At 39.2% G+C, this 120,569-nt stretch overlaps 2 protein-coding genes across 2 annotated transcripts; both read left to right on the forward strand.

Annotated features, from left to right (window-relative positions):
• Positions 1-530: 530 nt before the first annotated feature.
• On the forward strand, positions 531-63,989 carry LOC139309039 (cytochrome P450 2K1-like). The gene is made up of 9 exons (XM_070933102.1): positions 531-716; positions 2,523-2,685; positions 16,341-16,490; positions 20,012-20,172; positions 20,445-20,618; positions 28,866-29,010; positions 29,792-29,976; positions 63,472-63,613; positions 63,805-63,989. The coding sequence occupies exons 1-9, from the start codon at positions 531-533 to the stop codon at positions 63,987-63,989; spliced, it is 1,491 nt and encodes a 496-aa protein (XP_070789203.1).
• A 7,252-nt stretch (positions 63,990-71,241) lies between these two features.
• Positions 71,242-92,380, forward strand: LOC139309035 (cytochrome P450 2K6-like). Its single transcript, XM_070933099.1, has 9 exons — positions 71,242-71,532; positions 72,601-72,763; positions 77,239-77,388; positions 81,884-82,044; positions 82,241-82,414; positions 82,900-83,047; positions 88,837-89,021; positions 90,052-90,193; positions 92,007-92,380. The coding sequence occupies exons 1-9, from the start codon at positions 71,350-71,352 to the stop codon at positions 92,189-92,191; spliced, it is 1,491 nt and encodes a 496-aa protein (XP_070789200.1). The 5' UTR covers positions 71,242-71,349; the 3' UTR covers positions 92,192-92,380.
• Positions 92,381-120,569: the final 28,189 nt, after the last annotated feature.

Below are 120,569 nucleotides of genomic sequence, written 5' to 3' on the forward strand. Positions count from 1 at the left end.
ATCAAGCAGAAAATGGAAAAAAGGCCCCATTTCCTTCTCAGTTGATTGGGCAGAAACGGGAAATTATCTAGAATTGTGTAAAAATATCAGCTGAATAATTACTCAAGGAGATATGTCCTGTTGCTCTTTGGATCCAGAACATTAATGGACTAAATTATTCCATTTTCTGGATTCCTTATCTGTAATCTTGTTAACGAACAAGAGGATTTCATAATCCAAAAGGTGTTTCAAGTATTGGATTGCTGGGCAGTTCAAAGAAGTTTGAATCTGTTTTGCAATGCCTTCATTTAAGGATAAGCACCACCCACACCATAAGAGAGCGAATGGTAAACAATCAATTATAAATCAAATTCCTAAGGAGGAGATAGAAAACCAAGGCAAGGTTGGAAGTGATTTAGCATAAGGGGCAGTCTGATGATTCAGTAGAAACACTAGCTGAGTTTCTGCTTAGTGCAATAGTTTGAATGTTTGTATTATTTCAGTTTGCAGATTTCATTATAATTGTTACTGAAAACTGCTTCTGAAAGGAAATGGCTTGGATTGGACTTGTTTTATTATTATTATTACTATTCATTCTTACAGTTTTATTCCTTTTCAAAATGAGTAGTTCCCAGAGTAACAGCTCCCAAAAGCTTCCACCTGGACCCAGGACAATACCCATTTTGGGAAATCTGCACATAATGGATTTCAAGAGGCCTTTTAAGACAATGATAAAGGTAAACCTGATGATTAACAACTATGAATGTTCTTTGCCAAAGTGTACTGATGTTGATATAAAAGTTTAGCAATTTATCAGGTTATCCAGTTAACTGGAAGAGATTGATATGCTCCCTGTTGGTTTTATGGAGTCTATGGAAATGTATAAAAAGGACGTTAACTTGATGTTTGCATTTGTTTATATATGCTGCAAGGATTATACAAACAAAAATATTTGTTTATACGATTTTTTTAATTGTTTATCTGAAACTTGAAAGGGTGATTGAAATTGCCTATGACTATGTAGAGGAAGGAAAATGTAAAAATCTTACATTGATATCTGTATTAATATAATAATCTGTAGGTTAACATATTTTAATAAGATATATTCTTAGTGAAATGCCCATTGTTCAAAAATTTTGGCTGTTATTTCCTGTTCCAGAGAACTTTTCCAAATCAGCTGAGTGAAAAACATACTTTTGAATCTTATTCACAGGATTTTAATTCCAGCTTAAATATGACAAGGTTCAAATAATTAAAGGTTTGGAAATATCTTCCCTCCCCCCGCCAAGAATTTGCAGCTTGCTTTAAAATTTTGAAGATTTTACAAAGGTGCATGAAATATGTGGGGAAAAAAATAACTGTCAGTATTTTTAAAATAATTACATGGGTTTTTGCACTAGATTTCTTTAAATTCTGATATATTATATTTAAAATAAATTCAAAGTGTTGCAGTTATATAGAAGGAGATGAGATTGTTGCTTTTATGCATATTAATCTATCACATGTCAGATAGATTACATGGTAAAATGAGAGAATATGTGATAAATGGTGTCATTACAGACTGCATTAAAAAAAATCCTTCGTCCATTGATAATATCAGTTCATTGCTGAACATGTGAGGTAGTTTAAAGTTCCCATTTCTACAGCATAAATGGAGACATTTGTAAACAGGATTATTGGGAAGGAATGAGTGGTAGACATAATGTTTCAAGACAGAAGCAAATATATTGATAAAGTACTCCACGTCATTTTTAAGCGAATCCCTGTTTTTGTTGTAAGTAGCTAATTCTTCCAAACCATTTGGATTGGAAGACCCCTATCAGCTCTGTCTTGTCCTTTAGAATTAAAGAGATATGCTAGCAACCTTCAGTAACAATGAAAGACAGTAGAGAGGGTTCTGCAGCAGCTGAGGAAAATAACATACCACATCAAGTCCAACATAAATGAATAATAACGTAATGAATATGTGGTACTTGAAGAACAACTCTGTAGCTTGGAAGTCAGACTTTCCCTGCTTTAGAAGGCGATGGTATCAGTCTCTTCCTGTCACTTTAGGAAAGATTACAAAGCACCAGAAGTTTCCTGATTTAGACACAGGAAGGATCTGGGAATAACTGCTGGCATTTTATTTTATAGGCATTTCTTAAAACTGTTTCATTTTCTTGAGGTGTTAGCGCTTATGCACAGCTGAGCAGTCAATGTGCCATGTTGTGTGCAGTGGATCAAGAATGGTGTTGCATGGAAGGATAGAAATTAATATATCAGAAATTGTTATTATTGAAAATGTTCTTCCTGCATAGCTAACTTCTTTAAAATTTCCAAAACGTGACCAAATTCTGTCATGAGTATCCAATGGACAATACTATTTGTATGCTTGTTTTTTTAAAAAAACAACAACAACAGTATTATAACTTAAAACATAAAAGAAAGGAAGAAATACTTCAATCTCGGATTTGTGAGACATGACTTGTAACAGAATTTTCCTTATGTGAGACTAATTGTGGATCAGAACTGCCTCTCATTTTTCATCTGCTGAATTCCAGTTGTCAAAAGAATATGGTTCCGTTTTCCGTCTTCAAATGGGATGCCTGGAAATGGTGGTGCTGACTGGCTATGAGACGGTCAAAGAGGCTTTGGTGAACCAGGCAGAGGCATTTGCAGAGAGAGCTATTGTCCCCATTTCTGAGGTCTATGCAAAGGGTTTTGGTAAGTTGTTTATTCTAGATTGCAGGTGACGCTCCTTGCAAAGTTCTAATCAATATTATGTACAGCTCACTTGGAAATACAATGAAAATATGATGGTAATAAATGGTAGTAAAAAGTATTTTTTGTTTTAAAAGTTTTTTTATTTTGAAAACATTAAAAACAAGACACAAACACACATTTATATATATATATCACTTTTCCCTACAGCTACTTCAAAGTGATCCTTTCTTACTATTTACATCTATTCAGACACATTTTAACTTTATCTTATTCAACAATTTATTTTCCATCATTCTTTCTTTCGTCTAAATTGTACTTTGATCTACAACATTTCTTCTCCCCTCTCTCCTTTATTCCTCTTTCTCATTTTTCCTATTCTCCAATTATTCATACCACCTACATCACACTTTGTAATATTCTGTATCCTCTTTCTCCTTGATTTCTTTTGTTAATTTATCCATCTCTACACACTCTAAGATTTTCCTAATTAAATCTTTTTCTGATGGTAAGTTTTCCTTCTTTCAATTTTGCAGGCTGCTGTCAGTATATGTAATATTAAATAATATATTTCCTTAGTATCGTTTTCTATGGAAATTCCTAGTAGAAACTGCTCAGGTTCTCCCTTTATTGAATTCTGAATTATTTCCTCTATCCACTTTTTAACTTTCGCCTAGAATTTCTTCGCCACTGGGCAGGTCCACCAGAGATGATAATAAGTTCCATAGTTATTCTTACATTTCCAACATTTCGATGAATTACTAGGGAACATTTTCACTATTCTAGCTGGTGGAAAGTGCCATCTATGAAACATTTTCATCTGGTTTTCCTTGTATGCCTTAATATTGTCAATTTCATATTTGTTCTCCACATTTTTCCCACTTCTCTAATTCTATTACATGATTGAAATTCCTTGTCCATTTAAACATAGTATCTTTCACTATTTTCTCTTCCATTTTATACTGTAATAAAAATTTATAAATTTTACTAATTAATTTTTGTTCCCTCCCATATTTATTTATTTTATTTATTATTCCAATTTATATACCGCCCTTCTCCTGAAGGACTCAGGGCAGTGTACAGCCAAAAGTAAAAGCACACAAATATAAAATTTAAAAACAATTTAAGAGCATATTAAATAATTTGGCCCAAATAAAACACCCGTTTTAAAATTTAAAAAAATTAAAAAAGTTAAAAAATTAGGCCAGCCTGGCTTGTTGGAATAAAAACGTTTTGAGGGCACGGCGAAAGGTGTGCAAGTTGGGAATCCTCCGTATTTATTTATTTATTTATATTTGAATTTATATACCGCTAGTCCCCCCCTAGGGATGGGGGCAGTTCATTCCAGAGGGCAGGTGCCCCCACAGAGAAGGCTCTCCCCCTGGGGGTCACCAGTCGACATTGTTTGACCAATGGCACCTGGAGAAGCCCTTCTCTGTGGGAGCGTACTGGCTGGTGGGAGGCTATTGGTAGCAGCAGGCGGTCTTGTAAGTACCCAGGTCCTAAGCCATGGAGCGCTCTGAAGATGGTAACCAACACCTTGAATCGCACCCGGAAGACCACCAGAAGTCAGTGCAGCTCACGCAGGAGAGGTGTTACATGGGAGCACCATGTCGCTCCCACAATCACCCGCGCGGCCACATTCTGGACCAGTTGGAGCCTCCGGGTGCTCTTCAAGGGGAGCCCCATGTAGAGAGCATTACAGTAGTCCAGGAGGGAAGTGACAAGGCATGAGTGACCATGCGCAAGGAGTACCGGTCCAGAAAGGGATGCAACTGGCAAATCAGGCGAACCTGATAGAAGGCCCCCCTGGCCACAGCCATCACATGCTCTTCTAAGCCGTGCATCCAGGAGGACACCCAAGTTGCAAGCCCTCTCCATGGGGGCCAACGACTCACCCCCAATAGTCAGCGATGGCATCAGCTGGCTATACCGGGACGCCGGGAGCCACAGCCACTCAGTCTTGGAAGGGTTGAGTCTGAGCCTGTTCCTCCCCATCCAGATCCGCACAGCCTCCAGGCACATCATGTCAAGGGCATCATTGGGGTGGTCCGGGGTGGAGATGTACAGCTGAGTACCATCAACATACTGATGGAACTTCACCCCGAAACCACAGATGATGTCACCCAGCAGCTTCACATAAATGTTGAACAGAAGGGACGAGTGGACCGACCCTTGCGGCACCCCACACACAAGGCGCTTCGGGGTTGACCTCTGCCCCCTGCCAACACTGACTGTGACCGGTCAGAGAGGAAGGAGGAGAACCACAGCAACACAGTGCCCCCTACCCCCAACCCCTCCAACCGGCGCAGCATGATACCATGGTCGATGGTATCAAAAGCCGCTGAGAGATCTAATGGGACCAGGATAGAGGAACAGCCCCTATCCTGAGCCCTCCAGAGATCATCAACCAATGTGACCAATGCCGTTTCGGTGCTGTACCCAGGCCTGAAACCTGACTGGAACGGATCTAGATATATAATTTTATCCAGTTCATTTTGCTCCAATTGTACCTGATCTATTTTTGTATCTTCTAAGTATTTTGATCTTATTTGTAAGTACGTCCACCATTCAACTTCCCTATTCAAATCCTGTTCCAATTCTTGTTTTGTTTTTAATTTTCGCGAATCATTTAATATATCCCTGTATCTAATTATTTCAGTCCAGTTTACTAAATTTGGGTGCCTTAATGTTTCATTGGGAGAGATCCAAAACGGAATTCTTATATAGTGTTGCTTTTTGATTTTATGCCAAATTAATAATAGTGAATTTCTAATTATATGCCTTCTAAAATATCCATGGGTTTTATACTTTTCACCCCATAGAAATGCATGCCATCCTGTTTGTAAATTGTGTCCTTCTATTGTTAAAATTCTTTTATTTCCCATCCATTCCTTTAACCATGCTAGGCATGCTGCTTGGTAATAAGTCTCCCAATCCAGAAATGCTACTCCTCCTCTGTCCCTGGTATCTTGTAGTGTTTTTAATCTAATTCTAGATTTTCTCTCTTGCCATATAAATTTTGAGGTCAATCTGTTTAATAAATCAAAAAAACTTTTTTCTAATTTTATCGATATAACCTGGAAGAGGAATAAAATTTTGGGCAGGATATTCATTTTTATTGCCGCCACTCTTCCCATCCATGAAATTTGAAGATTTTTCCAATTTTCCAAATCTTATTAATTTGTCATAATTTTCCTTTTTGGTTAACATTTTGGATTTTGTGAGATGTAAATGCCTTATTCCTTAATGTGTAAATAATGTATATATGGGACATCGGGGGTTAACTTATTCTTTGGTTCCTAATGTATTCATAATTCACCACTCCCATTCTTGGCTCCACCCCTTGTATATATAAGGAGCCACCTTCACCATTTTCCTTGCTTCTATCTGTGAATATTCAGTGAATATAGAATGCCTGTTATAATAAAAGAGAAATATATTTAAACCTCTAACTCTTATTATCATTATTGAGTCTGATCCTGAAAATATTGCAACAAGCTGGTAGCAGAGGATGGTTAATTGACTCAATAAATACTTAAAGATGTCTAAGAAAGATAGGCCCAACACCAGGGCCTACAGCAAAGAAATAGAAACTGAACAAGAAATAATCAACGAATCCACAAACGCGATTTCGAGAGAATCCGAAGAATACACCACTGAAGAAGAAGAACTAATAAATGAAAATAATGACCAGGAGGAAATCGAAATAGAAAATAACGAACTCAGGTCAGAGATATTAAAACTATTAAAAAGCCAGAAGAATGATGAAAGCCTCATCGCGAATCTCCAAGAAATGCTGAAAAACAGCGGAGCAGCGAGAGAGAAAAACATTGCTAAAGAGAAACCCAAAGACCAAAAAACTGTGAGTGATATGACTACAGAGAAAGTCGTTATGAAAAAGAAAAGATGTGATCCCGCGCGAAATTTTGAATGGCAGCCATCTTGGTTCCAACAAGCCTCCAAAGTGAGCGAAGCAGAGCCAATCAAAATGCTCAGTTCAAAATTTCTGGCGCGAAAAACGTTATCAGACAACGAAAGCGAAAAGGAAGATTCAAACTCTTCAGAAGAACCAGAATCAGAAAGCGAAGACGACTTAACGAAATCCCAAGTAAAGTCAGCAATGAAGACGCTTTTTGCTGCATTTGGGCCAAAATTAAAAATTTCCAAAGCGACAACGAAGAAGCTAGAGAACAAGCCGATACCTCAAGACCTGCACGCTCCCATCCTGACTTCGAGAGCGACGACGCCCGAGCCCAGAGAGCCATGTCGATTCCGCCCTACACCGCAGACCGGATCAAGTACCAACGCACACAAAAGAAAGAAAAGAGCAGTCGCCGCCATCAAAACTCCTAAAACCGAGCCAGAAACCGACTCGTCTGAAGAGGAGCGGAGCGAGCGAGCTGCAATGGAGAGAACCTTCCACGACGACGCCAAAGAAGAAATGAGCAACGCGCATGTGCGAAACTACGTAGACGGTCCGGAAAGACTTGAACTGGCCAGAGAACCGCGCAGACTCGTTGCGAGCATCCCCATGCCGTTTTGCAATTTCCTGCACTTGCGAGACCACGGACTACCTCAGGTTGTAAGTAATGAACAAAATAATGTGGGAAACTTACCCAGTGACTTCCCAAAACTTAGAGTTGATGGCATTAATTTGCAAGAATGGTATCAACAGCTCCAGGTTGTCTTTATGAAAGAAAATTTGCTATTCTTTATCACTAGTCCTCCAAGAAGACCTTGGACTTTAAAAATAGATTGTTTACATCATAGAGCATTTTTCTTAATAATATCTAGCGTGTCTCCTACAATGTATCATAGCATCAAACCAAACCTAACTGTTTCAGAAATAATTCAATGCATGTTTAATCTGTTTCACAGCGATAGTGTAGCTACCACTACAAGAATGTCTAAGGATTTCTTTTCTTCCAGAGTAAAACCAGGGGTTTCCATAAGTGAGCATTTGATATCTCTAAACAAAATAAGAGCTGAGCTGCATTTGAGGGGGGAAGTGATTTCAGATCAAACAATGAAAAGTGTTATTATCAATTCACTTGATTCATCATGGGACAGTTTTATGTCACACTTAGACACCATCAATCTAGGATATTTATCCATAGAAAGTCTATCTAACAAATTGATAGCAGAAGACAATTCAAGAAAAAATCGTTCCAGCAATCACACAGAACACAAATCTTTTAGGAAGGTAGTTTTCCAGGAAAAATACAATGAAGCTTTTAAATGCCATAATTGTGGGTCCAGGGAACACAATAGAAGAGACTGTCCCAAAATCTCAAAGGAGAGACATAGGTCAGAGTATAGGAGCAAATACAATTATAGACAGTCTTCCACAGATAGACATAAATATAGAAGCCCACCAAATTACAGAGATAGTAGAGGGGGTAGAGAAAATTCAAAAGAGAGAAAATCTGGTTCACTGAATGGACTAAATAAACAAGACAGCACTAAAACACAACAAAATGAGAACAATAATTGGCTTATTGATTCTGGGGCAACCAACCACACCACTAATAACAAAAATATATTGTCTTCATTTACAGAAGATAAATTTGTAATAAAGGTAGCTAATCAAGAAAAGGTTCAAGTATTAGGCAGAGGAAACGTGACCTTGCCTGGCCTAGGAAAAATAGAGGGGGTATTGTTAATTCCAGAAATACCTCATAACATACTAAGTGCCATAAAACTAAGCAGAGATTCTGACATCAATATAGTTTTCTCAAAGGGGAAAGCAACTTTAGAGAAGGACAAAACAAATGTAGGCACTGTGATGATTAAAGGAGGCCTACCCTATCTAATAACAAAAGAAAGATGGTTACATAACATTGATTCAAATATGGAAGATTGTATTGAGGCAGATGATGAAAATGTTAGTAACAGTGACAATGATGAATGTAAAATATCTCATGATCACGCAAATACACACAATGAGAAGAAACCAAGAATAGGTAAACCAATTCATGATGAGTGTGCTCACATCTTGCATAGGAAGTTAGGACATGCAAGTTTTCCTGTAGTACAAAAAATGACTGAACACGCAGAAGGTGTCAAAATAAAAAATTGTGAAAATTATTTGGAATGCTCAGTATGTAAATCCACTAAACTAAAAACTAGTCCCAGACCAAAAAAATCCAACAGATCAACTAACAAAATTTTTGACTTAGTACATATGGACCTAGTTGGTCCATTAACTCCATCAATCACTTATAGAAAACGTTACTTCCTAACAATAGTAGACGATTACAGTCGCTATGGTTTTGTTTACACATTAAAACACAAGGATGAAACCTTTCAGAAATTTAAGGAATTCTACAAACGCATAGAAACACAACATAATATCAGAATAAAACAAATTATGACAGATAGGGGATGTGAATTCATGTCTAAAGAATTCTCCCAATGGTTAAAGGATAGAGGAATGCTACATTTCACGTCTAGTCCATTTTCTGCGTTCCAAAACGGGATTGCAGAGAGAAAGAATTCCACACTACAAACCATGATTAGGTGCACATTAGAGGATGCTGGTTTAGGCAAACAATTTTGGTCAGAGGCCTTACATTATTCAAATTACACTCAAAATAGAACCTGGTCCAGTATTGTGAATAAAACACCATATGAGGTGATGTATAATAGGAAACCCAAATTAGCACACATGCATATATTTGGAGTCACTGCAGACGTACACATACCTAAGCAGTTGAGAAGAAAGGGAGAAAACGTATCCAGAAGATTAAGATTTATGGGATATGAAACTGGCACCAAAGGGTACAGATTCATTGATAATAATAACAAATTTATAGTCTCCAGAACAGCTGTGTTCCATGAACAGGCCAATTGGTCTAAATTACATCTTAATGAGATATTTCCAAATAAATGCAAAGATACAAAATCTTGTGAGAAAGGGACAATAGAAAATCAAAATATCAACAAAAATAAAAACAAAACCAAAACTTGGACAAATAGTCAGCACAAAATAAAGACAGACACATTAACAAAAAAGGAAGCAAGATATTTGCATGATAACCATAGCAAACCCGAAAGAGCTATTAGAAACAATAGAAATCAAGTACCAAATAAATACAGAGATTACATAATGCATATGGATGGTGAACAAATGACACCTAATACATATGAGGAAGTATTAAAACTCCCTCGTGAAGAAAAAGAAAAATGGGAACTAGCTATGAAAAAAGAGATGGAAAGTTTGCAAGGATTAAATGTGTTTACACCTGCGATTGCACCTAAAGATAAAACGATTATAGGTACCAGGTGGATTTATAAAATTAAGAATCTAGAAGGAGGCAATACTCTATACAAAGCTAGATTGGTTGCACAAGGTTATGCACAAAAATATCCGGAGGACTACACTGACACATACTCCCCCACAGTGAGAACAGAGAGTGTTAAAACAGCTCTAGTAGTGGCATCTGCACTCAATCTTGATGTATTTCAATATGACATACAGACTGCGTATTTACACGCAAAACTAGATAAGGAAATATATGTAAGAGCACCACACAGTCAATACACTAATAAGAATGAAATTTGGCTATTGAACAAGAGTCTATATGGATTAAAGCAATCTGGCAAAAGATGGTACGATTGCTTGGTAAAAGTACTTAAGACCATGGATTTCAACGCTACCACTGCTGATAACTGTTTCTTTGTAAAAAAGAGTGATGATCATATTGAATTTGTATTAATTTATGTAGATGATATTTTATATATAGGAAAACACAAGGAGAGAAGAGAAACCTTTGTAAATAAGCTAAACGAACATTTCTCGTTGAAATCTCTAGGTAAAGTAAACAAATACCTTGGTGTACAAATTAACAAAACTAGAAGGGGATTCAAACTTACTCAGAAAGATAAAATCATTGAACTTCTGAACAAATGCAATTTAAACAATGCCAAACCCTGTGACACTCCTATGCAAACTGATTTCCTTAGAAACACTGATGAATCTTCCCCTGAATTCAAGGATAATACATTTTATAGATCAGTCATAGGTTCACTTCTTTATATATCTAATTGGACCAGGCCAGATATTGCATTACCACTCAACTTATTGTCAAGATATGTTAGCAAACCAACAATGTATCATTGGGAAGCAGTCAAAAGAATTCTAAGATATCTGAAAAGTACATTAGACTTTTGCTTAGTATTAGAACCTAGTAATGATAAAGAACCAAAACTTACATGTTACGCAGATGCGGATTGGGCTGGAGATATATCATGCAGAAAGAGCACTTCTGGTTATATTTTTCTATTAAATGACTGTCCAGTTTACTGGTACACTGGTAAACAAGAACTGGTAGCCACTTCGACCACAGAAGCGGAATATGTTTGTTTGTCCAAAGCTGCAAATAACCTTGTATGGTTTAATGATTTGATTTCAGATGTTTGGAAAAAACCTGCTTTGCCTTTTGTTATGCATGAAGATAATAAAGCAGCCATTGAAATATCCAGATCCGATGCCATTGGACAAAGGTCTAGGCATATAGATATAAAATTTAAGCAAGTGAGACAATTGTCTCAAGATGGATTTATCAAAGCAGTGCATTGTGATACCTCTGAACAATTAGCTGACATATTGACGAAGCCTTTACCTTCTAAACAGCACAAATATTTAACATCAAAATTATATGTCTTATATTGTCCTGAATCTGAATGTAATTGGTGTTGTATAGCGAACCGGCATTTAGAGGGGGATTTGTGAGATGTAAATGCCTTATTCCTTAATGTGTAAATAATGTATATATGGGACATCGGGGGTTAACTTATTCTTTGGTTCCTAATGTATTCATAATTCACCACTCCCATTCTTGGCTCCACCCCTTGTATATATAAGGAGCCACCTTCACCATTTTCCTTGCTTCTATCTGTGAATATTCAGTGAATATAGAATGCCTGTTATAATAAAAGAGAAATATATTTAAACCTCTAACTCTTATTATCATTATTGAGTCTGATCCTGAAAATATTGCAACAGATTTATTTTTATTAATTTTTAAACCTGACACTACATCAAATTCTTCTACTTTTTCAATCAATTTAGGGCCTGATTTTAGGGGTTCCTCAATTATAAAGACCATATCATCTGCAAAAGCTTGCAATTTGTACTCCTCATTTTTTATTGTCAATCCTTTTATCTCTCGATCTTCCCTAATTTTTTTTAAGAGTGGTTCCAATGATAATATAAAGAGAAGTGGGGAAAGTGGACATCCTTGTCTCACTCCTTTTGTTATCTCAAATCCGTCTGTCACATCTTGATTCATAATTACTCTTGCAGTTTGTTTTGAATATATTTTTTCAATCATTTTTTCAAATTTTGAGCCAAATTCCATTTTTTTTATTTGTTGTATCATAAATCTCCAATTCAAATTATCAAAAACATTTTGGGCATCAAGGAAAACCAGTGAAACGTGTTTCTCTGGGTGTGCTTCATAAAATTCTAATATATCAATTATAGTGCGTGTGTTATTCCTAATTTGTCGTCCTGGCAAGAAACCATTTTGATCCGAATGAATATGTTTATTTAGAATCATTTTTAACCTTTCAGCAATTATTGACATATAAGTTTTATAATCAGAATTCAATAAAGAGATAGGCCTGTAATTTTGTACTAATTGCTGGTCTGAGTCCTCCTTATGTCAGCGTTCCAAATTAGGCTCTCTTCCAGCGCTGACATGAACGAAATGAAGCAGAGAGCAGAAGCGTTGATTTATTGCTGAGATGAACTTTTACCTAGTTTTCTGCATGCAACAGATAGTGTTACCTGGGTGACGGAGGGTGGGGGGCACATTCCTGTGAAAAGAACATGCCGGGACGTAGAGATGGATCTGCATGATGGCCAATGGGACATTGGGGTTGGAGAGCGGAAGAGGAGGGGGTTGGAAGGAGGGGCCAGTTTGGCTGCAAACAGAGTTCAGGAATGTCGGATTTTTTCTATTCTTAAATAAAAGTGATTCATTAGAGACTTTGCGTTTGAGAATGAAGTTTATTTAAGGTAGCACCGAAGCCTGACACCTTATATATAAGTGTGATTAGTGCTTCTGTCCATGTTTTGGGTATATTTTTCTCCTGTAGTGCTTCATTGAATATTTCTAACATAAAACCTCCTATCTGCTTTTGTATGCACCTGTACAGCTCAATGGGTATTCCATCTGGCCCTGGTGTCTTATTATTTTTTTGCCTTTTTATTGCAATTCCGAATTCTGTTTCAGAGATTGGTCTATTCAATACTTCTTTCTGTTCCTCCGTAAATTTACATACATTTGTTTTCTCTAGATATTCTTTAATTTCCGCTTCTATCATTTCTTCCTGCATATATAATTTGGAAAAGAAAGTATATATTATTCGTTTCTTGTTTTCTCTTTTATATCGGATTTTCCCCTCCTCATCTTTCAAATGTTGTATCGTTCTTTTATCATTTTCCTTTTTTAACTTATAAGCTAACCACCTGCTCACCTTGTTTGCATGCTCAAAATAATTTTGTTTTGCCCTCTTTATTTTAAATGCCACTTCTTGGGTTATCAAATTTAGTTTGTGTTTAATTATTCTCCTTTCCTCTTTTACTCTTTTATTTTGGGGGTATTTCTGAAGGTCTTCTTCTAATTTTTTAAACTCTTCCTGTAGTTTATTTTGCTGGGACCTTTTCTCTTTTCCTCTTCTTCTTCTTCTTCTTCTTCTTCTTCTTCTTCTTCTTCTTCTTCTTCTTCTTCTTCTTCTTCTTCTTCTTCTTCTTCTTCTTCTTCTCCTTCTCCTTCTCCTTCTCCTTCTCCTTCTCCTTCTCCTTCTCCTTCTCCTTCTCCTTCTCCTTCTCCTTCTTCTTCTTCTTCTTCTTCTTTTTGCCGTATATGCAATCGTCACCCCTCTAATATAGGCTTTTAGTGTGTCCCAAAGGTTTTGAGCCGATGTATCTTCCTTTTCGTTTACTTCTAAGAAAATTTCTATCTCTTTCTCCAGGAATTGCTTATTTCTCCTTACGTATGTATTGATTTAACGTCCACCTTTTTTACCTTTTTTGTCCTTTCCAATGTATAATTATCAGATTATGGTCCGCCCACTCGTTTAGTCCTATTTCTATTTTTTCTAATTCTAATTGCAATTCTGTCATCCAGGCCATATCAATCCTGGACCAAGATTGATGCGGATGAGAATAGTATGTATATTGCTTTTCTTCTTTGTAAATTTCTCTCCAGGTTTCTCTTGGGCCTAATTCTGATACCATATTAAAAAATTCTTTAGGTAGTATTTCCTTCTTTTTTTATTTTTCTTATTGCTATAATAGTCTCTTTTACTATCTAACTATGTCATTATAATCGCCTATTATACATGCATTTTCTATTTCTTGTTCTATTATTTTATTGTGCAATTGTTTGAAATATTCTTGTTGACTTTTGTTGGGGGCATATACTACTACTAATAGAATTTGTTTATATTCCGTATCTAATTTTATCAACAAAATTCTGCCCTCATCATCTGCATACACTGATTCTGAATTTATTCTTTCCTTTAATTCCTTCCTGCAATTCCTCTTTTTTTCTGTTGTGATAGTGACACATGTAGTCTTCCTAATTTCTTGTTTTCTAATAATTTTTGGAAACCTTTTTTTATATGAACCTCTTGTAAACAAGTCACATCTGTATCTAATTTCTTTAGTTTTGTAAATACCGTATTTTTTGATGTATAAGACGCACCGGAGTATAAGACGCACCTTAATTTTGGGGGAGGAAAACAAGGAAAAAAGTATTTTACCTCTGCCTACCAGCATTTAAGGTGGCCCCGCCCTCCTCCTCCTCCTGCAAGTGAGAGGTGCAGGGACTACTCGCTTTCCCCCAAAGAGACCCCTTGCATGCTCTGGGGGGAGGGACAGAGCACAGCCTGAGGAACAAACCTCTTCGGGATGGTCTGGGGGGGGGAATCTGCCCTGCAGCTTCGGGGAACAAGGCGGGTGCCACGATTTGCAGCTGGTCACCCCTCTGGCCATGCTGACTTCACTCCCCAGCAATGTGAGGAGCCGCCGCCTAAGCCCTCTCTGCGCCCAGGAGCCAAGCCAAGCTGAATGGGAGCCCCTAAAGGGAAACCTTCCTCCTTTCCAGCCATCGCTGCCCGGATTCCTCAATGCAATTCTCAAGAGTCGCGCTTCAGGTGGCAGCCAGTTGCCCTGCAATGTGCAGCGGGGAACTGGGAAGTGCTTTGGATTCAGGGAGGAGATTGTAGCACTGCCACCTGAAAGTGTTTTTCTGCACATTGCAGAGCCGCATGCCCCCGTCCTCCTTCTCAGCAGACTCAACTTCTCTTTCCTCCTGGCCAGATCTGCCGCATGAAACACGGTGCACTTTTTTTTTGTCTCTGCACACCCCATGTTTGGAATCGGGAAGGGGATTGCGGGTTCGGGCAGCAGACCGAAGCGTGACTCTTGAGAATTGCATTGTGGTTCCCGGCATCCCGATATAGTCAGTTGACTCCATCACTGACTATTGGGGGCGAGTCTTTGGCCCCCTCGGAGAGGGCTCGCAATCTGGGAGTCCTCCTGGATATGCAGCTGTCCTTGGAGGAACATCTGACGGCTGTAGCCAGGGGGACATTTTGTCAGGTTCGCCTGATCCGCCAGTTGCAGCCCTTTCTTGATCGGGATTCCCTGTGCACAGTCACTCATGCCCTCGTCACCTCTCGCCTGGACTACTGCAATGGGGCTCCCCTTGAAGGGCATCCGGAGGCTCCAACTGGTCCAGAATGCGGCCGTGTGGGTAGTTACGGGAACTGCATGGCGCTCCCATATAACACCTCTCCTGCGTGAGCTGCACTGGCTCCCAGTGGTCTTCCGGATGCGCTTCAAGGTGTTGGTTATCATCTTTAAAGTGCTCCATGGCATAGGACCTAGATATCTTCGAGATCGCCTGCTGCTACCGACGGCATCCCATCGACCTGTGCGCTCCCACAGAGAGGGCCTCCTCGGGGTGCTATCAGCCAAACAGTGTAGGCTGGTGACCCCCAGAGGGAGGGCCTTCTCTGTGGGGGCACCTACCCTCTGGAATCAGCTGCCCCCAGAGATAAGGAGAATCCAAGACCTCGGTGCCTTCCGCCGTGCCCTTAAAACTTTCTTTTTTCAGCAAGCGGAGCTGGCCTAACACTTTTTAAAATGTTTTTAATTGGTTTGTCATTGCTTTTAATTATGGGGCCAAATCTTTTTAATTGTATTTTAATGTTTGTAGTTTATGTTTTTACTTTGCCTGTACACCGTCCTGAGTCCTCAGGGAGAAGGGCGGTATATAAATTTTAAATAAATAAATAAATAAATAAATAAATAAATAAATAAATAAATAAATAAATAATTTCTCCTTGCAAGAGACACCAGGGGTATTTTTACATGCTGAACTGTAATCCTTACTCATCATAGGCATCTTAAACTTTAAACTTCACACTTAAGTAACCACCTGATGAGAGCATGAACACTGCATTTGCTATGCTAGAAGTAAATAATAATAAACAGTAATATTAAATAAACACTTTCCATACCCTTCAATTTTTATTCTCTTCAGACATATGCATTATAATGGTGGAATTTTCCTGGTTCAAACTGATCTTCGACTTGAACTCTTATTTCTAATTTGACCTCTTATTTATTTCTCCAGGTATTATTTTTGCTCATGGTGAGAACTGGAGAAAGATGCGGCAGTTTTCAATATCTGCATTACGGGATTATGGAATGGGCAAGAGGATTGTTGAAGACAAAATCAGTGAAGAGTGCAGTGTCTTGATAAAAACATATGAGACATATGAAGGTGAGTTGGTATTCCGTCCTACAGACTTACCAGTTATCTTTCAAGACAATCTATGTATAGAAGATCTAGAGGAACCTTTTCAGAAAAATATGCCAATAACTGTTATTTATGACGAATTGTTATACTAAATTAGCTATTGAAGTTTACAGAAGGATAAATTGTTTCCAATATGAGCACTGCTGTTGTGTATGAAAAGGTGTTAGGAATTGGACTTACTTGTTCCTCTAGGCTTTGAATCAGTGATACTCATGTTATCCAATTAAGTAGAATAAGTTAAAAACCTAAGCACTAATCCAACACCATTCACCACAATTCTTGGCTCTACAAGTGATCCACTTTCCTGTGCCCTCTCATTCATTCCCACCCAGGCATTCCTGTCCTTTAACACTTTCCCTATCACCACAAGATCACATTGAGATTATTGCACAATTTCCTCTTAAACTCATGGCTCAGAATTCTATTATCTTCATTCCGTGGAACATAATATGCAACTATCACCAATATATAAACTCCTATTTTTATCCCACATGTCAGGCATACCAAATTTTGAAAGAATGAAGCATGAATATGGCTAATAAAAATTATCAACATCTTTCTCTGTATTTAATGAAATTATTATGGTAGCTTCCACCTTAATATTAATACTGCATTAAGAAAGAGTGACAAAATAGTGGCTGCAAAATCTTCTGAGAAATATTATTATTTATTATTATTTATTTATTTGTCAAGCATATATAAGATAACAGGTAAAAGTATAAACATAATTTGAATACAAGAAAAGAGTAAGAGTAAAAAACATATTAGGACAGGTACAGTAGGCACGCTGGTGCACTTATGCACGCCCCTTACAGGCCTCTTAGGAATGGGGTGAGGTCAATAGTAGACAGTTTAAGGTTAAAGTTTTGGGGGTTTGGGGAAGAAACCACAGAATCAGGTAGTGCATTCCAGGCATTGACCACTCTGTTATTGAAGTCATATTTTCTGCAATCGAGTTTGGAGTGGTTTACTTTGAGTTTGTATCTATTATTTGCTCATGTATTGTTGTGGTTGAAGCTGAAGTAGTCATTGATAGGTAGGACATTGTGGTAGATAATTTTATGTACTTAGGTCAGATTGAAGTCGGCGTAGTTCTAAGTTGTCTAAGCCCCAAATCTGAAGTCTGGTGGCATAAGGTATTTTATTGTGGGTAGAGGAATGGAGGACTCTTCTCGTAAAATATCAATTGTATTTATGTCCAATATGCAATGCGGGTTCCAGACAGATGAGCTATATTCGAGAATTGGTCTACCAAATGTTTTGTATGCTCTAGTTAGTAGTACAATATTACCAGAGAAGAAGTTATGCAAGATTAGGTTAAAAAACTCTTAATGCCTTTTTGGCAATGTTGTTACAGTGGGCTTTGGCACTTAGATTTTTAGAAATGAGTACTCCAAGGTCCTTGACAGAGTGAGGATCATCTATAAGGTCATGTGCATCTAATTTGTATTTTATGTTTTGATTTTTTTTTTCCAATGTGCAAGACAGAGCATTTGTTGGTTGCGATTTGAAGTTGCCACTTGTTAGACCAATCTGACACATAGTCAAGGTCTTTTTGAAGGGTAGTTGCATTGTCGATGGTGTTGAATAGTTTAACATCATCAGTGCAGAGAACACAGTTGCTTTTAATATGATCACAAAGGTCATTTATGTAAAGTATGAAGAGTGTTGGACCTAAAACAGTGCCTTGGGGAACACCACTATTAACAGGTACAGGATTTGATAAAGCACTTCCTATTTTGACCACTTGTTGTCTATTTGACAGGAAGGCAGCTATCCATTTATGTAGGAGTCCAAAAATGCCATAGGATTTTAGTTTTAGAAGTAATTTGTCATGTACCGCTGAATCAAAAGCTTTACAGAAGTCTATGTAAACTGTGTCTATTGCTTTGCCCTGATCGAGATGTGTAGTCCTTATGTTTTTGCAATGTAGTAATTGTAGATTACAGGATAATTTTTTTCTGAAACCAAATTGTTTGTTAGAAAGTAGGTTGTTTGTCTGTAGGTGTAGGGTAATAGATCAGTTAATGATTGATTCCATGACTTTGCAGGTGACGCAACATAAAGAGATTGGTCTGTAATTTTCAACTAGGCTAGGGTCTCCCTTTTTGAAGATAGGGATGACCATGGCTTGTGACCATTGGTAGGGCAAGGAGCTGGCACTGAAATATTTTTCAAAAGTTATGCTTAGAGGTTCTGCAATTGCAGTGGAAAGCTTTTTTAAGAAGTATGCACATAGTTCATCAGGTCCAATAGATAGAGATGGTTTTAGATTGCATACTGCCTTTTCAACATTGTCTTCTGTAAAATCAATATGTATAAAATCACCGTAATCCTTGTAATTGTCTGTATTATGACTGAGAAATATTGGGTATGTGTTGTTGCTGTTTACAAAGACTGAGCCAAAGAACATGTTAAAGAGATTGGCTTTAACGGTTTCGTCAATACAATCTTCGTCATTTGGTCCTTTTAGGGGTGGGATGGATCTTGAGTCTTTAAATTTGTTGTTTACAAAATTATAGAAGGCGCGCATAGATTTTGTGCAAAGAAGGTTTTCCTCTTGCTTGATGTGATAATTGGTGCATTCAGTCTTTCTTTGTTGGCATAAGTTTTTGTAGCAGTTTTTGAAGTTAGTTACGTAGTTAGTTTTGTTTTTTCGCCAAATAGATTTTTTTATGGATTGTAGTTTCCTTATTGTTATTGGTAGTTTATTTTTTTCTGGTTTTGGGAGATATTAGTGGTACGTAAAGTTTAATGATTCTTTTGACCTATCAAAATACCTGTACATCCTTTATAAGTCTAGTATCTATTAGTTCTGTTGACAATTTCAGTTTATCTTTATGGTCCAGTACTCTCTGTTCCAGATTACATGACACTTCTGCAATGATGGGTGGGGAGTTAGGTCCTTAAAAAATCTTATGGTAAAATTTTGCAAGGAATACAATCATTTTGAATAACAGCAGAAACAAGTAGATAAAAGTTAGCTTCCTCTCTGATGGGAAGAGCTGGAACTCTGACTTCACTATAGAGAGGGAAACTGTGCTCTGAAGCCTTAGATTTATTTGTTAAAAGCTTTGGTGTTACTCATTTTATTTTTCATGCTGCCAGCAACGTGGTCTATCTTTAGCTGTTCTTCCATTTCCACACTGAACACAGGGACTAGAATGCTGCTGCACCTTTTTACCTGTCATCAGAAATGTAACTGCTTCTCACTCCAAATGATGCATGTCTCTAGTACTACATTAATGTGTAATTACTTCTGGTTTTAAAAGGATGAGTTACTTCTGGTTTTAAAAGAATTATTCTTTGTGTTACTGTCAGTAAATTTTAGCTCATATATCTATGTTCTCTTGCTAACTTCTATGCAGAGTACAAACTAGTTTCTATGATAAATGCTATATATAAGCCATCTAAAGGTGACAAAGAACAGGTTTAATTCTGGGATTTCTTTCACAATTCTTTCTTAATTTATTGCTCATGACCAGGAAAGCCATTTGATCCAGCAATAATTCTGAAAGCTGCAGCCGCCAATATCATAGTTTCTTTTTTACTTGGCAAGAGATTTGAATATGAAGATGCTACACTTCTAAGACTAATCGAGTTAATTGAAGAAAATTTACACCTTGCAGGAACCCCTTCTGTGTTGGTAATGTAATCTTTCATATGAAGAAAAATGTCATCCCCTAGGGTTTATTAAGGTTTAATTTGTGAGATTTGGATCTTAATTAATTAATAAACTTGATTTATCATATCTTTAGCACCCACGTATTTCATATTTGATGATAATGATGCTGATTTTGGAGACTATGGAACAAACCTATTTGGATAAAAATGCTTTGAGATATCTATCAGAAAATATATTCATAGTATTCAGCTCTGTTAATTTGCTACTTCTCTTATTATTCTATCCTGTTTCAGATGTATAATGTGTTTCCCAAATTGGGATTCCTTTTGGATGCTCGTAAAAAAATAATGAATAACCGAAAAGAGTTCCATGAATTCATAGAGGCCACTTTCCTTGAAAATCTCAAAGAGTTTGATGAAAATAATCAGAGGACTTTTATTGATGCATTTCTTGTCCGGCAGAAAAAGGTAATAAAGCATTTTAAGTATGCAAGGAATCGTAACTGATGTTTTTTCTTTCACACGTTTTAAAAATATTCTGGCTGGTGCCAGAATTCATGCAGCTGGAGAAAATCATTGCTTTAGAAATGTCCAAGAAAACAATTTCCTGGAGTGAAAGCAAGGAGTGAATATATGAATATAATTTGGAATTTGTGTAATCTCATTCTCAGGTTCTGTGGGGATATAAACCTGAAACAAAAATAATAAAAATTAATAACCTCCACCAGCAAGGACACTATTAAATAGCCAAGGCTGATTAAAGAAGTGGTCATGATTAAAACTTTATGAAACAATATTCAAGAGGGGCTGTAGGCAGCTCCAGGGTATGAGCTTTCCCATTATTTGGCAGCTCCACATCTTCCTGAATTCCCAAGAGATGGCTCTCAGCAAGTCTTCATGCAGCATCCTTGATGGCCAACAGATTCACTGTTTGTGTGAGGTCTTTATTCCTTGTGTACCTATTAAAGCTACTACAATGCTTGTATACCTCTAACTGGAAATTTTCCTTGTAAAAAGCAACACTGTTTTTTTGTAGCAGTTGAGTGAAGCAGTCACCTGGGGGGTCTCGCTTAACAATAACCACTTTTCTCAATGTCCAATTGTGGTCATAAATTGAGGATTACCTGTAGTACCACTTCTATTGTCTCTCATGGAGGGATAATTCTAGTAGGGAGATGATCAGGTGGGCCCTTGGGAAGCAACCCATTTATCTTTATTTATAAACATAGGGATATTAATTATTGTGATATGGGTTGGGATATGTGGTCCAGAAACTGATCAGTGCAGGAGAAGAGGAAAGCCATTCTTCCTTTTTTAGACATTGCAGTCTAAGGAAATCCATGGAAAAGTGAAGGTGAGCTCTGAAACCGGAAGTCTTTCTTCTTCATGTGAGTTAAAATTAAATCACTCTTCATGAAAGAAAGCATTGAGCTGGCATGTATTAAGAAGAACTGGCGGAGAGAAATGGGGGATGTTAATAACAATTTTTCTCCAAACTCATTCCTGGTTCTTCCATTGTCACCATTCACTGGAACATAATGTGCAACAGCCACTCGGCATATGCATTTCCCTACACAGCCACAGCAAAAGGATGTCCTGAGTTAATGTATCCTGATATTACATTTCTGCCGTAATTGATTCTAATTTTAATTCCCCTGCATACATTGATATATGCCAATCTACAAGATGAAGCTGTCTTAATTTAGATCAAGTCCCTTTTCCATTTTCTCTTAAATTCCAAAACAGGAAACATCTTATTTATTTTTTTATTTCAATTCATTCAGTAATTCATGGTCTTTACCATATGTTTCTCATTATCACAAGTTACAGTCTTCTTTAGCCCTGGCCATAAACAGATGCGCCCATAAACCCTGGCATCAATCAAGACCTTGAGATAATTCTTTGTGGCAGAATATGAATCTTAGGGCTCCCTGCTAATCATAGAACACAAAACCCACCACTTTGGGCACATTTTAGCCAGCATGCCACAAACACAACCAAAGGTCAGTTTTGCTGCATATAGGATCTAAAAATATAATCTCCAATTTAAAGTCTACTTTGCAAGCCACTCTACTACTGTCTGCAACTCAATACAGATAATCCTTTTATTTTTTTTATTTTTATTTTATTTGATTTCTATACCGCCCTACTCCCGAAGGACTCAGGGCGGTGCACAGCCAAACAATAAAACACATACATACAAAATTTAAAAGTAGAATAAAATCAAATTAAATAATTTTGGCCCCAACAAATTTAAAACCCCAAACTTTTAAAACCAATTTAAAATTGAATGTATAAAATACTAAAAGATATTTAAAAATTAAAAATCTTTTATAAAAGAGGGAGAAAATTAGGCTAGGCCCGCCTGGTGAAATAGTAAGGTCTTTAAAGCGCGGCGGAAGGTGCGCAGATCCGGGATCCTCCGTATCTCTGGGGGGAGCTCATTCCAGATAGCAGGTGCCTCCACAGAGAAGGCTCTCCCCCTGGGGGTCGCCAGTCGGCATTGTTTGGCTGACGGCACCCGGAGGAGCCCCTCTCTATGGGAGCGTACCGGCCGGTGGGAGGCTATTGGTGGTAGTAGGCGGTCCCGCAAGTACCCAGGTCCTAAGCCATGGAGCGCTTTAAAGGTGGTAACCAAAACCTTGAAGCACACCTGGAAGACCACCGGGAGCCAGTGCAGCTCGCACAGGAGGGGTGTTACATGGGAACGCCATGTCGCTCCCATTACCACCCGCGTGGCCGCACTCTGTGCCAGTTGGAGCCTCCGGGTGCTCCTCAAGGGGAGCCCCATGTAGAGAGCGTTGCAATAGTCCAGGCAGGAGGTGACAAGGGCATGAGTGACCGTGCGTAACGAGTCCCGATCCAGAAAGAGACGCAACTGGCGAATCAGGCGAACCTGATGAAAAATCCTCCCGGTCACGGCCGTCAAGTGCTCTTCTAAAGACAGCCATGAATCCAGGAGGACACCCAAGTTGTGAGCCCTCTACGTGGGGGCCAATGATTCGCCCCCACTAGTCAGTGATGGCGTCAACTGACTATATCGGGACATCGGAAACCACAGCCACTCGGTCTTGGATGGGTTGAGCCTGAGCCTGTTCCTCCCCATCCAGATCCATACGGCCTCCAGACACCGGGACATCACTTCAAGGGCATCGTTGGGGTGATCCGGGGTGGAGATGTACAGCTGGGTGTCGTCAGCTTACTGATGGTACTCCACCCCGAAACCACGGATGATCTCGCCCAACGGCTTCACATAAATGTTGAACAGGAGAGGCGAGAGGACCGACCCTTGCGGCACCCCGCATATGAGGGGCCTCGGAGTCGACCTCTGTCCCCCTGTCAACACAGACTGCGACCGGTCAGAGAGAAAGGAGGAGAACCACCACAACACAGTGCCTCCCACCCCTAACTCTTCCAACCGGTGCAGCATGATACCATGGTCAATGGTATCAAAAGCCGCTGAGAGATCTAACAGGACCAGGACAGAGGAGCACCCCCTGTCCCGAGCCCTCCAGAGATCATCAACCAATGCGACCAATGCCGTTTCCATGCTGTACCCGGGCCTGAAGCCCGACTGGAACGGATCCAGATACGTCATTTCATCCAGGTGCTGGGGGAGCTGTTGCGCGACCAGACTCTCAACAACCTTCGCCACAAAGCGAAGGTTGGAGACCGGATGATAATTTACCAACATTGCCGGGTCCAGGGAAGGCTTCTTTTTTTTTTTATTGCAAAAGTTTTACAATTACATTTTCACCCATTTCCCCCCCCCCCCAACCCACCCCAAACTTCCCAACCTCATCCTCCCTAACCCTCCCTAACCCTCCCCTCCCCCCGGACTTCCACACAATATACTCAGATCAAGAAAAAAAAAACCCTTTGTATAAAACTTGAACCCCTCCATCCCCCTTATAATTTTTCATCTTCATTACATTAAAATATTTCTATCTTAATATAACATTTTCAAATAAAAGCTATTTGATACTTCCTGGTTTGATATTTGTTCTGGACATAATCTATCCACTTTTTCCATTCCCATTCATAAGTCTCTTGTGAACAATCTTTTAAATATACTGAAATCTTCGCCATCTCTGCAAAACTGGCCATCTTCAAAGTCCATTCCTCGATAGTGGGCAAAGCTTCATTTTTGCAGGGAAGGTTTCTTGAGGAGAGGCCTCACCACCGCCTCTTTCAAGGCAGCGGGAAAGTCACCCTCACCCAGCGAAGCGTTTATAATCCCCTGGAGCCAGCCTCGTGTCACTTCCCGGGAAGCCAGTACTAACCAGGAAGGACACGGGTCCAATAAACAAGTGGTCGCGTTCAGTCTACCCAGAATCCTGTCCACATCCTCAGGGGTCACAGGATCAAACTCATCCCAGATAACATTCTCAAGACCTGCCCCTGTCTCTCCCCCTGAGACTACCCAGTCGGAGTCCAAATCTTCCCGAATCTGAGTGATTTTGTCATACAGATACTGAACAAAATCCTTGGCTCTACCCTCCAAGGGGTCCTCCCGCGCTTCCTGATGGAGCAGGGAGCGGGTCACCCTAAAGAGGACGGCCGGGCGATTATCTGATGACGCAATAAGAGCAGCAAAATAGCTACATTTCGCTGCTTTTATCGCCACTAAGTAATTCCTAATGTGGGATCTTACTAGTGTCCGGTCAGATTCAGAAAGACTGGCCCTCCAACTACTCTCTAGGCGTCTTTTCCGGCGCTTCAACTCCCTCAGCTCCTCGGTAAACCAAGGAGCCAATTGAGATCGGCGCCGGGTCAGAGGCTGCAAAGGCATGACCCGATCCAGAGCTCCAGCAGCTGCCCTCTCCCAGGCGGCCACCAGGTCTCCAGTCGAGGCGTGTGCCAGAACCTCAGGAAATGGCCCAAGCTCCGTCTGGAATCTGTCAGGTTCCATCAGGCACCTGGGGCGGAACCATCTTACCAGCTCCGCCTCCCTGCAGCGGGGTGCAGCAGTTCGAAAGTCGAGACGAAGGAGAGAGTGATCTGACCATGACAAGGGTTCAGTAACTATATCCCCTATCTCAAGATCCTTCGACCACTGTCCAGAGACAAAAACCAGATCCAGCGTGTTTCCCCCTGTGTGGGTAGGGCCATGAATTAACTGGGTCAGGTCCATAGCTGTCATGGAAGCCATGAACTCCCGAGCCATCTCCAACGTCTCACCCACGGACGGCAGGTTGAAATCCCCCATGACCATAAGCCTAGGGGTATCAACCGCCACCGCGGCGATGACGTTGAGTAGCTCGGGCAGGGCTGCTGCCATGTGGCAGGGAGCCAGGTACGTGATCAGCAAACCCATCTGAACCCCATGACCCCATTTCACAAAAAGGGATTCACAGCCGGCCGTCTGAGGAACAGTGGCCTCCCTCGGTCTCAGACCTTCTTTAATGATAACCGCTACCCCCCCCGCCCCTCCCCTGTGACCTCGGCTGATGGAATGCTTGGAAACCTGGCGGGCACATTTCAACGAGGGGAACCCCCCCTCCTGGCCAGGTCTCCGTAATACCTGCCAGGTCCGCACCCCCCTCCTGAACAAGATCACAGATGAGGGGGGCTTTATTTACTACGGACCTGGCATTGCACAGCATCAGCCGAAGGCCTGGGTCCTGAGGAGCGAGTAGAGCCTTGGGGGCCGGAGCACGCCACTGCTCGTAGACAGTGAGTGCGCACTCCCCTAACACGATATGGCCCCCTGTTCCCGCCATATCTACCCCTCCCACCTACAGTACTGATGTTCAAAAAACCATCCAGACAAGCTCTAACCCCCCCTTGACCCCGGGTCCCCCACCCCCCACACCGCGCTTCACTGCCAGACCTGACCCTCCCCCTTGTGGGTTATGCCCCATACCCGCAACCCGAATTCCAATCTGACCCTCCCCCTCCCTGGGACCCCTTAAAAATTTGACTAAAAATTTCGATAGAAAACCCCTCAATCCCTTAGTTTGCACATGCCACCTCTCTCGGTCCCAAAACCCGCCCTTGAGGTGGGCCCTTGGTAGTGAGGAGGGCCACATCTGTGAGAGGGGGAAATCTCGCAGCGCAAGAAGGTCCTTGAACTATGACAGCAATTCAGCCTGGAATTTCTGTTACTGAGCGATGGTTATGAAGCACAACTGAATTGCTTAGTGATGGGAATCCCTGCATTTCCAACTGCCATTGTTAATTGAACTGAAGTGGTTGTTAGACAAGGACTTCTTCACAGCTTCCTATGGCTTCCCACAACCAAAGCCAGGGAAGAAGCCAACAGGAAGTTGCCATCCCAGGAAGCTTCCAATCAGCCAGCAGGTTGGCAAATAGCTGCTGCCGTGTGTGGGATGACATGCAGGGGTATGTAAGTGGCTGGAGAAGCACAGTGCAAGCACAGAATGACTTGGAATGATTGCTTCCAGATGAGGAGAGACTGAGGGTGTGCTGCTTCCAGATGGGGAGAGACTGAGGGATTGTAGGTTGAACAAGAGTGCAAAGGAGGGGGAGTCAAGGCTTGGGAAGGAGTGTGGTGTTGTGCAGAGGGGCAGGTGGAGAGATTTACCCCAGAAAATCCCTGCTGGCTTCCCATTATCTTTATGGAGGAAAAAGCAAGGAAGATTGCTGTTAAATTGGGGAGGCAGAAGCAAGGTAGTAACAACAGCTCTTTAATGTAGAGTGAGACTTCAGCAAAAGTTACAGGCAAACAGCCCTCCTTATATACCCGGGCAGCCGGGCAGCTGATCAATCACATGGAGCACATTCCATGTTACCATTAACAATGGCATTTTTGCTGCTCAGTTTGCTTGCAGCATGGCTCCATGGTAAAGGCAACGCCTACCCCACTGCGGCCTGATGTCATACAAGTTACTTAATTTTAATTAATTTAATTTTTAATTTTTTTGATTCATATGTAGCTCTTCTCCAGAGACTCAGGGCGGCTTACAATGCGTTAAGCAATAGCCTTCATACTTTTGTATATTTATACAAAGTCAGCTTATTGCCCCCACAAACTGGGTCCTCAATTTACCTACCTTAGAAAGGATGGAAGGCTGAGTCAACCTTGAGCCTGGTGAGATTCGAACTTACAGTAATTGCAGACAGCTGGTGTTAATCACAATGCTATCAGTCTGCTGAGCCACCAGGCCCAATTCAGTCCAAGTATCTGTGGCGGAGTGATAACATTCAACGCTGTCCAGAAACGTTTGTCCATCATAGCCACCTGCAGGAAAAGTGACCCATTGTTGTTTAAATCTCCCGCCAAAACTACATACATAACACCCTTCCCCTCCCAGAAGGCATTTAGTCTATACATTTGCATACAAAATCGTGCAGGTGACCAGGGCGTGTCCGAGCCCTAGTTGACCTGTGCAGTTCAGTCTGAGGCGTGGCGTCGAGCCGGTCAGAAGAACTTTTTGTTTCTCCCGGCTCCGCCAATGGAACCTCCTGGATTTTGTCAGGGGTGTTGGAGTCTTTGGCTGGGAGTCTTCTCGCTGGGGCGGTGCTGGAACCTGGAGTCCACGGCTAAGTCTTCCAACCTTCTTGGGCTTGAGTTAGCTGTTGTAGGAAAACTCTGGAAGTCAGGGCCTGGTATTTCAGAGTACATTTCTGGCTGTCCGGCCAACCTCTTTCTAAGTTGATTGATGTGACTACGCCAGATCCTTCCATCTCCCACGTCCACTGTGTATGATTTGGGCCCCTTCATGTCAGAGATCACCCCGGCCACCCATAGGGGATCCTCTGAGTAATTCCTAGCAAACACCGGTGTTCCTATCTGAAACCCCCGTAACTTCTGGTCGGCCCCTCTAAACCCATCCAGAGAGTAATTGGGGTGCAATCGGTCCAAGTTACACCTGAGCTTTCTACCCATTAGGAGTTCGGCTGGGCTGTGCCCCGTGGTTATACAAGGGGTGGCGTGTTGGACTGCTAAGAATTTATCTATTCGGGCTTGCCAGTCTCCTGCGTCCAGTCATGCCAGTGCCTCTTTGGCCATTCTTACAAATCTCTCAGCCAATCCATTACTGGCCAGATGAAACGGGGCCGAGAGTGTGTACCGGATGTCTAATTCTGCCAAGTAGAGTGAGACTTCAGCAAAAGTTACAGGCAAACAGCCCTCCTTATATACCCGGCCAGCCGGGCAGCTGACCAATCACAAGTGACCCATTGTTGTTTAAATCTCCCGCCAAAACTACATACATAACAATTGCAAAAGGCAAGCATATAATCACAGCCACTGAACTATAGTAAGTGTTAGATCATGTTTGCCAAGCACCCAAAGCAGGATCATGTAATTGTGGGACTGCTCAGATGGTTGGAACTAAAAGAATTGGTTACAACTACCATTTGTTTACTATCATTTTAACTTGAAATGCTCCTGGAATGAATGGTCATAAGTTAAAGACTATGTCTAGGAGGTTCATACGTGACATATTCAGGATGCTTATATTTTGCTTTAGTTTGTTTAATAAGGCTTTATATAAGCAGAAATCTCGAGTCTAGATTTAATCATGCTCATAATCACTGTAACTATATTGATAGCCTTTCCCCCCATTATAAATAATAACCCTAAAATTTATTACAGATAAGCAACACACTGTCCTCCAGTTTTTGTGGAGAACAACTCTCACAATCTCCTGACACTGGAAATTTGGAGGCCACTGTAACATTTGTCCATGTATGTAGATTATAGACATACATTAAATGTCCTTGATATCTTTTCTTTATACTCTTCAGGAGAATAAGAAGTCAATAGATAGCTATTTCCATAATGATAACCTTATAGGTCTTGTGGATAACCTATTTGTTGCTGGCATGGATACTACTTCAAACACTTTGTACTGGGCCTTACTCCTAATGATGAAGTATCCAGAAATTCAGAGTAAGCAATTTTTATTTGATTGATTTTCAATAAAAGTATATAATTACCTGCCAAAATAACATGGGGATGGGTTAGGGTTAGGGGGCCATTCAGGGGGCCATGTGCATGTGCAAGGGGTGAGGTGCACAGGGGCAGGATGTGTGCGTATGCATGGGGGGCAGGGGGAACACGTGCACATGCGTGTGGGGGCAGGCATGTGGGACCGGGGTGCATGTGGACATTGCATTTTGGTGGTTCAGGCGCACACCCATGAGCTTTCGGCACTCCATCCGGAAAAGGTTACCCATCACTGGATTATAAGATCTCACCATATGAAGGGTTTATACATGTACTTTCAGAGATTTCTGAAAGATGTACCAGTCACAGAATGTGTGTTATGCACCTCTCATTACTGCTGAATATGAACTAAAACTGAAAAGAGTTTTCTGCTAAGAATGATACATTCCAAGCACAATACTCCCTTAATTGATTTCTTATATCTCACTAATATTTCATAATGTCTATACATTAAAATAAATAAATAAAATATAATAAATAATAAATAAAATAAAATATAAATAATCTGTGATTAATCAACCTTTTTCTGCATGGGCATAATCATAGAATAATAAATATGCTGAATAAAAGGGGGAAAAGTACCAAGAGAAAAATTACAAGCATAGATCACAAATGATTATCTTCAGATCTGTACTATAAATTTACTTTGGAATTTTTGCATAAATTCCCATTTAAAGCAAAATTGAAATTATGGAATCATCTTGATGTGATCCTATTCTCCCAGGGAAAGTCCAAGAAGAAATTGCAAAAGAGGTTGGGGTTCGTCAGCCAAGGACAGAAGACCGATTCAAAATGCCTTACACCAATGCAGTAATTCATGAAATTCAAAGGTTTGCTGATATTATTCCAACCAATTTGCCCCATGCAACCACCAAGGACATAACTTTCAAAGGCTTCTTCATTCCCAAGGTGATTGCTGTGAAATAATCCCATTGTTAATGTTCCAATCTTACTTTGTACAATATAAACAATTTGTGACCATAATTGAGCCCACAATTTTAATCATAAGTCGTGATAGACGTAAAGTGCATCACCATGTGACCACACCCAATTTTATGATCTTTTTTGTGGCACTCATTAAGCAAACATTGGGGTCATAAAATGAATGCTGTGGTCATTAAGTGGGCCCAGTATTCACTGTAGCACTTTTTGGCCAGAAACTGAAAATAAATGCCAGTTTCTTGCAAAAACATAAATTGCAGTCATATTATCATGGGAGGCTGCAAACAACCATAAATGTGGTCTGGTTGCCAAGTACCCAAAATATGGCTACGTGACCATACTGGGTAAGAAGCCCAGGACATTGGAACTTCTAATTATTGTTTTTCAGGGTCTGTTGTAAGTGCAACCAGTTGCTAACTGATCAGTAGTAAGTTGAGCATTCCCTGTAAGTAAAATGCAGTTTTAAATCCTGTTGAACCCTGAATGTAGCTGTTTGCTTCTTTTTTCCTTAAAGTTTTTTGAATAGTATGTTTCTCCATGTATAGTATTTATCATACTATTAATACTATAGTATATTTAAATATATATTACTACAGCACCATGTTTTCCCAAAAATAAGACCGGGTCTTTTGCCCCTCCCCCCCCAAATGGCTAGGGTTTTTTTTCGGGGGTGTCTTAATTTTTTTAAATATTTTTTTATAAAAAGTTTTTTATTTTTCAATTAAAAAAATAAAGATTCCATCTTTCCTTATGCAGTGCGTCGTCTGGGTACAAATATCTCTGTGCAACATCATTCCTCATTTGCCACATCTTTCACATTCACATTCATATTATTTCTCTAAACTTAATATTATGATATATTAAACAATTGAACATTGTAAAACTCTCCATTTTCTTCTTAATATCTTCTAGTAATAATACCATATTAACATTAAACATCATTATTCACATCATAGATATTGTTCTGTCCCCGTCTCACACACGCACACCAGCAGTCGACCAAGAGTTAAAATAAACCAGCAGATAAGAATTTCTTTTGATAACAGAATTGGCAGCAACCCAGTGGCTGCTTGCCAAAAGTTTTTACTTACAAAGGGAGGTTTATCTCCCCGACCGAAACATCAAAGTAAGTCCTCAAAAGCCAACGAATAGTCAAGTCCAGTCCAAAAATCAATCCAAGCAGAGCATATAACAAAGTTCCAGAAATGCAGAATGACTTGCTAGCTTTCAGTTTTGTCCGTCACAAAGCCTGAATGCCCACCACACCCCCTTTTATCCCCTGTGGGGTGTGGTCCAGTGACTCAGCTTAATCTCTGGCACGCCTCCTTCTCTGATGCGCATGCTTGTCTTTCCGACGCTGAAAATATCCACGTAACTTATTTTTCCCATAGCATAATAATGCATGCCACCCCAGTTGTAAATCGTGTCCTTCCAAAGTCAATAACCTTATATTCCTCAATACAATCCATATTAGTACTGCAGCCTGATAGTACAATTCCCAGTTAGGTAATCCAAAGCCTCCTCTACTTCTTATATTTTGTATCATTTTCAAACCAATTCTTGCTTTTTTCCCTTGCCAAATATACTTATGTATTGTTTTATTAAGTTCCACAAAATATTTATTGTCTGGAATAAATACAATAATCTTGGCAATATATTCAGTTTGATTGTTGCTACTCTTCCTACCAGAGATAATTGCAGATTCTTCCACTTCCACAAAACAATTGCTAGCAACCTGCCTTCCATTGAGGACCTGTATACTGCAGGAGTCAAAAAGTGGGCTGTGAAAATATTTACAGACCCCTCACATCCTGAATATAAACTGTTTCAACTCCTACCCTCAAAACATTGTACACCAGAACAACTAGACACAAGAACAGTTTTTTTCCTGAATGCAATCACTCTGCTAAACAAATAATTCCCTCAACACTGTCAAACTATCTCCTATCCTATCCCCTTCTCTCCCTCAGGCTTGCCCCACAGACACCTCCCCTATCCCCTTCTGTCACTCAAGCTTGCCCCACAGAAGCCTCCTCTATCCTATCTGTTGTGGAGGTTAATAAAATCAATGAACCGTGAACCTTTGTCTCTATGAATTTCTACTTTAACAAATGAGCTTTTAAATCATTTAACAGTAAATGTTTTTATTTACATAATAAAAACATAACAATATCTATACAATTAATAAACAGCACTTAGTTACTATGATTAATTATCCTGTCAGCTATATATCTATATGTATATCTATTCTCTCTAAGCTATGTTATCTATGACTATTCTTCCTCAGAAGAAATATTATTATAAACCACCAGAACTGCTCTTCTAACAGACTTCCAAACTTCCCACAGTTGTTTAACAGAAGATCCTAGAAGAGTTAAGACCTAAGACCTAAGCCAAATAGCTACAACGAGTGAAGATCAAAGAGCAAAGAGTTTCTGACAAACATCTCCTTTTATACTGCTAACTATGACAGTTAGGGTAGGATCCTGGAGATTCAAACATATTAGCTGCCCTCTGATTGGCTTATGTATCTGTCCATTCCAAAAGCCATTAATAGGCACAGCTATAGAGAAATAAATTTTCTCTAACACTATCCCCTTCTCTGTGTCTATTGATACTAATTATATATCATACACAAATACATTCTTTACATCACCAAACTTATTTTACCCAATAGATATTGGTGTTGTTCCCGGGGCAATGGTTTAGTTAGTATGTCTGCTATCTGTTCTTTAGTCTCACAAAATTTGATTTCAATAAAACCTAATTTGCATAGCTGTCTCACATGCTTGTATTTAATATCAATATGGCATGACCTTTGCCCCACAGCATCAGCCTTTGATATGTTGATTGCTGCCATATTATCTTCGTGAATTCTTACTGGATACACAGGTTCTTCTCATAAATTCATTAAAAGATCATCAAACCATACTACATTGTTTGAAGCCTTGGATAGACATACATATTCTTCCTCAGCAGTAGAAGTGGCAATCAACTTCTGTTTCCCTGAATACCAGTGGACTGGGCTTCCATTCAGTAATATTACATACCCCGAAGTACTCTTTCTGGACTTGATGTCCCCTGCCCAGTCTGCATCCATATAACAATATAATTTAGGTTTTTCTGATACATAAGGTTCTAAAATAAGTGAGTAATTTAAAGTACTCTTCAGATACCTGAGGACTCTTTTTATCCCATTCCAGTGAAATTGAATAGGGTTTTCAGAATGCCTGGACAATACATTTACAGCTAGACTAATGTCTGGCCTTGTCCATCCTGCAATGTACAATAGTGATCCTATTACAGATTTGTAGAATGTCTTCTGATCAAATTCGGCACTTTCAGTATACATATTTTTAAGAAAGTCCATTTGCATGGGAGTGTCACAGGGCTTGGCCTCTGCCATGTTGCATCTTTCAATTAATTCTAATGTTTTATCCCGCTGAGAAAGCTTAAACCCCTTCTCAGTCTTAACGAATTGATCCCTCCAAAATTTGTCAATTTGGCCTAGAGGCTTTAGGGCAAAATTCTGGCCTAATTCTTCAGAGAATATCTTATATCTGCTCTCCGATTTACAAACGTACAAAATGTCGTCTACATAAACCAAAACGGTTTATTTGGTGCCCTGGTTACTTCTGATAAATACACATTCATCACCTGATGATGTAGAAAAACCCATCTGCTTTAGACATTTGGTAAGACATTCATACCACCTTCTGCCTGATTGTTTGAGATCATAGAGACTTTTATTTAATAGCCAAACATCACTTTCCTTATGATCTATACCCTGAGGAGCCTTGACATATATCTCTTTGTCTAATTCAGCATGTAAATACGCAGTTTGTATATCAAACCGGTATACACTCTCCCCTTTTATGGCAGCTATGGTGAGCGCAGTTTTAACGCTCTCAGGTCTTACTGTAGGTGAGAAGGTATCAACATAGTCATCAGGGAATCTCTGTGAGAAGCCCTGTGCAACCAACCTTGCCTTATAAATAAATTCACCTTTTTCAACTGGCTTCTTCTTGAAGACCCATCTAGTGCCAATTACCTTTTTACCTTTTGTGTTTGTGTATACATCTAACTTCTTTAGACTTTTCAATTCTGTATCCATTGCAGTACGCCAATTCTCTTGTTCTTTTTTAGGTAGCTTTAACACATCCTCATATATTTGAGGTGATATATCTATTTGATTAATAGAGGTAACATAATCTTTGTATCTCTTGGGCTTCTTTCCCCTATTGGATCGAATTGGCCTTTTAATTTCTTCTTCATCTGTATCAGAACTATCTGATGAGCTGTCCTCCTCATCACTGATTTTCTGGATTTTTAAATTGTGTTGCCCCTTTTTCTTTTCTTTTTTTTCCCCCAATTATTTTTATTTTTCAAAACACAAAACATAAAATACATCTTTTTAGAGCAGGTGCTTGTTCCATCATATAATAAATACAATTATTAAGATTCCCACAATCAATTTTGTTCCCATTTTTATCCAATTACATCTTTTTTAAAAAAAAGAAAAGAAAAAGAAAAAATATCTTATTCTAAACATTTATCATTCAATTATTTTGCCCAACATTCTAGACTATAAATACCATTCTAAATCTCTATCATTTTAACAATCAATATTTCATATACATTTCTCAATTTAAGACCCATTACACCAAATCTATATTTCACCTGTTCTTGATCACAACTAATATCCAAATCTTATCAAAAATTTATTTCCCTTTTCTCTTAGAATTTTTACAAAATCAATCAACATTTCGCTCTGTAGTTTATTACTTCCAAAGTATTTTATTTTGATTTAATTACTCCATAGTTATTCTCTTATACTATTAAAATTATTTTGGCTAATTCATAGTTTATATAACTCCAATCTGATTATTTAACTGGTTCTCAGTTATATTATTATTCTCCTGTAAAGTTTCTTCCACTTCCTCCTAATTTTATTTTTTAGCTGGTTCACATCTTGATCTGCTGCTTTCCAGCAAGGCTTATCTCCACTCCTGACCTTGAATTATTTTGGCTGGTTCACAGTATGGTTTTAACTACACACCAACTTTATCTTTTTTACTCCTCTTATATTTATTTTATAACTGGTTTGCAACTTAAATAGTTGCTTTCCAGCAGTGCTTTCCTCCGCTCCCACCTTTATTTTTAACTGGTTCACAACTATATTTCAATTGTTCCCCAGGTATAGTCTCCTCCTCTCCTAACTTTATATTTTTTTGGCTAGTTCACAGTTTAGCTTTAGCTGTTACCCAGTATATGCTTTCCTCCACTCCTAATCTATATATTAATTGGTTCATAGCTTTACTTTAACTGTCTTCTAGTGCATATTTTCCTCCGCTCCTACCCCTATTTTTAACTGGTTCACAATTATATTTCAATTGACCCCCAGGTATAGTCTCCTCCACTCCTACCTTTTTATTTTTAATTGGTTCACAGTTCATATAAACTGTTACCCAGCGTAATGATGAGACTTGATCTCTGATCAGGGTAGTCACACACACTGTGTGCCCTCTATCCTATAATGAATACTGAGACAGCCTTTGTACATAGTTAATATGCTTTATTATATGAATAAATACATTTAAGGCATTTATTCATGCATCTGCCTCTGAACTCTTCTATGCTCTTGGGTGTTTCTACGATCCCAATTCCACAGAAACCAAGGTCTCTAAGTCTTTTCTCAGTATCAATTCAGTACAAGTAACAAGCAACATAGTTTCTCTTTTCAATTAAGAAATAGTCTGGGATTCAGAGCTAGCAGCCATTTTATTCATCACTGTTTGTCTTTTGTCTTTACTTTTAAAACATAGTTATTTCTTCTCCTTCCTCTCTCCCGGATATAATCCAGTCTCACTCCACAAAATCAGTCTAGCCTCATTTATCCACAGGAAAAAAAATAAAAGATAGTTTAAAAAATTGAAACTAAGCCATTTCCACACTGTCATAATAAGTGCTTTCTATCAAATAGGTCCTTTGTCTTTTAGCCCCTGTAGTTGTTAGCCACTATTAAAACAGGGGCTCACTTGTTGCAATCCACATCTAAGGGCAGCTCCCACCTGGACAATTGTTAAACTCACCCGGCATACAAGCTCCCTGTTCTTCTCTGCTTCTCCTCCTCTCCTCTAGCACAATCTTTGTTCCCGGTTGCTGTGGTTTTGGGACAGCCGCCATTGCTGTCGTTCCACTGCCACGGGGTGATGGGAAAGCCTCCGGCCCCGAGGAACCTGCCTGTTCCTCTCGGCTGCCCAAGGGGTCCCTTCTTGTTCTCCTGTCCCTTCAAGACAGGGGAGGTCTGAAGACCTGTCAGCGGCAGCTTGGCAGACAGAGTTTTGGCAGAGTTCTGCAGAGCTTGCCATTTCCCCATCTGTATCCCCGCGGTGCCAACCGGAAGTCATGTTGCCCCTTTTTCCATGCCTCTCCCTTCTTTTTCTTTAGTATTCCTTTTATTTTTTTTATTTTTTTTATTATTATTTTTCTTTTTTTTTTATTGAAAAGTTTTTTTAAAAATTTACACATATTTTCCCCTCCCTCCTCCCCCCTCCTGCCCCAACCCTCCCCCCCACTGGACTTCCCAGAGCCAATACAGGGTATAGCATTTAACAAACATTAAAAAAACATAGGCTAACTAACTATAAATTTATCTCCCTCTTGCGCTTTTAACTCCCCTTGTTCAAATCTAAATATAACTAATTAAACCAATTATTGCTTGAAAGTAATCAATCCACCTTCGTTCTTGTCCATTCTTCAATAATAAGCAAGTCTTCTTTCTTTCAGTATTACACATCAGCCCAATTACAATTAACCATCACATCTCCAACCCTTACATATATTAACACATTAACAAAATATTTTAACCAATCTCAAATAAAATATATTGTAAAAACCTTATTTTTACTTTTTACCCCATAAATTTATATTATGATTATATTATATTATATTATATTATATTATATTATATTATATTATATTATATTATATTATATTATATTATATTATATTATATTATATTATATTATATTATATTATATTATATTATATTATATTATATTATATTATATTATATTATATTATATTATATTATATTATATTCTTCCTGGAAACATTCCTTACTTAATAGCTTTGCATAAACTTATTCATCTTATTCTCTACAAATTCACTACATATAATCAAATACCATCTTCACTATTTAATATCTATAAAAAATATTGTAAAAACCTTCCCTCAACCCTTGCACCACTTATATTTTCCTTATAACCCACAAGTTTATATTTATTCTTCAACAAAACATTCTTCAATATAACATTAATGTAATTTAAAACGAAGTATAAAAGTTTAAATACTATCCTTCTTCTAACCCTTATTATATTAAGTGATCTACCCTGTCCATAACTTTTACATCCACAATATTTTCCTTTTAACCCATCAGCTTATATAAATTCTTCAACAAAGCATTCCTTGAAATGTACTTCAAGACAAAAGTGAAAGTTTGGTCAGTGGCCTATAACAATTCAAACATAACATTACTTAATATAACTTTTCAGAACAAATTGTGTCCCTAAATATAAGTAAATCATTCATTTTCACTATAATATAGGTTTTCAAAGCAAATAATAACCCTAAATACAGGTATAGTCATTCATTTTCACTATTACTATCCTCCCCAACAAGGAGTGTTATAATTTTTCCATCTCCATTTTTTCCTGACTTTTTTGCGAACTTTCTTCTTCAATCTTATTGCTCCGCCTTCTTTTGTTTTTATAAGTTCTTGAATTTACTGAAGTTGCTGTACCTTACAATCTTGTTCTCTTTGCAAAGTAGTTCCTTTCAGTAAACACACCTCTTTAACTGCGATTGGGAGTCCATTCTTATAAAAAAATTGTAAAGTTCCACTTCGAATCCTCCTTCTTATATTAAAAATATTAAAAATCCCAACGCCTCCTGACAATTTTCCAGTTGACTGTGTCAAGTCCTCTGGAGAAATCTCTCTCAGTATTTACTGGTTACACTCCTTCAAACCTCTCAGCCTTTCCTTCTTAATTTGAAAAACATCCATTCCGTTTTCCAAAGGCACATAAAACTGGATTGTTTCTCCCACCTCTTCATTCAGCAACTCACTATTATTTGGCATCTGAAATATCGATACGCAGTGGTGGGATTCAATTTTTTTAACAACCGGTTCTGTGGGCGTGGCTTAGTTGGGGGTGTGGCTTGGTGGTCATGTCAGAAATTAGAATAGGAGTGAGGGTAAGAGAGGGAGGAAGAGAGGAGGAGGAGGAGAAAGGAAGAGGAAGTAAGGAGGAGAAGAAGAGGGGGAGGAAGAGAAAGTAAGAAGGAAAGAAAAGAGAGAGGTGGTAGGTTTGAGGAGAAAGATTGCTGTACAATAAAAAAGATGAAAGGGAAGAAAGCCAACCCCAAACAAATATAAAGATATTAAGATAAAGAATGAATTGTTAAACTTTAAAGAATAAAAGAGAACAAATATGAATAAATAACAATAATTAGAAACACATATACAAACATACAATGTATTTTCTTTGAACAGAGTATTTGGCCGGTTCACAAATTTAAACAGTGTTTAGTCATTTCAATTAAATTTACAATTTCTATATTTCCTTTTTGCCATATTTATTCCTCATCTATTTTTGTAAAAAACCAATATTACCTTTCATCCTCATCTCTAATCTTAATCAAAGAGCCTTGATCGTACAGTGGTCTAAGCACCCTGTTATTAACACAGCTGCCTGCAATTATTGCTGGTTCCATAAATATCTGAGATATTACCTTGCTCTATAATGTATTTAATTGCCCTCCTCTGGAATCACAAACTTAAGGATATTGTCCATGCCTGTTTTCTATCTGCATGGCCAATGAAGTGTGATACCTAGATAGTTACAAGAGGGGCATTACTCCATTTGTTGGCATTAATTTCCCATCTTTTTTTACATTATTCTCAAATTCACAAATCTGCTGCCATTTAGTAGTTTGAAAAATGCAGGTAGTCCTCAACGTACCACAATTGAGCTCAAAATTTCTCTTGCTAAGCAAGACAGTTTTTAAGAGACTTTTGCTCCATTTTACAATCTTTCTTGCCACAGTTGTTTAGCCTTGGTAGTTCAGCAGACTAAAAGCATTGTGATTAACACCAGCTGTCTGCAATTACTGTAAGTTCAAATCTCACCAGGCTCAAGGTTGACTCAGCCTTCCATCCTTTCTAAGGTGGGTGAAATGAGGACCCAGTTTGTGGGGACAATAAGCTGACTTTGTATAAATATACAAAAGTATGAAGGCTATTGCTTAACGCATTGTAAGCCACCCTGAGTCTCTGGAGAAGGGTGGCATATAAATCAAATTAAAAAAAAAATAAATTCAATTTTTCCCTTCTATTCTATATTATACCCCTTCCCATTGTCATCTATTTTTATATCCATCCTCACATTGGTTAATTATGTAATATTACAGTTGTTTAATATAAATTCAACGTTTTAATATAAATCAATTAGTTATATAACTACCTTTTTTGTATATTAATCAATATGAACATGAATATTCCAATTATTTCCATGCAATCCAATTTCTTACAAATCAATTAATTATATTTACCAATAATAATAAACCAAATAATTTCCCCCATATATTCCTCCAAACCACAACGTAACCATTTCTGCTTTCAACACAATATACAATTAATAGTATCTCAATTATTACAATTCCCTAGTTAAATAGAGCTTTTTTTCTTTTGTGTTTTAAAATCTTGAACTCTCCTCTTTTTCCCTAAATTTCCCATTGTTTGCACCTACCTTTTTTGGTGAGGAAAAAGAAAAAAAATCTGCCTGCCTAATTTTCCAACGTTGCAGCAACAGCAAAGCCAACAGCCTGCTTTACTTTCAGTTTCGTTTTTCAGCATAGCTAGGGGGAAAAAAATCTGCTCCAGCAAGCAGCAGAGCCCTGAGCAAAACAGCTGAGAGCAAATCAGCTGAGAGTCGGGAGCCGATCTAATCAAGGGCTAATTAGCCTATGCTGAAGCTCCATGGGCTAATAAAATTACAAAAAAACACTGAACCATTTGTTAAATTGCTGGCTCACCCCTTGCCCACCACTATTTATTGGCAATAAATAGTGGTGCAGAGGGGTGGGGTAAGGGGCGGGGCGAGCCAGCAATTTAACAAACGGTTCAGCCGAACCCTCTAGAACCGGCAGAATCCCACCACTGCCGATACAGTTTCTTCTCTTATATCTTTGTTGCGAGTTTGAATAAAATCCTTCTTGAAAAACCCTTCCATTCTTTCCACTATCACAGAGGTAAATGATTCTAAAATTTCTTTAAAGAGATCCACAGTCAGTATTTGTGTATTTACTGATGTATAGAGTGATAAGCCTTCATCACTTTCAAAAAAGCCAGCCATTTTTCCCCCTCCCAATAAAACTTTCACTTTATACTTTTCCAGCAATTAAATCAATTATTCCAGTCCTTAAGTGGTACAAGTCTTTCTTTTTAGAGATAATTTTTAAATCCTTCTCCTTTAAGATAGAATCCTCTTCTTTTAAACAGGGGCTTTCAACACAGCATAATACTTTGTATCTAACTTTCACTTCTTCATGCCCCATTAGAATCAAATGCCATCTTACTTTCTCTTTCTCCCATAGAAATTCAGAAGGAAGTGATAAACTTTCCGGAGTTAAAGTTTAGTACTTGCAATTTTAGTTTCTCCTGTATTTGCTCTGCCAGCTTTCAAGTCCAAAATCTTTTTTTTTTGAAATTGAGTTGCTGGGGTGGTCGTGGCGTCTGGTTCTGCTTGAAGCAGAAACATCCTGGATCCGGAGCAATGACGGGCTTCCCGGGGAGCTCTCACCCTTTAAGCCCCAGATTTAAAAAGAAACCTGGGGCTCTTGGGGAGCTCTACCCACACCCGTCGGCTCTCTTTCTCCCCTTCTCCTAGGGGGAAAGTTTTCAAGCTGCTAGACAGCTGATTTTCGCTATTCTAGCGACTCTAATGGAGTTCCAGGGCTGGCGCTCACCAAGGAGCGTCTTTCGGCGCCAGCGGAGCCACCGGAAGTCTTTAGAATTCCTTTTAAAGGTCTGGAGGGCATGCATTCTCCCTCAGATCCAGATGTGTCACCATCACTAGATGGATTTTCTGACTCATCTATTATTTGTTTGCCCAAATTACGATTAGTACCGGGAGACATGAATCCTGCTCCAATTTGTACTCTCATGAAAAGTGGCTGACCTTGAAATTACAATTTTTCCGTTTGATTCCACAAACCTAAATACTTTAGATCCAGATTCGTATCCAACGAACCTTAATTTTGTGGATATTTTATCCCTCTTCTTTCTAATTTCCTTGGGGATGTGGACATCTACCATAATGTGTTAATTTTGGCTTATGGCCATACACTACCTCATATGGTGTCTTCTGCACCACACTGGACCATACCCGGTTAAGAGTGTAGTTTGAATACAAAGCAGCTTCTGCCCAATATGAGTAATCTAGATCAGCATCCTCAATTGCGCACCTCATCATTTGTTGCAGTATATCATTTCTCCTCTCTACCATTCCGTTTTGAAAAGGAGCGGTACGCAAATGTCCTATGCCCTTCTCTTTCAGCCAATCAGAGAACTGAGCTGAGTTGAATTCAGTTCCTCTGTCGCTCAAGATCTTCTGGATGTTGACCTTGAGCTGATTTTCAACCAGACTGCAGAACTCCTTAAATTTAGACAAGGCCTGATTCTTGGATTTGATGGGATAGACAAATCCGAACTTGCTATGGTCATCAACAATTGTTAAGAAGTAATGATTCTTACCAATGAAGGGTTTCAAAGGTCCCACCAAGTCCATGTGCACCAACTGGAATATGTGTTCAGAATCCTCTCAGATTTTCTGGGGTTTGTCTTCACCTTGGATTTTGCACTCCTGCAAATTGAACAATCTAAAAAAATATTACAGTCTTTAATATTTATCCCCTTTGAGCACTCAGGCGCTTTCTGCACCACAGGGAAACTCAAATGACCCATCCTGTGATGCATGAGGTGAGCACACTCATCATGTAGTGGCTTGCCAATATATATTGCATTGGCATCCTTGGGCCTTTCATTACCTTTCTTCAGATTGAAGCTTACACACTTTTTACATTTTGAATCATTTTTACCATTGTATCTATAACCCCTCTTTTCTTGGGTACACTCAGTCTCATCATCTGATTCAGGCTTAGATCCATCATCACTATTAGAATCAGTGACCTGGTTGCTGGCATCATATTCATTATCTCTTATAATTGGTGAGTAGTAAGGCAGACCATTAATTTTAAAACTTCCCCAATTACTTTCTTATCATTTGTGACAATGGCAGTACCTTTTGTAAATAGTACCTCTATCTTAGAGTTTTTGCTTATTTTTACTGTGCTGAGCAAATTATTATTAATTTCAGGTACATATAGAACTCCATTTACTTTCACAATCCTGGGGATGAATACCTTTCCAATTCCAGTTACCTTAGCCCTTATGCCATTTGCAACCTTGACCATAGAATTATGGTTGTTTTAATTCACAAAACAGTTTTCTGTCACTCACAATGTGTTTACTGTCCAACAGCCACAGTTGTTCACATTGTTTCTTTGATATTTTAGATTCGGCAGTCTCTATCACAGTAGCAAAATTACCATTAAGGTTGAATCTGTTCCTTTTTACATCTTTCTTTGACCACTTACCCCTTCTCTGGCTGGAAGGTTTATCTTGTGGCTGTCTATGTGGTGTAGGTGATCTCCTTCTGTACCTGTCACCAGAAGATGCCCTTTGACATGCCCTGGCGTTGGCATTACGCGGGCAGTCTCTTTTGTAATGATCCCTGGATCCACAATTAAAACATTCACCAACAGTGTTTACCCATTCAGGACTATTAGACCTCCTTGTTGATCTTTCTTTCCTGTGGAAGGCTGCCCTGTCTTTTCTCAGATTGTCCTCTTCAATAAATTTACCAGACAGGACTTCCAGGGACATACCCTCATAGCTGGTGTTATCCAATTGAAAAATAAAATTATTCCAGCTAGAGTCTAATGAATTAATAATTATGCTTATTAAGCTCTGTTCTGACACAGGCTCCCCTCTTAAAATTAATTCCTCCCTCATTTTATTGAGCTCACAAAGATGCTCATTCATATCCACCCCTGCCCTCAATTTAGCAGAATGAAATTCTCTGGAAATCCTGCTAGTTGTATTAGAATTCTTACAACAAAACAAATTAAATAATTTTTTCCCATACTTCACTTATAGTTAAATTATATGGAATACTAGGATACAATGCTGGGTCAATAGTTAATAATAAAATACAGAAAGTCTTATGATGCAACAAATCAATTTCCAGAGTACATGGCTTAGAGGGAGGTTCTAATAATAAAGACAATACATTTTCTTTCATTAGAATTACTTGTACCCCTTTCACCAATTTCTTTAAATTCTTTCCGTTTAAATTTAATCTTTTAAAATCAGGCGGCAATACACTTGTATTTGCAGACACTGGAAAAGATAGCTGTTGCTGTCCATGGTGCTGCAATTCCTTAAAGGAATACAACGGCATGGGTATAGAAGCAGCCGGCTTGAATCCCATTGGCCGGCTGTTTGACAGTTGCTCCTCCTTTGTGGGAGTGGTTGAGACACTGAACTGCGTAGGCGCGCGGCTCATTTTCTTTGGGAAGCCGAGGAGTGAAGATCTCTTTGTCTGCTCCTCAGCAGAAGGCCTCGGGCCTGCCTCTGGGACCTCAGCCTCAACTGTAGTTGTCCCGGAAATGGCCCCGAAGACTGGATATGCTGCAGAAGAGTCCGCCATTATGGAAGTAGGTAAGTAGCGGGCTGTAGTCGTCAGAAGGGTGTCGGGTCGGGCTGCTTTTGCATTGTAGTTGTGAGGGAGCTGGAAGTTGGATCCGAAGTCCGCTGTCAATATTTTGTTTTTTGTTTTTTGTTTAATTTTTTTTATTATTAAAATATAAACACAGATATAAAGACAATACAATACAAAGACAAACAAAAAACCCACCACCTACAAACCCACCTAACATTTTACATTTACGCTTTTGTCATCAACAGAATATATGTCATTGAGCTTATATAGTTTAATAAAGAGTAATTATTAAATGTCTAATTCCAATGTTATAACTTTTCACTACAAATTTACATTTCTTATGGGTTCATCTCCTTGTGAAAGTCTTTACCCTAATTTCTGTCCTCTACATTTTTGCTGATTTTCCTTTCCAGCCATTGATACCATTGGTGCCATACAAGATAGTATTCGCTTTCTTCCTTTTCCTGGAGTTCCAGCGTCAATCTGTCCATTTCAGCACACTCTGTTATCTTTGCAACGATTTTGTCTTTGGATGGGAGTTGGTCTGATTTCCAGTTTTGCGCGAACAGTAGTCTTGCTGCTGTCAAGATATGTATGATGAGATATTTCGTTTCCTTAAGATGTTGTGCCGTTATCATGCCAAATAGAAAAAATTCTGGACTGTTTTCTATTTGAATGTTCGTTATTTCTTCGATAATATTTTTTATATCTTGCCAATAGTGTTGGGCTTTCCTACATTTCCACCAAGTGTGATAATATGTCCCCTTTTTTGATTTACATTTCCAACACAACGCCGAAGTGTTTGGGTGTATTTTGGCAAGTCGGGCTGGTGGTAAGTGCCATCTATAAAACATCTTAATGAGGTTCTCCTTGTAAGATGTGGCTCTTGTCATTTTTATGTTCTGCTTCCATAATTTCTCCCAGTCTGCCAATTTAATATTATGTCCTATGTCCCTGGCCCACATTGTCATATTATGTTTAACTGTTTCTTCTATTAATTTGTCTCTCAAAAGGTAGTTATATGTTTTAGTAATCATTTTCTGGTCTGCTCCTAATAAAATTCTGTCCAGTTCGTTCAGATCTTTTGCAATTCCATATTTGATTTTATCCGCATTGTATCTTGAGTGTATTTGAGTGTAGTGCCACCAATCAATATTTATATCGCCATTTTGGAGTTGATGTCTTGGAGTGAGTTCTCCTTCATGATTCAGTAAATCTTGGTATCTCATCATCTTTCCGATTTCAAGGGTATTTAGAAATATCAATGCCTCCATCGGGGACCACCATTTTGGTATTTTAGTATAATAAGTTTTCTTAATTCCCTGCCAAATCTTGAAGAGTGAGGCCCGAATTATGTGTCTTTGGAAGTACATGTGTTGTTTGTCTGGTCCATCCCATAGGAACGCGTGCCATCCTCGTATGAGATCAAAGCCTTCTAGATATAACATTCTTTTGTCATCTAATCTCATCCATTCTTTGATCCAGGTCAATCTGGCTGCTTTATAATATAGCTCCCAGTCTGGTACTGCAAGGCCTCCTCTGTCTCGTGTGTCTTGTAGCGCTTTAATCTTAATTCTGGCCTTCTTTCCCTGCCATATATAGGTCATTGTAATTTTGTTGAGATTTTTGAAGAAGTCCCTTCCTGGATGTAATGGTACTACCTGGTATAGATATAGTACCCTCGGTAATATATTCATTTTAATTGAACTGATTCTGCCCATCAATGACAATTGTAGCCTGTTCCAGATTTCCAGGTCTTTTTTAATTTCTTTTAGTAATTTCGTGTAATTGTCTTATTTGATCGTGGTTGCTTTCGCCGTCAGCCAAATACCTAAATATTTTATCTTCTTTACTAATTGGATTCCTAATTCTTCTTCTAATTCCGATCTCTGAGTCTGGGTCATATTTTTCGTCATTAGTTTTGGTTTTTGTTTGTTTATTTTGAGGCCCGCGACTTCCCCGTATTGTTCTATCATCGACATCAGTCTGGGTCCAGATCGTCTTGGGTTTTCCAAATTGAAAATTACGTCGTCTGCAAAGGCGAGCAATTTGTACTCCTCTCCCCGGATCTTGAGTCCTTTGATTTCTTCCTCGTTCCTTATTTCGTTTAATAATACCTCCAATGCTATTATAAATATTAGCGGTGACATGGGACATCCTTGTCGTACTCCTTTCTGAATATCAAAAATTTGTGTCATGTCACCGTTTATTGAGATTTTTGCTGTTTGTTGGGAATAAATTTTTTTAATCAGATTATGAAATTTCTCTCCACAGTTCATTAGTTCAAGTTGTTTTGTGAAAAAAGACCAATTCAAATTGTCGAAGGCCTTCTGGGCATCAAGGGAGATTATGGCCATTTCTCTGTCTATCTTCTGATCATAGTATTCCAGAATATTTATAATCATTCTCAAATTATTCTTTATTTGTCTTTTAGGTATGAAACCGTTTTGGTCTGGATGTATATAGTTATGTATTATTGCTTTGAGTCTCTGAGCTAGTATTGACATGAATAGCTTATAGTCCACGTTGAGTAATGAAATTGGTCTGTAATTTTTAATTTGCGTCGGATCTGAGTCTTCTTTGTGTATTAATGTAATAATAGTTTCTGTCCAAGATTTTGGAATTTCTGCTATCAGTAGTGCTTCGTTAAAAACTTGTAACAGTATTTGGTCTATCGATTGTTGACAAAGTTTATAGAATTCAGTAGGAATTCCATCCAGTCCTGGAGTCTTATTGTTCTTTTGTTTTTTGCGGGCTTCCATTAGTTCCAGCATTGTTATGGGCCGGTTTAACATCTCTCTGTGATCTTCTGTGAAGTGCATAAGATTGGTTTTTTGGAGGTATTTTTTTATTTGGTCTTCCGGGACCTCTTCCTGGCAATAAAGTTTTTGAAAAAAATTTTTGGCTATGTTTTTCTTCTCCAGATGTGTGTGGTAAAGAATTCCTGATTCGTCTTGGAGTTGGTGTATAATTCTTTTTTCTGTTTGCTTTTTTAGCTTATATGCTAACCAGCGTCCAGTTTTATTAGCATGTTCAAAATTATTTTGTTTTACCATTCTTATTTTCTGTGCCAATTCAGTTTTTGTGGTTAGATTCAATTTATGTTTGGCCAAATTTAGCTTTTGTAGCACACTCGTGTTGTTGGGCTGTTGTTGTAATTTAAGTTCCTCTGTCTTAATTTCTTCCAATAATTCATTTCTGATTCTTTGTTTCTCCTTTTTCTTTCTTGCCATATATGCAATAGTTAGGCCTCTAATATAGGTTTTCGTGGTATCCCATAGGTTTTGTAATGATGTTGTGTCTTTTGTATTTATTTGTAGAAATATCTTGATTTCCTTTTCTATCATTTGCTGATATTCTTTTTCCTTTATTATACTTGTGTTCATTTTCCATCTCTTCTGTTTTCGGAAACCTTTCCAGACTATTTTGAAAGGATTGTGATCGGCCCATATACTAGACATAATTTCTACTTCGTGTGTTTCTTTACTTAGTTGAGGTGTCATCCAAGCCATATCCAGCCTGGACCACGATTGATGTGGGCCCGAGAAATATGTATATTGTTTTGTTTTGGTATTTATTTCTCGCCAGGTGTCGTGTAGGCTCATTTCTTGTACTAAATCTTTGAATGTTTGTGGCAATGTCTTCCTTTTAATTTTATTCTTCCTAGTGCTGTGGTAATCTTCTCGTAAGTTTACTATCGCGTTAAAGTCGCCGACAATGCATACATTTTCGTAGTCCAACTCCTTTAGTTTGTCATGTAATTTTTTGTAAAAATCTAATTGGTTTCCATTTGGAGCGTAAATAGCTACTAACAATATTGTTTTTATTTCCAATTTTAGTTCTACCATTAAGACTCGGCCTTCTTTATCAGTGTAAATCAGTTTAGATCTTATATGATCTCTAATATATGTTACCACTCCCCTTTTTTTGCAATCTCCTAAAGATGTATATATTACTCCTAATTTTTTATTTTCAAGTAGTTTTTTCTGTTGTTTTCTTATGTGTACTTCTTGTAATGTAATTATGTCTGCCTCTAATTTTTGCAACCTTGTAAACATTTGATGTCTTTTGCTTGGTGAGTTTAAACCATTTATATTTATGGAAATGAGCTTTATTTCTTCTTCCATTTCTGCTAGTGTTTATTTGTCTGTTATTTTGAGCTTTGTTGTGTTTCTTGTAACTTTTTGTGAGATCCCCACTGTTTCCTCCTTCTCCAACCTTCCCTTCTTTTGTTCTTTGTCTTCCTTGTTTGTCATTTGTGTCTCTTGGTCACTTGGGTTATGTTCTTCTCTACTATCTCTGCTTTCCTGTTCTCCTTCATTTCCTAGATATTGGTCCATAAAGTCTTGAGCTTTTTCTATTGTATCTATTCTGATTTTCCTTCCTTCCCATGAAATAAGTAGGCCTTCCGGTATGAGCCATCTAAATTTTATCTTGAGTTTATTCAGTTGTCTACTTAAGAAATTGTAGTCTCTTCTCCTGTCTCTGGCTCTTCTCGGTACTTGTTTCAATGTTAGAACTTCCCTCCCTTTGTACATAACTGTCTCCTCTCTCATTCTTCTATATATTTCTTCTCTCATTGTTTTTTTTGTAAACCTAATATGGACTTCTTTGGGGAGTTTGTTTCTCCTTGCATAATTTGGAAAAGTTCTGTAAATTTCATCAATTCCATTTCTAATTTCGTCCTTATCTTTGTGTGTTGCCTTTGCCAGTATTTCGATCATAATCTCGCCCAGGTCTTCATCTCTCTGTTCTTCTATATTTTGGAATCTAAGGAAGAAGGATGCCTTTTCCATTTCAAGAAACGTGAGTGCATCTTCAGTGTCCCGGCTCCTCATCGTTTGTTGGTTCTCCATCCTCTCCAGCCTCAAGGCTGTAGCTTCTGTTTTTTCCTCCACTTTATGTATTCTCTGTTCATTTTCTATGATATTTTGCTGGATTTTCACTATCTTCTCATCTATATTTCTGATGTCATCTTTAATTTCTCCTACATCCAGTCGCAATTGTTCATGGTTTTTTCTTGTTTCATCGTGATTTAGCGTCATCTTATCTTCCATCCTTTTCATTCCCTCTTGTATCATTGTGAGGGCAGCCTGTATATTCTGCATGCCTATGATAGTATTGGTCTTTTCTTCTCCCGTCTTTTGCTGTACTGGGGAGGCCACTAGTAGTGTTTGAGTTTGGGGTACCTTTTTGGTTGTTTTAATAGTAGTTGATATACTTGAAGTAGCCACGTCTATTGTACGTGTTAGTCTTGTCCACAATTTCATATAATTATGTATTGCCTATTTTATGTTAATGGCTTAAATGAAACGTTATTATTGGGATTAATATTAGTGGAAATACTTCTAATCAGCAATCAGCAATATAATAATATATATAGAAAGAAGAGAAAAGCAGGGGGAGGGAAGGTAGAAATGGGGAAAACAGCGGGGAAAGGGCACGTTTCTAGCAATTCATAAATTACCTTATTCTTAAATTAATTGCAAGTTAAAAGATCTATTTCACTAGCAGTATTTGTAGTAATTCTAAAATCAATTCTATATCAATTTATATTGCTAGTTATCTTAATTGTTATAACTGTATTAAATTGTTTAAATTAATTAGCTTTCAATCAATATTTATCACACATGTAGTACTCTATGGTTGTTTGAGTGATCAACTTGTTATTATTATAATCAACTTATTCTTATATAGTCACCAACAGAAAAAAGAAGAAAGAAAAACTACTAAATTATTAAATATTCTTTTCAATTCTATTGCGTTCTAATATATTATGATAAGATTAAGCCAGACCATTAATAGCTATATTGTCCGTTTGTTCACCAGTTGTTTCAGTGGTTCAATAGTTAAATAGTTCGATATTTAACGGTTAGATCGTTATATATCCCAGTTTTTTAGAAGAGTGCCAGTGGAAATGGTGAAAATATTGGTAGCTTCTAAAAGTCCGCTCAAAGTACAATCCTCCTTCCGATCTCCGGCACACTGCTCTCCTCAGTCTATTTCACACTCGGTTTTCCAATTTAATCCAATCTGCCCGGCCGAAGCCAATAGAGTCCAATGCAATCAGTTTTTAGAAGTCCGTCCAGAATCCTCCTTCCGATCTCTGACACACCGCTCTCCTCACTCTCTCTTTATTTCCTTCCGATCTCCGGCACACCAGTCTCCTCACTCTCTCTTTATTTCCTTCAATCTCGCAAGATCTGTTCTTATTCTTATTCTCAGTTTAGTCCTCTTGATCCAGTCCACCCCAATAAAATCCGGTTATATCGGAGTTAAATCCTCCGCAATTCTTGTCGCTCTCTCTTTTCTCTCGGCTGTTCAAAGTTTTTGTGCTGTCATCTCTGTTCAAAATGGCTCCAATCCGCTCGATCTTTTCTGCCGCCGCTTGTCTAATGTCTTTTCCCAGTATCTCTGCCACCAGCGTCTGCTTCTTCATCAAATGCTTTTTGGGGTTTTTTAGGTTAAAGTTCTCTGTTGATGACTTCTTTTCTTTTTTCAATCTTTGCTTCCCACTCACGGAGTTATCAGCACCTCCGGCCAGTCTCGAAAGGCTGGTTTTTCCTCACTCTGGATTAAGGGTTTGTCTTGTACCTTCGAGGGAGTTGCGGTCTCCTCCGAGGTCCTAAGACGTTCCCTTTTAAACTATCAATCCCTCCGAGATCGATAGTGCCTATTTCGGCTCCAGATGTGGGATTGTTAGAGACTCAGGAACGGAGCGCCGTCCCTTTTGTCCCTAACGCGCTGAGGTCGCCTCCGGAAGTCCGCTGCCTCTTCTATCTCAACCTTGGTAGGCGAGCTTCTTGTCATTTTTGCTTGGGCCGCCATAACCAGGCTGGTCACCTGGGCCCAGACCCATTTGGCCAGTGCCGGTGTCATGCTCGGCACAGCTGGGACCAGCGGTGTCGCTGATGCCGGCAGAGGTAGCTCTTCAGCTGGCTGTTCACTTGTGTCACCGCAGCATTATATGCTGCCAATTGTGTGTCTTCAATGCCGGTGCCCGTTTGGCATTGCAGGTTGCCGGTAGCTGACAGTTTGACATGTGATGCCATTTTATTTTGTCCAGTTTCAATTAGGAACTGGCTTGGTGCCATTTTTGTTATTTGAAGTAGTGCAGTGAGATCTGCCACCGGGTCTTCGCTTGGTGCCTGCAAGCCGAATGCTTGTAATATTGCAGACCTCATTTCTTCCATGTCTACAGAATTTAAATTTGATGTCAGAAGTGGTGTCCTTTTTCTCTCAACATCTGCAGGCGGATTGCTGTCACTTGCGACGGCGAGGCTTTCTAGAACCAGCATATTTTCTTTCTTTTTAAATTTTTTTTTTATTTACTTATTTACAGCAAAATATTTATTCACACACAGATCACGATGGGAACTTTACACAATATATTAACTTCAGTCAAGATATACAAATAAAAAATAAAATCTACACTAACCTTATCCTTTTTTATTCTATTATTCAACCAGGTATACCATTGGTCCCAACATCGAAAATATACGGAGTCCTTTTGATCTCTCAAAATTTTTGTTAACCTGTCAGCTTCCGCATATTCGATTCGATTCAAATCTTCAGCTGGTAGGTCTTTCCCCTTCCAATGTTGAGCAAAACATATTCTTGCTGCGGTTGTGATATATGTAATCAGACACCATATATTCGTGCCTATCTTATCTGGCCTAATATTTAATAAATAATATTCTGGTTTCAATTGTAATTTATATCCCGTGATTTCTAATATCCACCTCTGTATAAGTCTCCAAATTTCGATTGCGTTAGGGAAGGTCCACCATACATGATAATAAGTACCTATCTCCCCACACTTCCAACAATTTGGGGAGAGTCCTGGAAACATTCTGGCTAATCGAGCAGGAGGGAGATGCCATCTATACACCATCTTATACAAGTTTTCTTTGTAAGTGGTTGCCATCAGAAATTTCAATTGTTTCGTCCAAATTTCTTCCCATTTTATCAATTCAATTGAGTAACCAGTATTTCTCCTCCAGGCAATCATTGAATCTTTAACAATCTCATCCCCTATCCAATAAGTTATTAAGAATTTATAGATCTTAGATAATATTCTTTCCTCCTTTCCTAATATAATACTATCTATTTCTTGCTGGGTCATATCTATACCACTTTTTTCCTTGTCTTTCTTATATTTAGAGCTGATCTGGGCATAGGACCACCAATCCAATTTTATTCCTTGAAGCTCTAACTCAGTTCTTGTTTTTAAGTAGCCTTGGGCATCCAACAATTCCCGATAGGATAGGTGTTTTTCTTTATTGTAAAGCGAACTATATGTTGTAGCTTCTAATGGGACCAACCAAGAAGGAGTCGAAAAGTAGAGTTTACCCTTAACTTTCCTCCATGTATCAATTAGGATATTCCTTACATAATGCCCTGAAAAACTCATATGTTTTTAACCTTATCTTGCCAAAGAAAATAGTGCCAACCCTGTTGTAGCCCTGAACCTTCCAGAATCAACAACTGTCTTCTTCTCAGCAGGATCCATTCCCTAAATTTGCAGCCTGATAATAATATTCCCATTTTGGTAAACCAAATCCCCCTCTTTCTTTCACCTCTTGAAGCATTTTAAGTTTAATTCTGGGCTTTTTATTTTGCCAGATAAATTTAAGGACACATTGATTTAACTTTTTGAAAAAGTTATTGTCTAGTCTAGCTGGTGCTGTATAAAATAGATATGTCCATTTTGGGAGGATATAGGATTTTATAATCGCGATCCTACCTAATAGAGATGTCTGAAGGTTCTTCCATTTCTCTAAATCCTGTTCTGTTCGTTGGAGTAATTTCAAATAATTATCTTCTTTAATTGTTGTGCATTTAGCTGATAATATAATACCTAGATATTGTAATTTATTGACAATTTGGAATCCCAAATTCGCTTCTAATTCCTTCCCCTGCTTTGTTGTCAAATTTTTAATGATAACCTTAGTTTTTTCCTTGTTTACTTTTAAGCCCGCTACATTTCCATATTTTCCTAATTCATAAATCAAATTCGGACCTGATAAAATGGGGTCTTCCAATATAAATACTAGGTCATCAGCGTATGCTTGTACCTTATATTGTTGGTTTTTAATATGCAATCCTTTTATCCCCGAATTACGCCTAATTTCTCTCAATAAAGGTTCTAATGTTAAAATAAATAGCAATGGAGAGAGCGGGCACCCCTGTCTAGTTCCTTTCTCAATGCAGATTTGTTCAGAAACATCTCCATTAATCAGAATTTTAGCAGACTGCTTCGAATAGATTGAACAAATTGCCTGAATAAACCTTTCCCCAAATTGCATGTGTTGTAATAAACCCACTAAAAAACTCCAACTCACTTGATCAAAGGCCTTTTGCGCATCCACAAAGACCAAAGCCAATTGTTTATCAATATGGGTTTCATAATGTTCCAAGACGTTCATAATTATTCTCACATTATCTCTAATCTGCCTACAAGGTAGGAAACCGTTTTGATCTTCATGTATAAATTGACTTAGAAAGCCTTTTAATCTTTCTGCTAGTACTGCCACAAATAATTTGTAATCTGCATTAAGGAGCGAAATAGTCTATAATTCTGGATCAGGGATAAGTCACTGCTTTCCTTCGGCAAGAGGGTTATTAATGCTTCTGACCAGGAATTCGGAATCTGTCCCTCCCGGATTACCCCATTAAATAGTTCTGTCATATAAGAGCTTAAGACTTCCCAAAGTGCCTTATAATATTCTATTGGGAGGCCATCTGTACCGGGAGTCTTTCCTGTTTTTTGTTTTCCCATAACCCTTTCAATTTCCCCTTCAGTTATCTCCCTGTCCAGTATTTCCCTAGACATATCCGATATTTTGGGTAGATCAGATTCTTCTAAATATTTATTTCCTGCTCAGACTTATCCTCTTTTCTATATAGATGGGTATAAAATTTCTGCGCTATTCTTTTCTTCCCTTCTTTCCCTGTAATCCATTCACCATTCCCATCTCTCAAATTATGAATTCTACTCCTTTCCTTTTCTTTTTTTAATCGGTATGTGAGCCATCTTCCCTGTTTATCTGCGTTTTCAAATTGTCGTTGTTTCATCCACCTAATTTTTTTTTCTAAGTCCTCTTGGTCTAATAAGTTAATTTGATGTCGTACTAATTTCAAATTCATATTGAGTTTTCTATTGTTTGGGTCCTGTTGCAACATAGCCTCACTTTTTGTCAAGTCTTCTAATAATTTATCTTGTTTAGCCCTCTCCTTCTTCCGTTTCCCAGCTATATAGTTTATCACTAAACCCCGAAACACTGCTTTAACTGTTTCCCAGATATTTAAAAAGTTTGCATCTTCCTTATTATTTTCCTGAAAGAAAAAATCCATCTCCTCCTTTAAATAACTTAAGAATTGTTCATGTTTGAGGACCCTTACATCCATTCTCCACCTGGGCCTTATTTTCAAACCTCCCCATGTTATCCATAGTGGATTATGGTCTGCCCACTCATTGATACCTATTTCTACTTTCTGTGTTCCCTGCCTCAGTTCCCCTGACATCCAAACCGCTTCTATCCGCGACCAAGATGAGTGCCTGGCTGAGAAATATGTGTACTGTCTATCTTCCAGATGTTTTTCCCTCCAAATGTCTCTAAATTCAAATTCCTCTTGTATTTGATGACAGATAGTAGGCAATCTTTTCTTTGCTGATCTTTTTTCCCTCCTGATTCTTATTTCTGGATATATAATCTTTATCCTTATCATCTATGGCGTTGAAGTCCCCCACTACACAAATATGTGAGTAATCAAATTCTACCAATTTACTATAAAGATTCTGAAAAAAAAACTTTTTGGTTCCCATTAGGTGCATAAATACAAACCAATAGGCATTTTTTACCACAAATTTCTACTTCGATCATCAAAAGTCTCCCTTCTTCATCTGCAAAAATTAGTCTCGAGTTTATATGAACATAAATTGCTACTCCTCTTTTGAACATAAATTGCTACTCCTCTTTTTTTAGTTTCCGCTAAAGATGTATATAATTGACCCAATTTGGTATGATTCAGTAAATAAAGATGATCTCTTTTCACGTGTACTTCTTGAAGGCATATAATATTCAAACATGCTTTTATTAATTTATTAAATATCTTTTTTCTCTTATTCGGGCTATTCAGCCCATTGATGTTAACTGACAATAATTGAATTTCCTCCCCCATCCCTTCTCCCTTCTGTTGCCCTTACTTGCCTTCTACTTGGAGTTTCTTTTTTGTTTGTCTTGTTTCTCTCTGGTTTAGTCCCTCGGCTCCTATTTCTGCCTGTATCTGCATCTGTCCTCTTCCTTTCTTTCTCCCACCTAGCTGTTCTGGTTCCCCTCTCTCTTCCTCCTCTAATAATTCTTCCCCACTCTTCCCCTCTGACTCTTCTCCCACATCCTCCTCTAAAGGGTTCAAATATCTTATAAAAAAGTCTCTGGGATCTCTAAGGTTATCAATTCTCACTTTTTTAGGAGCCCAAATAAATTGTAACCCTTCCGGTAATGGCCACCTGTATAATACTTTGTGTTTTCTTAATTGAGTGGTTAAGAAATGATAGTTTCATTGTATTTTCCATACCCGTCTGGGGAGTTGCTTCAGTATTATCAATTGTTTGTCCTTATATGTCACCGTTTTGTCTCTGGACTTCAAAATCACTTCTTCCCTAAGAGCTTTTTTGGATAGTCTAACATGAACCTCTGTCGGAAGTCTCTGCCTCCTGGCGTAACTTGTAAATACATGAAAAACATCACCTATATCTTCAGGACATCTTTCTTAGTTATCTCCAGAATCCCAGCCAAAATATCCGCCACAATATCTCTTAAAGGCTCCCCCCCCCCCGTTCTTCCACCACATTTTGTATCCTCAAGTAAAAGGCTGATCTTTCCATTTCAAGAAATATAATTTCTTCTTCAAGGGCCCTATTCACCAAGAGCTGCTCTCTTTCATTTCCATCCAGTCTCTCCTCACATCGTCCCACTCTCTTCTCTATGTCTTGAACTTTACTCTCCTGTTGTGTCAGCACCCCCTGAACACCTTCCAGCCTCTCGTTCAACATTTTGATATTGTTTCTAACAGCTCCCAGCTCCCCTTTAAGGTCTGATGTTAAATCCTCTAAATTTTTGGAGATATCTTCTTGATTTTTTGTCATCACCTCATACATTGCCTGCAGCATATTTTGTAGACTTAATAACGATGGAGGTTTCCCTGCAGCAGCTAGGTCCTCCAAAGATTTAGATGATGATGAAGATGATGATGTAGGTGTGGCTGGAGTAGCAACCGTTGGGAGTGTCAAAACTTTTTTCCCCGATTTTGTGGTTGTTACAATTGTTGCACTTGACATCTTGTTTATAGGGGTAATCCCGATCACTTTCAATATATCTTAATCAACTTTTAAGTTAGTCAATTCAACAAATATATTATATTCCAAGTCCTTCAGGTCAAGTTTAGTCGATAAAGATAATAATCAATGGGGGTAATTCATTCAATCACGTACAATCAAGTACAAAACAGATTCAAATTTCTTCTCTCCTAAGAGCACAGTATATAATATAATTCTACAGTTTGCCATTAGAGGGAGGTAAAGTACTGTTCCACACACACACCTTCCAATGATAGAAAAGAAGGAAGAAGAGTATTTCTCTACCAAGGGATATATCAGTCCGTTCGACCACTGTTCTTAATTCTTAATTCTTAATTTATCAGCGGGGAGGGAGGAAATAAACCATCCAGCAATACTTCCCACCAATCTAATACAAATCCAATATTTCTTTCAGTCAGCACAATTCAATAATGGCTCGAAGTTCATGGTGTGATAAACTAGCAGCCGCTTTCCCTGTCTTAGCTCCAATCGTAAAAGGGCACTCAGAACATTCCTCCACCACCACAGCACTCACAATAGGGAGATCAAAAAGATCAAAGGTCCGTCACAGTGTAGACTAATTTTAATTAGAAGAGGGCTCCTTGCTCGTCTGCAATCGGGTTTCCCTTCCAATATAGGTAGTCATCGCTTTGGGGCTGCCATTACTGATGCCGTCTTCCCAGCCTGTAACAGGAGAGATTCGCCTTCGCACGTCGGATTGCCACTCTACACGTGCTCTCTGCTCCTCTCCGCTTACGGCCGCCTCTCCGGGACCCCCGCCAGCAAAGAAAACCACCCAGGCTGGAAAGTTTACAAGAAAGGGACAGGAGCGATCTCCATACCCATCTTGCTTGACACAATGACGTAACCGGAAACCTAGAACCGGCATATTTTCTTTAGAACCTGTCATTATCCTAGCATCCTGAGTTATTGAAGCATGACACGCTTCAGTCAAATTTGCCCTGACTCTTGGTTCTGTTAACCTGCTTTTGGTTACCATTTGCCTGGTGAAGGCTCTGGTTGAGACCCTTGCTTTCCTAGTAGACTTTAGTGTGGGCATATTTGTTAAGTAGATAGAGATAAGGTTCAAACAACCATCCTCTGCTACCCATTGTTGTGGAGGTTAATAAAATCAATGAACCGTGAACTATGAACCATGAACCGTCTCTATGAATTTCTACTTTAACAAATGAGCCTTTAAATCATTTAACAGTAAATGTTTTTATTTACATAATAAAAACATAACAATATCTATACAATTAATAAACAGTACTTAGTTCCTATCATTAATTATCCTGTCAGCTATATATCTATATCTATATCTATACTCTCTAAGCTATGTTATCTATGACTATTCTTCCTCAGAAGAAATATTATTATAAACCACCAGAACTGCTGTTCTAACAGACTTCCAAACTGCCCACAGTTGTTTAACGGAAGATCCTAGAAGAGTTAAGACCTAAGACCAAATAGCTAAGATGAGTGAAGATCGAAGAGCAAAGAGTTTCTGACAAGAATCTCCTTTTATACTGCTAACTATGACAGTTAGGGTAGGATCCTGGAGATTCAAACATATTAGCTGCCCTCTGATTGGCTTATGTATCTGTCCATTCCAAAAGCCATTAATAGGCACAGCTATAGAGAAATAAATTTTCTCTAACACTATCCCCTACTCTCACTCAGCCTTGCCCCACAGAAATGTCTCCTATCCTATCCCCTTCTCTCCCTCAGGCTTTCTAGCCCCTTCTCTCCCTCAGAGTTTCCCCACAGAAGCCTGTCCTATGCTATCCCATTCTCTCCAGTTATTTTCAAGTTTGGAGGGGGAGTAGAATGTCTAACTAATTAGCATCAGAGCGTGTTATAATAATATAGGAAATACTAATGCTTTGATAGTCATTTCGAAAAATCCTTTCTTAGTGAGCACCTAGAAGCCAAGAGGAACCTAACTGGCAAATTTCAAATATGTAGGCTTTATGGTTCTAGAGATTTTGTGATTACAGCATGAGTAGTTTTCACAGATAGATAGATAGATAGATAGATAGATAGATAGATAGATAGATAGATAGATAGATTGATTGATTGATTGATTTATGTTTTTTTTTATTGTAAAAGTTTTACAATTACATTTTCACCCCATTTTCACCCCCCTAACCCACCCCAAACTCCCCAACCCACCCTCCCTAACCCCCCCTAACCCTCCCCTCCCCCCCGGACTTCCATAGAATATGCCCCATCATTATCCCCTTTATATAAAAACCTTGAACCCCCCCAACCCCCATATCATTTTTCATCTTCACATAGTTCAAATATTTCTATCTTAATATAATATAATACTATCAATAAAAAGCTATTTGATACTTCCTAGTTTGATATTTGTTCTGCACATAATCTATCCACTTTTTCCATTCACATTCATAAGTCTCTTGTGAGCGATCTTTTAAGTATGCTGAAATCTTCGCCATCTCAGCGAAACTGGCCATCTTCAAAGTCCATTCTTCTACAGTGGGCAAAGCTTCATTTTTCCAATATTTGCCTATCAACAATCTCGCTGCTGTAATCATATACAAAATCAATTTTGTTTCATCCACTGTAAAACCCTTAACTATACCCAATAAGAACAATTGTGGAGAAAATTGGATTTTTTTCTTTAAAACATTCTGCATAACCCACCAGATTTTTATCCAAAAAGCCTTAACTTTCTTACAGGTCCACCAAATATGATAATATGTAGCATCTGTACAATCACACCTCCAACATTTTGGCTGAACATTAGGGTACATACACGACAATTTCTTAGGATCTAAATGCCATCTATAAAACATTTTGTAAAAGTTTTCCCTCAAATTCTGCGACTGTGTAAATTTAACATTCTGAACCCAAATTTTTTCCCATGTTTCCAACATCACTGGTTCTTCAAAATTTTGTGCCCACTTAATCATACAATCTTTAACTAATTCAGTTTCTGAATCCCTTTCTAACAAAACATTATAAAGCCTTTTAATATGCATTGGACCTTTCTCTTTTATATGTCTAACCAATTCTTCCTCATGCAACATAATACCAGTTTTTTGGTCCTCTTTCCATCTCAATTGTAGTTGATTATATTGTAGCCAAGTTAAGTTAATCCCTTCAGCCAACAGTGTCTGTAATGTCTTCAACTGCCATCTGCCCGCCTCTGTAAAAAGAACCTCTTTGTATAAACTCCCCCCGAGTGACATTATATTTGTATTCCACATAATATGACCAAGATCCAGCCATAGCGGTATTTTATAATCCCATTTGAATCGGTGCTTCTTCCAAACTCTCATCAAAGAGTCTCTAAGTATATGGCTTTTGAATACTTTATCCACTTTGTTGTCATAAAATAAGTAAGCATGCCATCCAAATTCCAGGTCAAAACTTTCTATATTCAGTATTCCAGTCTTTTTCCTTCCAAACCAATCGCTTGCTTGAGTCAAAGCTGCTGCTTCATAATATAACTGTAGGTTTGGAAGTTTAAGACCTCCCCTTTCTGGAACATCTTGCATAATTTTCAATTTCACTCTCGGTTTTTTCTCGTTCCAGACAAACTTATTCACTCCAGTTTGCCAGACTTTCAGTTGTTTATCACTTTTAAGCACCGGAATCATTTGAAACAAAAAAAGAAATCTTGGCAAAATGTTCATCTTAACTGCTGCTATTCTCCCAAGTAAAGACAGCTGCAGTTTTTTCCACGTCTCCATATCTTTCTGTACAACTCGCCACAGTACTTCGTAGTTATTTTGAAACAATTTAATATTTGATTCTGCAACCTGAACTCCTAGATATTTAATCTTTGATACGATCTCAAAACCTGCCTTGTTTTCAAGTTTATGTCGTCGATCTTGTGTCATATTTTTAACTATCATCTTAGTTTTTTTCTGATTCAATCTAAAACCTGATACTGTACCATAATCTTGTATAATGTCTTTCATCTGGATTATTGATTCCATCGGCTGTGTTAGGGTAACAACCAGATCATCTGCAAATGCCCTTATTCTGTAATCCTCTTGCCTTATCACTATACCTTTCAAGTTATTCGAATCCCGTATTGTATTCAACAAGACTTCTAGTGTTAAAATAAATAACAATGGGGATAACGGACAGCCTTGTCTGGTCCCTTTTTCAATATTAAACTCTGATGTCAAACTTCCATTAATAATAATCTGTGCCTTTTGCTCTTGGTAAATTGCTGAGACCGCCTGTATAAATTGGTCTCCAAATCCCATTTTTCTTAAAGTCTTTAGTAGAAAATTCCAATCCACTCTATCAAAGGCCTTCTCCGCATCCAAAAAAACCAGCACTGCAGAGATCTGTTTATTCTTCTCAAGATATTCCAATAAATCTATAACTTGCCTTACATTGTCCTTCATGTATCTACCCTCTATAAATCCCGCTTGGTCATCGTGAATCACCTCTTGAATTACTGGCATCAATCTGTTGGCTAAAACTTTTGCATAAATTTTATAGTCATTATTTAAAAGAGATATTGGTCTGTAATTTTCCGGTTTTTTAGGACCTACTTGTTCTTTTGGTATCAAAGTAATATATGCTGATTTCCATGATGGGGGTATTTTGCCCCCTTGTTGTATATTGCAAAATAAATCTCTAAGTTGTTCCACCATTTCTGCTTGTAAAGTTTTATAATACACTGCAGTCAATCCATCTGTTCCAGGAGCTTTAGCTGTTTTCAATTGTTTAATTGCTGCGATTATTTCCTCGACTGTTATAGGGTAATTCATTCTTTCTTTTTGTTGGCTAGTAATTTTTGAGACTCTTTTCTCTTCTAAATATTTTTCTATAAGTCCATTCTGTATATCATCTTTAGCATATAATTTAGCGTAGTAATCTACAAAGACTTCTTTAATCAGTTTTTGTTGAGAAATTTCTTTCCCTCCAATATCAATACTCTCAATAGTCCGTATACTCTGCTTCTTCCTTAAGGTATAAGCCAACCATCTCCCCGGTTTGTTAGCATTACAAAACGTATTATGCTTCGCATATTGTAGATTTGTTGCCGCTTGCTCCGCCAAGAGCATTTGAAATTGATCTTTCACGTACATCTACATTGTTGGAGATAAAAAGTGATAAGGAAAAGCAACCTCAGCATGAGAGGGAACAACAGTCCAAGCAGATGGAACTAGTGGAAATGCAGGGTGCTGTAGGAGGAGGAGGCCTTATGGAGGAATCCCTGTTAGAACCTTCCCCAATTCTGTTAACAAGAGATGCTGCTTTGGATCTAGCTCGGATGCCTGAGATTAAAGACCAGTGTATAACTCGTGCAATTTCCAAGCAAATAAAAGAAAAACAACAAGAAAGTCAATATAAAAGGGGAGCTAAAAGCACCACACAAAGTGAAGCCATGGGGGGAGCAAGGCCGAAGACCTCAGAAGAAGCTAGGCAAGGCAGCTCATCGCTTCAGAAAGGTCAAGATGACAATTAGGCTCTTATCCTGGAATGTTAACGGATTAAATTCACCACAAAAAAGGAAGAAGTTATTTACATATTTGAGACAATTTAATAATGACATAATTTGTTTACAAGAAACTCATATTCGAACTCAAGATCACAAATATCTGATAAACTCTAAATTAGGAACACATTTTATAGCTTCAACTTCGGAAAAAAAGAATGGTGTGGTTATTTATGTAAATAAAAGATTGTCTGCTAAAATTATAGAAGCAGATGAAGGTGGTAGGTTTATCGCAATTGAATTGCACACAGCAAATGGCCAAATTCTTTTGATTGGAATTTATGCTCCGAATCAACAACAGGATCATTTTTATAAGACTTTACATAATAAAATATTGCAATGGGATTACAGATCTATTTTAATAATGGGAGATTGGAATGGAGTAATTGATTCTAAACTAGATAAAAAGAGTTTGGCGAAATTAAGGATTAGACTACCACAGACTTTTTTTGATATGAAAGAAGATTTGGAACTAAAAGATATCTGGAGAATTCATAATCCAAAAGAACTGGACTATACTTTTTTCTCTGATAGACATAGATCTTTTTCCAGGATTGACTTTATCTTGTTATCAGATGATTTACTTGTTAAAACAAAAAGAACAAAGATATTTCCAAGAACTTTAACTGATCATAGTTCTGTATGGATAGAAATTGAGATGGGAAAGACTGAGAGAAGGTCATGGAGATTAAATGAAAACTTGTTCAGATATGAAAAAAATATAACAGAACTTAAAAAACAGATGAAAGAATTTTTTGAAATGAACTTGAATAAGGGTACCCCAATTGAAATTGTATGGGATGCGAGCAAAGCGTATATGAGAGGGGTACTCATTTATATGAACTCTAAACATAAACAGAATCGACAAAAGAAAAGACTCGAATTGGAAGCAGAAATAAAGAATAAGGAACAGTTACTTATTAAAAACCCAACAGATGAAAGAATACATGGTGCTATAAAACTTTTGAAAGATTGATTTATGTTTTGAAGATCAGTTTTTATTGCCGTTAAAGATTTTGATGAATTTGCCTTATTACCAAAGGAAGAACAAGATTTAACTTCAGATTTTACAGTATTTTATTCATGATGATAAATGTGGATTTCTACATAGAGGACAATTTAGGGACAATATGAGAATTGTTTTGGATATAATGGAGTAAGTCTAATACCAAATAAGAAACCAGTAGCTCTGATCTTTTCGGATGCTGAGAAAGCCTTCAAAAATTTGAACTGGGATTTTATGTTCAGAGTTGTGGAAGATATGGCCTTTCGGGATAATTCTCTTGGAGGAATTAAATCTATTTATACATCCCAGAAAGCACAAGTTACTAGTTTTGATACTACAAGAACTCCAGAATGGTATAGAACATCTAATAAAGAAACTGAAGCATTTGGGCATATTAGCTGGTTTTAAAATTAATCAAAAGAAGAGAAAGATGTTCACGATAAAATAATAGAAAAAAGAATTTAAAAAATAGAGAAGGGGTCACACTGACCAATAGGAATTGCATGTTGTTTTAGAAAATATGTTAAAATATGGAATGATGTTACAAAAGACTTAGCGAGATAGAGCAAATTATTGTTGTTATTGGGTAGACTTTTTGTTATTAAGATGAATGTCTTATTCAGAATATTATTTTTATTTCAAACTATACTGATGTTGTCAATTGTTTTACCATTAAAACATAAAATTTCATTATAATAATTTCTACAACAATGTGTTAAATGGAAAATACTCTTCTTTATATAATTTCATTGTTTAGGGTATGCAAATTATTCCTTTGCTATCATCAGTGCTCCATGATGAATCCCAGTGGGAGAAACCTCATGAATTCTACCCTGAGCATTTTCTTGACTCCGAAGGAAAATTTGTGAAGAGGGATGCATTCATGCCTTTCTCTGCAGGTAATATCACTCTGTATATGTGAAAAGCTATCCTGGAAAGAGTTTCAGTGCAACAGGATAGTTAGGAAGATTCATTATTTCCTTTAAGATTATAATTATTCCTTTGAGGCAATGTGACTATGGAAAGCCATGTAAAATAGTTTAAGAAGCCAAAAAAACTCATCTTTTTTGCCATCTATGTTTTCTTCCAGGTCAGAGAGTATGTGCTGGGGAGACCTTTGCCAAAATGGAGCTCTTCCTTTTCTTTACCAACCTCCTCCAGAGATTTACCTTCCAGCCACCTTCAGGAACATCTAAAGATGATCTGGACCTGACTCCTGCTCTTGGACTTACTACCCCTCCCATGCCTTACAAGACCTGTGCTGTCTTATCTTGATCTGACAGGAAAAAAACTCATAATAAGTTGTTTTCTCACCTTTTAAATAGCTCTATTTTGACAGAGAGGTAAAATCTGACAATCCGATTCCATATTACATTATATTCATTATATTTATTTTATTTGAATTCCACCTTTATTATTTTTAGAAATAACTCAAGGAGGAGAACATATCCAATACACTATCCTACCCTTATTTTCCCAAAGCTCTTTGGGCTAAGAGGAGAGACTGGCCCAGAGTCACCCCAGCTAGAACTCAGAGTTTCCTGGTTATTAACCCAAAGTCACCCAGCTGGATTTCATTGCTAAAGTGGGACCTGAACTCACAATCTCCTTCTTTTCTAGGCTGGTGTCTCAACCACTAGACCAAACTATCTATTCTTTTAAGTTTCATGTGTTGCCTAAAAGATGAATAGCAGTAATCTATAGAAACATAAAATATAGTTTCTGATAGGGAAGAATAGTCAGAAATCATGAAAAGCAAAGTGCTTTGTATCATATTACTTAATTTTTCTTTTGGGGCCATTTGTTTCCTTTGGCTTTTACTATTTTTTCTCCTTTCTGTTTCTGGTTAGAAATTTTTTCTTTCTTTTACTTTTGAGTATTTTAATTACTTTTTAAAAAAGCAGCCTTTCTCTCTCTCTTTTTTTGCAATAGTCCTAATTGTAAATTCATATATTTGCTTTATAAACCTAGTTATCATTTCTATTATTTCTTCAAAAACCAATAAAATAATATTTTATATCAGGAAATTCCATGGGGCCTCCAGCAACAAATCAGAGTGGGGTGGGGGGCTCTTGCCAAACCCAATGACACAGAGCTGAATGCAGCATGACCTAACATCTCTTTGCCCAACACCTCCAGAGGAAATCCCACAAGGCAAGCATCTTTAAATGGAGTCAATGTCATCCATTCTGAACAAGACCCCACCCCCCAGTGATGCAGGACTTATATTAAACAAACCACCCTTTAGAGGAGGCTATAATTGCTGCTGCTGATCTCACAGCCCAACATAATAGCAATAGCATTTAGACTTATATACCGCTTCATAGTGCTTTTACAGCCGTGTCTAAGCGGTTTACAGAGTCAGCATATTGCCCCCAACAATCTGGGTCCTCATTTTACCCACCTCAGAAGGATGGAAGGCTGAGTCAACCTTGAGCCTGTTGAGATAATAATCTCACAGCTTCCTCTTGTCAAAACCATACCTCCTGAAGGGCCTCAAACGACTCTCCTCTTTCATTTCTAACCTGGAAAATTGACAGCTGGTCATCCCATCAAAAGCTGGTCATTTTTTTTAAAGCTATATATCACAATTTGTTGTCCTCTTCCTACAAGGAAGTTGGGTTCCTTCAGAGGTGAAGCTAGATGGTTACTGGGTTAACTCTATCTCCGCTTTCCTGAGCAAAGCAGGTGGGTTATCTAAATGTATTATGACTCTAGTTAGCACAATCTTGCAATTCAGATGTGTCTCATTACCTTCTTTACAGCCATGGGTTGTACCTACCTATCCCTCATCCAACCATAGGAGATTTTGCTTTTTAACATTTATGTTCCTCCTTTTAATAAGAACAATCTGGTCAACAATATCTTGGAGCACATAAAAAGAATTATCCTTAGTTGTTTAGACAAACATCCCACAGCTGCAATAATAATAGGTGGAGATTTATATACTAGGATGGGACCAAATTATCCTACATTATTTCACCAATTTAAGATCCATTATGAGGAGAGTGTATTACAGGAGCCCTTGTATTTTAGAGAATTTAAAGTCCTAAAAGTTAACTGAACATGTCTATATGCAAGACAGGTGACTGCACATCTGAACCCATGTATCCTTAAAGGTTCAATAAGTGCAGACCACCCAGGAGAAAACACCTATCAGAGGGAGGGGGACTGGGAAGAAAATCTTATAGTTGATTATTGGATAGTATCATGTGAACTTTTGAATTTTTTATGAAAGAGAGAGGTAGATTCACAACTGGAAAGTGGCCACTATTTAATAATTCTAACTCTGACACTCCACTGGAAAAGTTTAAGAGCTACCCATCAAGGTTTAATAGTTATGATACCCAGATAAAAATTTAAATTAAATGGAAAAAAACCTGAAGCGTCACAGCGAAACCAGCTGGAAAAATAGCAGGCTCTGGCGAGCTCCACGAAAATCCAGCCAGACAAACTGCTGTCGAGGGGTCTTCAGAACCATCCTGTAGGGACAGTAAAGAAGTAGAGGTGCCTCAGACGACCAAGAGGAACAGGTAAGTTCCTCTAAAGGTCGGAGACTGCTCTTCAAACTGGTGGCGGGGTGGCGGCCATTAAAAAATGACCACTCTGAAGCTGGGGCAACAGGAATAAAATTTTTGTACAGGAGCAGTGTTTGAACCGAGTGCTGGTACCAGGTGAGTGATTAGCCAACTCACAGGTAGATGTATGAGGAATTAATTGAGATGTTTAAAAGCATGCATGAATCATTAATGGGAAACAAAAAGTCAGAAATTTTGCTAGAACACACAAAACAGGAAAAAGAGAATATAAATGAGAAGCAAGAAAATAATGTTGAAGGAAAAGGAATTGAATGTAAAAAGTTAGATGATTACACTGTGATTTACAGTGGCAAAAAAAGAGTGGATAGGCAGGAATATCCCCCAAAAAAGAAGCGATCAAAGGGAAGAGAAGGAAATGGAAAAAGATTAGGAAAAAGCTTGGGGAGAATTATGTGAGTAAAAGACTCAAAAGTTAGAAAAAGGATTCAGGAGAAAAGATACAATAAATATATATAAAAAAGAAGAAGTTAAGAGAATGGAATGAAAGGAGAAAATTATTAAGAAGTGGAATTTTGGAGAGACCAAGAGAAAATGGTTAAAAGAGGAAGAATAGTGGAAAGGAGGAAGGGAAGTAAGGTATATATTAGTAAATCTAAGGGAACTGTATTAATATTATTAATCATGAATGTAAAAAGTGAATATGATGATGTATATTGTTTGTTGTAAAAAAAGAACAGGAGATGAAACATGAAGTGGCAATTAGGTTTAATTATGAAAATAACTGAAACATTAAAAAGTTTGATGGGGATTTTGAAAAAAATATGTTGTAAATGATGAACTGAAATAATTGATGGATAGTGATATTGCTTATCATGTACTAAGAAAAGATTAAGATAAGATGTGGAAGGTCAATTAAGGTAAAGGGTTTCAATGTAAGAATTGAGTACGATGAAGTACATTGTTCAGAGCCAAAAAGTGTGATGGGGATTCTGAGAAATATAAATGGAGAAATAAGATAATTAATTGATGTTACGCTAAGAATTTAGGAACTGAAGGGGTGATGGGGATGCTGTTTATATATTATGTATTAAGAAGTGATTAAAATAAGATAAAGAAGTAGGGAAAAAGAATATTATGGCTGAAATTGAGATATTAAATTGTACTTTGAAAAAACAAAAAGGAAGATTAGAATATATTATAAAAATCAATATATAACTATGTTATAAGAAGTATAAGATGTGACCCGATCAACACTTTGTTCATAAAATATGTATGTGAATTTTTTAAAAAATAAAACCTTCCAACTCTTACTGATACTGACCCTGGCTTTCCAGGTGGAACGGCAGCACCGGCAGCGGCGCCAGCAACAGCTCCCCCCCCATGGCAGCCCATCTCAATCCTCGGCAGGGGGGTGGCAGGCCTGGCTGGCCACATACTAGCCACCCCAGGAAGGCCTCTGGTGACATCAGGGCCTGCGGCAAAGCTCCTGATTTCTCCGAATGCCTCTTTCTTACCATTGTAAGGGGATGGGCTGCAGTGTGCAAACTTCAAAAGCTCCTGTGCCGCCGCCTGCACTGCTTGCTTGGAGCTGGTTTGGAAAGGGAGAAAACCCAGCAGAATTAGGCAAGACACGCCCCACCCAGATCCCTCCAAACAGGTCTCTCTACGGTAGCCTCCCCACTGAAAAACTTTCCTGCTTCTGCTCTGCCTGCATTCTGTTACCGGCTCTGCACCCAGGTAGCAGCCGGTGACCCCAAGGAGCGGCATCTTGTTGGTCTTGGGGGGCTGCAGAGCCAGTAACAGTATGCAGTAGAGAAGCAGGAAGTGCTTTTCACACCCCCAGCTCATTCGCTGCAAGAAAGAGTGGGTGCTCGGAAGAGCGGGCTCCATTTGGGTGGGCGATCACTGTTGGGTCATGTAGTTCAGCAGGGAGGCTAAGAAGGGAGACCTGTTTGGAGGGATATGGGTGGGGCGTGTCCCACCTAATTCGGCTGCAGTTCTTTTCCTTTCCAAACCAGCTCCAAGCAAGTGGCGCACAAACTTCAACAGCTCTTGTGCCGCCGCCTGCACCACGGCAGGCCTGACATAATGTCAGGTGTGCCTCCATTCAAAACTCAAGAAAGAAAAACCCACCTCCATGTTTATAGAGAAAGGTACTTTTACTGAGTATGAACTGAATGCAGCGAAAGAAAAGCAAAGTCTGAGGCAATAGGCGCGAAAATTAATTACATATTGAAAGCATCCCCAAATCCCTCCCCCCCAAGGACCCAAGTTGAGTGTCCAATCCATATCTCCCCAAGGTGTCATGTGGGGTACTTCTTCAGATGGCCCCATCTATCTGGTATGACAGAATATTTGACCTTGACAGCTATCGGCTCTCTCTGCAGCTGCTATGAAGACAGTGAGAATTTTCCTCCCTTTTTCAAGACATCTCCACCAGCTCACTTCCCCCACCCCAAATACCAGCAATGCCTCCCCCCTCCTGTTACAATGGCAGCCGAAAACAAGACAGTATCATAAAGGCTGACACACGCCCACCCAGCTGGTCATTAGGGCAGAGAACCAGTTGTTAAATTATTTGAATCCCACCACTGACCTTTCTTTTTCAATCTTTATATTACCGTAATTTTTTTATTTTTTGCAACCCAAACTTGCATCCTCCTAACTTAGCACAATGCAAAATCCCAATACTTCTTTATGCCAACAGTGACACTATCATTTCACCAATTGGACTGAAGGGAGCTATGGAAGCAATATTAAAACATTGTAGACAAAATAATCTGGTCCTCAATTTTGATAAATTGAAAATACTAATTTTTGCCAAAAGAGCATAACCTAGAATAGGTCAATCTATTTAAATACCATGGGGAGATTTTACATATTAAAGGTACTAGGAAGGTACACCTGGACCACCCAACGAAATCAGCCTTTTGGTCCTCAAATGCCACAATTTTGTTTTGTATGCAGGCCGAGGACAATTAATTCCCACAGCCTTAAATTTTTTTGAAACTAAAACATTGACACAAATTCTTTATGGGACAAAAACAGGAATTAATTATTTATTTATTTTGAAGAAAGAATCTCTGGAAACCATACAAACAAAATCCCTGCAATCAATTTTAGCTTTATCCACTTGAGTATTTTAGCAATGCCCAGTTGAGAATTGAGACAGGAATGCCTCAAATTCAGGTTAGGGCCTAGAAGATGATGATAACTTACTGGTAGAAAATTCAGTTCTTTCCATAGTGACTTGATACCTTTAGTCCTAATAGACTGGCCTTCTATTTCCCCACTGTTCTTAATCTTACTAGCACTGATGATGTTACCTAGTTTGGATAATTAAATATCTACAATAAAACAATTAAACTTAGAAAGGACAAAGGACCCCTTATTGTTCTTAATCTCTCTAAAACAGACATGTCAAACTCAAGGCCCACGGTCCAGATTCAGCCCATGATGTGTTTAGATCTGGCCTGCAGAGCTGCCCTGGAGATGGCAAAGGGCAGGCTCCTGCTGTCTTGGCCCTGACCCACCCCACCCCAGCGAGGTGCTCCCCTAGGCCTCTGCACCCTGTCCCTTCCTCAACAACCCTCTCTCCCAAATAAGAAGTCAACCCCAGCTTGGAATCCCACCTTCTTTCCCCCTAACAGCTGGCCTGGCTCCTCTCCTGCTGTCACCTCCATCTACTTAGAATTCAGTAAGGTATTTGACAAAGTAGACCACAACCAACTTTTTGGTAAGCTAGAAAAATGCGGCATAGATGGATTTGTAACTGGGTGACAAATTGTATTCAATGTGCAGTCCTTAAAAGAACTACACTCACATGGAGGGAGGTGGGCAGTGGTTACCAGTAACTGTGAGAGGGATCTTGGAATACTAATACACAATCACTTAAGTATGAGCCACCAGATGCAGCAGCAGCCAAAAAAGCCAATGCAACCCTGGACCGCATTAATAGAGGGATAGAATCAAGATCATGTGAAGTATTAGTACCATTTTACAAAGCCTTAGTGAGATCTCACTTTGAATACTGCATCCTATTCTGGTCAGCACAATATAGAAAAGACGTTGAGACACTGGAAAGATAAAGAGAAGAACAACAAGGATGATTAAGGGGCTTAATCATCTTTAATTCTTGCAACCATTCTTCAGTGAAGAACAGCAGTGTTCCAAGATTTGAGGGGCTTCCACAAAAATGATGAGGTCAACCTATTTTCCAAAGCACCAGAAGGCAAGACAAGAAACAATGGATGAAAACTAATAAAGGAGAAAAGCAACCTGGAACTAAGAAGAAATTTTCTAATGGTGAGAGCAATCAACCATTGGGATGTCTTGCCTTCAGAGGTTTGTGGGGGCTCCATCACTGGAAGCTTTTAAGAAGAGACTGGACAGCCAGTTGTCTGAAATGGTACAGGATCTCCTGCTCAAGCAGGGGCTGGACCAGAAGACTTCCAAGCTTCCTTCCAACTTTGTTATTCTATGTTCTATGTTTCTTCCATGTTCCCTTATTTTTCCCTTTGTCTTAGCAAGTTAATAGCAAATAAAACCAAGAGAAAAGTTGCCCTTCATATCTTACTTTGAGACAAGGATATAGTGGCTTTCTGTTAAAAATAATGTATTTCAATTGGATCAGACCTTGACACATCTCTCTGAGGTCCAATTTACATTTCATTAAAAATGTAAACTGAGAGTCAATATTTAGTGCTTCTCTTCTCTAAATGGAAATATTCTTAAAAGAAGAGGAAAGTGCTAACACAGGAAATCACAGTTTTCCATGATTTTAAGAGATTATGTAATTATTGTATATCGGTCTTAAAAAGCTGGGTTATTATGAAGTACAAATACATGAAAATGGTTTGGTAAGCTTTTGATGATTTCACTATTTGTGTAACACATGTTGGGACAGATCAAATAATTCCTATTAGAAAAAAACAAGGGCAAAGTTCAAAAGTCCTTTATTGAACAGAGCAGTCTGAGGATTCAGTAGAAAGAGTAGCTGGGCTCTGCCTATTGCATTGCTTTGAAATACATGCTGGAATCATTTCAGGTTTCAAAATTCCTTGTAATTTTCACTGAAGACTCCTTACTGAAAGGAAATGGAATGGACCGGAGCAATTTTAACTTTATTCCTATTTATTTTTGCAATTATGTTTCTTTTGAAAAAGAACAGTTCCAGGAATAACAGCTCCCACAATCTCCCTCCGGGACCCAGAACTATACCTATTTTGGGAAACTTGCACATGATGGATCTGAAGAGGCCTTACGGAACAATGTTAGAGGTAAAGCCTGATAATTAACAAGTCTCTTCACTGTTATTTGCCAAAACCTATTGGGATGGGACCAAATCCTGGTAATGGTCAGGTAAGTCTCCCTGATGGTGTTTACTGTTTGTAAAATGATCAAAAACTGGAGATCAAGCTGAATACCTTTAAATATTTTATGTTCAAACCCCCAGGGACTTGTGGAGAAATGTAAATGTTCTTAAACTGAATGACTTGATATCTGTATGTACTTAGAGACATTTCTATATTTGCACTTTAAGCAGAAGTCATTAAATCTATTTCTACAGTTTACAATACCACAATTAATCAATTGAATAAATAATTTTCTGATTATTTAGATTTGCAGAAATATTCAAATCCTAAGGAGCCTTTGGGGAAATATAAATGCTCTTAAGCTTGAATGACTGGAGATGTACTTAAAGGAACTCACATGTTTGCACATTTTAATCAGAACTATAAATCATTAAATCAATTTCTGCAGTGGCCAAAACACAACCAAAATTAAGAGCAGAACAAGAAGTAATGGGTGGAAACTTGTTAAAGAGAGATACAACTTAGAAGTTAGACACATTTTCTGACAGTGAGAACAATTAATCAATGGAATAACCTGCCTCCTGGAGTTGTAGGTACTCCACCACTGAAGGCTTTCAAAAATATACTGGACAACAATTTGACTGGGATGGTATAAGGCTCCTGCCTTGAGTAGAGGGTTGGAATAGAAGACCTCCAAGGTCCCTTCTAGGCCTATGATTCTATGATTCACAGTATGTCCTGCACAGATGATGTTGTTCCAACATATTATAAACATTTTCTCAGTTTGACAAGCATTTCTATTGTGAGGATCTTTTATTATATAAGCATTTTTAAATGATAAATATAGAACATATGAAAATCTAAAAGATATAAAGAATAATATACCATCACAATTCTCAACAGAATAGAAAAAGGAAATAACATTATATGTGCCTCTGAATTTTGACATGTAGTTTCGTAAACATCTTCTATATATGTGATTCCAATCATTGATTAAAATTGTCTCTTTGATTCCCTTCTGCTGAATTCCAGTGGTCAAAAGAATATGGTCCCGTTTTCCGTATCAAACTGGGATTGCAGGAGATGGTGGTGCTGACAGGCTATGAGACGGTGAAAGAGGCTCTAGTGAACCAGGCAGAGGCATTTGCAGAGAGGCCCTTTGTTCCCATTTTTGAAGAGGCAACAAAAGGGTTTGGTGAGTTATTTCATTTTGGATTGGAGTTGACAAACCTTTCAGATGTGTGATCAGTATAGATTTTTTTCATTTGAGGTTTGCACCAGAAGAATCTCAGATGAGTGAAATAGCTTCTGAAAATCTAACCAGGATGAAAATCCAACTAAAACCTTTCTTGTGCCACTGTGAATTTGTCCCTCAGTATTGTATCAAGCCCCTAAGCCTCACATGCCATTTCAAACCATACCAGTAAAATTAGAAAATTTTTGATGAACTAAATAAAACAACTCTGAAATATATTAGGCAAGGGAAAAAATCAAGAATAAAATTGAAAGTATTAAGGATTCTAGGAATAATGGCGGTTTTGGGCTCTCAGATTGGGAATTATATTACCAGGCTGCAGCTCTCACCTGGCTAAAAGATTGGGTGAACTTGAATAACGGAAGACTATTATTACTAGAAGGGCACGACTTGCAGTTAGGCTGGCATACCTTTCTTTGGTATGGCAGAAATATGGCGCACAAATATTTTCAGAGGCATAATTTATTTATTTATTTTTATTTTATTTTATTTCAAATTTATATACCGCACCTTCTCCCGAGGGACTCAGGGCGGTGTACAGCCAGATAAAAACATACAATACAAACATTAAAAACAATTGAAAGAATATATATTAATTTGGCCCAGTTTAAAAAGACAAACCAATTAAAATTTTTAAAAATATGTTAAACCAGCCCGGCTTGCTGAAAAAAGAAAGTTTTAAGGGCACGGCGGAAGGCACCGAGGTCTTGGATTCTCCTTATCTCTGGGGGCAGCTGATTCCATAGGGTAGGTGCCCCCACAGAGAAGGCCCTCCCCCTGGGGGTCACCAGCCTACATTGTTTGGCTGATGGCACCCCGAGGAGGCCCTCTCTGTGGGAGCGAACGGGTCAATGGGAGGTTGTTGGTAGCAGCAGGCGGTCTCAAAGATAACTAGGTCCTATGCCATGGAGTGCTTTAAAGGTGGTAACCAACACCTTGAAGCGCACTTGGAAGACCACTGGGAGCCAGTGCAGCTCGCGCAGGAGCGGTGTTATGTGGGAGCACCATGCAGCTCCCGTAATTACCTGCGCGGCCGCATTCTGGACCAGTTGGAGCCTCCGAGTGCTCTTCAAGGGGAGCCCCATGTAGAGAGCATTGCAGTAGTCCAGGCGAGAGGTGACAAGGGCATGAGTGACTGTGCATATGGAATCCCGATCAAGAAAGGGTCGCAACTGGCGAATCAGGCGAACCTGACAAAAGGTCCCCCTGGCTACAGCCGTCAGATGTTCCTCCAAGGACAGCTGCATATCCAGGAGGACTCCCAGATTGCGCGCCCTCTCCGAGGGGGCCAAAGACTCGCCCCCAATAGTCAGTGATGGCGTCAGCTGACTATATCAGGATGCCGGGAACCACAGCCACTCAGTCTTGGAAGGGTTGAGCTTAAGCCTGTTCCTCCCCATCCAGATCCACACAGCCTCCAGGCACTGAGACATCACTTCAAGGGCTTCGTTGGGGTGGCCTGGGGTGGAGATGTACAGCTGGGTGTCATCAGCGTACTGGTGGTACTTCACCCCAAAGCCACGGATTATCTCACCCAGCGGCTTCACATAAATGTTGAACAAAAGGGGCAAGAGGACCGACCCCTGAGGCACTCCACAAATGAGAGGCCTCGAAGTCGACCTCTGTCCCCCTGCCAACACAAACTGCAACCAGTCAGAGAGAAAGGAGGAGAACCACCGTAACACGGTGCCCCCCATCCCCAACTCTTCCAACTGGTGCAGCATGATACTATGGTCGATGGTATCAAAAGCCGCTGAGAGGTCTTATGTGAGGAACGCGTTGCTTAACATTTGGGAAAAAATTAAACTACAACACTATAGAGAAGTACCAGGCTGGCTCTCTCCAATGGAGGCAATAACATATCCAAATCCTATAAATTGGGGAAAAATTGTATGCTACAAGGACATTTTAGATGAAAGGGGGGGGGGGAATCTTAAATCCAGACAAGAATTGCAGAAGCAGGGGTTGGACTTATCTTGATGGCTGTATCCAATCAAGACACAAAAAAGATGTTAAATTATGGGATGTAAATAAAGAATAAACAGCATTGGACAAAATTTTAATGGGGACGGATGAAAAAATTATTAAAAAAATATATAATTATTTACTGAATTATAAAATGGAGGAAGAGATAAAAAAAATGATGATTGCCTGGGCAAAGAATTTCAGATGCAACATAGAATTAGAAAAATGGTTAAACATTTGGGAGAGAAACTACAAACTGACGATGGCTGCGGCCTATAAAGAAAACCTTTACAAAAATTTTTATAGGTAGCATTTGCCACCAGCAAGATTGGCCAAAATGTATAAGAACTCCTCCACCAATTGTTGGAAATGTAACCAGACTCCAGGAACATACTACCACATGTGGTGGACACGTAAGAAAGCAAGGAGTTACTGGGAGAAAATTCATAATTGGTTAGAAATGATAACAAAGCAACATTTTGAGTTCAAACCAGAAATGTGCCTTTTAGGTATATTGTCGGAAAGTTATGACAAAGCAACCATTTACTTAGTGTTACATATATTGATGGCAGCTAGAATTACCGTATTTTCCAGTGTATAAGACGACTGGGCATATAAGATCCCCAAATTTTTCTGTTAAAATATAGGGTTTGGGCTATACTCGCCGTATAAGACTACCCCTCTTCCAACGGACACCAAATAAAAATTAAAAAACATCAACTGGCTCACCCACAATATAAAAGTAGCTGTGCTAGACCCAAAATGGCCCCTGCAACAAGCAGGAACCTCACACAGCCACAAAAAGCCCAAAAACCCAACTTTCACACTTTACACACACAAAATTCCACATACAGCTTTGTGAGATTTTGTGTGTTTATGTAGTTAGAGTGAAACACTACAAAAACACACTAAATCTCAGAAAGCTGCACAAATTTTATTTTATTTTTATTTTTATATGAAAGCTAAATTTAAAACTTCCTAAACTTTAAATTGCTAGGTCTAAAAAAGAACAACTAAAAAAAACCCCAATTAACTATTTTTTTAAAGATCCCAAAGGGGAAAAAAACTTACCCAATAGAACAGGGGTCTCTAACCTTTGCAACTTTAAGACTTGTAGACTTCAACTCCCAGAATTCCTCAGCCAGCTTTGTTTTGCTGGCTGAGGAATTCTGGGAGTTGAAGTCCACAACTCCCTGCCTGCTTGATTGCAGGCAGGGAGTCGCCCTGACCGCTGCACCGGAAGTCCCTACTGTTTTTCTTCTCCATGGCTCTGGCGATCCCAGCTGAGTTGCCTGATTAGCAGATCGTCAGAGCTTGGATCGCCAGAGCCATGTGAAAGGAGAAAAGTTTTTTCCTTCTCCATGGCTCTGGCGATCCCAGCTGAGTTGCCTGATTAGCAGATCATCAGAGCTTGGATCGCCAGAGCCATTTAAGGCTCGTCAGAGCCTTTTGGGCTGGTCTACCTGGTTACAGGAGAACGACATCCGGTGTATAAGACGACCCCCGACTTTTGAGAAGATTTTCATGTGTTAAAAAGTCGTCTTATACGCCGGAAAATACGGTACATATGCTAAATATTGGAAAATGTGAAAACTCTATTGGATGATGACATAATTAGGAAAATTTGGGATTGTGCTGAAATGGACAGATTAAAAATGTAAGATAAAGAAGACTCAAAATATAATAGGACATGGAATAAATTTTATAAATGGATAAAGACAAGAAGTAGAAATGAGAGGGAAGTTTATGAATGTCAATAATTGTTAGTGTGGACAACAAAGATGTATAAAACTATGGATATAATATGGAAAATTTGTAAATAAGCTAATGTTAGTAGAAATTTAGTTGAAGTTTTCTTTTCTTTTCTCTTTTTGTTAGTTGTATTACTGTAATTACTGTTAACATAGTTAACAGTTATAGTTATTAGCTTGTATGTTAAGATTTACCATTGATTTCTCTCTGGCTCTGCCTTATTTGCATTGTTCTCCTGACACTGACTTTTTAATAAAATAAAATAAAATAAAAATTTAAAAAAGATACTGTAAATTTGATTTTAAAAGTTTTTAAAATGTATGATTTTTGGACTATGCAGCAAAAAAGTGTTTAGTATATGATTTTTTGAAAAATAATAATGTATTAAGATGCCAGATGATATGGAATTATAGTTTTGAATCATTTAAAAGATATTTGATTGCTTTCATTTTTGCTTTGTTTTGTTTGTTTTGTTTTGATAAGGAGATGCTGAAGGCTGGATATCAAAAGCAGAGGATCAAGAAAACAGAGCAGAACTCTTTAACACAAACTTTGAAATACCTTTCAGCCTACTTCCTGGACAGACTGAATGAAACACTTGATCAAATTGATAGAACATGTTTTAATGAAGTTGTAAAACAAGAATGAACAAACGATGATAAAATTATATTTCACTATCTTACTCATTTTCTCTTCAGGTTTTGTTTTTGCTCATGGTGAGCACTGGAAAGTGATGCGACGGTTTACATTATCCACATTGCGGGACCATGGAATGGGCAAGAGGACCATTGAGGACAAAATCACAGAAGAATGCAGTGTCTTAACAAAGACAATGGAGACTTATGCAGGTGGGTCTGTATACTGTAATGGAGCATCTTCTGGGATAAATCCAGAACAGGTAGAACAGGAAATAATTTCTGCAGATTATATCAAGTGACCAAGGTACCTTCTCTAAAACAATTCTTAAACCAGTGGTGGGTTGCTCCCAGTTCGCACCAGTTCGCAAGAACTGGTAGTAAAAAATTTTAGTAGTTCGGAGAACCAGTAATAACATTGGCTGGCCACGCCCCCGAACCGGTCCCCGGCCCGGTCACCACTCCCTTACCCCGCCCACCTCATCAGAGGCTTTTTTTTTTTTACTTTTAAAAGCATTTTTTTCTACAACCTCTTTGGCTGAAAAAATGCTTTTAAAAGTTTTTAAAAAAACCGTCTGATGATCGCATGGCTCAGCTGGAATCTCAGAAGCTTCTAAAAGCGTTTTTTTTGTGTAACTTCTTCAGCTGAAGAGGTTGTAGGAAAAAAATGCCTGTTGGAGATCATCCCATTCCGAATCCGAATTATTATCCTAATAATCCCATATTAGGTCTTATCTTGTGGCAATGGAAGCGGCGAAATGGGACTATTTCGCTGCTTTCATTGCATCTGCAGAAAATTGCCCAGCAGCCTTGTTCTGAGTGACCCGCTCCCTCCTCAATCAGGGAGCGAGGGAGGACCCCTTACAAGGCAGTGCTGAGGACTTTGCACAATTTCTGCAAGACAAAGTCACTCAGATCTGGATGGGTTTAGACTCTGACTGGGCAGGATCCGACGAGGAAGTGGGAGCTAGTCTTGAAGGTAACATCTGGGTTGACTTTGACCCTGTTTCCATAGATGAAGTGGACAGGATTTTGGGTAGATTGGGGGCCTCCTCATGTTTGTTGGACCCATGTCCCTCCTGGCTTGTTACGGCAACCAGAGAGGTGACTGGAGACTGGATCCAGGCAATTATCAATGCTTCTTTGAGGGATGGGGGTCTTCCCTGCCGTACTTAAGGAGGCAGTGGTTCGACCCCTCCTCAAGAAGCCTGCTCTGGATCCGGCCTCCTTGAACAACTTTCATCCCGTCTCCAACCTTCGCTTCATAGCGAAGGTTGTTGAGTCTGTCGTGGCATACCAACTTCCACAATTCCTGGAGGAAACGGATTATCTGGACCCGTACCAATCGGGTTTCAGGCGTGGGCACAGCACAGAAACGGCATTGGTCGCCCTGGTGAATGATCTCTGGCGGGCCCAGGATGGGGGTTTTTCCTCCATTCTGGTGCTACTTCACCTCTCAGCGGCTTTCGATACCATCGACCATGGTATCCTACTGCGACAGCTCCGGGAGTTGGGGGTGGGAGGCACTGTTCTACAGTGGTTCTCCTCCTATCTCTTGGGCCATATGCAGTTTGTTTGGGTGGGGGGTCAGAGATCCTCCCTGAGGCCCCTTGCCTGTGGGGTGCCACAGGGTTCGGTTCTCTCCCCTCTGCTCTTTAACATCTATATGAAGCCGCTGGGTGAGATTATTCGTAGTTTCGGGGTGAGGTATCATCAGTATGCTGATGATACCCAGCTCTACATCTCCACCCCAGACCAACCCAGGGATGCCCTTTCCGTGATGTCCCAGTGCCTGGAGATGGTACGGGTCTGGATGGGTAGAAACAGGCTCAAACTCAAACCCTCCAAGACTGAGTGGCTGTGGATGCCAGCATCTCCTGATCTAGTTGCCCCATCACTTCAGATGGGAGGGGAGTTGCTGACTCCCTCTGGAAGAGTTCGTAAACTCGGCATCCTCCTTGATTCTCGGCTGTCCTTGGTGGATCATCTGATGGCCGTGACAAGGGGGGCTTTTGCACAGGTTCGCCTGGTGCGCCAGTTACACCCTTTCCTAGACACGGATGCCCTCTGTACAGTCACTCATGCTCTCATTATTTCTCGGTTGGATTACTGCAATGCCCTCTACATGGGGCTGCCGTTGGGGTGCACCCGGAGGCTCCAGCTGGTCCAGAATGCGGCCGCGTGGGTTGTTACGGGAGCTTCCCATTACTCCCATGTAACACCTTTCCTGTGCGAGCTGCACTGACTGCCGGTTGCCCTTTGGATCCGCTTCAAGGTGCTGGTTCTCACCTATAAAGCCCTACATGGCATGGGCCCAGGGTATTTGCAGGACTCCCATTACCGGCCTCCCACTGCCCTGTGTGGTCACATAGGGCTGCCCTCCTCCAGATGGCATTGGCCAGACAATGTCGGCTGGTGGCCCCCAGGATGAGGGCGTTCTCGGGGGCCGCACCGACCCTCTGGAATAGGTTACCCATCGGGCTCCAGACAGCCCCTAATCTCCGCACTTTCTGCACTGACCTGAAGACATGGCTGTTTCAGCAATTTCCCTGATCTGCTATGAGATTTTATTCTGTTTGGGGTTTTATATTGGCTATTTTTAGGATTTCTTATTGTTACATGTTTTTATTCTGTGCGCCGCCCGAGTCCTACGGGAGAAGGGGGTCATATAAATTTAATAAAATAAATAAATAAATAAAAGCCTCTGGCGATCCCAGCTGACTTGCCTGATCATCAGAAGCTTCTAAAACAGCGGTTCTCAACCTGTGGGTCACGACCCCTTTGGGGGTCGAGCGACCCTTTCACAGGGGTTGCCTAAGAGACCATCGGAAAACACATATTTTCAATGGTCTTAGGAACCAAGACACCGCTCCTCTATCTGTCTCAGATTAGCTGGCCTTAATGTCTTAGTGCGCATGTGCACCGGCCATGTCGTCATTGCCCACATGCAGCCCCAGGACTCCACCCTTTGCCAGCCAGAAGCGCTGCCACCAGTTGCTCCCGTGCATCCGGCTGCCTGCCTGCCTCATCACCGCCACCATGAGGAAAGGCCGTGAAGTTACGCTGCCTGGGATCCACGTGGGCTGCCACAGGGAGTGGCCAGGTATGGCTGGCTGGACATTGCCTGGAGCTGAGCTCGAGGCTGGCAGGAGGAGGAACGTTGCCTCTTAGCCAGCTCGAACTGTCTGCTGCTGCAGCCTGCCGCCATCCCCTCTCCCCTGCCAGCTGCTCCTGCCACTGCCAGGGAAGCTGCTCTGCGAGAACTGCTACCAAGGGTGAGGGGGTGGTGGTGGCAAGGATGGGCAGTCCAGGGCTTCCTTGTCTCCCCACCCAAGCAGACTTCTGGCATAGCCCCAGGCCTCTGGAGGGAGGGAAGCCCTGACCTGCTTTTCCTGCCACCACCACCCCCTTGCCCCCAGCAAGAGCGGTTCTCTTGCTGCCGCTTCTCCGGCAGCACCAGGAGCAACTGCTGGGGCAGAGAGAAATGCACGAGCCAGGAAGCGTTCATGCTCCCTGGCAGGAGAGGGTTGCACATTCACTCCAGCAAAGGTTTGTGCAACCCTCTCCATCCAGGGAGCATGACCACTTCCTAGCCAGCACACCTCTTACCACGCCCACTTCCCCACTGGTAGATCTCCATGAGTGAGAAGCTGCGCTCCCATCCGCTCCTCCTGGAGCGGCTCGCCTCCACGCTGCCAGCTTCTCCTTCTCCTGGCTGCTCCAGGAGCAGCCTGAGACTCTGCTTTCCTTGGCAAAGCACTTCCTCATTGCAGCGCAGGGGACACTCGCGGCACTGGGGGATCTGTGCAGCTACTATCCCACCCTTCCTCAGCCTTGGCCACGCCACGAGGCTCCAACTCAAGTAAGAGAAGATGGAGGAAGGGGGAGGGAGTCCAAACTGCAGCTACCTCGAGCAAGCCACAGCGCTATTACACAGGGCTCCGAGTGGTTGGAGAAGTGGCAGAAACAGCAGCCAGGGCTGCGCTTTTAGCAGGTAAGCAATGCTGCCTCTGCCACGAGGAACTTTGGAGAGAGAGGGCGGGGGCACGCTGTGGCTGTTCTCGCAGGTTAAGAGATAGGCTGCTCCCACAAGTAAAAAAAAGGGGGGGGAGTTGGCCACACCCACCCAGTCACATTACCCCCACAAGCCACACCCACAAAATAAGCCACGCCCACAGAACCGGTAGTAAAAAAATTTAGAACCCACCCCTGTCTTAAACCCATTGTTTATTCCCTATAAATATGTTTCATTGTCCAACTTATGCTAACTATATTTACAGAAATGTGATTTATGGATGGAAAAGTGGTTCCAGAGGACTTGAATTGTTAATTTAGTATAATACGACAGTCTCTCATCAATCACTTCTAGACTTATTCTTCTTTAGAGACTCCTCTAAATCCTCTATTTAGAGGGGGTTGCAAGTCCTTCATCTAAGCATGAAAATGTGTTGTAAACTGGAGTTCTTGCTCCTCCCTGCTTTCGGTCAAGCTATTTGATCTTTAAAACTTTAAAACAATAATTTAATGAAGATGCAATGTAATAACTTTGTTAAATATTTTATTCTCATTCCAATGTTATCAGCACTAGGTATAGCTTTCTGTGAGCAATGCTCCCTTTATATAAGCTGATTTTGAGTATAAATGCAGTAGAAAACAAATTTAATCCTGGTTTTATTCACAATTTTTTTAACCTATTGTTTTTGTCCAGGAAAACCCTTTGACATCACAACAATTCTCACTGCTGCTGTTTCCAACATCATAGTTTCTATTCTACTTGGGAAACGCTATGAATATGAAGATGCCACATTTTTACGACTACTGAAGATAATTAGGGAAAATGCTCAGCTTGCGGGAAGCCCTGCTGTGTTGGTAATCTAATTTCATATTTGGCAAAACAAATGCCATGAAAAACAGGCAGCAGAATCTGTGTTATTCAAGCTTTGTTGAAAAGCAAAGCATGTTGCTTCCCATAACATTGTTTTGACAAAAATATTTGAGATTTCCACCTGAAAAATTCAAAATGTTCAACTTCCATAATATGTGTTTTCCTTTATCATTCTTTTAGCTATATAATTTGTTTCCCAAGTTGGGGTTCCTTTTGGGTGCTCGTAAAACAATAATGAAGAATCAAAAGGAGCTCCATGATTTCATACAGACCACCTTCATAGAATATCTCCAAGACCTTGATGAAAATGACCAGAGGAATTTTATTGAATCATTTCTTGTTCGGCAAAGACAGGTAATGGATTATTTTACCCATGTCTGTTATTACCAATTTTTTTAAAAAAAATATTTTAAAAACGAGCCTCCATATATACAATCTGCAGGTTGGTTAAGATCTTTCTTTCAGAAATATAGAACAAACAAATTTCCAAAGTAATTTTAACCATTCCCTCTTCATTATTTTATTTCAGAATCTGCAGCTACTTAAAACTACAACCATGGATTTAATGGATTTCTCTCTCCATTAAAAATGCCCTCAATATTGATCCCTTTCTGGAGGAGTGGGTCCAAGTGGGGGTGGGAATGAGTGAACTCTTTGCGCCAATCGTTTCTCTTTCTGTGCAATTGCTTGATTTCCTTCTAGAAATCCGGTAAACTGGGACAACTATAACCTCTCAGGGAGGCTATTACCCACATATGAAGTGCCCTCTTAGATTTCAGGAATATTGATCATGTGGGTAGATTGAGCTCTCCTACTAGTATTTTCTTTATCCACTTCAGGAGAATATGAAGATGACACATGATGGATATTTCCATAAAGAAAATCTTATAGGTCTTGTAGATGATTTATTTGGTGCCGGAACAGACACAACGTCAAACACTCTGCGTTGGGCCATACTCCTAATGATGAAGTACCCAGAAATTCAGAGTAAGCACTTTCATAATATTGGCTTGCAATAAAAATTAAAAATAGTTGGCATTTTGGCGCGCTACTTGAATGAAGGCAAAGTGATGAGCCAAGAATTAAGTTGCCTTTCAAATAAGAATACGAGTGGAGTGGAGTGGAGTGGAGTGGAGTGGAGTGGAATGGAATGGAATGGAATGGAATGGAATGGAATGGAATGGAATGGAATGGAATAGAATAGAATAGAATAGAATAGAATAGAATAGAATAGAATAGAATAGAATAGAATAGAATAGATTACTTTATTGGTCAAGTGTGATTGGACACACAATGATTTTTTCTCCGATGCATAAGGTCTCAGTATACATACAAACAACAAGTATACATACAAACTACAAGGTAATAATAACTGTAAGATTCCAATGGAGTAGGTAGTAGAAAAGATGGAAATAGTAATCATCATCATCATCATCACTTGGAACACAACACGCCAGATATCACAGTTGTCGAAAACCGAAATGTACAATTTATTGACATCGCAGTACCAGGAGACGCCAGACTCGAAGAAAAAGAACTGGGAAAAAATCATGAAATATTGCGACCTGGCCATAGAAACTACACGGCTATGGATGAAACATGTCACAGTAATACCTATTGTCATCGGGGCACTTGGTACAATGTCCAAGAATTTCACAAAATACTTCAAGAAATTGCAGCTTCCTGCAATAACACCAGCAGAACTGCAAAAAACTGTGCTATTCGGAACATCATATATTTTAAGAAGGTACTTGGTTGATACCTAGGACGCTGGCAGCAACCCGTATCAACCATTAGCACCAGTCAATGGTATTTGTGATGCATTTTTAAATGTCCAGTTGACTGAGTTTCATTTTTAAAGAATAAAAGAGAATAATAATAATAATAATTCCTGATTCTGCCACCCAACAGGTAGTTAAGTCTCTTTCCTTCCCCGCATTCCTGATTCTGCCACCAAATAGGCAGTTAGCCCTCTTTCCTCCCCCCATTCCTTATCCTGCCTTTCTGCCATTAAACAAACAGTTAGGTAGCCATGGCTGGGCCTGGACAGCTATTCGGTGCAGTTCCTACGGTTATGGAATTATCATTTTTGGATCAGTAGTGGCTTAGCCACTGTGAACCAACCAAGCACCTACTATCACTAATGATGAGAGGGAATCAACAAAAATCCACACTGGGTCAAGCATTGCCCAGGTCAATAAGGACCACATCAGATGCTATGGCTCCTGGACATCTGTCGAAAAAGAGGCTCAGTTGTTACTTCTAGAGGACCAGGGCGTGCAATTGCAAAGTGACTAAAACAAAAGCGCAAAACTTGGACAACTGAAAAAAATTGAGAAATCATCAAATATTATTACCAGGCAGAACCATCAGTCAGAGGATTTCAAAAAAAGAATGATGCAACTGTGGAAGGAAAAACACCCGGAAAGTGATGTAACTGAACAAAAATTAATGGATGAAAGACGCTTCATCATCCGTAATAAAGTTTTCACAGATGTGGAAATGCAACATCTAGAAATATTGGCTAAAAAGAAAACAACAGGTAATGATGAACAGGCTGAAGAAACTGTTCCAACACCTCAACAAAGTGACCAACCAGTGGAAGAAACCAACATACAGGATGAAATTCCTCCTGTGCAACAACTTGAAAGTGTAGAGCTAAGTGATCTAGCAAAAATGCTGAAAGAAAAGATTGAAAACCACATAAAAGAAAACATAGAAAGAAAAAGATTACCTACCATTTGTGAAGTGCATAGCAAACAAGTGAAAGGTCTACTAACTGCTGTGAACAGCATTTTAACCTCCATCCCAACCAGCACACCATATGAAACCAACCAACTAATGTATAGCACAGCCGCCATTATAACTGCAGAACTGGGTTATAAAATGCCAAAAAGAAACCTGCTGGAACACCAAAGTGGAAAATTTGACTTGAAAATAAAATAAAAAACACTACGAGGGGATTCAGCAATCTGAAGTACTTGAAAGAAGGAAAACTAAATAAGAAAAAGCTAAAAAGTAGTTTACACAATAAATACAACCTGGAGGAAAAAACAATAATGGAAATCATGGAAGAACTAAAGCAACGTGTAATAACAACAGCAAAGAAAATGGAAAGATACAAAGGATGAATTAAACAATATCATGAAAATGTCCAGTTTAGAAGAAACCAAAACCTCTTGTATCAGTCCCTTGATGAAAATTGAGTCCAAACTAATGTTCACCCATGTAAAGAAAAAACTTTGAAATTTTGGAAAGAACTGTGGGAAAACCCAGTGGAACACAACAAAACTGCCTCCTGGATCAAAGATATTCAACAACAAACAACATGAAATAAAATGGAAAATATTGTAATAACAACTGACATGGTTGCAAAACAAGCAAAGAAGGTCAAGAACTGGAGTGCATCTGGCGTGAATGAACTGCATGGATACTGCAGTAAAATACCTGACCAGCCTCCATTATTGCATGGCCACTCAATTTGATCAAATGCTTCAAAATGCAGCAAGCGAAGAATGGTTAACAGCCGGTCGAACATACCTGATAATGAAAGATCCAGAAAAGGGCACAGAGCCAAGCAACTATCGCCCAATTAGTTGTCTGCCAACAACATTCAAACTTTTTACAAGAATACTGGCACATTCAGTATTCAATCATCTGATGGAAAACAGTTTGTATCCAATAGAAGAAAAGGGAAATTATAAAAAATCAAGAGAAACAAAAGATCAGCTGCTCATTGACAAAATGGTACTAAAAAATGCAAAACGAAGAAAAACAAATTTAAATATGGCATGGATTGATTGCAAGAAGGCATTTGACTCATTACCCCACAGCTGGATTAACACCTGTCTGGAAAACTTTGGAATCAGAAAAAATATTTGTACATTTTTGAAAGCAAATATGCAAAAATGGAAAACAGTTCTAACAGCAAATGGGGAGAACATTGGTGAAGTCAACATCAGACAAGGAATCTTCCAGGGGGACTCACTTTCACCACTACTGTTCAACATCGCATTAATTCCATTGATAATAATCCTACGAAACATAAAACTGGGATACCAAATCTCAAGCCAACATGGCAAGATAAATCATCTACTATACATGGATGACTTAAAAATAGATGCGAAAAGCCCCACTGAACTTAAATCAATACTCAACACAGTTCAACGGTTCAGCAGCGACATCAAAATGAACTTTGGACTTGAAAAGTGTGCTATATTATCCATGCAGCAAGGAAAAATGAAAAAAATAGAAGGAATAGAACTGGGAAATGGAAACATAGTAAAAGCATTAGCAAAGGATGATGGTTACAAATACCTAGGCATACTGGAAGCAGATAACATCTTGAATGGAAAAGTCAAAGAGTCAATGCAAAAGGAATACATCAGGAGGGTCCGCAAAATATTTAAATCAAAGTTGAATGCTGGAAACATAATTAGAGGCATTAATACATGGGCAGTTCCAGTGATACGCTACTCAGCTGGAATAATCAACTGGACTTTGGCTGAACTGGAAAACTTGGACCGGAAAACATGCAAACTTTTCAATATGTACCATGCTTTACATCCACAAAGTGACATTGACAGGTTGTACCTGCCAAGAAAAATACAGGGCAGAGGACTATTGCAAATCCATCAAACTGTAGGAGAAGAAAAACGAAGTTTGAATGATTATGTGAATCAAAGTACAGAAAAATTGCTGCTGGCTGTGAAAACATTATAAAAATGTTTTTATAGAATAGAGAATATAGAACAGAATATAAGGCAGACTATAAGGAAAAACAGCTGGATGACAGATTAAACAGATGGAAAACCAAAGCTTTGCATGGACAGCACTTGAAAAACATTGAAGGAAAATGTGATGACAACCTTACATGGGCATCAAGAAAGGAACAGAAGGTTTAATACTGGCTGCTCAAGAACAAGCACTACAAACTAATGCCATGAAAGCAAAGATACAAAAATCCACCGATAATCCAAACTGCCCACTTTGCAACAACAAAGTCGAAACTGTTTCACATTTAATATGTGAATGCAGCAAAATCGCACAAACTGATTATAAAGCTAGACACGACCAAGTTGCTAAATTAATCCACTGGTCATTATGTAAAATATATGACATACCTATATCCGAAAAGATCATGTGGGACTTTCGAATACAGACAGATCATCATTTGGAACATAACATACCAGATATGGGAGAAATGAAGGAAAATATTTAAAAAATGGATGATAAAATAGAAAAAATCCAACAGAATATTTCCAGAAACGAACAAAAGATCCAAACAGTGGAATCAAAAATGGAACAAACAGATAAGAAAATAGAGACGTTGGAACAAAAACATGTGTCAATCAGTAAGAAACTAGAAGAATCGATTGTGTATTTGGAAGTGGAGAAAGCATCATTCTACCGTAGATTTCAGAATATCGTGGAAAATAAAGACGAAGACTTAGGAGAGACAATGGCGGAAATTTTAGCAGAGGCAACGCAAAGAGATAAAGACGATATACGAAGAGGTCTACAGAGTTCACACAAACTCAAGAAAGTTTTTTCATGATGTGGATATTTGACCAATTTTGGGAGATTGAAAATCCAATAGAAGAGAATATCAGAGAATATCAGAAAATCTGATAGAGGTTGAAAATCCAACAGCAAGCGATTATGTTTCTTTCCACAAGATACCAAATGTACTCAAGGATTCATATGTGTTGCATCTCTAAGGTTCTCACTATCAAAGAAATGCAGATTTCCTCTGTGATATGGGCACATGATTTCAAAAAGAACATTAAAATATGTCAAACAAAATCATTTTGGAAATGCAAATGAAACAGGAAAACTTATAGCATCACATCAGAAAACATGTTGAAAGAAGAAAGATGAGAGTAAAAGATTAAAGGAACAGTTACATTCATGATTAACAGAATGTAATATTTCCAAATTTTTGAAGGAATTAAATAGTAAGAACAAAATAAATGGAGGAAATAAATGGAGGAAAATCTCTTCTCTAAATGGAAATATTCTTACAAGGAGAAAGAAGAAGAAAAGTGTGAACGCATGAGATAAGAGATTAATATCATGAAATATCAAGCACAAACATACTTGGTTTCATCACCTTATTTTCTAATAGAGCAGGTGAAATATGTTTGGATGTACTGATGCAAATGTTGAACTCTACTGAAGGTATGACTTTTATAATTACTAATAATATTTCTGTATCTTTGTAATATTTCCCTCATATTTATTTATTTATTTATTGGTTCGATTTATATGCCACCCTTTCTCCGGAAACTCAGGGCAGCTTACAATGCGTTAAGCAATAGCCTTCATACTTTTGTATATACCTGCTTAGTAGGGCTTTCGCCCCCCCCCCCCCCAATGCGGTGTTCTTTTTTATACAAAGTCAGCTTATTGCCCCCACAATCTGGGTCCACATTTTACCTACCTCGAAAGGATGGAAGGCTGAGTCAACCTTGAGCCTGGTGAGATTTGAACTTGCAGTAATTGCAGGCAGCTGGTGCTACTTAACAGCACTTTAGTCTGCTGTGCCACCAAGGCTCTTATGAATTTGTTCTCTATATCCTTCTGATATTTCCTCCTATAGGAATCTGCTTTGTTCCTCTAATATCTGACAAAGTTCCTTCACGGTTTAGCACCAGTTCTTCAAAGAAAAAAATATTTTATTTTATTCAGCAATTTGGAGACTACATGACTTCTGGCGGTTTAAAAAGATCAGTACATGAATCATCTTGATACATAATATCATTTTGTTCTCCCAGGTAAGATCCAAGCAGAAATTGCAAGAGAGATTGGTGATATTCAACCAAGGACTGACCACCGAGTCAAAATGCCTTACACCGATGCTGTAATTCATGAATTTCAAAGATTTGCTAATATTGTTCCCTCCAATTTGCCACATGCAACCACCATGGATATAACTTTCAAAGGATTCTTTATCCCCAAGGTGATTAATAGGAAATCATGTTCAGTGGGTAGAAAAAAGTAGTCTGCAATTAATGGAATTGGTTAAATAAGGTCACAGATTGTTATCTTATTAGAACAATTTTCATGGATGCATCTTTCAAGATGCCAATGGGAGATATATTTTTTGGCATCTGGCATTCTGAAACTGCCCCACCTCTTGATTCATGAGAGGAACTTTCCTCTCTTGCTTTATTCTTTTATTTCTTCCTCGTCTTGGCTTATTGCTTTATTTCCCCTCCCTGCCTTCAGTAAGCCTTTATTATTTATTGGGTCTTGCATTATTTTGATATTTTTTCTTATTTTTATTTCCAAAATTAAAAAAGTATATAATGTGCAATATTCAAAATCCTTGATTTATTGTTATTTTCATTTTTAATATAATCCAAATTTCTTTTATAGCCAGACATTGACAAGAAAACATTGGCAATTCCTCTCAAGGACAAAAGAAGTAGATATTCCATAACAAAATAACCATAGAAAAAATGAAGATATTTCCCACAATAGAGAGTAAATAGAAATGGAAGATCCCCGTTTATTTAAAAAGAAAAAGAAAAAAGATCAAAGATATATAAAAAAGAAAAATGAAACAGTTATTTTAAGAAGTAGTAAAATACAAAATCCTTGGCAGTAGAAATCTGATGCAAATAAAAATCAAATCAACTCAATAGTGAAGTTATCAAGGAGAAAGTCTTTGCACAATAGGTTGCCATGCAGCAAAAGCGAAATTGTTTGATAACTCCAAAGCAAAGCAGTAAAAAGAGATAAAAAGTTCACATTTATAGTCCAGCAAGAGGTGCATAAAATAAATCAGTGTTCAACCAGATAGTTAATTAAAAATGCAGATCAAATGGAAATATAATTTTAATAAATTTTTTAAATTGAATATTGCTCCAAGCCCAATACTTAGTTCTCAATAAACACTTTACAAAATTCCAGGATTAATTTCCATAGCTATGCATTAAATGCACATATTCTTTTCCATATCAACCTTTTATCCTTTCACTTTTTAGGGCACATACATCATTCCCTTGCTGACGTCTGTGCTCCATGATGAATCTCAGTGGGAGAAACCACATAAATTCTACCCTGAACATTTTCTTGACTCTGAAGGAAAATTTGTGAAGAGGGATGCATTCATGCCATTTTCTGCAGGTAAGATTCTCTGATGTCATAGATTATGTCCCATAAAAGGCAACCCTTAACACCTTGTTTGAAAAGAAAACAAGTTATACAATCTTAATCTCATAAACCTTATTTTAATAAAGTTTAGGCCTCATGGACAACATGTGTGGCCAGGCTCACCCAGGAACTAGTTGATTCCAAAGTCTGGCTGGGCAATCATCAACCCTGTGCATGAGTTACTGTTATTCCTGCTATGCTCAGTATCAGCATTTCCGCATTTTGGCAGTCTGGGATGAATCTTGTCTTTCAGCTTCCTGGCTGACTGGGACCTTCAGATGGACACAGACTTTGGCTCTTCATAGTTTGACCCCTTTATTAGCTTTTCCTAAGCTTTTATTGTTAGATCATAGCAATGTATCAGAACATAAAGTGCACCAAAGCAAAATAAATAAGATGGTAAAGGAAGAGCATCAGAGAGAAGGGAAATTAAACCAGGGCTACAATTAAATACATTTTAAAAATTCTTTCTAAGTTTAAATGACAACAAAATATAAATAGAATCCTGAATTCTAGTGCTTAGAAACACATCTGAAAAAATCTAATTCAGTCATTCGAAGTCCAAGCCCTTGAATTCAACTACGGTCAGTAGTTTGGCCCTGATTTCATTGTAAGCTGGGCAGTGAGGACAGAGGGAATAATATTTTCCCCTTGACAGAGTACACAGAGATAGAGCGATGTTATTCAACAGACACTTAGCAAATCTCCCTACAAGCTATGCCAAAGCCATGCTCTGCAGCCAGTGGGACGTAAGCAAACTTCACAGTGTGGCACTGATAATATTCATAACATTCTAGGAGAGGCTTCAGAGTTTTTATTGTTCAGGTAGTCCTTGACTTACAATCTCAATTGAGCCCAAAATTTCTGTTGCTAAATGATACATTTGTTAAGTGAACTTTGCCCCATTTTTCAACTTTTCTTGCCAGATTGTTAAGTGAATCACTGCGGTTGTTAAGTTAGAACCGGTTGTTAAGTGAATCTGGCTTCCCCATTGCCTTTCTTTGTCACAAGGCCTCAGAAGGTGACTCAGAGACAGTGCAACCGTCATAAATATGAGTTAGTTGCCAGGCATTTGAATTTTGATCACGTGACCATGGCGATGCTGCAACAGTAGTAAGAGTGTAACTTCGAACGCTTGTAAATTGAAGGTTACCTACAATGGCACCAGGATGAAAATATACATGACTGCACCACAATTGGATATTTATTAGCATCCTTTTCAAAAATCCTTTTTCTGAAGTTTTCTCTATTCAAAGAACTAATCCCCCCCCCAAAAAAGAGCAGAGAATTAGATAAGTAGAAGGATTACCCTGGAGAGGCCTAAAATCTTCCCCATAAAGTTATTTTTGGATTATGTCCAATTGAGTAATAATCCACTCATCCCAACACATATCTTGGCCTCATCAATATCTGAACAAGCACCTTGCCCTACAATATTTTAATTGCTCTCTTTGGGAATCAAAAATCTTAAGGATAATACCCACATCTTTTTTTCCGGTGTTGGCATTAATTTTTTGACTTTATCTTCAAATTCAGAAATCTGCTGCCATTTATTAGTTGGAAAAATTCTCGGTCTCCATTCCTTTACTGCATTTTTACTTCTTTCCATATCTTTGATCTGTTATTTTTTCCCCCTCTATGCTGATCTCTCTATGACCAAAGAATATTGGGAAACCCTGTGAAATAGTTTAAGAAACCAATAAACATAAATCTCTCTCTCTCTCTCTCTCTCTCTCTCTCTCTCTCCCCCCCCCTCTCTTTTTTTACCATCTATGCTTTCTTCCAGGTCGGAGAGTATGTGCAGGTGAGAACCTTGCCAAAATGGAACTTTTCCTCTTCTTTACCAGCCTCTTGCAGAAATTTACCTTCCAGCCACCCCCAGGAACATCTAAAGATGATCTGGACCTGACCCCTGGTGTTGGACTTATCTCGGCTCCCGTGCCGTATAAGACTTGTGCTGTGTTACGCTGATCTGACACAAAAAACTATAACAAGTTGTTTTCTCAGTCTTGAATTGCCTTCATTTTGTGACGCACAATTTAACAAAGAATCCAGTATTGTCTAATTTCATGTGTTGTTTAGAAGATGAATGGTAATAATCTATAAATTCATGAAATGTAGATGTTGGAAGGTTTTTTTTACCGTAATCCCAAAGACTACTTTTCTTGCCCTGCACGTGACGGTGGAGAACGGAGCTGGAAAGTAAGTTAGTGAAGGGATGTGGCTGCTTTGGGAGGGTTGGGAGGGTGAGGGACCTGTGTGTGAGAGAGGAGGGGGGATGACGACGACAGAGAGAACATTGCTGCCAGCCCTGGATAACTCTCCGAGATTGGATCGGATCTCTCTCTCTTTTTCCCTCTCTCTCACACATACACACACCATTCTTTCTTTGGGATCTCAACATAGACGTCCTTCCCAGAATTGCAAGGCTGAAGGCTTCAGATGGAGCATTTTGGGGATGTGTGTCTGTGCTGCAATCCCAAATAAAGAACGATCGGCAGGAAAAGGGGGGGGGGATTTTCATGCAGTGTGTCCTTTCCTTGGGATTGCAGCACAGATGCCCCTCCCAAGATTGCAAAATTGTCTGAATTTTGATCACATGACCATGCGGATGTTGCAATGGACATAAGTGTGAAATATGGTCATAAGTCAATTTTTTTCACTGTTGTTCTAACTTTGAATGGTCACTAAATGAGTAGTTGCAAGTTGAGGACTACCTATTGTCAGTGTCAATTTATTCCTGCTGTGTTCTGTGAAACTTGTTATTTAGCTAGTATATGTCTTAGGATCAAGGAGATTGGTTAGCAGCTTGCAAATATTCTAGCTTTTCTTACATGAAATCTGCCTATATCATTACATCCATAAGTCTGGTTTTAAGATTGTGATCATATAAAGCTAATAATTCAAAATTAATTTTTTATTGATAAAATGCTGTCTCATCTCTTCATCTTGACACTGGATATGGGATCTGCAGCAAAAAGAAGGCTGGGGAATTCTGGAGGTTGAAGTCCATACTGGTAGCCCTCGATTTAACAACCATTCCATCCACCAAGTTATTATGAAGCCAATAACTTTATTCTGGAAATTACATGTTCAGAAGGGAGCCGAATCCAGCAGGTCCCTTGAAATTAATAGGATTAACTTCTGCATGTACAGGTAGTCCTCAATTTACAACAGTTCATTTAGTGACCATTCAAAGTTACAATGGCACTGAAATGACATGACCAGATGACCACCTAGCCACACCCACCCAGTCACATTTATTTTATTTTATTTTATTTTTATTGAATTTCTATACCGCCCTACTCCCGAAGGACTCAGGGCGGTGCACAGCCATGAAATAAAACACATAGATATACAAAATTTAAAATCAAATAAAATGAATTAAATAAATTTGGCTGAATTAATACCCATAATTTAAAAAACCCATAATTTTAAAATACATTAAAAATTTAAAATTTACACTTAAAAGGGAGAAGATTTAGGCGAGGCCAGCTTGATGAAATAAAAGCGTCTTCAACTCGCGGCGGAAGGTCCGCAGATCCGGAATCCTCCGTATCTCTGGGGGGAGCTCATTCCAGATCGTCGGTGCCCCCACAGAGAAGGCTCTCCCCCTAGGGGCCGACAGCCGACATTGCTTGGCCGATGGCACCCGGAGGAGCCCCTCTCTGTGGGAGCGTACTGGTCGGTGGGAGGCTGTTGATGGTAGTAGGCGGTCCCGTAAGTAACCAGGTCCTAAGCCATGGAGCGCTTTAAAGGTGGTAACCAGAACCTTGAAGCGCACCCGGAAGACCACCGGGAGCCAGTGCAGCTCGCGCAGGAGAGGTGTTACATGGGAGCTCCATGTTGCTCCCATAACCACCCGCGCGGCCGCACTCTGCGCCAGTTGGAGCCTCCGGGTGCACCTCAAGGGGAGCCCCATGTAGAGAGCATTACAATAGTCCAGACGAGAGGTGACGAGGGCATGAGTGACTGTGCGTAACGAGTCCTGATCTAGAAAGGGACGCAACTGGTGAATCAGGCGAACCTGATGAAAAATCCTCCCGGTCACGGCCGTCAAGTGCTCTTCTAAAGACAGCCGTGAGTCCAGGAGGACGCCCAAGTTACGAGCCCTTTCCGTGGGGGCCAATGATTCGCCCCCAATAGCCAGCGATGGCGCCAGCTGACTATATCGGGACGTCGGAAACCACAGCCACTCGGTCTTGGATGGGTTGAGCCTGAGCCCGTTTCTCCCCATCCAGATCCGTACGGCCTCCAGGCACTGGGACATCACTTCAAGGGCATCGTTGGGGTGGTCCGGGGTGGAGATGTACAGCTGGGTGTCGTCAGCGTACAGATGGTACTTCACCCCGAAACCACGGATGATCTCGCCCAGCGGCTTTACATAAATGTTGAACAGAAGGGGCGAGAGAACTGATCCCTGCGGCACCCCACATATAAGGGGCCTCGGGGTCGATCTCTGCCCCCCTGTCAACACAGACTGCGACTGGTCAGAGAGAAAGGAGGAGAACCACTGTAAAACGGTGCCTCCCACCCCCAACCCTTCCAGCCGGTGCAGCATGATACCATGGTCGATGGTATCAAAAGCCGCTGAGAGGTCTAACAGGACCAGGACAGAGGAACAACCCCTGTCCCGAGCCCTCCACAGGTCATCAACCAACGCGACCAATGCCGTTTCCGTGCTGTACTCAGGCCTGAAGCCCGACTGGAACGGATCTAGATACGACGCTTCATCCAGGTACTGGGGTAGCTGTCACGCAACCACACTCTCAACAACCTTCGCAACGAAGCAAAGGTTGGAGACTGGACAATAATTAGCCAATACTGCCGGGTCCAGGGAAGGCTTCTTGAGGAGAGGCCTTACCACCGCCTCTTTCAGGGCGGCGGGAAAGACACCCTCACCCAACGAAGCATTTATAATCCCCTGGAGCCAGCCTCGCATCACCTCCCGGGAAGCCAGCACTAACCAGGAGGGACACGGGTCCAACAAACATGTGGTCGCGTTCAATCTACCCAGAATCCTGTCCACGTCATCTGGGGTCACAGGATCAAACTCATCCCAGATAACAGTCTCAAGACCTGTCTCCGTTACCCTCACTGGATCTATCCCGTCAGAGTCCAGACCTGCCCGAATCTGAGTGATTTTGTCATACAGATACTGAACAAAATCCTCGGCTCTTCCCTCCAAGGGGTCCTCCCGCGCTTCCTGATGGAGCAGGGAGCGGGTCATCCTAAACATGACCGCATAGCCACGTCTACCAAGCCACACCCACAGAACTGGTAGGGAAAAATTTTGAATTTCACCCCGATGCAGACGTTTAAAATCTCAGAACTGATCAATAGTCAGATTCAGCACCAGGGAAATTTAAGGGGTTGCTAAATAACATATATGTACATATTAAACGCAAAGGAAAAAAGACAGGAGCAAAGTGATTTGAATCAATATAATGAAGGGTTGCTCTGGGACGTGTAATATCCTGCTTCACACAAGGAAATTTCTTACATGCTGTAAGGATTACCTCTCCTTCCAACTTAAGAAAGTAAAAACTCTTGAAATATGGTTGCTCAAAAGAGACCTTTTATTAAGCAGAAGTGATAGCCACCCATTTAAAGCAAGATCTGAATACCCTTAGGCAAGACAAGTAGGATTAAAGCAGTAGAGACCCCTCCCTTTAAGTCAGAATGCAGATTTTAGCCAATACACAAGTGTGAAGATGCTTTCTTTACTAGTTTCCCTGAGAACTCGAACAACCATGCATTCACACTGTTATCCTTTAAAATGAAACAACCCACATGGCTATCATAAAAATTCCTCCAGGTAAGGAGGATCTCAGGGCTCTTTGGCGTCAGGATATAGGTTGTAAAATATCTGTTGACACAGGCAATGCTAGTAAATTGAATCCAAGTCTTCCCCTTCTTCCAATTGAATGGCAGTATCACTTTTAGGGATCTGACACATGCAACAAATTTGAAGAAATGAATTGCTTTGCAGTTGTGCGTCATACTCAAGAGCTGAGAAAAGTTACAAAGCATAGTAATTCCCAATCAGCTTATTTATTCACAAATTTGTCATGCCATCCCAATTATCACAACTCTGGGTACTTTAGTAAAAAAAAGAAGTCTGGAGAATCAATGCCAGCAAAGTCCAACATCCCCCAGTGGTTTCTTCTGGCATTTCATCTAAGATAAGGGGTGAGATGATAGCAATCCTCATAAAGTATACTCAGTTGGCTTTGCCAAGTTGGCAATTATTATACAATAATGATAATAATTATTATCAATAAATATCAATAAAGACAATAATGTCACTGCGTTATTTTATTTGCCAGCTGAGCTTCATTATTTCTGGACTGTCAGACTCTCCGTAGCTTTGCCAACTTCTTATCAGTAAGCTACGTGTTTCCGTATCCACCCACATTCCTTCACTTGCTTCACACACTCTTTCCTTTGTTCTCTTGCCAGAGGTCCGGCTCAGATAGCTGGCAAGAATTATTTTCAAAAATGTAACAATTAACTTTTCTTAGTTAGTGAGGTGTTTTATTTTCTTTATAACAAATAAATGAGTTTTATTAGAAACCTTTCTCGCGTTTCTTTTCAGATTATTGCAAACAAGGATAAGCCTCGATTCATCTACTCTAAACCAGGGTAATTAGTCCCAGAGCCAAACATGGGATTAATAAACGCCCTGACATTCTGATAGCACGAGGATGGTCTGATTTATGGCTTTTTCCTTGTTTTGTTACTTCTGAGAAGAGCGCATAGGCAATTAGTTTTTAGCTACTGAGGTACGCTAATTATATTGCTAAGATGCCAAAACAGAGGAAGAAAAAAGGAAAAATGAAGCACAGAGCTTTATCCTCTTTGGAAGAAGAACAGGAGATAGTAACACCCTCAAGATTCCAGCCTCTTGCTACGGCTACGCAATTGGAACAAGAAGGTGCCATGGGTGAAGAAGATCTGAAAATGCTTTCGGAAACACATCAAAGGACAGATATCAGAACAGCTGCTTTTGAAGATAATGAACTGCGACTGAGGTCGGTAGCTTTTTCTTCTCAATTTGCATGCTATGAATCTATTCTACCAGAGCCCACAGATTACGATGTGCTTGGTGCCAGGCCAAGAAAGTTTCCACAAACGGCAAAGCTTTTTCACCCCCACGCAGAGAGAGAAGTAATTCATTACTCTTCTCAAAGCCCTGAGCTCACCCAGCGTGAGATGGCCATCAAATCCTATCGTGAGCATGTAAAATATTATGAAAATGAACTGTCTCGATTTAAGAGAGATTTGTTTATGCTGGAACAAGAAAAGACAGAGTCCCGTGACTTAAGATTTTCAAAAGAGGCCATCTTGTCTTCTTCCTCAGAGCCAAAGACACTCCCCCTGGTGGATTTTGTGTCAGGCCAATCAGACCAGAGAGCACTGCATACGTCACATGAAAGTCTCCCTGATCAAGTTACATATAAACCTGCCTGTTGCAATATTTTCAGGATCAGACTCAATAAAGATAATAAGAATTAGAGATTTAAATATATTTCTCTTTAATAATAATAGGCATTCTATATTCGCTGAATATTCAAGATAGAAGCAAAGAAAATGGTGAGGGTGGCTCCTTATATATACAAGGGGTGGAGCCAGGAATGGGAGTGGTAAATTATGAATACATTAAAATCCAAAGAATAAGTTAACCCCTGATGTCCCATATATACATTATTTACACAATAGAGAATAAGGCATTTACATCTGACAAATCCCCCTCTAAATGCCGGTTCGCTATACAACACCAATTACATTCAGATTCAGGACAATATAATACATACAATTTAGAAGTTAAATATTTGTGCTGTTTAGAAGGTAAAGGCTTCGTTAATATGTCAGCTAATTGTTCAGAAGTATCACAATGTATTGCTTTGATGAACCCATCTTGAGATAATTGTCTCACGTGCTTAAATTTTATATCAATATGCCTGGACCTTTGTCCAATGGCATCGGATCTGGATATTTCAATGGCTGCTTTATTATCTTCATGCACAACAAAAGGTAATGCAGGTTTTTTCCAAACATCTGAGATCAAGTCATTGAACCATACAAGGTTATTTGCAGCTTTGGATAAACAAACATATTCCGCTTCTGTGGTTGAAGTGGCTACCAGTTCTTGTTTACCAGTGTACCAGTAAACTGGACAATCATTCAATAGAAAAATATAACCAGAAGTACTCTTTCTGCATGATGTATCACCAGCCCAATCTGCATCCGCATAACAGGTAATTTTTGGTTCTTTGTCATTATTAGGTTCTAATACTAAACAAAAATCTAATGTACTTTTCAAATATCTCAGAATTCTTTTGACAGCTTCCCAATGATACATGGTTGGTTTGCTAACATATCTTGACAATAAATTGAGAGGTAATGCAATATCTGGTCTGGTCCAATTAGATATATAAAGGAGTGAGCCTATAACTGATCTGTAAAATGTATTATCTTTAAATTCAGGGGAAGACTCATCAGTGTTTCTAAGGAAATCAGTTTGCATAGGAGTGTCACAGGTTTTGGCATTGTTTAAATTACATTTGTTTAGAAGTTCAATGATCTTATCTTTCTGAGTAAGTTTGAATCCCCTTCTAGTTTTGTTAATTTGTACACCAAGGTATTTATTCACTTTACCTAGAGATTTCAACGAGAAATGTTCGTTTAACTTATTTACAAAGATTTCTCTGCTCTCTTTGTGTTTTCCTATATATAAAATATCATCCACATAAATTAATACAAATTCAATGTGATCATCACTCTTTTTTACAAAGAAACAGTTATCAGCAGTGGTAGCGTTGAAATCCATGGTCTTTAGTACTTTTACCAAGCAATCGTACCATCTCTTGCCAGATTGCTTTAATCCGTATAGACTCTTATTTAATAACCAAATTTCATTCTTATTAGTGTATTGACTATGTGGTGCTCTTACATATATTTCCTTATCTAGTTTTGCGTGTAAATACGCAGTCTGTATGTCATATTGAAATACGTCCAGATTGAGTGCAGATGCTACTACTAGAGCTGTTTTAACACTCTCTGTCCTCACCGTGGGGGAGTATGTGTCAGTATAGTCTTCTGGATATTTTTGTGCATAACCTTGTGCAACTAGTCTAGCCTTGTATAAAGTATTGCCTCCTTCTAGGTTCTTAATTTTATAAATCCACCTGGTACCTATAATTGTTTTATCCTTAGGTGCGATCGCAGGAGTGAATACATTTAATCCTTGCAAACTTTCCATCTCTTTTTTCATAGCTAGTTCCCATTTTTCTCTTTCTTCACGAGGGAGTTTTAATACTTCCTCATATGTATTAGGTGTTATTTGTTCTCCATTCATATGCATTATGTAATCTTTGTATTTACTTGGTATTTGATTTCTATTGTTTCTAATAGCTCTTTCAGGTTTGCTATGGTTGTCGTGCAAATATCTAGCTTCCTTTTTTGTTAATGTGTCTGTCTTTATTTTATGCTGACTATTTGTCCAAGTTTTGGTTTTGTTCTTATTTTTGTTAATGTTTTGATTTTCTATTGTCCCTTCCTCGCAAGATATCGCATCTTTGCATTTATTTGGAAATATTTCATTAAGGTGCAGTTTAGACCAATTGGCCTGCTCATGGAACACAGCTGTTCTGGAGACTATAAATTTGTTATTATTATCAATGAATCTGTACCCTTTGGTTCCAGTTTCATATCCCATAAATCTTAATCTTCTGGATACGTTTTCTCCCTTTCTCCTCAACTGCTTAGGTATGTGCACATCTGCAGTGACTCCAAATATGTGCATGTGTGCTAATTTAGGTTTCCTATTGTACATCACCTCATACGGTGTCTTATTCACAATACTGGACCAGGTTCTATTTTGAGTGTAATTTGAATAATGTAGGGCTTCTGACCAGAATTGTTTGCCTAAACCAGCATCCTCTAATGTGCATCTAATCATGGTTTGTAGTGTGGAATTCTTTCTCTCTGCAATCCCGTTTTGAAACGCAGAAAATGGATTGGACGTGAAATGTAGCATTCCCCTATCCTTTAACCATTGGGAGAATTCTTTAGACATGAATTCACATCCCCTATCTGTCATAATTTGTTTTATTTTGATATTATGTTGTGTTTCTATGCGTTTGTAGAATTCCTTAAATTTCTGAAAGGTTTCATCCTTGTGCTTTAATGTGTAAACAAAACCATAGCGACTATAATCATCCACTATTGTTAGAAAGTAACGTTTTCTATAGGTAATTGATGGAGTTAATGGACCAACTAAATCCATATGTACTAAGTCAAAAATATTGTTAGTTGATCTGTTAGATTTTTTTGGTCTGGGACTGGTTTTTAGTTTGGTGGATTTACATACTGAGCATTCCAAATAATTATCACAATTTTTTATTTTGACACCTTCTGCGTGTTCAGTCATTTTTTGAACTACAGGAAAGCTTGCATGTCCTAACTTCCTATGTAAGATGTGAGCACACTCATCATGAATTGGTTTACCTATTTTTGGTTTCTTCTCATTGTGTGTATTTTTGTGATCATGAGGTATTTTACATTCATCATTGTCACTGTTACTAACATTTTCATCATCTGCTTCAATACAATCTTCCATATTTGAATCAATGTTATGTAACCCTCTTTCTTTTGTTATTAGATAGGGTAGACCTCCTTTTATCATCACAGTGCCTATATTTGTTTTGTCCTTCTCTAAAGTTGCTTTCCCCTTTGAGAAAACTATATTGATGTCAGAATCTCTGCTTAGTTTTATAGCACTTAGTATGTTATGAGGTATTTCTGGGATTAATAATACCCCCTCTATTTTACCTAAACCAGGCAAGGTCACATTTCCTCTGCCTAATACTTGAACCTTTTCTTGATTAGCTACCTTTATCACAAACTTATCTTCTGTAAATGAAGATAATATACTTTTGTTGTTAGTGGTGTGATTGGTTGCACCAGAATCAATAAGCCAATTATTGTTCTCATTTTGTTGTGTTTTGGTGCTTTCTTGTTTGTTTAGTCCATTTAGTGACCCAGATTTTCTCTCTTTTGAATTTTCTCTACCCCCTCTACTTTCTCTGTAATTTGGTGGGCTTCTATATTTGTGTCTATCTGTGGAAGACTGTCTATAATTGTATTTGCTCCTGTATTCTGGCCTATGTCTCTCCCTTGAGACTTTGGGACAGTCTCTCCTACTGTGTTCCCTGGATCCACAATTGTGGCATCTAAAGGCTTCATTATATTTTTCTTGGAAAGCTACTTTCCTAAAAGATTTGTGTTCTGTTTGATTACTGGAATGATTTTTTCTTGAATTGTCTTCTGCTATCAATTTGTTAGATAGACTTTCTATGGTTAAATATCCTAAATTAATAGTATCTAAGTGTGACATAAAGCTATCCCATGATGGATCAAGTGAATTGATAATAACACTTTTCATTGTTTGATCTGAAATCACTTCCCCCCTCAATTGCAGCTCAGCTCTTATTTTGTTTAGAGATATTAAATGCTCACTTATAGAAACCCCTGGTTTCACTCTAGAAGAAAAGAAATCCTTAGACATTCTTGTAGTTGTAGCTACGCTATCGCTGTGAAATAGATTAAACATGCATTGAATTATTTCTGACACAGTTAGGTTTGATTTGATGCTATGATACATTGCAGGAGATACGCTAGATATTATTATGAAAAATGCTCTATGATGTAAACAATCTATTTTTAAAGTCCAAGGTCTTCTTGGAGGACTAGTTATAAAGAATAGTAAATTTTCTTTCATAAAGACAACCTGAAGCTGTTGATACCACTCTTGTAAATTAATGCCATCAATTCTAAGTTTTGGGAAGTCACTGGGTAAGTTCCCCACATTATTTTGTCCATTACTTACAACCTGAGGCAGTCCGTGGTCTCGCAAGTGCAGGAAATTACAGAACGGCATGGGGATGCTCGCAACGAGTCTGCGCGGTTCTCTGGCCAGTTCAAGTCTTTCGGGGCCGTCTACGTAGCTTTGCACATGCGCGTTGCTCATTTCTTCCTTGGCGTCGTCGTGGAAGGTTCTCTCCATTTTAGCTCTCTCGTTCCGCTCCTCTTCAGATGAGTCGGTCTCTGGTTCGGTTTTAGGGGTTCTGGTGGTGGCGACAGCTCTTCTCTTTCTTTCGTGTGCGTTGGCACTTGATCCGGTCTGCGGTGTAGGACGGAATCGGCATGGCTCTCTGGGCTCAGGTGTCGTCGCCTTCGAAGTCAGGATGGGAGCGTGCAGGTCTCGAGTTGTCGGTTTGATCTCTTGCTTCTTCGTTGGTGCCTTGGAAATTTTCAATCTTGGCCCAAAAGCAGCAAAAAGCGTTTTCATTGCTGACTTTACTTGAGACTTTGTTAAATCGTCTTCACTTTCTGATTCTGGTTCTTCTGAAGAGTTTGAGTCTTCTTTTTCACTTTCGTCGTCTGATAGCGTTTTTCGCGCCAGAAATTTTGAACTGAGCGTTTTGATTGGCTCTGCTTCACTCTCTTTTGAAGTTCGTTGAAACCAAGATGGCTGCCATTCAAAATTTCGCGCGGGATCACATCTTTTCTTTTTTACAACGACTTTCTCAGTATTCATTTCACTCACAGTTTTTTGATCTTTGGGTTTTTCTTTAACGACGTTTTTCTCTCTCGCTGCTCCGTTGTTTTTCAGCATTTCTTGGAGGTTCGCGATGAGGCTTTCATCGTTCTTCTGACTTTTTAGTATCTTCAATATCTCTGACCTGAGTTCGTTATTTTCTATTTCGATTTCTTCCTGGTCATTATTTTCATTTATCAGTTCTTCTTCTTCAGTGGTGTATTCTTCGGATTCTCTCGAAATCGCGTTAGTGGATTCGTTGATCATCTTTTGTTCAGTTTCTATTTCCTTGCTGTAGGCCCTGGTGTTGGGCCTATCTTTCTTAGACATTTTTAATTATTTATTGAGTCAATTAACCATCCTCTGCTACCAGCTTGTTGCAATATTTTCAGGATCAGACTCAATAAAGATAATAAGAATTAGAGATTTAAATATATTTCTCTTTAATAATAATAGGCATTCTATATTCGCTGAATATTCAAGATAGAAGCAAAGAAAATGGTGAGGGTGGCTCCTTATATATACAAGGGGTGGAGCCAGGAATGGGAGTGGTAAATTATGAATACATTAAAATCCAAAGAATAAGTTAACCCCTGATGTCCCATATATACATTATTTACACAATAGAGAATAAGGCATTTACATCTGACACTGCCACGCAATCATTTCTTGAAACTGAGCTGCCCGAAGGTGCAGCACCATCTGCTGGCGAAAGTAATTTAATACAGGAAGCTGAAAGAGAAAGGAGCTTAGATGAACATTTTAAATTACTACAGCAGACCCTGGCAAACCTGTCTCTAACTCACTCAGAGATTCAAGCTGAAACGCCACAAGTGTCTCCACGGGCCCAAACTCAAACACCCCCTGGCGGTGTTGGTGTCCTTTTAGATGGAACACAGCAAAGGCAAATGACTGCATCTCCAGCAGGTCATGCCAATATTGCAGCTCAAGCACAAATGGCAACTGGAATACAGCAGATTCCAGTGCATCAGCCACAGCAGCTACAAATGCCTGCATATGTGCCCCAGCCACAAGTGCAAATAGGGCCACCTCCTGGCCCACCTCCAATGGCACAACCAAGACCATTTTTAGGTCCACAACAGGCACAGCAAATACCACAGGCATTTCTGCCAGCACAGCCAGCATACCAAGTGCAGGCTCCTCACCAGGCATTTTCTGTCTCTCCACTAACTGGTGAGTCAAAACTAAAAATGTCAGGACACAATTACAAAGCCTGGGTCAGTGAGATTACACTATTGCTTCTTAGAGAAGGCACGCACTGTATGGTATTTAACCCACCTGCTCAACCTTGGACTTATGCAATAAGAGATTTAGAGATAAGGGCTCGCACAACATTATTGATGTCCATGGATACTGAACTGCAGGTCACTTTTCCACCAAATACAACAGCCCGACAAATTTGGGCTGAATTGGAAAATTGCTACAGGCCTATCTCAATTGAATCTTCATGTTTACTCATGTCTGAACTCCACGGTTCGAGATTGAAACCTGGTGAACAAATTGGAGGACATTTGACCAAACTGAAAGGTCTGAGAACAGAATTGAGAGAAAGAGGCCATAACATTGAAGATATTCAAATGATCAGCATCATTATTAACTCTTTGAATTATGAATGGAAAGATGCTGTTACAAAAATTAACCAAGTCCCAATTGCTCAACGCACAGTGGACAATGTTTGTAGACTTTTAATTGAAGAAGAGGCATTCATGTTGGCCACGCCACACTTGAGAGGACCACCCGCATCAAGAGCTCCAGCTAGGCGCCCCTTCCGAGGAAGGACCTACACTCCAAGGATGCCAAGATGCTACACCTGCAATCGTGTGGGACATGCCACCCGGGATTGTCCCCAACGAGTTCCAGCTCCCGTCACGCACCAGCCCAGAGGAACAGATTCCAGAGGCAGAGGCAGAGGCGGAAGACAAGGTCGTCGTGGTCCCCGGCGTGATCCACAAACTCCACTCGCCACACTGGCTTTAACCAATGATCCACAACCTCAACCAGAGTACGACAGACGACTCCTGTGGACATTGGACAGTGGTGCAGCATTGCATGTTACCTACAGAAAGGAACTTTTCACAGAGATGCACGAGCCTGAACCTGAGCTACGTGAACTTTATTCTTTTTCAAATCATTCTTGCCAGGTCAAAGGAAAAGGAACTGTTTATGTTGAAGAGCTCGATGCATTCATTCCTGATGTTTATTACATACCAACAGCAACCAGTAATTTGCTTAGTCAGTGTCACTTGTCTAGAATGTTAAAGTTCCAAGTTCACCACCTTGAAAAAGCAAGTTACATAGTTAAAGATGGAGATATTGTTGCTGAAACCATATTAATTGGTGGTGTTTATTACTTAAAGCCAAAGCCTAAAAAACAAACACAGGCAAGTATGCAAACTCCAAAAAGGGAGAGCACAGGCCCAGAGAGAGATGCTCCAGAGAGAGATCCTGTTGCTATTCCTAAGGCTCCTAAAGCCAACAAAAATAAAATTGGTAAACAGGTTGCTCAGAGCAAGCCTGAGGTTCCGCATAAAAATGTTAATGTTGAGAATTCACTAACAGGTAAACCTTTGCATTCCAGGTGTATCCACAAATGGCATAGAAGATTGGGGCATGCCAGTTTCCGTGTTCTTAGGAAGATGCCGGAGTTCGCAAAAGGTTTGGATCTAAAGGGGTGTAAGGTGTTTTTGGATTGTGCTGTATGCAAGAAGGCCAAATCCAAAGCAGCAGCCATTCCCAAACACGCTACACGCCTGTCAACACGCATTTTTGATTTGGTTCACATTGACATAGTTGGTCCATTCCCTCCATCATTTGGTGGTAGAAAATATTTTCTAACAATTGTTGATAATTACTCTAGATATGGATATGTGTATTTTTCCTATGAAAGAAAAATCAGAGACCTTTCAGATCTTTAAAGACTTTGCAACCCTTGTTTCTACCCAACACCAAGTTCGCATCGCCAGAATCCAGAGTGATCGTGGTGCCAAGTTCATGTCTCAGCGTTTCCAGGACTGGATGTGTAAGAATGGAATTCTTCATCAGACTTCGGCTCCTTACACACCGGCTCATAATGGAGTCGTAGAACGAAGACAAGGGGTCCTGCAAACCATGATGCGTTGTCTCCTAGAAGACGCCAACCTTGGTAAGATATACTGGGGTGAAGCTATCAAGTACGCAAATTACATTGTCAACCGTACTTGGAGCAGTGTAACAAATCAGACTCCTTTCTTCATGTTGTATGGCTACAAGCCCGATCTTAAAAACATCCATATTTTTGGTTCATACGCTATGGTGAACATTCCCTTAGCTCAAAGAAGAAAAGGAAGTCCAGCAGCAAAGAGACTGAGATTTATGGGTATTGATGATAATTCAAAGTGGAGCAAATTTATTGACTCTAAACATGTAATTGTGATTTCCCAATCTGCTAATTTTGAAGAAGATATTGACTGGTCCAGGATTCATTCCAATGATCCTGGAGTTTATTTTCCCAGAGATGATACTGCTGATGCCACGCAGATTGATGATCAAGATTCCACTGATTCTTCTCAACCCGATGTTCCGTCTTCGCAAGCTGCGGATGCTGACGCTAGCGATGAAAGTGAGGACGAGGACGAAGTAGAAGAAGATTGGACAGTTGTTCCGAGATGTTCCAAGAGGGCCACAAAAGGAATCCCTCCACAACGATATTCTTGGCAACTGACAAAAGCACCCTTGCCTTTGATTTGCAATGTTACACTTCCACCTGATAATTTCACACAAATCAAGCAGCTCCCTGATTCAGAGCAAGACAAATGGTATGATGCAATGCAGGTTGAAATGGACAGTCTAAAGAAACTTAAAGTATTTACACCTGCAAAACCTCCAGCAAACAAAAAGGTCATTGGCACTCGATGGGTCTACAGAATCAAAAAGAAACCAAATGGTGAGTCACTGTACAAAGCCAGACTCGTAGCTCAGGGTTTTGCTCAACGTTATCCTGAGGACTACACAAATACTTACTCACCGACAGTCAAAACTGAGAGTGTAAAAATTGCTTTAGCAACTGCAACTATCCTTGGTTTAGAAGTTTTCCAGTTTGATGTTGACACGGCTTATCTACATGCAGACCTAGATGAAGAGATCTACGTGAAAAGTCCTCCAGGATTCCGACAGCAAGAAGGGGATACCTGGTTCCTAAACAAAAGTCTCTATGGTCTGAAACAATCTGGTTTAATGTGGTATTTATGTCTTACTGACAAACTAAATTCAATGGGCTTTATTAAGTCCGAAACTGATGAGTGCGTGTTCACAAAAAGATCTAACAATGCATATGAGATAGTTCTTGTTTATGTTGATGATATTGTTTATATTGGTCCAAATAAGCAAATGAGTGAAATTTTTGCCAAAGCTTTGCAGAGATACTTCACATTGAAATCATTAGGTCACATTAGCACTTATTTAGGTGTTCAGATTGAAAAAACACAGAAGGGGTTTAGTCTTTCACAAGAAGATAAAATTGAACAAATTTTGCATCATTGCAACATGAAAGATGCTAACACAACAAAGACACCCATGCAAACAGATTTTCACAACTTGACACAAGAAGAAAGTCCTGAGTTCGAGGATCAAACACTTTATCGTTCAGTCATTGGGTCACTGTTATACATTAGTAGTTGGACCAGACCCGACATTGCACTTAGTGTTAATCTCTTATCTCGACACGTAGGTAAGGCAAAACAGTTTCATTGGACATGTATTAAGAAATTACTGAGATACCTAAAATACACCAAACACTTGAAGTTATTGTTAGAACCAACACATACTGATTATGCAGAATTATGTTGTTATGCAGATTCTGATTGGGCAAGTGATAAGAAATCATGTAAAAGTACTTCAGGTTATATGATGTTCTTAAATGGATGTCCTGTTTATTGGCAAGTACGTAAACAGAATTTTGTTTCTTGTTCATCTACTGAAGCTGAATATGCTTGTGTTTCAGATGCATGTAATTCTCTAACTTGGTTTGATGCTTTAGTCACAGATATCTGGACACACCCGATCCGACCGATCACCGTGATGGAAGACAATGAATCAGTGGTTTATATTTCTGAATCTCATTTTACAGGTTCCAGGTCCAGACACATTGACATTCGTTACCAAAACATAAAGCATTTAGTGAAAAAAGGTTTTGTCAAAATGCAATATGTATCTACACATGATCAAATTGCTGATATGCTCAACAAACCACTTCCAGCAGCTCAACACGAGTATCTGCGTAAGAAGATGTGCCTTATTTGATGATGAACTGATATTCGCTCAACTGGCAAAAGAAGGGGAATGTCACTGCGTTATTTTATTTGCCAGCTGAGCTTCATTATTTCTGGACTGTCAGACTCTCCGTAGCTTTGCCAACTTCTTATCAGTAAGCTACGTGTTTCCGTATCCACCCACATTCCTTCACTTGCTTCACACACTCTTTCCTTTGTTCTCTTGCCAGAGGTCCGGCTCAGATAGCTGGCAAGAATTATTTTCAAAAATGTAACAATTAACTTTTCTTAGTTAGTGAGGTGTTTTATTTTCTTTATAACAAATAAATGAGTTTTATTAGAAACCTTTCTCGCGTTTCTTTTCAGATTATTGCAAACAAGGATAAGCCTCGATTCATCTACTCTAAACCAGGGTAATTAGTCCCAGAGCCAAACATGGGATTAATAAACGCCCTGACATTTATATAATGGCATATTAGTGCTTTTCAAATTTTCAAAGTGTAGACTTATATTAATACCCTTTTTATTTTTTAGCTAACTTGACTATAGAATAGAATAGAGTAGAGTTGGAAGGGACCTTGGAGGTCTTCTAGTCCAGCCCCCTGCTCAAGCAGGATGTTTGTATGTTTGTAAATCTCCTTTTAATCTGTTTTTGTTCATTATATTCTTTTCTAGATTTTCTTTGTACTTGCAGAAGAAATAAATTTTAAAAAGTAATTAAGGTGATAGTTTTAGTTGTGGAGTAATTAGATTCATGAATTCGGTGTAAAACTGCATGAGTACATGTAGATGAAAAGCTTTGTATAAAAAGCCAATTTGGTCTACTGGTTAAGGCACCAGGCTAGAAACCAGGAGACTGTGAGTTCAAGTCCTGCCTTAGGCATGAAAACTGGTTGGGTGACTTTGGGCCAATCACTCTGTCTCACCCCCAACTCACCAAACATGGTTGATGTTGTGGGGAAAATAGGAGGAAGAAAGAGTATTAAGTATGTTCACTGCTTTATGTTGTTTATAAAAATAATAAAGGCAGGAAACAAATATCAATCCATCAATGAATTTAATGGCTGAACATATAGTACTCTTCATTTGTCCCTTGAGTCATGTCTAAACACAAGGAGGAAGGGAAACAGGAAAGTTTCTCCTCCTTGCTTGAGAGTGACTGCTTCACCTGTCCACAGACTCCTTCTGTGCAGCCGAAAGGCCAATAAACACAACAAGGATGGGGCAAAGTTTAGTATATTCTTTTTCATTCTACCTCCACATATGTAGAAATCCAAGGGTGTAATAAGGATTAATAAGAATGCATAGGTGTGAGATACATATTGGGGGAATGTGTGGGAGTCAATTAAACAAAGAAAGTAACATGATCTAGTATTTGATTCACCCACTGCTGTTTTGTGAAATGCAACTCCCTGACCTCTGTTACAAAACCTCTCTTGTTTTGAGTAGAACATGCACTATATCAGTCAAAGCTAGAGAGCAGAATCAAGGACTGAGAACAAGCGAGGAACCTGTAACACTCAGACAGTTACTAACTATGTTTTCATGAGTAAAGGACAGAGTCAAGGATGAGAATACACAGCATTTTCCAAGAGGCAATGAACTAAAGAGAGCCTGTCTTCTGAAAGTATTCAATCTCACTTTTTATTTCATTCTGCAAAAATGAAAAATACTTCCTTAATTTCCACTTGACTGATAGGCAGGTGTTTTAGGATTGGCCACTGGGTGAAAACTTCTAAGGAAGTTTGGACTGGAAGTTGGAGAGATGCTTTAGAAGGGAAAAAGACACTCATTGACACCGTCTAAAAACTGCAGCTCTTCTGGGGATCATTTGTTAGCCATGGATTCCCAAATAGATTCCATTTTAAGGACCTGCTTAAAGTGCATCAGTGCCCACTCCAGTTACATACCCTTTTTGAAACCAGAGGCCCATAATAGGCAAAGCAGCAGAGAAGAATGTCTCTCGCTCTGTCTTGGGCAAAATTGATGGATATGTTGCATCCAAGAAAATTGATTCAAAGGTGCCAGCACAGGGAACAGATGCTTTTAAGTTTAGAGATAAAAGCCTGTGATGGAAAAGTCTCTAATCTTAGAAGAAACTATGCAGACATTTAAAGCCTCAGAACAAGTTAATTTTCAGATTCAACATCGGAAACTTAAAGGGTTGCTAAATGATGTATTTATGACATAAATGACATAAGGGATGCGGTGGCTTAGTGACTAAAACATTGAGCTTGTCAATCGAAAGGTTGGCAGTTCAGCTGTTCAAATCCCTAGTGCTGCATAACAGGGTGAGCTCCTGTTACTTATCCCAGCTTCTGGGACCTAGCAGTTCGAACCTAGCAGTTCGAAAGCATGTAAAAAATGCAAGTAGGAAAATAGAGACCACTTTTGGTAGGAAGATAACAGAGTTCCGTGAGCCTTTGGCGTTTAGTCATGCCGGCCATATGACCACGGAGACATCTTCGGACTCTTCGGCTTTGAAACGGAGATGAGCACAGCCCCCTAGAGATGGGAACAACTAGCATATATGTGCGAGGGGAACCGTTACCTTTACCTTAAATGACATATATGGAAATATTAAAAGCAAAGGAAAAAAGACATGAGCAAAGTGATTTGAATCAATACAATGAGTGCTCCGGGACATGAAATATTCAGCTTATCAAAAGGAAATGTCTTACATGCAACATATTTGAAGAAATTGATTGCTTTGCAGTTGGGTGTCATACTCAAGAGCTGAGAAAAATTACAAAGCACAGTGATTCCCGATCAGCTTATTTATTTATTATTATTTATTCATAAATTTTCCATGCCACCCCAATTATCACAACTTGGGTGGTTTATTAAAAAAAATTCTGGAGAATCAATGACAACAAAGCCAAAACCCCAAGATCCCCCTGGTGGTCTCTTCTGGCATTTCATCTACCAGAGAGACCCTGGGGACTGATGCACAATCACAAGTGGCATTGGAGCAATCCAATCAAGACCTTTGTTACATGCCCATTCCAGTCAGTGACAAGAAACACCAGCAAACTACCTATCAGCTTTCTGGAAAGAACTTAAGCTCCTTCTGGAATTCTAAAGTGTGCATTGGAATGGATATGACTGAGTGGATATATGTCCTACTTCCACTGGGAATAGGCAGCCAAACAACATATCTGGCCAGAGCAAAGTATTAATGAAAAGGTTCTCCACATACAGATCATATCACAACTGTTCTGAGACAAAAGCCAGGCCTAATGAACTCCTGTGTGTTTGGCTCTAAGTGAGCTGGGTCAAGTGATGGTTGCCAAGATGGCCATGAACTCCTGAATTGTCCCAGATTTCCTGCCACCAGGAATGAGATTGAAATTCCCAAGAATGCTAGACTTAGATTCTCCATTGCCAACTGGCAATGAAACCTAGCAACTCAACCCAATTATAGCCAAGTTTCAACCAGAAGTTGCACATCCAGCTATTTGGTTGTCTTGGTCATACATGCCAAATCATCCATCTCATCCATCAATAAATCATGAATAACAAAGATCTTAGTTCAAACATATGGTATTTAATAACAGCAGCTATATCCAAGAGCTTCCAAAGAAACAATAACTTGGTTCAGACAATTTTGAGAATGATCTAACAAGTCTAAACCATTACTCCCTTTATGCCCATGAGTGGGCTATGCTCCATTTCCGCCATTCCCCCCACTTCCCATAACAATCTTGATTGATTTCTCCTGCTCTCAGTTCCCTCATGGATTCAATTACATACACAACACCCAAGCCAAGGAAAACAGTCATATATACCTCAGAGAAGTAAATCTTCTCCAAACATACATACCAAATACCAGCAAAAACATTCTGACAGGATGCAAGAAAAGAAAGAGATATAGCAAAAGGAAATAGGAGGTGTGACCAAACCTTTATAGTGACCAAGCTGCCCAACCATGAAGCAACCTTGATGCTGAGTCGAAATGGTTTTAATGATATTCTATTTCATCAAAGAATCTTTGAATCTCAGATGCTATTGCAGATGGTTCTCTATATTTGTGAGAAAGGGTCTTCTTCATTTGTTTTTTTCTCCACAAACCAGTGGTGAAATCCAATTTTTTTTACTACTGGTTCTGTGGGTGTGGCTTGGTGGGCATGGCAGGGGAAGGATACTGCAAAATCTCCATTCCCACCCCACTCAAGGGGAAGGATACTACAAACTCTCCATTCCCACCCCACTCCAGGAGAAGGATACTACAAACTCTCCATTCCCATCCCACTCCTGGGAGAAGGATATTGCAAAATCTCCATTCCCTTTCCACTCTGGGGCCAGCCAGAGGTGGTATTTGCCAGTTCTCCGAACTACTCAAAATTTCCGCTACCGGTTCTCCAGAATCTGTCAGAACCGGCTGGATTTCACCCCTGCCATAAACTAAAATATTTCTTGATGGCCTCAACTTCTGGAGGAAGAAAATGATGAACTGAAGAGAGTTCTGCAAAAAGTGGAATCAATTATCACAGAGGAATGAAAATTCAGAATAGACCAGCTCTTTAATAATTCCTCTCTAGGCAAAGAGAGCATTTGTAATTACTCACAAGTGCAGCAGATAGTTCCACCTTGTGAAGACTCCGCTAGACTGCAGTCTCTGGAGGATTTAGGCATCTGGGAGACAAGAAAATAATCATCTTGCTCAAGCCTGGTTGGCGCCTTTAAAAAGACACGAAGTTCATCTCATTTTTGGAAATTGTTTTTTTATTACTTTTCACCTTTTAAAAAGCTTTGAATCAACAAGTCTGACAGCATCAGATGAGTTTCCTTCCATCATTAGTGAAAGAAATATTTAACTACAAGTTTAAGAAAATGGGGGAGGGGGAATAAATAGAAAAAGGGTGATTAAAAATTGATTTTGAAAGTTGCAAATGGACTAAAGATTCAGATAACTTGAAATAAGATTTTGGAAGTAATTCTAAATAATTTTTCCCAAGGCAAAAATTTTTTGTTTTGATTTTTTAAAAATATAATAAGACTTTAAAAACTGGACACAAGAGGGAACTAGAGAGAACTGAAGATTACAATTTAAAAAAGAAAACGAAAACTCAATTTACAATTACAGAATGAAGCAACTGGTGCACCAGTTGCGCCATTATTTGGACCAGGATGCCCTACGCACAGTTACTCATGCGCTAGTCACCTCCCGTATTGACTACTGCAACACTCTCTACCTAGGGCTGCCCTTGAGGACCATCCGGAGGCTTCAGCTAGTACAGAATGCAGCCGCGCAGGTCGTGATGGGTAGTTCCCGATACGCCCATGTTACACCTCTCCTGCGCGACTTGCATTGGTTGCCGGTTGCCCTCCGGGTGAGATTCAAGATGCTGGTGATGACCTATAAAGCTCTACATGGCTTAGGCCCAGGATATTTGTCGGACCATCTGCAACCAGCAACAGCTCCCCATCGCCCGGTGCTTTCTCACAGGGAGGGCCTACTCAGGGTGCCGTTGGTTAAACAGTGTCGACTGGTGACCTCTAGAGGCAGAGCTTTCTCTGTGGGTGCTCCCACCCTCTGGAACCAACTTCCTCTGGGGCTCCGGATGGCCCCTGACCTCCGCACCTTCCATCGCGACTTAAAGACATGGCTGTTTAGCCTGGACTGGGGGGGGGGGTTAACATGTATTTTAACATGCTTTTATTCGGATATTTTATTGTTGTGAGCCGCCCTGAGTCCTACGGAGATAGGGCGGCATATAAATCAAATAAAATAAATAAAATAAATAAATAAAATATTCTACCTTTGAACATACTGAAATATATGTTTAAGTCCTTGGTGGTCTCTGAGCTTAGTGGCTTGTTTGCACTGATGATATTACTTAGTCAGGTTATCTGAGTTTGGCTGTTTTGATGAGCTTAAAATAGATACGTTTTTATCTCTGATAATCCTTAATGAACTTTTGCCTACCCCAGGATTGAAATGATGCTGATTTACTGATGTGTATAAAGATAAGAGATGAGATATGAGAAGAAGAGATAATTTGTATTTTAAGAAAAGATTACTAAAATTGTTGAAGATGGGAAGTTACCTACTTCTTTATATATTTCTTTTTCTTTTCTACATTCTTACTTTGTTTTCTCTTTCACTTTTTTGTTTCTTTTTTGTTTCTTTTCTGTATTTTCTATCCTTTTTTTCTATTTTCTTTTAGTTTCTATTAGTTCTTACTATTGTAATTATAACATTTAATAAAATTATTATTAAATATATTTGCTCATGAATGTTAGATAAGCAATCAATCAAAAGACCTCTAAAATAAAAGAATGCCTAAGCTTAATTTGAACCCATTTCACCAGAGAACTTGGGAATCCAAGCCTTCCATAAGGGAGAACAAACTCACTTCCCTTGATTGATCCCATCCAGAACAATTTCCAGGGCTTACTGGAAGAAAGGGTAAACTGGCAGCAGGTAGAGCTGATTGGTAAGCCCAGATCATGAAATAGCAAAAGCAGCCATGTTTTCTCAGCATGTAAGATGGAGAAAACAAAAAGAATCAAATTGGAGCCATGAATGGCAATTTTCCATCCACTACTAACACTCTGTGTGTATGTGTGTGTGTGTGTGTGTGTGTGTGTTGTCATAGAATAATAAATATAATATATATATATATTTGTAATAGATTCTGTGGCTGTGCATTTCTGTGCTATGCATTGCATGTATGTTATGATGAAATGCCCCATGAAGGATGGAAAAATTGTGTATTAAGGGAGAGAAACTGGCAAAAACATTGCACAAAGAAACAGTATGAATGGCTATTTATGATGAGGAGTTATATACAGAAAAAGGCATACCTTCTACTGGGATTCCTCCACAAAGGAGGCTGTCAGCCACCCCTATATGCTTTTCTTATATTGCTATGGCCAAATCATCAGCATATCCAAATTTGCATCTCCTTGTTGTTGGCAATGCTCCCCTTATGGAAGCTGATTTTGAGTATTAATGCAATGAAAAGCAAATTTAACCCTGGTTTCACTCACAGGTCTCTTTTGATCTATTATTTGTTGCTCAGGAAAACCCTTTGACGTCACAACAATTATGACTGCTGCTGTTTCCAACATCATAGTTTCTATTCTATTTGGGAATCGCTATGAGCAGGGCCGGATTTAGATGAAAAGAGGCCCTAGGCTATTCCACTTATGAGGCCCTTTCACCAGTGGTGGGATTCAATTTTTTTAAAAACAGGTTCTGTGGGCGTGGCTTAGTTGGGGGTGTGGTTTGGCAATCATGTGACTGAGTGGGCGTGGCTAGCTGGTCACATGACTGTGTAGGCGTGGCTAGCTCGTCATGTGACCGGGTGGGCGTGGCTATGGGCATAGGGACTACTCAGAGGGCTGAAAAAAGTCATTTCTGACTGGGCCTTGCACTTTTGACCGATTCTCACACTTATGACCATCCTCACATTTATGCCCGTGCAGCTTTCTTAACAACCATGTCACTCATTTCACAACTGCTTCTCTTCACCATGGTGACAAAATAGGGCAAAAACGTAAAATGTGAGGACAGTCGTAAGTTCGAGGACTGGTCAAAAGTGCGAGGACCAGTCAAAAATAACTTTTTCAGCCCTCTGAGTAGTCCATATGCACAAAAGGACTACCCAGAGGGCTGAAAAAAGTGATTTCTGACAGGTCCTCGCACTTTTGACCGGTCTTCGCACTTATGACTGGTCATCATTTATGCCCATTGTAGCATTCTTAACAACCGTGTCACTCATTTCACAACTGCTTCTCTTAACCATGGTGACAAGATAGGGCAAAAACGTAAAATGTGAGGACAGTCGTAAGTTCGAGGACTGGTCAAAAGTGTGAGGACCAGTCAGAAATCACTTTTTCAGCCCTCTGAGTAGTCCATATGCATAAAAGGATACAGCAATAGAGAGGGATGAAGGAAGGGAAGGGAAATTAGAGTAGGAGTGAGGGTAAGAGAGGGAGGAAGAGAGGAGGAGAAGGAGAAAGGAAGAGGAAGTAGGGAGGAAAAGAAGAGGGGGAGGAAGAGAAAGTAAGAAGGAAAGAAAAGAGAGAGGTGGTAGGTTTGAGGAGAAAGATTGCTGTACAATAAAAAAGATGAAAGGGAAGAAAGCCAACCCCAAACAAATATAAAGATATTAAGATAAAGAATGAATTGTTAAACTTTAAAGAATAAAAGAGAACAAATATAAATACGTAGCAATAATTATAAACACACATACAAACATACAATGTATTTTCTTTGAACAGAGTATTTGGCCGGTTCACAAATTTAAACAGTGTTTAGTCATTTCAATTAAATTTACAATTTCTATATTTCCTTTTTGCCATATTTATTCCTCATCTATTTTTGTAAAAAACCAATATTACCCTTCATCCTCATCTCTAATCTTAATCAAATTCAATTTTTACCTTCTATTCTATATTATACCCCTTCCCATTGTCATCTATTTTTATATCCATCCTCACATTGGTTAATTATGTAATATTAGTTGTTTAATATAAATTCAACATTTTAATATAAATCAATTAGTTATATAACTACCTTTTTTGTATATTAATCAATATGAACATGAATATTCCAATTATTTCCATGCAATCCAATTTCTTACAAATCCATTAATTATATTTACCAATAATAATAAACCAAATAATTTCCCCCATATATTCCTCCAAACCACAACTTAACCATTTCTGCTTTCAGAAATATACAATTAATAGTATCTCAATTATTACAATTCCCTAGTTAAATAGAGCTTTTTTTTCTTTTGTGTTTTAAAATCTTTCCCTAAATTTCCCATTGTTTGCACCTACCTTTTTTGGTGAGGAAAAAGAAAAGAATTCTGCCTGCCTAATTTTCCAACATTGCAGCAACAGCAAAGCAGTTTCAGTTTCGTGTTTCAGCAGAGCTAAGGGAAAAAAAATCTGCTCCAGGAGTCTTTGCAAGGAAGCAGAAGAGCCCTGAGCAAAACAACTGAGACAAATCAGCTGAGAGCGGAGAGGCCGATAGAATCAAGGGGCTAATTAGCCTATGCTGAAGTTCCGTGGGCCAATAAAATTACAAAAAAACCACCAAACCGTTTGTTAAATTGCTGGTTCGCCCACCCCTCGCCCACCACTATTTATTGGCAATAAATAGTGGTGCAGAGGGGCGGGGCAAGCCAGCAATTTAACAAACGGTTCGGCTGTACCACTGGCTATAGGGCGGCCCTTTGAAGCCCCGCGGCAAGAATTTGAAGTTTTTTTTCCTCTAGCCATCAGCTGGGACTCCGGAGGCAGCAATAGATTGGGAGTGGGCGGGGTAAGCGAACGGCCGGCGATCCAACAGAGCAGAGAGTGAGGGTGAGTGAAGGCATCGAAGCTGCTTTCTCCATCCTGCTCTCTTGCGTCTGGAGCCGGTGGGGAACCACGTGGCAGCCCACGTGGATCCCAGGAAGCGGAACTCAGGCTAGGGAAGGGGTGGGCAATTGTGGCTCTTTTACAACCTGTGGCCTTCAACTCCCAGAATTCCTGAGACAGCCAAGCTGTCTCAGGAATTCTGGAAGTTGAAGTCCACAGGTTGTAAAAGAGCCACAATTGCCTACCCCTGGCTAGGGTAGGCTGGCGCCGCGCGGGTGGGAGGTGGGGCGGGGTGAGGGGCGGGCGAGCCAGCAATTTAACCAACGGTTCGGTGTGCTGCAGGGCCAATAAATTACAAAAAAACATCAAACCGCTTGTTAAATTGCTGGCTCGCTCGCCCCATTTATTGGGAATAAATAGTAGTGTGGAGGGGCGGGGCAAGGGGCGGGGTGAGCCAGCAATTTAACAAAGGGTTTGGCCAAACCCTCTAGAACCCCCAGAATCCCACCACTGGCCCACAGGCTAGATCTAAGCACCCCACGGACTGGATTCGGTCTACAGGCCTTGAGTTTGATATTGCTCTCCTAACCAAATATGCAACCTGTTTGTATATTAGCCTCTGTAGTTGAGGGCTGGAATTGGCTGATGTAACTCCAACTTTTACAAATAACCAATGGAAAAATCCAAGAAATTAGGGGCCTATCAGCTTAACGTATGTTCCAGGGACGATAGTGGGAACTTCTAATAAAGATTAAATTATCAATAGGATAGGATAGGATAGGATAGGATAGGATAGGATAGGATAGGATAGGATAGGATAGGACAGGACAGGACAGGACAGGACAGGACAGGACAGGACAGGACAGGACAGGACAGGACAGGACAGGACAGAACAGAATTCTTTATTGGCCAAGTGTGATTAGATACACAAGGAATTTGTCTTTGGTGCATACGCTCTCGGTGTACATAAAAGAAAAGATACATTCGTTAAGAATCATAAGGTACAACACTTAATGATAGTCATAGGGAAACAGTCAATATAAATCTTAAGGATACCAGCAACAAGGTTACAGTCATACAGTCATAAGTGGGAGGAGATGGGTGATAGGAACGGTGAGAAGTTTAATAGTAATGTAGCCTAATGTGAATAGTTTGACATTGTTGATGGAATTATTTGTTTAGCAGAGTGATGGCGTTCAGAAAAAAACTGTTCTTGTGTCTAGTTGTCTTGGTGTGCAGTGCTCTATAGCCTCGTTTTAGGAACTGAAACAATTTATGTCCAGGATGCGAAGGGTCTGTAAGTATTTTCACAGCCTTCTTTTTCACTCGTGCAGTATACAGGTCCTCAATGGAAGGCAGGTTGGTAGTAATTGTTTTTTCTGCAATTCTAATTATCCTCTGAAGTCTGTGTCTGTCTTGTTGGGTTGCAGAACCAAACCAGACAGATATAGAGTTGCAGATGACAGACTTATAGAACTGTATCCGCAGCTCCTTGGACAATTTAAGCTTCCTGAGTTGGTGGAGAAAGAACATTCTCTGTTGTGCTTCTCTGATGATGTTTTTGATATTAGGTGTCCATTTTAGGTCTTGAAATATGATAGAACCTAGAAATTTGAAGGTCTCTACTGTTGATACTGTGTTGTCTAATATTGTAAGAGGTGGTAGTTTGGGCGGGTTTCTCCTAAAGTCTACCACCATTTCTACGGTTTTGAGTGTGTTCAGTTCCAGATTGTTCCAGTCATACCACAAGGCTAGTTGTTCAACCTTCCGTTTGTATGTGGATTCATCATTGTCTCGAATGAGACCAATCAATGTTGTAATAAAAAATAAAAAAACAATTAGAGAGCATTTCACCAAGGCAGCCATCTGTGGCACCATCTTGGAAACCAGACATTTGAAGTCACAGGCCTTTCTCAAGGATAAGGCCCTATTGAATGAGGCTTCACTAGACAAAGATCCTGTCTAACTACTAGAGATTTCTGAGAATATTAATAAACATATAATACTAATAAAATATTATATTATATTATATTTTTATATAATAATATAATATTATAATATAATATAATATAATATAATATAATATAATATAATATAATATAATATAATATAATATAATATAATATAATATAATATAATATAATATAATATAATATAACATATAATATTATTTTCATATTATAATATTAATAAAACATATAATAAACATGGGAGATACCATTCAAAGTGATTGAGTGTAAAGTGGTACATATTGGTGCCAAAATCTGATTACTCATACAATCCAATGGGATCAGAGTCATCAGTGGCCGATGATGAAAGAAACCTTGGAGCAATGATAGGTCATGAGGATCAATGGCTACTAGTCTTGATGGGAATCCGACTGCCTCAAAAGACAACTCCCTAAGAGACTAAAGGGCTTCCTGGTGCAGTTGGTTCCCCATTGTGAAAACAGACTGTTGGACTAGATGGCTCAGGATTGAAATCTATCAGAGTATTGTTTATGTCCTTATTTAATGGACTTTACAATATATTGATAAACAATTTTGCAAATATAAATAATTTGATAGGAACAAGGTATACATGATATCAAAGTTCTAAATGTCTTCTGTTAATTTATAGGATTAATAATCACACTGGTTCAAAAATATTGGGATAGTTAGAATAGTAGCTGAATGTATCATCACCTTGATACCTCAGTTCTTCCTGCATCACATCTATTAGGCTTCACATTTGAGCTCAGCATGAAAGGATGGTTTTCTAAATAATTCAACTCCCAGTTCATTATCTCAATCTGAGTTGATAGAACACTCACTAACATCACCTGGCTACATTCAAATTTTCATTGCAGATAAAAATGAAGCTTCACACAAAAAAATTGCTATTCGGTGAAATCAGAAAGTATTGCAAACTTTATATCTGTGGAGGGAAGCCAAAGTCGCAAAAGTGCTCCCCTTTCCATTTGTTTTTATCAGTAAGATGGCTAGAATATATTTTTGATATATAGACTATTACCTCCAATCAACCAACCAACCAATCAATCAATCAGATTAGCTTTAAAATGAAAATAATGCCTCTTTTATTCTATCCCACAGCACTAGAAAAAACCTAGAAATCCAAGTGATCCCTAAGGGGGAGCAAAACCAACCCACATATTTGA

The sequence above is a fragment of the Pituophis catenifer genome, unplaced genomic scaffold (assembly GCF_029215685.1).
Source record: "Pituophis catenifer annectens isolate HBS135680 unplaced genomic scaffold, rPitCat1.0.hap2 SCAF_1, whole genome shotgun sequence".
Taxonomy (NCBI): Eukaryota; Metazoa; Chordata; class Lepidosauria; order Squamata; family Colubridae; genus Pituophis; species Pituophis catenifer.

What these genes read in the sequence shown, in the direction of transcription:
- LOC139309039 (XM_070933102.1), top strand. Translation starts at nt 531, where the DNA reads ATGGCTTGGATTGGACTTGTTTTATTATTATTATTACTATTCATTCTT. An exon ending in CAGGAACCCCTTCTGTGTTG is followed by an intron (nt 20,173 to 20,444) that starts GTAATGTAATCT and finishes ATCCTGTTTCAG; the next exon opens with ATGTATAATGTGTTTCCCAA. An exon ending in AAGGCTTCTTCATTCCCAAG is followed by an intron (nt 29,977 to 63,471) that starts GTGATTGCTGTG and finishes TTCATTGTTTAG; the next exon opens with GGTATGCAAATTATTCCTTT.
- LOC139309035 (XM_070933099.1), top strand. Translation starts at nt 71,350, where the DNA reads ATGGAATGGACCGGAGCAATTTTAACTTTATTCCTATTTATTTTTGCA. An exon ending in CTTACGGAACAATGTTAGAG is followed by an intron (nt 71,533 to 72,600) that starts GTAAAGCCTGAT and finishes GCTGAATTCCAG; the next exon opens with TGGTCAAAAGAATATGGTCC. An exon ending in CGGGAAGCCCTGCTGTGTTG is followed by an intron (nt 82,045 to 82,240) that starts GTAATCTAATTT and finishes TCATTCTTTTAG; the next exon opens with CTATATAATTTGTTTCCCAA.